Source organism: Pygocentrus nattereri, chromosome 8 (assembly GCF_015220715.1).
Source record: "Pygocentrus nattereri isolate fPygNat1 chromosome 8, fPygNat1.pri, whole genome shotgun sequence".
Classification (NCBI taxonomy): domain Eukaryota; kingdom Metazoa; phylum Chordata; class Actinopteri; order Characiformes; family Serrasalmidae; genus Pygocentrus; species Pygocentrus nattereri.
The window spans coordinates 9,458,717-9,602,895 of NC_051218.1; the positions used below are offsets into that span (position 1 = coordinate 9,458,717).

At 39.5% G+C, this 144,179-nt stretch overlaps 1 protein-coding gene and 4 long non-coding RNA genes across 7 annotated transcripts; 1 reads left to right on the top strand and 4 right to left on the bottom strand.

The window, feature by feature from the left end:
* Positions 1-3,098: 3,098 nt before the first annotated feature.
* Positions 3,099-4,502, bottom strand: LOC119263785. The gene is made up of 4 exons (XR_005130515.1): positions 4,404-4,502; positions 4,245-4,315; positions 3,667-3,733; positions 3,099-3,505 (listed from the first exon to the last, which is right to left on the bottom strand). It is a non-coding gene; the product is annotated as an uncharacterized LOC119263785 (long non-coding RNA).
* A 457-nt stretch (positions 4,503-4,959) lies between these two features.
* Positions 4,960-5,860, bottom strand: LOC119263784. Its single transcript, XR_005130514.1, has 3 exons — positions 5,699-5,860; positions 5,186-5,286; positions 4,960-5,042 (listed from the first exon to the last, which is right to left on the bottom strand). It is a non-coding gene; the product is annotated as an uncharacterized LOC119263784 (long non-coding RNA).
* A 138-nt stretch (positions 5,861-5,998) lies between these two features.
* LOC108443603 lies at positions 5,999-8,752 on the bottom strand. The gene is made up of 5 exons (XR_005130513.1): positions 8,724-8,752; positions 7,948-8,061; positions 7,425-7,752; positions 7,008-7,148; positions 5,999-6,113 (listed from the first exon to the last, which is right to left on the bottom strand). It is a non-coding gene; the product is annotated as an uncharacterized LOC108443603 (long non-coding RNA).
* Positions 8,753-16,913: 8,161 nt separating this feature from the next.
* met (MET proto-oncogene, receptor tyrosine kinase) lies at positions 16,914-70,927 on the top strand. 2 transcript variants are annotated; one of them, XM_017724372.2, is made up of 21 exons: positions 16,915-17,177; positions 19,410-20,573; positions 37,555-37,746; positions 41,717-41,851; positions 42,855-43,034; positions 43,912-44,072; positions 44,939-45,041; positions 45,221-45,357; positions 45,444-45,608; positions 46,558-46,663; positions 51,546-51,764; positions 53,147-53,293; positions 55,655-55,811; positions 56,489-56,629; positions 57,049-57,279; positions 60,541-60,621; positions 63,235-63,416; positions 63,645-63,754; positions 63,977-64,142; positions 67,051-67,187; positions 69,260-70,927. In XM_017724372.2, exons 2-21 carry the CDS (start codon positions 19,419-19,421, stop codon positions 69,468-69,470), a joined length of 4,116 nt encoding a protein of 1,371 aa, XP_017579861.1. In that variant the 5' UTR covers positions 16,915-17,177; positions 19,410-19,418; the 3' UTR covers positions 69,471-70,927. The 2 variants fall into 2 exon arrangements, with proteins under 2 accessions (XP_017579862.1, XP_017579861.1); XM_017724373.2 differs by lacking the exon at positions 56,489-56,629 and having other exon boundaries at positions 16,914-17,177.
* Positions 70,928-78,819: 7,892 nt separating this feature from the next.
* Positions 78,820-97,166, bottom strand: LOC108443615. 2 transcript variants are annotated; one of them, XR_001859154.1, is made up of 8 exons: positions 96,998-97,166; positions 93,864-94,081; positions 92,056-92,195; positions 87,743-87,836; positions 87,390-87,599; positions 85,264-85,340; positions 81,757-81,865; positions 78,820-80,056 (listed from the first exon to the last, which is right to left on the bottom strand). It is a non-coding gene; the product is annotated as an uncharacterized LOC108443615 (long non-coding RNA). The 2 variants fall into 2 exon arrangements; XR_001859153.1 differs by having other exon boundaries at positions 87,390-87,836.
* Positions 97,167-144,179: the final 47,013 nt, after the last annotated feature.

Below are 144,179 nucleotides of genomic sequence, written 5' to 3' on the forward strand. Positions count from 1 at the left end.
TAAATAGAGACCCCTCCCAGCCGCACCATAGACTGTTCTCGCTGCTGACCTCTGGAAGGAGGTTCCAAAGCCTTTGAAGCAGAACAGCCAGGTTCAAAACCAGCTTCTTCCCACATGCCATAAGACTGCTGAACTCTAAATAACATGCTGCTCCAATTCTTTTTTTTTTTTTTTTGGATTATCTCATACATGGGACCTCCAGTGCAATATACTCTTGAATATATATTTATTTAAAAATTATTTATCTGCTGATATACATATGTTTACATATGCACTACACTTTGCACTACATTGTATTACTTGTATTACTGGTATTACCGATCTACTCTGAGCCAAGGCAACAAAATTTCATTTAATGCGCATGTTAATTTGAATAACATTAAATTCTGTCTAAGTCAAAGTCTAGGTTTACCTGTCATTTTGAGGAAGAAGACCCCACCCATTGACTTGGACCGAGTTTTCCCTAATCTCACTTTTACTCTGAGCCTCACACTTCTTGCATTTTGCATGTACAAACTCAGTATTATACTAAAAAAGATATGATGATAATGGTAGATAACTCACATCCTCAGAAGACATGTTGTTCACCAAGTTTTGACTGAGTTTCTTTCAACAAGCTCCCAGATTCCTCCAAGAGATTAACATACAACTGGCATTGCAAAATGTTTTTCAGCACATTGTGTGCAGTTTTACATTTCCACCAAACAGGCCTCCAAATCTTACATAGTGCAGCTTTAATATTATTGTTCCCCTCTGGTGCATGATAATAATCAAAAATCAGAAAGCACTACATTTATATAATAATATTATATAATAACAATCCTGCAATAGACTGGTGACCTGTCCAGGGTGTATCCTGCCTTCCACCCAATGACTGCTGGGATAGGCTCCAGGGGGTGTGAACTAACAAGGTAAAAAGAAGTCTATTTAGACTGCAGCTTTACTTTACATTGTCTTCAAGTTTTTAAGTGCACTAAGGCCGTTTCAAGTCCACTCGCTGCTCTTTCTCTTACGTACTGTACATATACTGTGCACAACTGGTCTGTCTTAGTACTTTACTGTTGTAAACCACAAGTAGGCCTGTTAGTCTTATTAAACTGTAGTTCAGATTTTCAGCTTATCGTTTTATAAGACCAGTGTGGGGGTGGATGCCCTCAGGCATATAGTCATTTGAGCCATGCCAGCTAACTTGGCTCTATAAACATAAGCTCACCAGTGTTTAAAGGGTGGACAGTTTAATAGAAATTAACAGCTAAGCCGAGGCCTTCTTAAACGCAGTCCTCACTCATTAGGCCTCTGTTTATTCATTCTATTCTCTGAATTCTAAATGTGAGATTTTGCATGGACAGCAGTGTACCTCAGCTTTGGTGCTTACAAGGTCTAAAGCCAACCTAAGATTTCAAGAGTGGATTAAAAAATAAATCAAGCTTTAAACATTGGAGGTCAAGGTTCACCTTGAGATTTATGCTAAGCTATGATGTACCTCACTCTGGATCAGTAGTGCATGTTTGAAATAACTCAGTTATACTTTGAGCAAAAATTTAGTTCATATCAATTTAGAACAATGGCTTTTCTTTGAAGCACAGAAACATCATTTTAGTGTAATTCTACTACAGTGTAAGATGAAGAATTCTATAATAAATAAGTCCTCATTTTATATGCTTATAAAATATGAACAACTCCTGAGTCAGTGAGCTGTGTGTCATGTGTCTCTATTAATAAGGAAGATAAGTGAATAAGAAGACACACAACAGTGATGTTACAGATCCAGTATTTGTACTTTTGGGTGGTTGTGTTGTGTGACAGGTCCCCCTGCTGGTAGACTCTTTTTTATTATTGTTCTGGAGATGAAGCCTGATATTCAATGACTATGCAGTGCTGGACATAGCATACTGTGCGCTGTGTACTGTAAACTGTATACTGCATACTACTCTTCATCAAGACTGTACAGTACAGTATCCAGTATATGACACAGGCCGTGTCAGAGACGGTTTATGAGGGTCTGGCCTCTGCCTGATTTGTGGGATGACAAAGATTTCCTTCAAATGTCGACTTTTCCAAAATTGAAGAATTTTGATGTTCTTGGACAAATTAGAATCGAACGTTGTCTCTGTATGTAGTGATTTTAAATGGCAAATGAATCTTCAGCAGGTTTTAGTACATAAAATACACAAAATCATGTCATTACTAAATACAGATTCAGAGAAAGTCAGAGTCTTTTGTCAGTTCTGCTGAATTTATTAAAAGATCTTTCAATTTGTCTTTTCCGATTCATGCCACACATAAATGTTAACTGCAGTCTCTTTTTCTGACACCCAAAGCCCCCAGTGAGCACGCCGAGGGCTACAGTGGCAAGGAAAAACTCCCTCTGTGCCAATTGAGGAAGAAACCTTGAGAGGAACCGAGACTCACTGGGGGAGCCAGTCCTCCTCTGGCCGATGGGGTGGACCAACTGACCTCTCCAGCTCTGCCCTCAGATGCATTCTTTCATGGAAAGTGTTGTGAAGTTGAACCAGTTTCACAGAATGCTGGACAATTACAACCAAATAAAATTAGTTTTAACCCAATAAATTTAGTTTGGAATTTGGAAAGTTTGGAAACTAGTCTGCTAGGTTAAAGTTTCTTTTAGCAGAGATGTTTGAATTTTTAAAAAGTATATTAATTTTGCTAAAATGCCTAAGAAAAAAAAAACAAATTTTGTTGTTGGTTTGTACCCCGCTCTCCCCTACATGATAAAAAACTATCATGTCAGCTTCACGTGAACACAAAATAAGCATAATTTTGAATGAAAATCACTCTAAATATTGATATTGTAACTGAAACATTACAATTTCTTTATGGGTTATAGCAGGTCTGCCGCTCTGCAAACAATGACATGAATAAGAACAGGTTTTGTTTTAAATTATAAAAACTTGTTAATGATACTATTAATTAATATTATGAGCAGATCACTTTTCCAGTGTGTGATCTGCTCTTATTACATATTTTATATTTTTTATATCTATATATTGCAAGATGACAGCAGTGCAAAGCAAAATATGAATAATTTACATATTTTCACTCAGGATTCCTTCCTGGTCTTACTTCAGCCCCCCACCCTCATTAAAGGTCTGTCATCTGATTTCAGCATTTCTGCCCCTCAATGTTCAACTCTAGTTGGCGCCCATGGATTCTTGCCAGCGTTCTGTAAAGCTTGACCGGCTTTCTAACAGTTGCTATTGTAGAACACATCTGTGGGCGGAGCCTGGAGATGTCAATCAGTGATTAGAGCTGAGAGAGTGTGTGTGCTCTCCAGGGCTCAGAGACTGGCTGCAGGAGCTGTGGAGCTGAGGGAAGAAAGCAGGTTATGCATCACACAGAGTTCACTTCATCTCATAGAACAACACATAACCACTGCGCTGCCTCTGTTTCAGAACACGATCCTCCGTCTTCATGGTGACGCTCTCATCATCATACAACAGCCACCAGGAGTCCGGCGGACTGGAGCAGTCACTCACATAATGTCCTGATAGAGAGAGAGAGAGAGAGAGAGAGAGAGAGAGAGAGAGAGAGAGAACAAGAGCACAATACAGTTCTTCAAGTTCCATTACAGCCCTAAAAGGAAACATTATTAATCTGACCTTCAGAAATAAGCTGGTAGGTTTGATTGTGTGTGTGTGATCTTACCAGCGTGTACACTGCGTCCAATATGGTTCAACACGCTGACTAATCTATATCTGAATATAGATTCACCCTGTAAAACAGAGACGGCCCTCAGTTTACACATATACAGACGTATAATAGTCTCCTCAGTTCTCTTCAATCGATTTCATTCTGTATTTTCTCTAATCTCCCACTCTACTGTATCATTCTGTCATTCCCCATAGCATCTGTCACTTCTGTCTTTCTTTCTCTGCCTCACCAGTTCATTTCTCTCTGCCTGTCTGTCGTATGCTTTTCTGTCTTCTAGATTATGAAGGAAAAAAACACAGAAAGGAAAGATTAGCTCTGATCAGTTGCTCTGGGTGTGATAAATACTGCCTTTAATATCACTGTGAAACATCTGGATCTTCTACACTTTGTTTAACTTTTATTTTTCTTAAACACTGAGCTCGTATCAGTCTGTACAGCTTCTCTCTGTAATGTTCTCTGTGTACTGACTGGTGTAGTTGGACAGACAGTCTGTTTTCTCTGAGTGTAATTAGTTCTGTCTGTATTGCATTTCACATTAAGGGTAATGTGAATATTGTGTTTTCCTGACGTACCATCTGGAGCTGCGAGTCGACCCAGAGGATCAGGGGGTTTGGGCTCTTTGTGGGTGTGGTCTTCAGGAATTCTGTAAAACACAACAAAATCTAAGTTTCACAAAGTGTGTGTTTGTGTGATAAACTGAGAGAAAGGTTTATGTGTGTGTTTGTGGTCACCTCTGCACTGGTAGGGTCAGCTGTAACTCAGTGGACCCTATTAAGCTGCTTTGACAAAGTAAAACCTGAAGACACCTGGAACCTCTTCAGCTGCAGAACCAGAACTCTGCAAAGAGAGAGAGAGAGAGAGAGAGAGAGAGAGAGAGGATCTGGTGTTGAAATGCTGAATTGTTATTTTCTGTGTCTCAAAATCAGGGACAGTGGAATCATATTTAAATGATATTTAACATATTTTGGCTGTTTATTTCTGAACAAATATTGATTTTTCCTTTGTAGTTTACAGTTGGTACAGAATTGTTTGGCTTTTAGAGAGAAAAGAACAATTGAAGTAATGAGAAGTGAGATTAGCGAGACTTTTTTCCTGGAAGTAGTTAGTAAAATAATCCCATTAGAGTTTTAGAGAAATAATTTGTACTGGTTTCTTTTTTTGGAGTAACTACCACAACACTGGTTATTCCACTGTCTTCATAAATCAGTCAGTGGAACTTTATAATTACAGTATTTATCAATACATCTTACTAAACTTTTATAATGCAGTCTGGGTGTAACAGCTTACCTGGGCAGAGTGTGAAACGCCCACCTGCAGCTGGCAGAGTTACCCTCACACACCTCACACCTGCACTCAACTTCTGCCTCATCCTACAAACACACATCATAGTCACTGCTGAAATTTACACTTCAAAAAACAATCATGGATCACAACCATAACAGTTCAGAAAGTGTGTGTGTGTAAAAGGCACACTGTCACAGAGAGTGTGTATGAGTGTGTGTGAGCTACTTACAACTGAAGAAGAGTCTGAGGCAGTCCTTCACTGAGCCCTGAGCTGGCAGAGCCAGAGCAAGGTGATTGAAGTCCACCTCACTGCTTTTCTGAGTTCCACAACTGCACAAACAGACACATATTTAAAGATTTATTTGTCTTGACCAAACCTTCAGCGTATGGTTGTAGTTTGGGAGAGTCTGAATGACTGTAGGAGGGAAGAGAACTCTGAGAATTTGGTCTGGAGTTCTGGGCAGCTTCTACTTTAGGATAGAAGATGTGACCCCTCTTGACCAACATAGGTATAACAGAGAGACAGGACGGAGGAACAGCAGATGGTGAGGCAGAGGGATGCATAAACTTTGTCATGGGAAACGTAAACCAATCGAAACATATACTTACATGAAGTTACTTAGGAAGGAAGAAGAGCTTCAGGCAAACTTTGCTTTTTCATAACTCCATATAAAATATCCTCACATAACATTTACACCATAGACAAAAATCTGAATGTTTTGCTCATGTCAGCATATTTTACCCGCCACATGTGATGATGGATGTGAGCTGGAACCCAAAGTTTGCCTGGACTGGGCATTCATAAGCCAGGCCTCCTTCCCAGCTCAGCATTTGGCCAATCTGCTGCATTTGGCCCAAAACATGAAATAAGAATTCATGTGTATCCTAAACACAAACATATACACACATGCACAAATACACAGTAAACAAATACATAACATTATTAGATTATCACATAATATCACATTAGAAATCACATCAGGAATGTATCAGTGAGCATTTTCTCAGCATGCTGTGTTTTTCACACTCTCACATTCTGGGTGTCTGCAGTGAAATCAGGGTTGGTGGCAGCAGCTGCTTCAATGAACTCCATGAGTAGAGAGGCCTTCATCCCCCAGTCAGCGCTCTCCCTCATCCACCACAAGTCAGTGAAACACCTGCAGAACAACACATGCTTAGTGCTGAAGCAGTTAAAACCAAACATGTGAAAATAGACATTTTAGACATTTTTAATATACGATTCTCATAAATCATGTAGATTTGAGAGTCTGTAGTTTTAGGAAGGGGTGGTCCGGCTGCCAACAAGGAGAATTCTGAAGAAAAATCCCACTTCCCCAATAGAAGATCATGGACATTTCAGCGTTTTAGGACTCCTGTTAGCGCTGGATAACATTAACTTAGCTAACATTACTGGAATTCAGGGCCTAAATGATCCTCATAAATAGAGCCATTGTGGAAGAGAAGGGAACCAAAACATAAGAAAATAGCAAACTCTTGTAAAACTAGTATAATTTTAACATATGCAGACTGTTTGCTTTCGAATGGTGGGTGCAAAAATGTTAATATGTGTAAATGATCACTGTTTGCAACCAAAACAGTCAAAGAAATTAACGCTTCATTTTTTTGTGAAACTGAAGTACAACACACTGATTTCTGTGGGATGTCATAACCACCATCTCCTCAGGATTTCACTGATCCTAGATTGTTTGACATGTTTGACTCCAGCTGCTACTGAATTTCACCTTTCAGCTTTTTTAATGATCCAAAAACAATGGAGTTTGTGTTTGCAGTGTAACAGAATTCCTAACAACATGTATTCCTTCTCTTCCTCATTCTCTCTTTATCTGATCAGCTGAGCTGATGGGTCATGAATCTGGTTGCTCAGCTGGCTGGAGAGCTGTGTACAGAAAGACTGCATGAAACAGACACTGCAGACATGTAGCAGCTGTTCCCGAGGTTCATCAACCTACGCAAATTACACATATACCATTAATTAAGGTTCTCATATAGTAGCAGCTCCTCACAAGTTCTAAAAGAGTAAAGTGTCGTACCCTTTGTTCATTAGCTGCTCCTCTCTGATGAGGGACAGAGTGAATGTGGGTGATTTGGCCCCTTCAGTTTGGGCCTTTTCTCTCTTCATCTGTCCCGCACACACAGGAGACCCACCACGCTGCTTCTTAACCACAGCAGTACTGAGAGAGAGAGAGAGAGAGAGAGAGAGAGAGAGAGAGAGAGAGAGAGAGAGAGAGAGAGAGAGAAACAAAGACAGAGACAGAGACAGAGAAACATAAGTGTTAATGTACTGCATAGGTTGTTGATCAGTGAGGTAAGTATTAGTGGCTGAATGTCAAGTGGCTCCCATTTTCCTTAAATATTCCACTACAAAAGTCATGAATCTGTGTGTGAGGATTTTAATGAGGTTGAATTCTTTGTGAACAGATGGAAGCTCAGGTTGATGTAGCACTCACCTGTCCAGGGACACTGAAGAGACCTTCATCTGGCTGACCTCTTTAGTTTCTTCAGCTTCACTGTAAACTGTGAAGATCTTAACAATGGTATCATCAGTTACCATGGAGAATTCATTGGACATCATGTCTGTCACAGGAATCTCACTAGTTGCCCCAGAAATCTCTGCAACAGTGTTATCGGTTTCCCTGAGGATTTCACAGGCCTCTTCCATTGCCATGGGGATTTCACCGGTACAAGCTGTCGGCACATGGGTCTCCGTGGTTGCCATAGAGATCTCAGTGGCTGTAGCAGAGACCTGGCTGAGATCAGGGTTCTCTGTCTTGGTCTCTGAGCTCATGAGAAAACAGAACAAACCTATGAGTTACAGAATCAACACATGCATGTAGACATTCAGATGGTTTCTAAATTTAATGGTTTCTGTGACTGGCAGACAAATCAAGTTCACTCAAATTCTGATTCACCAGCATAACAACACAATGTATGTCCACCTTCATTATACAGACCATCCAGAACTATTCTAACCTGTATCCTGTTAATGCTCCATCCACAGTGGTGACGTCAACATAAAAGCTTTCTTTACCTTTCAGCCGCTCTGACAATCTCTGTCTGAACTACTGCAGGATGGACTTTTTTCTTCTGCTCATGATAAAAACAGACAAGATCAGTTTTAGACAAATGAATAAAGTCATTTGTAATTATTTTTGCTAACAGAATCATTGAGTTACTGCTTGAGGCACTGAGTTCAGTTATTGAAACGGGTTCACAAAAATATATAAAAAATATATTCTTTTGTCTTTTGCTCTAAAGTCGTCTTGTGTAAGTAACAGACTGTCTTACTCGTCTGAAACAAAAGCATATTCCCATGTTTCAGTCATAACTCTGCAATTAACAGAGTGCTGGATGAAGAAATAGCTAGCATAGCATAACTATCTAGTACTTTTAACGGTAATACTGTGAGATTAGTAACCTGAACTCCACCAAAAGGCAGAGGGGAATAAATTTGTTAAACTTGCTAACATTTTCTCTGTCAGAAAGTTTAAATTAAAGGTCATTAAAATGCAGATTTACACACAGCCTGTTAGCCAAACTGGCTACGTTAGTGATGTAATGTTGTATTGCTGTATTTAATGTTGCAGCAGACGCATCATGAAGTTTGTTCTCTTCTATTTAAATATGCACAGCATTTCAATCAGGACAGATACGAGGACATCAACAACTTCCAGCACAAGTATAATTTAGACATTAAGCTGGAGCTGCAGTGGTTAGTGAACCCCTTCATGTGGAAAGAGTAATATTACCTTTCAGCAGTGAAGCTGCAGATGCAGGATTCGCTCTTCTGTGTGGTGTGTTGTGTAACAGCTCCCTCTGCTGGAGCGGCTGGAGTCTCGGCTGCGCTTCTGTTCTGTAGTTTAAGTAAATAAATATCACATCTAAACTATGTTTTCTACATTAAATATCTTAAATATAACTTTGTGTTGAAGGTTGTTCTGTTTAGCAAGGATTAAAGGAAGCAGAAAAAGTAAAGCTGGACACTCAGGCCCAATCCCATCTCTTATTTTTACCCCTACTCTTTATTGAGTGTCACTTTCCCCTTGGAACTGAGTTACATGGGGTAGTGGTTGGAATCTTCCCTATGAAATGGTGCGATCCTAAAATAAAAAATAAAAAAATAAAACAAAAAAAACATTCATTAACAACTGAACTGAATGAGTCGTTCAACAACAACTGTGTGGTCCTAATAAGTGATAAATGATAAGTGATACTGTTTTGATCCCACAACCGGGGAAATTCCATCTCTGCATTTAACCCATCCATGCAAGTGAAACACCACACACACACACACACACTAGGGGCAGTGAGCACACTTGCCCAGAGCCGTGGGCAGCCCTATCCACGGCGCCCGGGGAGCAATTGGGGGTTAGGTGTCTTGCTCAAGGACACCTCAGTCATGGACTGTCAGCCCTGGGGAACGAACCGGCAACCTTCCGGTCACAGGGCCAGATCCCTAACCTCCAGCCCACGACTTCCCCCTAAATTGAGCTAGTGGCCCGTACGGGGATTAATATTGTAATACAGTGTAGCACGGCATGTGCTGAGCCGGGCTCTTGGAGGACGCTGGAGGCAGGATTCAGTGCAGCAGCCAAACTTTTAATTCGGGAGCAGGGACTCGCTCCTTGTCCTGGTGCCCATCGTCCTCGTCCTCCTCCTCCTGCAGTCATATTAAATGTTCATGTGCTGATATTCAAAAATTAAGATACTGGAATACAAATTCAATATGTATTCCAAACAGTGAAGTGCATTAGACAGTATTCTGGTTATTTTCATGCATTTTAATAATATTGGATAAATACATTTACAATTTTTTTTCTATGGTACATTTTTATGTGTAATAGCTGTCCATACATTTTCAAATAAATGTATTTTAAAGTGTATTTGGAAATATACATGGATTGCAATGCATTTGAAATATACTTTCACGTGAAATATTCACAGCACTGTCAGTACCGACACATCGACCTCCACAGCTTCAGACACAAGTGCCAAACACAAAGATTACATGTACTTTTAAGAGTTCTGCTCTGACTCCTGAAACCAAAACTACATCCTCAGGATTTTATACCATTCTGACGAGCTGTGTGATTGAAAGCCTTATCCTGACATTATCCACATCTGTATTTTATTTCCTACGACTTCTTACCCTGCATTACCTCAGCCTCCACATCTGTATTGCTGACTGCAGGATTTATAGCTGCGATGATCACTGTTGTTGTTGTTGCTCACTGGCCTGGGGGCATCACAACAGCTGTCAGTGTCATTTAGATCACATATAAACAGAGACAGGAGATGAGCTAGTCTTTAGTTTGACCTTGACAACAAAAGTAAAGATGCATACAAAGATGCACACTGAGATAAGTGTTCATGTTTACTGCTCATCTTTAATCCTGCATGGGTTGTACACTGTGCTTCCATACACTCTACACAGAGCAATGATTGAATTTATGTGTTGGAAGGACAAGGAGTCTGAAACATGGTCTGGGGGAGTGGTGAATATCACAGGTCTGGATTTGGTGCCTTTGATGACAGAGCCATGTTCTGGCTCACTGTGTTTTCCCACCAGGTGTTCAGTTCTGCCTGCTAGATATACTGAATCACTCTCGCCATAGAAACAAAGTAGAAAAACAACGTGCTCACAATGCCCCCCGTCATCCTCAGCTGGCAGGAAAATGCAAGTAAAAGGAAATACCTTTGAAATGCGAATTTGCTCTGCTGTGAACTACCCATTGTAGTAGTAGTAGTAGTAGTAGTAGTGTGTGTGTGTGTGTGTGTGTGTGCGTGTGTGTGTATGTGTATGTGTATGTGTGCATGTATGTTGTTAACAGTGGGGATACAGGAACCAGACATCCACCTCTAAAAGCTTGCTCACAGAAATTCCAGTAAATGGTTATGAATACTCTGTTTAATGCACAAGGCATTTTTATGACCATTTTGAGACCAGGATTTGGTCTAAAATAAACAATTTAAAACATGCATGCACTGTGTACCACAAAAATGTTTTTTTCCTCTGATTTACCACTATTTTTACCCGTATCAGCATTACATATAAAAACTCAGGACATGTGTAGGTCATTTTGGATAGGAAATAAAATGGCTATATTTGTAGACATCCTGACCCCTGGTTTCTACCACCATCACTGTAAAGAAATACAAGTCAGTAAGTTTCTCTACAATTAACCATTTCACATCAAATCGCTCTGAATGACTGTTAACAGTACAGTAGTACATAGGTTAATCTAAAATTGCCCATAAAGACAGAAATACAGTTATACATGTGTGTGTGTGTGTGTGTGTGTGTGTGTGTGTGTGTGTGTGTGTGTGTGTGTGTGTGTGTGTGTGTGTGTGCGTGGGCGCTCAATGAATTGTTTCAAATGTTTGTTTTCAAAAGGTTTCAAGAGAATGAGCAATGCTGCAGAGATTTGAATGTTTTCATAAACATGTAACAAGGCGAAAAAGCATTTCCCCCTGAGAGAAGTGAAAATATCTGACGGAAAAGAGAGGCGTATTCTTTTCACATGAATAAAGGGGGAGGCTAACTAAATGTTTAAGCTTTCTATTTATTGGCCTAAGCCTTTCATATCAGAATCAGTTTCATTTCAACACTACAAATTTTCATTTCAACAAATCTGAAATAGACTATAGAGCAGCAGCCTGTTAACACTAAAACAATAATGCCACACTGGGTCACCTGATAAGCTTGGAAAAAATTAGATGCTCTAATCTTTATTTTAGTTTGAACTTAGGGCTATGTCCACATTCTAAGAGCAGGTATTGGGTGTAGCCTTTGCCTAAGATATGTAAAATATCTTATCTTCACTTAAAACAATGGGATTTTAATGGTGTGTTCAGGATTAGCTGAGAAATCAACTGTCCTTCCTTGAGTGATCCTACCTTAAAGGGCCCATATCATGGGAATTTGAAGCAATATGTTCACATTAGGTTTCATTCACTGACTGGTCTTAAGAAAAAAAAAAACCCACTGTTCTTAAAACCCACTTACGCAGTTTTCATGAAGATTCTGATATTCACCAAAGTTGTCTTATTTGGGATTTGTTCTTAAGTAAGCACAGAATCAACACACTTAAGAGCACAAAGGTGTGCAATTAGGGAACATGTAATCAGAGGTGGACGAAGTACACAAATCATGTACTTGAGTTAAAGTAGAGATATTCAAGGTAAAATATTACTCCAGTAAAAGTAGAAGTCCTTACTCTAGACCTCAACTTGAGTAAAAGTACAAAAGTATTTACCTTCAAATGTACTTAAGTTTCAAAAGTAAAAGTACTAAAAGATTAATTATGGCTCTGATGTCCTGGTATCATTTTTGTAACAAGACTCGCTTCATGAACTCATTTTAGGTGAAAATCCTCCAGCGTCTCTTTGGTAAACCAGTCTTTTAATAGAACGTCATTAATTAGTGACGCTGACGTCTATTAAAATGATCATAAGCACAAAACACTGAAGGCAAACAGTTTCCATCAGGGAGAACCGAGTGACTCTGAAATCACTTTTTACACACAAGCAAAGTTTCAGTTTAAGATTACTTTGTAAATTAGTTACAAGTTGAATAAAAACTTACTTTAAACTCAGGATCACAAATTTTCCTTTACTGTATTGATCTTTAGATCTCTTTTCATAAATATAAACTAACCAAAACTAATTTATTATGAAATGAAAGCGTTTGTATGAATTCAGAAAAGAAACATCAGTCACGACTGCATGTGTGTACATATTTCTATATTGTGGTCTATTTACACAAAGTTAGGTTAGTTCATCATTTAGGTGACGTACGTGCTCCCAACGTTTTACTCTGCTGCGCTGACGTTGAACCGTGTGCTGCACTGGGTCGGTATGATCAACAGGTCAATACAAGCTCAGAACAAAGTGACCTCTGTGCCCTGATTGGTGTTTTTGCTTTGCACTTCTTTTGTTTTGACGTTACGTTTTTATACACACAGAAACCAAAAGGAACGACAGATTTCTCAAAATGTAGTGGAGTAAGAAGTCAGATATTTGGCTTTGAAATGTGGTGGAGTGAAAGTAAAAAGTCGGAAAAACTTAAGTAAAGTACAGATACACGAAAAAACTACTTAAATACTATAACCAATTACATTTACTTAGTTACTGTCCAACACTGCATGTAATATAGTAGTGAATGAGGCCCAGTGTTTTAAAATGTACCATTCACTACACAGTCCATATAGCCCATTTATGAAAACTATGCTGCAAAACAGCCCATTTTGAATTCACTGTTTATGTGATGTCAAAAGAATCAACTCATTTAAATTTAAAAAATCATAAAACCATTTTTTGCTTTTCATTTTTCTGCAGAGGCTGCCCTTTGCAGTGAGTGCATTTACATGCTTTATAATCTGATAATTGTAGAACATCAGATTTTGTCAGTAATCAAATCAATGCATTCAGATAATGAATCAAATAATGGGAAACTTCAAGTCTACATACGTCAGGCAATAATTTCTATTTTGCAACTGGCCAATAAACTCACAGAAGATGTGACATAAATGTAAGGTACAACTCATGCAACTGATTAAAAAAAAACATTGTGCCCCTTTACCTGAAAAAATGAACACACATAATTTAGAAAGTTAAGAATATTTTGTGTCTTTCAGTTTGTCAAGGATGTTGTTGGTTTCAGCGAAGTTGTCATGGTGTTTATGTGACCATTTGAATAATCAGATAACTCCAGAAATCAAATTATCATTGGATTATTGCACACTCATTGAGAGTGTTTACAAGCACTTAATAATCCGTTAACTGCAGAAAACAGATTTTGTCAGTAATCTGATCAACACATTTACATGCTCTTGAGTAATCAGATAATGGGAAACTCCGGGTCTACATGAGTTGGACAGTGATCAGATTTCTGCTTTGCAATTAGCCAATAAACTCACAGAAGAAGACGTGACGTAAAACTCAAATTTCATGCTATGTTTTTTTTTTCAAAACATTGCACCACTTTACTTGAAAATATGAACACACATCATTTAGAAGATGAAGAATATTTATTTCTTTTATTTTGTTTGGTTTGGTTTCAGCGTTGCACCAAAAGTGTTTTGCTGCCATCTGTTCTTGCGCATATTCAGACTGAGAAATCTGATAGAAATCTGCGTATGAGTACACATGCACTGAGAAATCCGATTACTGAGCTAAAATCCAGCTCTCTTCATCAGATTTCTTAATCCGATTTCTTGATAGGCGTGTGCTGTTTATATGACCACTTGAATAATCAAATAACTGCAAAAATCTGATAATGATTGGATTATTGAGCGCATGTAAACACACTCAATATGTAAAATTTTCATGATGAATGGACTCCAAAACTGCTTGGAATAAAATCTCTTTATGTTAACTTACATTAAAAATAAAGAACGTTTTCACCTTCTCCTGTAACGTTGCTGTTTTGGAGATTCTATTTTTCTGGACAGTGATGATATATCCACCTATTCAGCCTACAGTGGTTTAGCCCCACCCATTCACTCTGAAGTTATAAAGAGGGTTCAGCTCTGAGTGCTTTTTGAAAGAGACCCAAATCAGAGCAGAGCTCATTTATCCTAAATCAGTCTTAAAGGCACAGGAACAAAAACAGTTAGCGTACAAAAATGGTCATGTAAAAATTAATTATGATCATTTTTGGTACATAAAACTATACAAATATTATAAGTAGTCCTCTAGTGGAGGAATAATATGCAAGCAAAATGTGTGATATGGGAGTCAAAGTGTCAGACCACCAGGATTGTTTCATATCTGGGTTATTGTAAATCTATTATAAAATCATTATGATTGTCTTAACAAGGTTAATCAGACAGACCATCAACTGTATTACATATATTTTTCATTACTTTTACAATAACCTGTGACTAGCCTGATGGACAGGCCCAGCATGGCAGCTGCCAATCCAAAGCGATGGGATGAACATTATTGACTGGCTAAATCACTGCTGACAGACAGTGGAGGTAAGTGCATCCCTCGAGCAAACCAGCCGGCCTTTAATGAGTCAACCATCAATCAGGGTTTACAGTAACAGAATGGCCTGGTCAGCAGTTAACCTGGAGTGCATTGACCTGAAGGTGATAAATAACCCCAGAGAGGTCCCATGTGAATGGTCTGACTGTTTAATATAGATGATGTTTGTGCTTTTTTCTTCTCAGTTCTTTATCAGATTCAACTTTATATCTAAGAGTCTTGAGTTCAGATAGGCTGCAGTTTTATTTAGACTGAAGGCCTATTAGCTCTAAATGTAGTGCAGTAGAATCACCACTAGGAGGCACTGTGAGGGTAAGATTGGAAATGACTGAGTTTAACATGAGTGATACCCGGGTGTAATACCTCCTGTAAAATTTACAACAGGATCAGGATAAAGCAGCATAAATAGTGACTCGGCCTGTCCAAATATTTTTGAAATATGAGATGTTTACAAGAAAACGTGCCTGAAAATGCAGGGCAGAAACAGGTGGTGTGGTGAGTGTGAGTGAGTAAACATATTTGCCAAGTGTGTCATAGCTCCTAAATTCCTCACACTCAGACGCAGCATCCAATGATTACTGGGTGGTGAAGTGAGGTTGACCACGGCAGTGACCTTTTCCTCTTTGCACTTTATGAGAGCAGCAATCAGAGTTACAGTAGAGAGAGTGAATGCTCAGCCTCGCTCACAGTCAGGCTTTGTTAACAGGGGGATACAGACTCAGTCAGCACAGTCAGATACACAGCATTAAGGAGGATGAATTTTAACAATGAGGCCATGCACCTAACAGCAATGGCTCTTTGTGTATGATGAAGTGAAATCACACACATGCTCACGTTATCAGTTATATTTTATTGGACTATTTTGCTTATGGAGTGTTTTGTGGACGAGTTTCTGGGGGAAAGGTAGAACTGTACCACACTGTCCACTGAAGGCTACTTTAAAGGGGGTCTGTTATTCTGTAACCTGTTAACCAAGGATGAGTCACAAACTACAGTAACTCATACTGTCTCACCTGCACCAAGAAGGAATCCATGAATATATTCAACCTTGAATAAATTAATAAAAATCATAATCCATGAATACATATAACACAATCAGTAGTAACATAAAACAGAAGTAATATAAAAAGATAATATTGATATTTGTTTTTAACACTAAATATTTTTATCAGCATCAGCATTATCACCACCCTTCTTCTTCTATTATATAATAATAGTTGTTGTTATTATTATCATCACAATCTTCATTATCACCATTCTTCTTAAAGGGGCCATATCCTACATTTACACACAATGTTTGTGTGGGTTTCATGTGCCAAAAACAGTCATCATTCGTTTTTACATGACCATTTTCTCGCCTTTCTTTGTGTTAGAATGAACAGACTGTTATTGTTACTGCGCTTTTCAGACTGATGTATGTAAATGAACACTGTTCTGATTGGCCGCCTCTTTAAAAAGCAGTCCATGCTCTAACACACTTTATAACTTCAGCATGCATGGGCGGAGCTATAGGCTGGATTCGTTACGTCACAAAAACGAGGAATTCAAAACGATCTGTGTGTTTTTTATTTTTAGCTTATTTCCGCGCGTGGACTGTATGGACGAGGGAGCCTGCGGATTTGAAACTTTAACAGTGTTTACATGCCATACTAAACTGTTATATTTCAAAAAAGGTGAGGAAATTTTGTTTTTCCAGGTCATGGGCCCTTTAATATGATCCTAATCATCGTAGTCATCAGTATAGTATTGTTATTCTTATTAATAGTAGTGGTAGTAAGGGTAGTATTCATAAACGACAGTAATTAAGCAGTAATAGTTTATAGTAGTAATCCTGACTTTGTCAGCCAATCGGCTGCTCCGCTGCTCCGCGCTCAGTGACGTAACTGGCCGCACACACACACACGTTGCGTTCACCTGAAGCCTGGGTGAGTGTGTGTGTGCGTGAGAGAGAGAGAGAGAGAGAGAGAGAGAGAGAGAGCACCGCCACAGCCTGAGGGAGCAAACCCACTTCATCAGCGGGAAAAAAGGCTACCAGCACCGGAGTGAGGGTCCCACACAGTTCCTCTAAACCCCCCGTGGAGCGAACACATTTACCGGAGCTCGTGAGAGGAAACTTGTCCCGCGCGCAGAGAGAGAGAGAAAGTTGGCGCCTGAGCGCAGCGCGAGGCTGGAAGATGTGATCAGAGTTTCTAACGGCGACGCGTTTCTAACAGGTAAGCAGGAGAGTTTTACTCCCGCTGCCGGTACTAACGACACTTTCCACGCTGTTTGAAAGTTGGTTCCCTCTCAGAACCGAAGAGCCTCCGTTCCGAGTAGATTTTAATCTCAAACCTTGTTGGTCGCGTGAACACTTTTTCTGACAGAAATAAACGACGTAAACAGTTTACGCGCTTAGCAAATCTCATCCACTTGTCTCCTGGGTTTCTTAGCGAAGTTACGCCCCTCTTTGTGGAATTCTTGGGTTATTTTGTTAAGCTTTTTTCCCTGATAGGACTTTCTCTGAAGGTCCCAGGTACACTTAAAAAAAAGATGGGGGTTCTCATCAAGGGTTCTTTAATAAGGGTAAGGGGAATGGTTCTGTTCAGAACCATTAGTTCTGTATAGAACCGTTTGCGCATGCTTACATTGTTATTTGCATAGTGAAATGGAGATGGTGAATGTGTTGTATAAGGTTCTATATAGGAAAAAAAGGTTCTTCTGTTCTGTGCTGCTTGTAGCAATAGTAAAACCCCTTTTAGTCCTATATTGGACCATTTTCAAGAGAGATTCCCTATAAAACCATATACAACATGTTCTCCATCGGCAATCTGAAGAACCCTTTCACCATGCAAAGAACCATTTCATTAACTCGTGATTCTATATAGAACTATTCAGTTACTAAAGAACCCTTGGAGAACTTTTTGAAGAATGTGGGCTTTCTAACTTCATTTCAGCAGCTGCATGAAAACATTTCTGTCATTAAGCCCTCACAGTACCTGGCACAGTTTTCCGAGGCCAAGGGCTACATTTTCCATTATTTTTCTGATATTATTTCCTCGTAGCTACTGTTACGTTTTTCCCTGTGTGCTTTATGACTCACTGATATTCTGATATTCTCAGGTAGTTAAAGAGGTACAGTTAAAAGTCAGGCAGGCTTTAAAGTCAGTGAGGCTGTTTTGTGATTTTTCAACACAACAGACGTCCATTCACACTTAGTTTACTGACTCTGCAGAACACAAAGTGCTCACTGGATCAATGTATGTGAAGGAAGACTACCTTGTTTTAATGGGCAAATGGGCCAAACATAAAAAAGGAGTAAGTGGCAAATAAATTGTAGTAAATCACATCAATGCAGATACGGTAGAGCTGGGCGTTATGACAGTATTTTGCGCTATCCTGATAAATTACATCACAATATGTCACCGTAAACTTTTGTGACCATATGATGGATATGCAGTACTTAAAGAACACTGCATGTTTCATATTAAAGGGAGCATAATTTATCCTGTTTAACTGGATGTAGTGCAGTGAAGTGTGTGAAATGTTTAAGTAAAATCATGTAGTTTTTGATGTCTTTTTTAAATTTGGCCATATTGACTATTTTTTTTGCCCTTTCCAACATGTGAGTTGGCTGTATAGTGGAAATTTCTTTAAGTGTCATATTGTTGTTGCCTTGTTGCCCACTTTTATGTTACACTGCGATGGCTCCTTCTATCCAAGAACTCGCCTCTTGTTCAGGCTTACATACCTCAGATAAGGATACTCAGGTGGGAGTAGTAGTAGTATCTGATCTGATGCGCTCTCTCTCTCTCTCTCTCTCTCTCTCTCTCTCTCTCTCTCCTTCTGTCCCTCGGACTCCCGCCTTCAAAGCAGCCTCCTAAATTAAAGCGTTTAAGCACACCAACAATAAATCACTTCTCCAGCGTCTGCAGCCTGCCCGCCTTAATTGAGTTTATCAACCGCTCCCTTGAGGACGCTGTCTAAACTTAGACTTGTCACTGCTGTGCTTTCAGAGGAAGCTGCCGCTGTAGTGAATCATTTCCAGTGCTACCGAACCACAGAAGTGTTGTTTAGACATTTGGATTTCACCCTTTTTGTTATCAGTGGTTGGCCATGTAGTTTGCAGTGAACATCAGTTCCTTTGACTATTTCTGATGCAGTTTTTTTTTTATTGTAATACACCTCAAATTGGATTAGTAACTAGTGATGTCATTGCCATTATGGCTTATGGGGGGATTTACCCATGTCATTTAACCAGGACACTTTATCTCAGTTAGCAGCTTTTGTGTGCCTACTTTAATTTTGTAATGGGCTGTTGTATATATCAGTATGTAAAATGTTTCTCCAGCCTAGTTTCATTTACGCATTTCTTTGTCTATATGGTAGGAATTGCCATAGGTGATTCTGCTCTGGGCGTTTGGACCGTACATTAAATTTGCTGTGTTTTTTTTCTGTTTTCCTTCTAGAGAAACAAAATGAAAATTACCCTCCCTGGAACCGTTTGTATTCTCATCTTTCTCCAGATGTTGTGCTGGGGCATAGAAGGACAATGTAAGGAACCTAAAGAAGTCTCCAAACTCAATCTCTCTGTGACCTATAACCTCCCACACTTTGTTTCAGATACACCTGTCCAGAAGCTTCTAGTATTTAATGAAAGCATATATGTAGGTGCTACCAACAAACTATATGCATTGGCAGGAGACCTCAAGAAGATGACTGAGTATCACACTGTCCATGAGGCTCAACGATGTGCTTATAAGGGCTGCAGAGACAATCCAGCCAACGCTAATAACACTAACATGGCTCTGGTTATGGAGACCTACTACGACCCCGAGCTCTTCAGCTGTGGTACCATGGGAAATGGCGTCTGCATCCGCCACGTGCTGGAAGATGGCAAACTAGACGATGTGAACTGCATGGGCTCGCATAACAGAGACGGCAGTCAGTATATCGCCGGCCCTGCAGGAACCCAGATTGTTAACGTCTTAGCTGGTGGTGTTGTACGGTTCTTTGTTGCTAATTCAGAGCCTCTTGCCTCCTTTCCAAGTTCTTCTCCGTGTGCCCACCACACAATCTCTGTCAGAAAGATGTGGGAGACCCAAGACCGCTTTGAGTTTGTCTCTAAGCAGTCCTACATGGACCTAGCACCTGGCTTGCGTGGAAATTATCCCCTGAACTATGTCTATTCCTTCTCGAGTGGACAGTATGTTTACTTTCTCACTGTGCAGAGAGAAAGCAGCAGCTCCAAGGTCTTCCACACCCGCATTGTGCGCATGTGCTCCTCCGACCTGGAGCTTTTGCACTATGTGGAGATGCCCTTTGAGTGTATCTACTCGGAGAAAGGCAGGAGGAAACGTTCGACCCAGATGGTGTTCAATGTTCTTCAGGCAGCACATGTAGCCAAAGCTGGCAGTGACTTGTCCAAGGAGATGGGTCTGAAGGAAGGAGAAGATGTGCTGTTTGCCGCCTTTGCCCGCAGCAAACCTGACTCTCCTGAACCCACAGCAAGCTCTACAGTGTGTGTGATTTCTATCGCTGAAATCAACAAGTTCTTCACGGGCTTCATGCAGCAGGGCCACACTAAACCACTCTACCACTTATCTGGCTCTGAACTGAAACCCTACAATCAGGTAAGATCTTTGTGATTATGAAGTGAAATGCGTAATGGATCTTCAGACGTGTCTAAAGCCAGTAGTGTTGATTACACTGTTAAGGCTCATTTATACTTAACGTGAAACACAGATACGGTTAAGGACAGAGCCTTTTGTCTGGACTGTGCATTGATTTTATCTTTATTTATGCATGTTCTTAGAAAGCTTATGGGTGTGGATGAAATAGAGCAGTATCCCCTGGAAGCTGTCTGGGCAGGTTAGCCAATAGTTGACACGAAACACAATGCCAGTTTCTCTCATTGGTTATATAAGTGAAAATAATTCTCCATCCACATGTCACAAACTATTTAATGGCCTCACAGACCACCACAGTCTACACTGATGCCTCTATCATCTCTTTTGTAGTCGGCATATTATTACATTCTCCTCCACTGTCGCCATGTTTGTTGTCAGAAACGTTTTACTCTGGACTGCCCTCTAGTGGAATTACTGCTTAACATCCAATCCAACGTAAAGGAGGCATGGAAGTACGTGGGTAGTGATGGCTACATTGTTTGAAACAAACATGTTCTTTTTCATACAGAAAGGGAGTGAAAATGAGCCTATAGCCTATAATGAGTTATAGTCAAATATAAGTAACTTATACTCTACTGTAGCACAATATGGATGAAATGCTAGTATTGCAGTTATTATTATTGCAGTTGCCTTATAATATTTTAAAAAACATTTGCGAATCAAGTGTGCCGTGTTTAAAAATTGGTTAAATATTTTGACCAAAATAATATGCTTTTGCTGGATTGTATGAATATCGTAATTCTTCTAAATGCCCACTGATGCTTATGTAACTGCAATTGGTCAACATTCGCAGCAGCACCCAGTATATATGTTGTGGTTATTAAGAGTGCTCATTTGTACATTACAGCCTTCTGTGCTATCAATATTGTGATAATGATTAACAGATATATATATGTTGTGCAACCTTGCTCAAGTGAACAAATTCAGCACTGGTCATTTCATTCAGGAATTTCTGTTTGGGACGGGGGAGGGGCACGGAATTACCAAATGTATATTTTCAATGCATATATTGTCAGGTTTAGTGCACCTTTCAAAACTGATATCAAGAATCAGTTTGCTTTTTGATATTTTATGTCTTAAAAATGTCTTGATTTAGAACTGTAATTATATACTGCACGTAGTGGAGTGGCTCAGAAAAATAAAAGGTCTTAAGTAGAGCATTTTCATTGTACACCTTGCAGCCCTTTAAGAAAATAAGCCACAAATATCACCCCTAAAATTTGTATGCATGTTCAGGAAGAAAGCCCAGTTATTTGAACAAAAGCCCACCTATTTTAACCTTACAGGCTGCACCTGGATGCCTAGTATTGACCATTGACAGTGGTTTTCATGAAAGATGGTAATTGAGAGAAAGTCAGATGAACACCAATAATATTCCAAATTGCAAGTTACACCACGGGATGTTTCAGAGACTGATCTGCCACTCTACTTCATCCACTGGCCCTGCATAGCTATAAATCACTGAGCTGCCAGTGTCCCACATCCATCAGCATGTATTGGATCAATCAGTAAATCATGGCAATCAATAGTGACAAATTTCACTGCAAAGGAGCCTGTCGATAAATACAGAGCTATTGCTTTCCAGAGTTTGTCACAGAAAAGGGTTACGCAAGTTGATGGCTATCCATATAATTCTCCATGATTTGCATAGTAACCACAAATGTTAATGGCTTGTAATGAGCATGCAGGGATATTCAGACTGGGCCTCATAATGGGATGGCATGCATAGCTAAAGCTCTGTGAACTGTGATGAATGTTGACAGAAAAACATAGCTTGGGCAGTCTGGTGGAAAATCAGGGCTGGTGGAGACACGAGTCTCGCCAGGACCCTCATCGGCTTAGGGTCTTAACCCGGTCCCCATCAGCACTCTGACTCCTAAGGCACTGTACATTTGTTATGATTGTGTTTTTAAGAACACAGTGATCTAAAATCACTGAATAATTTCAATTTAATGATACCATTTGGATATAAAGGAGTGGTTATCATCTACATTAGCAGGCATTATTGGCCAAAAGCTGTAATAATGGCTTTTGGCTCATAACAGAGGTATGTTTGCTCTAGGTCTGCAGGAAGGAATCAAGCTCTTTGAACTCTGATGATTCAGAATGACTTTTCTCCAGACTTGTAAATCTTTCTCAACTATCTTATCTGAATCTCTACTCTTTGGGCAAGCCAAGACCTCAAACACCCCAACAGGTGTCCTTTGTGTGTGACAGTCTTTGAATTGCTTGGTTTAACAGTTCAGATGGCCCCAGAGTGAAGTTATTTCCCTTTTCCACTAACTGTTCCATGGCCTTCTGCTCCATCGTCTGTTTTTCAGTTCCCTTGTACTTCATCTGTACAAACTTACAAAGCGCTCTCAATCTGTCACGTCAGAAAACCTACTTGGCCACCTCAAATATTATTGTTCTGCGTATCCCCTGCTCTAAACATTGTCATCCGCTCCGTATCAGCACACCTTCTATCAGTTTTCATTATATGGATGTACCAAGGCCAAAATAGCTTTTAATGTCACTAGATGAGTGCTCTGCCCTGAGGATGGTTTTGTAGGAATATTTACTATTATGGGCTTAATGCTTTGAAGTATGAAGACATTATTAAGTGGAGTCTACGAAAAGGTGCAGGTAGATACAGACTCATTATTTTACTCTGGTGCTTAAAGAAGCTTTAGTTCCAGGCTTTCAGCAAAGTAGCATTGCCTTGTTTTTCTGGGAGATTCTTGGTGCCATTAATTGGGTTTACAACCATGTCATGTTCAGTAGCAGATGTTACATGGGCTCTCTTACTTATCACCTCTTATCAGAGCAATAAACACAAGGCCATAAAAACATTGTACTACAGAGAAGCATTTTTTTTTGTCTTTTTGACTACTGTGTTCAAAACTGCACTACAACCAGATTTTCTGAATCATTGATCGATTTCACTCTTAAAAATTTAATAGAAAGAAATAAAATTTGTCATTTTATAAATTGCTGTTATCATTAGCAAGTTGTTAAAACTGTCCAGACATTTTTAAGAGTAAAAGTTAACCTAGTCAATCAAGCTAGCAAGTTAAATATTACAGTTAGCTGGCGAGTTGGCTACCAAACTAGCTAACATTATGCATAATATAGTAGGTAGTAGGGGAGTAACGATTCACAAAACTTATCAGTTCAATATGGTATGTTGGTGTCTCAGTTTGATGCAATTTTCAATATATCAAAAATATGGAGCACCTGAAAATCTGTCTTGTGTTAATGTTGTGGCGTCAGTGATGAAGAAGATGAGGAAAACATAAGCAAATGATCTTGATATTGAACAGCAACAGGAATAACTGCCCACCATGCGATAACCCCAATACGACACACCATCATTTACATTTACATTGCATTTAGCAGACGCTTTTATCCAGAGTGACTTACATAGAGTGCTTTGTCTATCTAGAGAAGGTATCTTTGCTAGTTACCAATATGTTAGAGAGAAAGCCAGTCCTGAGCTCAGGTACTGCTAAGAAACAAAGTCACTGTTGAACACAGAGCTGTGCAATACAATAAAATACAATACATAAGTGCAGTACAATACATGACGATCAATACGTAATTGAGTGCTCATTTAAGTGCTGTATAAAGAGATGTGTCTTTAGTCTGAGTTTGAAGACAGCAAGAGACTCTGCTGTACGGACAGCCATCAAGTTTGTCAAATCAAATCTTCCCGTTCCACCTCAAATGGTTCAGCAGTTACATGATGCATGTAGCCCTTTTTTGAGGCTGAGCTTCTATCGTTCCAAGTTTTTCTGAGGTTTTCCTGGTTCTGATTGCCCCCCTTTCTATTAGCGCCACTCATCGATGAGCTCCCTCTCCACTCTAAAATAGAAATGGGCGGAATGTGTTCATTTATCCAGATTAGAAATTTGACCTAGTCCTAATTCTGAAATATTTGAAATGATGGTAATACCATATTACCTGCATACCACCCAAACCCAGTTTCCAACCCAGTATATATTAGCCCCCAGCTAATATAAGCTTATAAAGCGTGTGCTTTTCCTCCTTACTCTTTGTTTTGAGGAAAAGATAAAGCAATGTTTTCAAAAGAAATCAGGTCTGGACTTATTTTGGGCTTGCATATTTCATTTTTATTGTACTTTTGTATTGTATATATTGCAATATAATAGTATTAAAATTGGTCCGTGTTTTGCTCCAGTCTGTTTACATATTTGTTCAATGTCTTTGTGTGTTGAACTGTATTGTATGATACAATAAGAGCTAGCTAGCTAGTGCACCTAGCTAATGTTTATTAATCTGGAACTGTTTTGCCTTTGCACTCATGAAGATGGAAAGCTGTTAGGAGTTTGGTCTTTGTTTAGCTTTGATACTCATGTAATTTTATCCTACAAGTTTTAGGTTTGGCTTCATAATGAAACTATAAAGCATTTTGTGCTTCTGGTTATCTGAGGAACCTGTTGGGGCTCTTCAAAGAACCTTTTAAGAAGAGTTACTACAAAGAACCTTTTTTCAGAAAGGTGTTGTGAAGAACCGTGAGTCTTCTTAAGAAATTCTTAATTTTGTTCACTTTCATGGATGTTTGTGTGCTATTATTTCAGTTGCATGGATGCAGAGTCATTTGAACAGCAGTGCAGTGTAGATAAATTTCCAGCACACTTAAGAGACTCCTTCCCATTAATGAGAAGAAGAGCCTCTTAAAACTATTGATTCTTTAGTCTGCCTTTGCTCAGCAATATCCGTTACTAATATAAACAGACATATAAGTCCAATTTGCGTAGTAATTGAGGCATGCTGCGGCCATGTAAAAACTGGAACCTCACCAACCAGCCTTGTGCCTTCACTTAACAGCAAGGGGGCACATGTGACTAAAAATAACAAACAGCCACATTTAAAGTCAAAATTATCATCTGATTAGGATTGATTAGCGAAAGAACTGGCAAATGCTGATTGCTTTTAAATTGAATTCGAAGCCTGATTGATTACATTGCGTAATATAATTCCAATGGAGGGAGTTTTGATCGACGGCCGTTTTAATTATAGCAGCATTTGTGGTTAAGTGAGCATGCATGATTTTAGACAGTGAGTTTAAAATTGTAATGAAACAATGCTACGAGAGTAGTGATTTTAATTTAGTCTATTGTATAAAAATAGTCCGCCGTCATATTTTAATGGTTATTATTTCATAGTAGTATTTAGGAACTAATCGCACTCCATTTCTGTAATGTGCAACACTCAATTTAGAGTCTTTTTTTGTGACAATACAAGGACAGCGGGTAATTGGCTGTACATTGTGGCTGGCACGTATGAGTAACAACAAGCTGCGGCCTGTGTGTGCGTGTGTTGCTTGGTCATGTTTGCACAAAGTGGCGAAACAGAGTATCATTCGTAGGTCAGGGCTCAACTGTGGGAGGTTTCCCGCTATCTATGAAGAAACAACACCGTAGTGAAAGAAAACATACCTGTCATGTCCTGCCTGCTTCTTTTACCTCTCACTGAAGCTCTAATAAGATGTACAAATGGTTGAGTTGGATTGAGTGAGATTGCAAATGCAAATGCTGTGGTGTTCTGAAGGCCACTTTGCAATTAAATGGTGCTGTAAAGTTAGTCATCTTGAGTTACAGTTAACAAATACCCGCATTCTCTCCCTCTCATAGGCATCCACACACACACACACACACACACACACACAAAGCACGCTCCAACAGCTCTGAGCGGGAAAGCAGGTGGATGTATGCAGCTGCATGTTTTCTCACAGCGTCAAGCCCTGTGGTGTTGGCAGCTCTGCCCTGGCAGACACTCCTGCGTGACTCTGGACCATAACAGGAGCAGGAGGAGAGTGGGCAGCTGGAGCCCAGGTGCAGGACACTCCTTTTTCAGCACAGCCAGCACCTGTGGGGCAGTAGCCTCGTGGACCTGTTTTAATCCCCTGAGGTTGCTAGTACCTGGCCTTCTCTGGGCAGAAAGCATTCATTTGCACATCAAAACTAACATTAGAGTAAGTACAGATAGCATTAATTCAGTAAGCATTAATTTTATGCCAATGTGTTTGTTAACCATTTCCAAACCTCTGCTTGTGGCTGCTGAGTATTTTCGTAATTCATCATCCAATCATCCAATACCTGGTTGGGCAAATTGGTGCTGTTATATTAAATCAAGTATGCTGTTGATGGAATTTAACAAGTTAAAGCAATGGCTGGACATCTCCTAGCAAGCCCATAAGATTTTGCTGCTTTCATGTTTATTTACATTCATGCCAATGCATAATTGTACAATTTTACAGAAAGAACACACATACTGTTCAATATAAAAATTTAAACAATTGCCTTAGGTGCCTAAGACTTTTACACCTGTATATAATAAAACTGAAAGGGTGAAAATATATGTACTACACACAAGTATCTATTTACAGCATATACAATACATATGAGAAAACTGTTCGGCCCTGTGTCCTGACATTGTATAAAAACAATAAAAATTAAACATACAAACAAGTTTGCATGTGTGGTAGGGGGATGAGGGGCAGTAGAAGCACCCATAAAGCAGATAAGCACACAACGGTAACTGATAAACATCATCTACGCTTGCAATCTGTTGTCTGAAGGAGTGCGACTGGACAGCACTCTATTGCTCTGTCTAGTTACCAGTTTATATGCACTCACTGGCCAAATGCTTTTTAACACAAATAGCTAATCAGCCAATCACTGGGCCGCAACTCAATGCATTTAGGCATGTAGAGGTGGTCAAGACAACTTGCTGAAGTGCAAACCGAGCATCAGAACGGGGAAGAAAGGTGATTTAAGTAACTTTGAACGTGGCGTGGTTGTTGGTGCCAGACGGGCTGGTCTGAGTATTTCAGAAACTGCTGATCTACTGGGATTTTCATGCACAACCATCTCTAGGGTTTACAGAGAATGGTCTGAAAAAGAGGAAATATCCAGTGAGCGGCAGTTGTGTGGACAAAAATGCCTTGTTGATGTGAGAGGTCAGAGGAGAATGGGCAGACTGGTTCAAGATGATAGAAAGGCAACAGTAACTCAAATAATCAACCAAACTCTCTGAGGAACGTTTCCAATAACTTGTTGAAAGTATGCCACAAAGACGTAAGGCAGTTCTGAAGGCAAAAAGGGGTCCAACCTTTTACTAGGAAGGTGTACCTAATAAAGTGGCTGGTGAGTGTATATGGTGCTTATTAGTTCCTACTTTGGCATGCCATTACCTTCAGGGTAGCCTATGTATGTGTGTGTTTAGGGCTGAGACCCGCTCACTTTTTTGTGGATTTCCATGCAGGTGCTTTTACTTTGCCTTTGAGCACAGGATTCCTATCTGCGCACTAGAGGCTCAGTTCAGGTACATGTGTAAAGTGTCAGATGAAAGAAAGGTTTCTTCGGAAAACGTGATGAGTCACTGGCCTGCAGGCATGGTTTTTAGTCTGGGTTCGTTGTGTCCTGCACTTCCTCGTTTTTGCTCCCTGTAGTAATTTCCTGCTTTCTTTGATTTGGAAGTTTCGCTGATGCGTCCTCTGCCGAATGCATGTGTGGACACACACACAGTGTAACTCCTTGGCACTCCCTCCTGTCAGGATAACTCAGACCCCCGCCTGTGTCTCAATCACAAAACCCACTGAAGCAGCACATGACCCTGAACAGCCCCCACACAACATCACTACGGCACTAAACAATTGGGGAGATACGGCCTGGTTTCGGATCCTGACTGGATAAGGCTTCTATCAGTGGCTTTGATTTGAAGGAGAAGTTAAAGGGATACTTAAACCTAGGGGTGGGCCATACAACAAAGATACATATCAAACACGGATATCATGATATAAGTTAGAAATAGGGGCGGCAAAAAAGTATATGATACTTAAAAATATTTTCACGATACGTATCTTATATTCACTAGTGCTACATTTAAAACCTGCCATCCAAAAGTCCAAACTGCCATCCAATTAATACTGATTATACTGTTTTTGTCATGAAACATGCAGTTGGTCACTTTTGACTGACGATATCCACAATTTGATCAGAAGAGCTTTTGCTGACGTAGTTCATCTCAATAATGATAAAAATGCCATCATATTACCAACCCCTGCTCAAAATCTATTTAAAATATGTAATATTAGAATAGTTGTTGTATAGTAGTTACAATAGCTGAAGAACCTACCTATTACCTTCTATTGCGACTGAGGTTTAAGTCAGTTATTGTCTATGTTGGTTAGCCTTGTGCTCCAAAATTCTGAAGTTGCCCTTCAGACAGTGGTACTGAAGGAAGATAAAGGTCTTTCTTCACTGTTTTTATACTTTCAACAACATTGCTCTATGCCCTGCTGGTGTGGTTCAGAGTGACGTTGTTACCCACACAATGGGCCTGTTGGATCTTGTGTGAATGAATGTGTGCTTAAGTAATGGAGGTGCTCGCACTGGCCAGTGACTATTCACTTTTATCACCTCCTGAGCTCGCACACAATGGAAATGGCAAATAAGGGCTTATCTGAGTCATTTTCTAGCTGCTTATTCAAGTTGTCACTCAGCTCTTATAAGACTGATCCCTCAGCAGACATAGCTAGTTAAATCACCCAGTGAAAGAAAAGCAAGCTTTACCTGATACTCTGAGCTGTTGACTTAGCGGAGCATGAAAAGACCCCACTAATGGAATGGACCAGAGATGTCATGTGGCATCAGTATGTTGTGATATCATACATATAAGGACTTAAGGCTTTTTTGCTTTTCTTAAGCACACTGAATGTTCTTCAGTTCTGATTCTGTCCATACTCTACTTATCAGAGCACATAAACTAATCTAAACTAAACTGAGAACAGAGACTCTTGCCATTGTGTTGAATTCAGGATGTCCAAAGCAGAGCACTCTTCCCAGCCCGCGGTGAGGCTGGATCTGTGCCCTTACTTTCAAAGTCAGAAAACAAACAGATGTGTTTTTATAATGCCTTATTCTGAACATGATCCCTGAAGACTTCTGAAGCGTGAAAAAAAAGACGATAGCATGAGATGCCAGCTTCCAGTGGTTTTACATGTGTGAAAACTTTGCACAATGATCCATTGTTTCTTGGCCATTCTGTGCTTCACACATTACAGCCATGTTTGTTTCCCATTTGTTGCGTGGATTTATGCACTTAGTATAATAGCTGGCTGGTGCTTAGAGGGTATATCATAAAAAGTAAAGGATACCACCTGTTTGCTGTGCTTCTTCTTGAATGAGAACTATGACTGGAATTTATAAGCTGTTCGGTTCAACTTTGCATGGTCTAAGACTTCATGTCCGATTTTTAGACCGAGCTTTTTCTGTTCATTTTTTGATTATTATTTTGATTGGTCAGAATTATTGCATAATCAACTGATCACAATTATTTAAGCTGGTCGTGATCATTTTCCACAGATGTACACTTTCACCAGCACAGTATTTCCCACAAGTCAGAAATAAACCTGGGGGAGCATCGGAAATGAGTTGTATATTATCTCTTGATTTTATAATTTAATGTTTTTTTTTATTAAGTGTGTCGCTCTGTGAACCACAGAGGTGTTGAAACACAAGACGCTGATATTGCATCTTAAAATATTTTGGAATTTGTTTAAATGGCTCAAAATTGAAACTGAAAATTGATATAAAATGGCCCAAAATATACTTGAGTGGTCATCACTGTTTTTGGAGATGCTGCCCAAATATAGACTATGTGTAGACAACACTGCACTTATGTTTATGTTGCAGCAAAAATATGTGAATGTAGTGTGTTTTCATCAGCTGGATTCAGGTAAATACATGTGAATAAAATGAAGCAGAAATTGCATTTGTCTAGACATGTCTTTGAACTAAGTCATGAGTTATGTTTATTGATCTGATCTGTTAATAATGCCTTTAGAGGGCAGCACCAAGTAATGTTTGTTTGAGCTTAAGTTTTGTCTGTCGTCCGTTGGCGCATAGCCCACAGGTAGGATCACAGGCCTACCCAGTCCCAGTTATTGTTGTCAGTGATCTGCGAGTTTGGTTTTCTTTTACTATGAGAGCTAAAATGGGGCACGTTTAAATGTCATAAAAAACTGTTTGCTATAACGCATCAAGTCATCAAAGGTAAGACAAACATAGCCTATAAACATATTTCTGTGATGTCCATGGTAGTAAATCTAGGATGCTTGATGGTTTAAAGATGCTGTGTTGTTTTTCCTAGTCTTTGTTTGGTTCTGTTCATTGTTGTGGGCAAAAGTTGTGGCTGTGGTGAATGAATGCATGGTTTACAGAGAAGGGTGTTACTGTGATGGTTGGATTTATGTGAATCCTGCACTCTGGCTGATGTGTACTGTCTTGTTGTTGTTTTGTATCACTATAATGTGGTAGCATTGGATTGTGCAGGATGATGACTGCACTGCTATGCACTGCTGTGCAGAAACTTAGTGCATTTGGAAAAGATATCCTGAAAAAAAATCGCCTAGGAGGTCTACCCAAAATTTTATGCGTGCCTATGCCACTGGAGCTACTAAATATAGACAGTTGGAAAGAAAAAATACAATCAGCCAATTTAGTTGCTTTAATAGTTGAGCCCTTGAATGAAAAACAATATATGTGACTTTTTTTTTTGTAGAATATCATATAAACATAGTATGGCATTGTTTAAAGCCCTGCATTTAAAATAAAGGGGACACTAAAGTGTTAAGTAAAGCAGTTATAGTACTTTAGTAGTTTGGCTTTTTAATGTAAAACATTGTAAATAAAAAAAAATAAATAAATAACTGATAATCCAAAAAAGGTGGAATGGCAATTCAAGTAAAATGTAATGATCGTGACAGGCCCATTAATATTATGGTGACACTTTAGATCCTTTTGGTCCTTTTAAATGAAACAAACACTCAACAGACTCTCAGTAACATGTCAAAAACAAATGAGGGATAGGATTAGGTATGGGTTGAGGTTAAGGTTAGTGTTAGGATTAGGACCGAGTTTAGGGTCAGGTTTTGGGTAAGGTTGGGTATTGTTAGGTTTTGCATAATACAAGTGACATAGTAACAATACATCTATTTAATGTAAGTAATGTATCAACAGAACATCTACAAGATATTTACTTCAGTTTATTCAAATGCTTCACTACTGCTACTTCACTGATATGTTGTTGATGTGGTACTGATAATCTGTTAAGAGTTTATTAAACATCTGCAAAGGACCGCTCGAAATAAAGTGTTAAAAATATCACTTATTGTGCAATACTGGTATTCTTACTGATACAACTCATAATATTTAGTAAACTACCAGTTTAAGACTTTTGTTGGAGAACATTTACAGCTAATAATTGATTTATTAAGAGAAATGAACACATAAATCATCGCTATAAATCACACATTTTTAGGCTTTGTTGTTTTTTATCGCTCACAGCTCAGGGGGTCCCTCCCAGGTTTGGTTATGTTGAAGTGAACTCTGTCCTATCTGGCTACAGTCTGTGCATTGGCATGAGTACCAACACGCTCCTGTCTTGCTCAGAATCTGCTTCTTTAGCCACAGAGAGGAGCGCTGCCAGCACCCCCATCTACCTGACGCTGATAAGAGGCCATTTAAAGGGTGTTAAGTGTCTTTTCTGACACTGTGCTGCATAAAACAATGTATTCTTTGTAAGGTCTAATTTAAATACCCTTGTTTGGTTTAGATAGCTGCTCTAATAACTTCTTATATTACAGGAGATTACTTAGAATACAGTAGAAGACTGAGATCTATTGTGTGTTAGAGTGTGAAGTGTCTTGAAAAGGCCTCAGTGATCCCTGATACGCATTTTCTGCATAGTTAGAATCAGAGTCAGATATTTGGCTCTTTTTAAAAGATTAAACCTATACACAAAAAATCTAAGTATTAGATCAAAATTGAGAACAGAACGCTTACTATCAAAAGAAGAATCTGCTGTGTGTGTGTCTGATTTGTTGACTCAAAGGCACTCAAATTTACACCATCAGACATGAACCGTGAGATCATCAGAGAGAAACAACGTCTGCCAAGTCCTCACAGTAAAGAATGGAATTGATTATTCTAGGCTGCTGCAAACCAGATATTCGAAAGTACTTTTATAGATTATTTTCTGGTTTTCAGTGCTGGATTTGATCTTTTAAAAGGTTGTAATGCTACGTTAGTTTTAGGGCTGTGCTTTTTGTCCTTTGGTCACACCCATTTCCACCCTTATTGGCTGTGTGCTGTAACATGGTTGTGGTAAGGAGGAATCCTTTAACAGTGGCTCATCTTGTTTTGCTCTAATGAATAGACCAATATACAGTAGTAAATAATGAGAGACTGGATTTATGGAGTGATTCCACATTATATTGTCCTCTATTTTTATCTCTTCTATGGGTGTGCAAGGATTAGAAGTGCTTCTGTAAATATGTTGGAGACACTCTGTATCACTTGACTGATGTTGTGGTTAAGAAGTCAAAAAGCAACTCCAGCATTTGTCATACTTAAAGGACTGGCGCAGTATATTTAAATGTGGTCTTAAACATTTTCCTTAGTTAAGACTTTCGTACAGTTCCTCCATTTAGTGTCAGCTTTCATCATCTGACATATTAGCTCAAACTTCTCAAGCTTAGACTTTGACTATCTTAGACTTAAACTTAGACTTTCAGCAGCATACACTACTGAAGGCAATATGAAAAAACATCAAACCTAAGTGTGGAGTATAAAGTAAGTGCACTGTTGAATTATGTGATTATGGAGCATGTTGAGCATTTTAACTGGATTGGGCCGTGTTACTCAGCAGGAAACTTTAGCAAGGAACAAAGCCTTCTGCTGATGTATCACTTGAGTGTTGAAAGGAGTCAAGTGGGGTGGGGGTGGGTGGGGGTGTTTAGAGGGAGGGAGAAAAGCCTGAATGAACACAGAGAAGAGATGAAGAACAAATAAAAAAAAATCAAAGAATGTAAAGCAACTTTTATTATTGACATATAATATCTATGTTTGTATGTAGTAATTTACTTAGGTTCCCTTGTGCCCCCCTATCTGTTCTATTGATATTTTGTGCTGTATTTACTTGAGTCCTGCCACAAACATTTCAATGTACAGTCCATGGCGCAATGTGCAAATTATGGATGTTACAAAACATTAGATGAAAACCGTCAAAAACTGACAACACTTTGACAGTAAACAAAACAAAGGCCCACAATGAAGTGTCAAATTATTGTACATTTATTTGGTCATGAAAATGAGAAGCACTGTTTAAATACTATTTTTTACGTTCTTTTGCGCCAGTTCAAACAGTTGGAGCAGCAGCAGGTCAACAGTGAAAATGTCGGCTGTGTGGGTCTATTTCACAGTTTCTGTGAGGGACTTTAGACAAGTGATTGTGATTGCTGTTCATGCTAAGTATCAACAGCAAGTATGACATCCAAGATCTTCTCTGATACAGACTTGATATTACTTTAAAACATGACATCCTGCTTGATATGCTGAACATAGCCAGACAAAAGCTGAAAGGAAAGATGAAAGCCTAGCACAGTATCTCAGTCTGTCACCTCAGTTTTTGAAATGCCAAAACATTCATGACAAAATTGCAAAGTATAGCTAATAAATTATCAATTTAATTTCCTTGGATGACCAACTGTTTTCTGTTGTTGAGGATGTTGGCTTTCACGGCACATACTTTAATAATTTTAGTGTGTTTATTTTATGTAAACTTTTTGTATTTATTGTCAGTTTTTTCAGTTTTCATCACAATATGTCCAGAATTTCAGTTTTGGTGAGGGATAAACTGGGTATATGTCTAGCGCTGTAGATGTTATTCTGAGTGTGTTTGCTGTTTCAAGTTGTTTAGATCTGGTGTAAACTTTAAAACTGCAATCACTGGTTCAGCCCCCTGCATGGTGCTGGGCTCTAATCCGACTTTATTGCCAGCTTCTCTAATTACCCACCACTGCTTATCCCCACGACTGAGAAATCTAAGAAACCTCACCAACACCAGAGTCAGGTTGCTCTGTGACATGCTTTACAAAGTGCAGGTGGGGCCCTCTTTCTAACAATTAGAACTTCTACTACTACACACAAACACATGCGCAGGCTGCACATGCTGCATGGGGTCAAAGGTGATGTTATTTCAGTCAAAGGGCAGCTGATGGGCTGAAGTGTTGAGCCAGAGTGGCCCCAACTCTGTTCACGGCTGTAGCAGACTGTACCTTACTGTACCTCAGCCTGAGGGGGAGCAGTGAGCGTGTGGAGGAGACATTTTGGCCTGCTGATCTCCTTACACTCAGATTAGGCACACTGAGGTAACGCCAAAGGCCATAAAGCTGTAAAACACCAAAGGTTGGTCTCAGTAACCCTATCACCCTACCATTGTGCTGGACACAATACAAGCTGCTTTAAATGCTGAACCAGAGCCACATTTGTGCTACTCCTGCCTTCACCACAGCTTTTGCTTTTCATCACTGTAAGAACACTTTGCTGGAGGACACAATTTTTGGATTTGAAAGACAGAAATAATCACCTGTGAAGTCATGGTAAGGCAAAGAAAAGCACCATAGTAGAAATGATGGTGGAGGAAAGAGAGAAAGGGAGTACAAGATGAGGCCACCAGTAAATCACACATAACCTCATAACCTGGAGAAACCCCTTAGTGCTTTCACAACATTAGGCCCCCCTGGGACAGACCCTGACTCTAGGCCAGTGGAAAAGGGCTCATGGTAATAGCTGCTGAAGCCTGTCAAAACACTGTTCAGGTTTTTAATTTTCTACTATTGATCCTTAGCATGTCTTCACAGAAACAGAAGAGTACATGTCTTTTTCTCTTTCCGGTAATTGAATTCCTTCAGATTTTTCTATCCACATCTACCAACCACAAAACTAATGTTTATAGGCTATGAAAATATTTTTCACAACCTTCTTTGTGCTTTAAGACATGCATGAAATCTCCTCATTTTAGTGTTATTTATCATACCAAGATTTTGGGCCATTTCTATTGGCCCACTGGACAATTTGACACAGTGTAAAAAAGCAAAGGGCATTTTCAATATGTGTCCAGGTCAAAGCAGCAGTCATGTTGTTATATGACGGATCACTGGCTGGATTGTGTGCACAATAAAAAAGCAAACCTTATGAGGCTGAAGATACATCAAAGCAGCCTATCCACAGTGTCTGACTGTGCTGCACCTCCTCTCACTCATGTCTCTCTCCACCTCATATCATAACAGAGCTGCTTCTCTCCCCTGTGCACATTCCTGTATCTCTTTCACCATGCTGTTCCTCCACCATGGCTGCACATTATGGACAAAATACCACATTGCACTTACACTGCAAGATATTATGAGCTTTTCAGTATTTTAATATTCTCATCTTGAATATCTGTGTGTGGTAAGAATGCACATGGCACATTTATAATGCACATGAGAATTGCAGAAGCTCATTTCGTTTTACTACAAACTTGCATTGTAAATGTGGCCTCTGCATCTTTTTTATGCAACTGTGATGTTGCATATTGCACATATTGAACATACTGTACACTTGTGCACTATATTTGGTATAACAACAAAAAACTAAATTCAGTTGAGTTGAATTTCTAGATGTGTTTAAAATACTCTGAGGTTGGGCTGATGCTGATTTTACAATATCAGTATTGTAAAGGCTGATATCACGATGCCGCCAGTGCACTAAGGGATGGGCAAAGAGCCACCCCGATCTCACCTATAGTAAGTGTCTCCCTGGCTGGCTCTGGCTTAGTGAGAGTGAGCCCACTCGAACTTGTAATGGGAGCAGGGCCCAGTGGTCCTCTGGCCTGATTTATCACCCGGCTGTATTGTTCTCTACAGCTTCAAAGCTTCCCTTTGAGACATGCCCTCAAATAAAACTGGGTTTCACTCCGAGTGCAGTCATGGCTGTGACTCATATGTCTTACTCACCGTGGAAAAGGGAGAGAGAGAGAGAGAGAGAGAGAGAATTATGGGATTGGTGTTCTAAGTACTGTTGCCTGTATCGAAGCTTTCCCTCCTTTGTTTCACACCCTCTGGCTGGCATGGGGGGGTAAACTGACTTTCTTCTGCCTATTTAAACTCATGTGTGTGTTTCATTGTAATTGTGCTATCACTGCCATTATACAGTGTAACAATACACCAGCTATGCAGAGTTGCTGTGATCCCCCTTTTAATCATTAACCGCCTGCTCCCTGCATTTGGTTGGGCCCTTTAGTCATGCCCTGCAGTGCCAGGCTCCAGTTTCATTAATTATTGATGACTCCTTGGCCTTCATGCTAGGGTCTGTGACCCTGAGGCTTGATCACAGAGTAGGCCTCAAATCTCCTCTTTCTCCACCTTTAATAATTGCTGATCCAGTCTTACAAAGTAAACATGAACATTTAGTTCTAGCTTTCCACAAGTTTGGTAAAAGCTGCTCAGTGAACAGCGAACTGGTTCAGTTTTCTCCCTCAAACTATGTAGGAAACACTAGATGAGCCACCAAGCTCCACAGGTTGTGGCAATCACAGCCAAAGAAAGCTGGACTGAGTGAAAGCTCTAGAGGAGCAGCAGGAGAGTTCCACATTCCACCGAGTTTCTCATGAATTTCTGCCATCTGTGAGCGCAGCCGTCCGAATGCGGCAAGGATGATCTGAGCTCCGTTGGGAGAAGACACACAGCTTAGCTCCTTTTGACATTAGGCTATATGAAACAGTAGATGCCAAGTTTCCATAAAGATCTTCTCTGTTTCGAGACTGCCTCCCTCATTCCTCAAGCAGTCTTAACAATTAAATGCATTTGCCATGGTGGACTTGAAGACCATGAAGGCCTCTGCCAGTTTCACTCTTGTGCTGCTGAATATGTCATACGCACAGCTCTGTTAGATCATACTTGCTATGAAGCCACCAGCATTTGGAATTCTTGGTATTCAGAACTGTCACTGCTTGAAATGTCTTTCAACTTAACATGAATGCATGGTTCAAAATATTAGATTTGCATTTAATAACAACTGTTGTTTTCTTTCCCTAGAGCTCTTTAGGTGATTCATTTGGCTGTGGAAAACATGAGAAAGGCTACAGGCTGGAAGTCACCAGGACGCACCCACGTAAAGACTGGTTCAACGGTCGATTTCGGAACGTTCTCCTCACCTCCATTGCTGTGGTGCCCATGCAGAACCACACCGTGGCTACGCTGGGGACTGCAGAAGGGAGGGTCATCCAGGTGAGAAATACACAACAACAAAAGCCAAAACTAATAAATACCGTATTCCACACACTCCATAAGTAATCAACCACAGCATGTTTGGTGTCTAAAGTTTGCTTCTTTAGTTTTGCATCGGATGAAACCACATAAGCAACTTTGAGGCAAATTGAGGCAAGTATGTGTTGATTTAGTCATACATTAGTATTATGCTATGCTAGTGACTATAAGTTACCTGTTAACTACAATTGCCTTGTAGCTCCAGTGCAAAACCAAAGAAGCAAACATGTCTGGCTGATTGGCTACATTTGTGTACGTTTTATAACGCATAGTTCCGCCTCACGTCCTCAAGCCACTTTCAGCCACTGCATTGCAGGATATTTTTTTATAGCTTCTTTAACTCACTAAATGGACCCAAATGTTTATTATGCACTAATATAACGTAAGAATAGCTACACCAATTTGCATTGTAGTCTGCAATTACTGAATAACAGCCTTAAGATGTGATAAGCCTGGGATGTTCATGGTTAAATTAATGTTTTCATTCCCAATTCTTCTGTTGAGAGAAGCAATAACAAATTCTGATGTATGAATCAGGATGTAAGAGGAGGAAGTAAGCACTTTTCATTTGGATTGGGATCAAATCCATTCATTTTTTTAGTTTTTTTTATTTTAAATATCCCCTGAGAAACCATTTCCTTAGAATGTTCATATATATATATATATATATATATATAGTACTGGACACACAGAAAATAGTCATTTACATTAGGCAAAACCAAAAGGTACATTACATATTTCTTCCAGAAACATGAAGTGGCCAGCAGCATTTCCCTGTGTTGTGTGCACTAAATGGGCAGGATGCTGGTACGTGACCAGTGAAAATGGTCTGAAGAATGAATGTGCAGGTGCCAGGACCATTTTTGAGAACACAGCATTTTCCTGTTTGCACCACAGTCACCTCTGACCTGCTCAAGCACTTTACCAGAAACTCCAGCTCATCACACATCTGTTGAAACATACCTGTTTGCTTATCAGTGTTAACTGTGAGAGTGCAGTTCACATACATGTATTTTAATTCACCAGCCTAATCTCTGCTGTATCCATACTCACTCAACACAGCACTGAAATATAAAAAACAAAACAAAAACAGTTGCTGCTTCTGGTTGATTCTAAGAGAGAATATTTTTCCAGAAGCTGCCATTCATATTTTGTAAATAGGGTAAGAGAGTGCTTGAGAAATGACTAGCGCAGAGAGAAGGTGACAGCTGCACGGAAATGGAGTGGAGAAGTTGAACGGAGCGTTAATAGTAAGCACTGGGCTTCGATGACATGTCCTCACACGGCATTTTCTTGGAACAGTTGCAGCTGTCGTTCGTTCTCTTTTTTTCTGCATTTTTCCCCCTCGACTGTTTCTCGCCCCTTTTGTCTCGACATTGAGGCCTGGGAATGGGCGAGCGGTAGCCCAGCTGTCCCACTCAAGGACCATAAGAGATAGAGAAAAGGAAGGAGACAAACAGATCTTGGTCAAGAGAATGAAGCCAAAATGAGGGCAGAAGGGCAAAATATCATTGATTGTTGTGTGAATGTTAAATCTTCAAGCTCCCATACATGTTCTGTGTGGAAAATCTTCCTCCGAGAGTGTTTCTGATAGAGAGAGCCCCAGAGACCCTTATTCTGAGAGGAAGTGTTTCTTTCTCTCCCTGTCAGTGAGAAAGACTCAACACCTAGCCTTGTGCTTCTGAGCAGGACATCCCTTACATTCACAATAAGCTGTAATTCACACGGTTATTAGTGCTCTGCTTCATATATTTCTCCCTTGAGTACACAGCATTCTTCCCACAATAACTACTCATTTATATCCATTTTCTGGATTGTCTCGGCTTAATTTGGCAGGGCTTAGCTGGATTGCTGCTGGGGCTCAATTGCCTCTGATGGTTTATTGCTGCTGGAAACTTCATTTCAAAGTCCACATGGTCCATACGTTCTTCGTGGTGAATGTAGCACATCATGTTTGTCCAGTGAGGCTTCAGTCCATTGTCCAGAGCTGCTTTGTTGATTTTCCAAGGATTTAATCTGACCATAAGCATTACTGTAAAACTTGAGATGATAAACTAGTCTCCACTCCTACTGTGTCTGATGTCAGTAGGCATACTCTGGATAAGTGAATTTGTCAAAGTTTTGTCTAATTAGGGGACAAAATCTTTACAGAAAAGTCTGCACAAGCTGTTTGTCATTAGTGATCCAAATGATATAAACATTTGTAGCCCTTATATTTTCACAAACAAGAACATTTTTGTATGTCAATGAATGCAGCGAGAACCTAAAGTAAAAGGGTGCAGTACCATTCCTCCAGTCACAAAATCTGATCACAACCAACCACACTGGAGGGGTAAACAGCTGTACCTCTTACTGATCAGATCACTCAAGACCTATGACAATACCAGTTGTGAACATGGCCTATGCTCAACACGAAAGAGACAAACTAACCCAGCCAGACAGCAGGGCCAGTTTCTTGGACTTCTGGCCAGTCATGGGCATGGCATCGTCAGGATTCAAACTTTCCACAACAAATTTCAACATTCATTTGTTGGTGGTTGCCAACTGGCTTCAGCTCACAGCACACCGTCCCAGTATTCTCCAACAAACACCAACACAGCCAAGCATTGATTTTGTATACAGTTGCTGTGTAGGACTGTGAGGAGTCACTTGAATGCCTCCATCATTGTTCCAGAATGATCTACCACATTTACATTGATCTAGAATGTTCTCCCCCATTCACACAGTTCTAGGATGTTCTCTTCCATTCACAGCGTTCTAGGATATTCTCCCCATGCACACTGATCTAGAGTGTTCTTTCAAATTTATAAAATTTATAATGTTTCAGAATGTTATCCCCATGCACATTGATTTAGCCTGTTCTGTCCTTAACACAAAGACCACAGTTTCCCAACTCCACTGCTGCAGACATACCCATGCTTCAGAGTTTCATGTATTTCCTACTCTAACTTACCCAAGTCAGCTCAAGAAGGGCTGATAATTAGCTAATGAGTTCAGGTGTGTTAAAGCAGGAAAAACATGAAACCACACACTGCAGCTGCACCTCTAGATTTTCTAGTCTTACACAAACTCAGAGTACTTCACATGCACTCTTTCTCTACCACTGTGCACTTTCTACCCACTAAATGTGCTACCAACACCACACTAGGCTTACCACGCACTTAGACCAGGTGTGTTGAAGCACGGATCTTGTTATCATTAATGGAGCACACTCTCTAATACACTATTCAGACTCGGTCTAGCTTAGAGGCCTGTAATTGCAGATGATAAATGTTAGTCCAGGTGTGTGGAGACAGAGCCAGTGTTCCAACACCTCTCAACATGCCACATCAGCAGCAGTCTTTTGCGTCTTCTCTTGCCTGAAGCTATGACTTTTGTCTGCTCCCACTCCCTGCCATCAGCCGCAGTCATCATGCTTCAATTTGTCATCTTCTACTGAAAGAAGCAAAACAGCAGTTATTACAGGATCCATGGCAAACAGAGCCTGTCCCTTTACAGCGACTGCCTCTGGATTCCTCTGCCCTTTGATTCGGATTCTCTCCTGAGGAAAGTTCCAGGGCATGATCTGTAATTTAACGTTTTATGGCCTACTTTAAAAAAACACATGGATTTCTGAAACAGCCTGGACCTCATTGAATATTTATTTTAGGCCTAAATTACAAACTTAGCCTTTGATTTTGGCAGTGTTAAAGGCAATAGCTGAAATTTAGTTGGTAATTCTCTGCCAGCCTCTCCAGAAGAAGATAGTCCATACAAAGCATTTTATTAAGTACAGTCACTTACATCACTGTTCCTTGTAAGTATAACCAGCAAGGAAATTTTTACCAGTCTCCTTACCATAGCACTGATATAGAATGAAGCCTTTTACAGTAAAGAGTGGATGTGCTTTAAAAAGAGGTCACCCCTGTTATTTTTTTGGCATCCTCTGCAGGTGGTGGTTTCCCGTTTTGGCAACACAGAGCCTCATGTGGACTTCCTCTTGGACGCTCTTCCCGTGTCCTCAGAGGTGGCGCTGCTGTCTCCACAGCGACCAGACGCTGCCGTACTGCTGGTCACAGGAAACAAGGTGAAAAAAGCTGTTTTTAGCATTCGTCAGTATATCAGATAGGAGATTTGAACCGGCTATGACTGTGTGTATGAGAGAGAAAGAGAGACCACATTACTTGACCTACTGAGTCAGGCCAGTTCCTTTCAAATGCAGTCTTATTTGCCAGAGTATTGCTGTCACATAGGGCAGCAGTATTTTGTTCAGATGTCTACACAACATAAGTGCTCTATCTTGTAGCAGGACAACATTCATATAGAAATTTACATACAGTTCAGTGTTATTAATTAGCAACGTTAGCCACATAACCTGAACCCCTTTAAGCAGCAGTTCACCACCTAAAGACAAGACCAAATGCAAAAAAAGCCTCAAAACAAGCAGGAACTGAAGGTCTTAGAGAACCTATTACAGAAGATACATTGTGGATCACAGATTCTATGTAGACATAAATTGCAAAGAATTAGAAAATGAATGCTAAAAACATGCAGTTTATTTAGGATCGTAACCTTCTTTGTACACTTAAATGCAATTCTGCTTTTGTGAAAGGGCTATGCATTTCTGCAAGGTTCAGCCAATCTCTATGTAAAAATGCTTGAAATAAAGCTGACATATTCACTGTATTGTTTCACTTTAGGCCCTGTGTGCTGAAGTACTTAGCCAAAACTAGAAAAACAACATAAGTGCAGTGCATCATCACTGTTAGAACAAAACCCTGTATCTTCAAAATAATAACCTTATAGGAGAAGGACAAAACATTCTAAACTTGTTATGGAAGTTAATGCAACAAGATAGATTTTCCAATTATTTTGAATTGGAAATTTCTATTAGTAGTTCATCATGCAATATTAATGCAAGGTAAAATGTGCTTAGACTTTTAAATTATACCATGGTTTCTGCACCATATATGTAACAAGATTTTTTCCATTTTGGAACATTTCTATTCATTTGCTATGGAATTTTGACAGTGTAAACAGTTTCATATACATATATTTGAAATAACACTGTCTAATTCTCTCACTTGCAGGTGTCTAAAGTGCCTTTGATTGGTCCAGGCTGTGAGCAGTTGTGGAGCTGCAGCTCGTGTCTCCTGGCTCCGTCCTTCATGGGCTGCGGATGGTGCAGGAACAGAAACCTCTGCAGTCGGTCAGCTCAGTGTGAGACTTCCCTTTGGAGCCAAGACTCCTGCCCCATTCTCATGACTGAGGTAACCGCCCTGCCCAACCACAAACCTTATTGCCATGGTTACTAAGTAGACAATAGCATCAAGCTAATAGAATAAGTGCTTCAAGGAATGAGACCACAGATGAAACTCTGACCCTCATTGATTTTGAATGCTTTAAACATTCCAGTATTATCTGTAGTGACACAAGATTTTTTAGAGACCTCTGACCTTGTTTTAAGGTTGTAATTCATTCAAAATATTAAAAAATGTTAATTTGTAGAATCCTCCCCAGTAAGTGTGTGTGTGTGTGTGTTTATGAGGATATAGAATAATGTAGGTAATGTACCAGTAATATTTATGTAAATTGGAATATCTTGCAAGTGAGCATGTTTGGCAGTGCTGGATGTTTGCAGAAATATCAGTCATTAAAAAATCTCTGATGCACTTCAGAATAACTGGTAATAAAATTATATGCGGTAGCGGTTTTAAACCATGCCCGTTGTGATGCCATTGCATCCATCCTGGTACACTGTAACAAAAAAAAAACGTCAGTTAGGAAATGACTCACACAAAGTGGTGTTCGCACAAGGAGATCCTTCAGGTCATTGAACCCACAGTTTAAAACACAAAGCAGTGGTTTTTAATCCCTTTTATAGTGGCTAACTTGAAGGCCACTTTTAGCATGAGAACCAAAATAACTGGGGGCCACATGCTGCTGTTTTGTTTGCAGCTTGGCAACGTCTTGTTGGCTTTACTTCATACTAGAAGACTTGTTGCCTTTGTAGCAGTCATGCTGTCAAAATAAATCATTGTCAAAAACCAACATGTTGTAGGGAGACATGTAACGTATTATTTTATACAGGGTTCCTACATTGGATAATTCACAGTATGAGATGAAAATTCTGTCTGCTTTTTGTAGATCTTTCCTGCCACCGCTCCACTGAAAGGCCGCACCAACATCACAATCTGTGGCAAAAACTTTGGCTTCAGCAAAAAAGATCGATTTAACGCCAGTATTATTGACATTGAGGTGGCTGGAGCAAAGTGCAGGTTGACCAAGAAGGACAGTAGCAACCATCGGTAAGTCACTGTTTTAGAATTTGTGATTCCAAATGAGAGAATTAGATGTGTTTAACCCTTTTAAATCCCTTGCATATTACATACTAAGGCTTATTATTCAGCAACTAAAGGGACTTTAATACAAACCGGCTGAGGTATTTTTAGGTTCTGAAAGGGCGTAATAAAATTTTGGGCTTGCTGGCAGGCCCTGGCCATTTAAGGGCTTAAGTTCTTCTTACTACTGCTATGTAAAAGGGTGGTTCACTGAAAGTTCTTGAATTATTTTTATGAGTTAAAGCCAGCAAGATGTGCCTTAACTGTGTTTCCTAGCCAGAGATTTTAACACAGTCCTGTACTCTAAACAGCTGAGCCAACTGGACAATTAAAGTCCTCAATGCAAAAAAATTTAAGATATGTTGAAGTAAAATTTATCAAACTGATATGATAATTTCATATATAACTACCTATGTAAACGCTTTTGAAGTTCTGTTGTTTTATGTGGAAAATCATCTACCCCACAGATACCCTGAAATGCAACTTCAGAGGAGTGCTAAGCCTCGTTCCCAGCATTCTGATCCATGTTAAAGTGGCCCTAAAAGTGCTTCACTGTGCAATTTGTTCTTGCGTACCCAACTAGCTTAACACAAATACACCAAACTCTATTCAAGGACCTTTGTGCCTCCGGACACGACACTCCACAGCCACCCCATTGTTGAGAGACGAGGAGAAATTTCCCTGATAGAATAGCTCTTGTGTTGTTTGTGCATAGTAGTACGCTCGTTATTAGTAAATTAGCTTGCACTAATAGCCTACTTTCTCCACAAGTGCACAAACTACAGCTTGTTTATTGTCTGAGTTGTGGGAGATGTTTTTGTCTTTGTGTTTAGGTTGGTTTGTGGCCTCGATCATGTGAACGTGTCTAGTTCTGACCCGTGGGTTAGAGTACGCAGCGGTAAGGAGCAGGGGCAGATCAAGGGCTTCACGTTTGTGGTAAGAGTCTTCACAAAGCACAACACCAGCAGTCGGACACAAATATCAATCAACAGTACCACATATATTCTGTAGTATTTCAGCAGCACTCCAACAGTTTCCTCAGCATAAACATGACGCAGAGTTGATTTAGTACATGTATATTTAAGTCAGGGTTGGTCCTCATTTTACTCTTCCAGAACCCTGTTATTAAAGGAATCTTCCCTGCGTTTGGACCTAAATCTGGTGGAACCTCACTGACTATTACAGGATTGTACCTGAACAGTGGGAGCTCACGAAAGGTTATAATTGGAAGTGCCACATGTGAAATTCAGAGGTGAGAACCTGTAAACTTTTAAACTCAATATACAATGCTAAGGTAATATCTGCTACTTTGTCACTTGTGTCCTTTTCTTCCATTAGTGAATCAGCTACCGTGCTGACTTGTCAGACTCCATCTCAACACTCGCCATCCCAGCACAAAGTACAGCTGCATATCGATGGAGTGACCCGTGAAGCTCCTGCCAACTATACCTACAATGAAGATCCACTCATCCACAGTGTCCAGCCCACACGCTCCTTCATCAGGTGGGTGCCACACATCATTGCTATAAAAATCATTTTGACAGAGTTCTAAGCTCCTTAAACCCTAAGCATCCCCACATTAGTTGTTCACTGTCATAGTTAATGGATAATAAACATATGGATAATAAATAATTAGCCTAGGGGTTAACAGCTATTACCATTTTAGAACAATAAAGTGGCCTTAATGATACTTTATTTTCTAATAAGCCTAAGTGGGTAATTGTTGGCTTGCTTGGATTAGCAGATTTCTGAAAAAAAGAACCCATAGTCAGTTTTACTAAAATTCCACACTGTGCTTTGAACTTAGGCTTTAGCTAGCTGGTTAATAGTATTCTTACACTCCAATACCCCTGTCTTTCCTATTATAAAGATTCACATAGTGCATTTGTCTGTTATTCATCTGTCTAATATGTGCCAGACCGTATGAAATTGAACTTGAACAGGAGGTGGAATGAAAAGTATGAACAGAGATAGAGCAAAGAAGGAAACTGGGCAAACAGACTGCTGCAGAAGACAGAGTGGGTGTAAAGGAGAGAGATTTTTGGGAAAAAAGTCTGGCAAAGCAATTGGCTGACCATAGATGGGAAGACAACAGGTGGACGAATGGTTGCACCGCTATGATGGAGGCGAGTTTTTGAAGAGGAAGTACTGTGCAGAGAGAGAGCAAGTTTGATTAGTGTAGGATTAAGCGAAAGGAAAGACAAGTGAAAATGAACAGAGTAGGATTTGTTGGAAGGAGGTAAGACAGAGGAAGTAAGCAAGAACTCTGGGGATAAATAAAGAGAGAATGAATAGACAGAATGAGAGGCAGAGTGAATGAGCCATTGAGGTAAAGTGAATGATTTGGGGACTGGGATACATTAAGTGTGTGGAGGGGGGTTTACAGGAAATCCGTATGAGTGTGCATACGACAACGGGTTTGTTAATATTATGTGTTTATATGTATGTACAGCGGAGGCAGCACAGTGATAGCGTCTGGCGTCTACCTCCACTCAGCCATGCAGCCTCAGATGTTCCTCAGCGGCCCTCCCTTCACCAAGGACAAAGAGGTTTATGTAGTAAGTCTCTATTACACTGTACACACAAAAATACAGTGACCATGTCACACAGGTGTTATTGCCATTAACCCCACTGTAAGGGAAAAAGCTTTTAGAATGAAGGAAAAGAAAGTGCTGGAGCGGCAGATGTGAAGAGGAAATGGAAAAGCCACACTTGACGCTCCATATAGTCATCACTTCTGGCTCCAAGCGTGGAAGCCAACCTGTTTATTCACCTGATTTCTCAGCAAAATCTCAAAGAGTCTGCAGCTTCTCTGTGCTCTAAATTGCCCAGTCAGGACCAAATGTTTGTGACCACTACTTGAACTTCAGCTGAAGTCATTATTTTATGGTCATTTAATTATAATGTGTTGCAGCTCATCTTTCTTCATAGTCACCAAAGGGAAAGTCCCGACGTGACATCTCATATGATTTTGGTCTGTTCCAGCTGCAGTTGTGTCTGAGTCATTTGCAGTTGATCTCAGCTCTATCAGGTAATAGAGAAAGTGGCCTTACAGTGATGCCACCTTATATTTCAGTGCAAATGCCATCTATATTTCAGTCAGTTCTCCTTAGGAAAGGAGTACAGACATATGAAACACTCCTGTTGGCAGTTCTGACCGCCACACTATGCAATTTGTAGCTGAAATATTTGATTACCAAGTGCTGTACAAAAGTACATGATGAACAAAGATGTACATTTGCAGTTCACAGAAGAATATTCTTAGAGATTCTGTGCATTACCTACTGCTTATGTTCATAATATACCAGGCAAACAGTACACAGTATGTTGTGATTCCATGTAGTAGAAGCCATGCTATCCTTACTAACGATTTAGGATGACTCCACAGCTGTTCCACTGTAAATTCTTTACCTCAAACAGTGTGGGGTCCAATACTCCCACCATGAACTATAAAGAACAAGTGTTTTATTGTTTTTGTGCTTTTATTGAGAAGCTGTGTGGAAGAAGAAAAGTCTTTCCTGTCTTCAGTCTGCCTCAGTCACGTAACCTGAGTGGACCTGTCATCCGTTGTGTTGAGGTTAGCTCTACAATGGTGGAAACAGAGATGTGGTTTGGGGTTTCAGGTTTCGTTTCTTGTGGGCTAGAGCCTTCGTTCTGGTCAGTGACAGGCCTCTTGTGTATCTGGAGAAGAGGAGTTCTGTGGATCTTTGCTAATCATCAGTGGGTTTTGTATCCATGCACAAGAAGGACTCCAGAGACAGAAAAGAGGGAGAGCAATCAACCAAGTTGAATTTGTGCCCCAGCAAAATCAGCAGGGGGAAAAATCTCAAGAGCTTTCTTCCATATCTGCTACTGCAATCTCTGCTAAATCCAGGGCTCAGCCAATCTCAGCTTTCCCACCAACATAAAAGGCATTTTTTACAGGCTGCAACTTGTTGCTAAAGGCTGGCATCCTTCAGAAAACAGAAAACTTTTAAAAGCAGAAGATTTTACTTCCTTCCGGTTCCTGGCCTCCTGGAGGACATCTTTCTCATTCATGGTTCCTGGAAGATTCTGGATGATGTAAAAAGCATTCAAGTTCGCTTCGTCATCTATGAAGCTATTGTGAAGCGGGTTAATGGTGATTACAGGTTCCTTCTGTGCTTCAAAGACCTCAGTGGGGTGTCTAGATGAAGAGCCACCTGTTTTCAAGATCCATAATGGGTCAAATTGCACACACCAATACAAGCCAGAGCTGGCTTTCTCATCTCAAACCTTCACAAACAGCATGTCGTTGCAGTAGAGGAGGCAGTAATGTGGGTGTCTCTTTTTCCTGCCCAGTCTGGTGGTGCCCAGGAGGTCAGCTAAATGTCTGGAACTCATCTGCTCTAATCCTCTCTGTAGGACATCTTCATGATGGATATCTCTGATGTTAAAGCAATGCATTTTGCTGGTTTTTTGAAAGTGGTTTGAGAATCTGTCTACATGTAGTTCCAGTTCTGGTTGACCTGCCTCCTCTGTTGTTGTTTAGGTGTTTTGTTACACCGATAGTTTGCCCCTTGATGTTATACATGGTTTCTCATGTAGCTCACTTTGATCGATCTATTTGATCGCTTTCAGTGTCTCCTGTTTTGTTTATTTCTTTTCTTCTGCAGTGGTTATCCAACCATAAAAACCTTTGTGAGACGAAAGAGTAAGACAATGTTTTTGTCAGTGAGCCAGCGAAGCCAATCAGCTTCAGGCATGTTTGACTCGCCCCACCAGTATGGCTCCTCTGTCTACATCTAAATCAGCAGTGGGTTATCTCAGTTAATCCAGCCTGTTAAATGCTGTTTGTCAAGCAGCGACACAGAGACAGACTGAAGCCGTTCAGCTTTAGAAATATCTGACTCCCTCCAGAGTGCACCTCCTCTATCTGAATCAGTGAAGGGTTTACTGCTTATTGTTTAAAGATGCATCACCCTTGTTCAGTGGTAGGGACAGTTTCTTAACTGATTCTTTCATTTGAAAAGGCCAAATAAGTGTTACCGAATAAGTGTGTTCTTTCATGGTAATTAACAGGGTCAGCAGTAGGCGTTTGCTTTCCATCTGTGATATTGCTCAATCGAGACCTGGAGAGGAGAGGACGGGGAAACTGTTGACAGGAAGTAGCTACCACAGTTAACAGAACTGTGGCTATGCTGGCTTTAACTGAGATACTTGAGAAAAACATCAAGGCTCACATTGTGTGCAATGTTGGTCTCTTATAGCACTGCAAAAATTAGCAACACCGTTTCATTTATTTAATTTACGATGCAAATTTAAACACATGCACAAGCAATTCATTCTTCAGCATCAGAAAAAAGCAGGAAACATATTTAAGAAAATATTACATACACATCAGCTTTGTATGTACTGTGTGCATCCTTTGCCTTTGTTACACCTTTAGTTCTTTTTAGGTTCTTGCTTTCAGTTTTTTAGAGAAATCTGCAGGGATATTTTTACATGCTTCTTGTAAACATTTACAGTTTTAAAAGTTGGTTACATTTTCTGTTGATCCTAGTAATCACAGTTACAAATTTAGATTGAGTCCTTAAAACCTTAAAAGAGGTACACTTTTGATGTGCTTTTCTTCTTTTTTGTGCATCTCACTTTCTCAATAAGGTTTTCTTGACAGCTGCACATTCTTTCAGACCCATAGCATTCACTCATCTCACAGTGGAAAGATGGACAGGAACACCTGTGGAGCTTGGTTTTCTCTTCTCTCTCAAAGATGAAAACTTGAATACAATAAAAAAAAAAACAACAATAATTTTGTAGTCTACCGGTCTACCAGGTCTTGCATGGTTGTTAGGAGTTCCATTTTTTCAGCATAATTTAATAATTGTAAAACTAACTTTCTCCTTCCTTATGCAAGTATGCAATCTTGTCAGAAATATTAAATGCACACAAGGAAGAAAGTTTGTGTTTGGGTAATGTCTTGTGTGAACCTCAGTGTGTTTTTAGGGGGAATACATTGTCAGGGACACCTTTGGGAACAGCTTTTGTTGGGAGGATACAGCTGTAACTTGGTTTTAAAATGGAAGGATGGAAGAGTTAAATTGGCAAAAACCATTATGGCTGGAAGTTAAATAAACAAATAAAAAACTTTGACTTTGACTCAGTACTTCATATGTTAGTGATCTGGATTATAAGGGGTTTACACTGTTGTTGTTTTTTTTTTTTTTATTTGTTAGACAGACACTTTTTCCAAAATGATTAAATGCTGAGACTCTAAAATGCTCTTGAAACAAGCTTTTCACTTTTTTTCCTGCTGAACTCGTACTTTGTGTCTAATCTTACTCTCCACTCAGGGTCATGTTTGTCTCTTTGGTGCAGTAGATAAATATACTACATCAATGGTTCTGACCACCATGCAAATATTTACCATGGTCTGGCTCTCTATAGCGAGTTCACCCACTCCAGTGAGAGAGTTGTTTTTAGGCAGGCTGAGCAAATCTACCATCCACAGTTGCAAGAGTAGCTCCAGAGAGCTGGACTGAAACTTTGCATTCTGATTGTTTTGGAGCAGAGAGCACTGAGCACTATCAGCGCATATGCTTGAAAATAATCCCATCAAAGGCTTCAGGATGTGTTTGAAGCTTTAGGCCTCAGAAACACAGAGAAAAAGCATAATGTTCACATTAAGCATGAGTGGCAGGAAGGTGACAGGCGTAAAGTGAAACAGCCAGCCACCAACCAGCGCTGTTACGGGTCGAGGAGAACGTAGTGCGGATAGGAGGTGTGATGGGCCGGAGAGAGCTGCCAAAAAATAGTCACTGTTGGCATCTGCTGAGCCTCTAAGTCATAACTCACATATTGTTTGGAGTTGGACCCCAACGCACACAATGAATCCCTGTTCACTTTTCCTGAAGATTATCCTCCGCATACCAGCACTGCTGAAACTCATTGCAAGCAAGAAGCAGCTTCTCATCTGGATCTAGTGCACTGGATATTCCACATTTTATTTGATATAGCATAATTTTCATAACCTGCTAGCACTGAACGACTTCATTGCCTGAGGAATGTATGCTTGCTGTATGCGTAAGTATCCTGAGGCTTATGAAGTCATTATGATAATGTCAAAGCAGTGTGTGCTCTGGCATGGCTTTGTCTTTTTTGAGTTGTAAATGAAGGGCACCATCTGACAGCAATAGGTCTTAAAGCAGGGTTTAATAAATGCCGGCTCTTGTGCTGTCATGAGTGAGTTAAGATATCATCCAGAATGGCTTATATGTTATGAGTTTCAATGCAAATGCAACAGAGATGCTGCATAATTCCTGTTCAGAGAAATAAAAATTCTAGCACTTGGTACATTGGGAAAAAAATGTGCACTTCTTTTATGAGTTGATATACAGAGTGAAAGTGACTAACCTAGACATGGTTTTGAGTGTGGCACTGAGGATGTGACTTAATTCTGTTGTTTGTGTTTAATGTGCCTAGACGTGCACACAGGATGAAGACAAGCTGACTATCGTCTGCATCACTCCATCGCTTAAAGGCCTGAATATTCGCCCTCCGGTCGCCACTAAGATGAAGTTTGTGCTTGATGGCTTTTCAACACGGGAATATGACTTGACCTACGTGGAAGACCCCAAGTTTGAGGAGTTTCAGAAGCCCACTCTGACTCCTAGAGGCAGTAAGAGTGTGCTTGAGATTAAGGTAAGAGAGCCAGACACTTTCTCCCACCTGGCAGCTAGAATCTTGCATGCCACAAGCCTCTATGAAAATTTTAAACATTGTTCTGTGTTGATGTGTTCTAAAACACATGCACACAAACTCAAACATGCAAAAGCAGGGTTGTTACTCATATTCTTAATAAAGGTTACATGCACACAGTTCTTTGCACTCACTGATGTGGAAGGAAACAATACTGAGACCAAACGGGAAATGTAGTTGGTATCCCATTGCGGACCTGCTGACCCTCTACCCTCCATATTCCCTCTATTCTCCTTCATTGTTCTTGAGCTCCTCAAGCTTCCAGCCTTTGACACATTAATGGTGAGAATCTTTTGCATTAGCGAGGGAAACTGGGTGAAAAACCCAACGTTTTTAACAATGAAGCACAAGAAGATTTTTTTCAAGCAGTGCGACTCACTAGTCCAGTGCAGCTGTTGAGTGGGGGGGGGGTTAGATGAGATCCTGTTTTTTCCTTCAGAATCAAATCCTATCCATGTGGCACTGGTCCCTTTAAACATGCATTTGAAGGCCCAATATACTGAATGGTATATTTAACAGTAATGGGAATGAGAGCAGTTATCATTTATTTTGGATCTAATTAAGTTGCACTATCATTGCGATCATGCCACTGCAGTCATTCCCATGTAATTTGTTTGTTTACATTTGCTGCTGGATGCCAGGGCTTTGTTTGTAGAAATGAAAATTGCACTTGGCAGCTTGTCTTATACTCTGTAGGATATCAGAGACTAATAATACACTTAGAAACTTTGTCAGGAGAATGAACAGTAAGACTGTGTTATTACTGCTCATTGATCTGCCTCTGTAGAACTACTAATGCATGAAATATGTCACAGTGCTCTCTGTACTGTAGTTGATTATGGTAAAAAATGTTAAATTGTTGGAGACTCTGCTAGAAATCTGTTGAGTGCCAGCCTGTTCCGATCGGGTCTCTAGCTGGTCTGTACTGTACAGTAACAGGTGTTGAAGTGAACTGTGTGTCCAATCTGCAAAGCCCAGGCTGTCATGCGAGGAATGTGATCAGTTTCTTTATTGCCTTCTCTCTCTCTCTCTCTCTCTCTCTCTCTCTCTCTCTCTCTCTGACTTGGGTTATAGTGGACACAGTCATTTAGTCCTTAAGGAATTGAGCATGAATTCATACTTTACTGGGGGGTATTTTACAAAGGAGAATTTCCCAGAAAACCTAGACAATTCATTAGCTCAATGTTCATTAACGTTCTTGCTATAAGGTTTAAGTTATCTGGCTAACTGAGATATCTTGCTTTGTGAAGTGAGTAGTCCTTCACTGCTGGACTTAAAATGTAATGTTAAAAGTATATCACTTCCAGTTCTTCCTTTATGTGCAGGTTCCTCGTGTAGATGTGGAGGCGGTGAAGGGAGAAGTGTTGCGGGTGTCCAACCGCTCATGTGTGAATGTGGCTCTGGTGGGAAACACACTGGAGTGCACTGTGCCCCCCGAGCTTCAGACTGCCACCAAAGAGCTGGAGGTGGAGGTTAGAGAAACTCCATCACTCTGCAGTATCTTTCTTTACTGTCAGTCTTTTTATTTTTTTGTTTAAGTCCTGTTGGAGCTGGATTAGTTTTACCTGGGGTGGTACAGTCATTTAAATGATTGCTGCCAATATTAATTGAGCATCTACAGTGTGTATAGTTTTATAGTCTGGCAGTAATAATTTTGGAGTGATTTTAATCTGGGATGACTATGAGGTGTGTGTAGTTTTTACAGTAGTCAGTTTGGAGCAATTTCAATCCAGTATGAATCTACAGTGTGCCTGTGTTTGTTTTTTATAGTATGCTAGTAATAACTGTTGAGTGGTCTTCTGTAATTAGCTGGACACAGAGCTGTGCAGTGTGTTGTTATTGTTATTGAGTGAGGTGTATCACAGAACACTGAAGTGAACGACTAAGATATCACCTTTTAATCCAGGCTCTCTGTGGGGATTTGGGAAAATCATGATGATAATTTATCTTGTACCAATCGACCAGTCAATCCGCAAATTACATTACAGAACCTCCTCTGGTAAAACAGTCTAGCTCTAAAAGTGCTGTAGTCCATCTCTGTAAAAGTCCCTCTTCAATCTTCCATTTCACTGTGCACTGAGCCTCCACCCCTTTGATTCTCTCTCTATACAAAACACACAACACACTCCACCTGTACCTGAGCTTCACTGTGAAATGTCTGCCAGATTAAATCAGGGTGTCAGATTAGGTCAGCAGTAATATTTTCTCTTACCTCATAGACCTGACCATGTGGGGTAATATTAGATATTAATCCTCTCTGTGGTGTTTTATTATTGTTTTATGAGTTAGAACCCAGCACAGATAAGATTTTATATTTCCTCTCCATTCACTGTTGGCTCAGTGAGAACATTGATGAAATGTTCCTGGTCTGGAGAAGTGGACATCTGATAGGACAGACCTAACACCGAGCGAGTGTTAGCATAAAGTGTTTATCTCTCTGAGCGAGGCGTACCACGTGTGTGACATTGGGGTTTAATCTGACCATCGCAACATAGAAAACTCATCTCAGCCTAAAATCAATAACCATCTTCCCCACATGAAGGAGACTCTGTCTCTTATCCAATTTACCCTCCTGTTTGTGCTCAATGTCTGGCCTCTCAAGATTATTTCTGAGTGAGTAAATGCTCCCTCGGCATTTGTGAAGTGGTGGGCTGATGGGGTGCTGTAGGGGTGTGCTGTTGGTTCATGAAGACATTTTATTTGTCCTGCCAAAAGTTACCCTAAACTCATCCCCTGCACCTCAGAGAGAACAAGCATATTTATATGCCTTATATGATGTCTTAAATGGTTGTTTTCCTTTTCAATTTATATTGATGTATTTTAGTAACAATGTCTAATGCTCTAAAATACATTATAAAAACTTCATTTTAAGCATACCTTCCTTTTTTAGTATATTGTTTTGTCTTTTTGGCCCTCAGCCACCCAAAAAGATTTTGGACTTTGGTCCTTAAGATAAACACCGAATAATGTAGTTAACCTGCTCTGTTCAAGTCAAGTCTTATTTGTCATTCTTCTATATTCTTGTAAACAGTAGAATAGAATGTCACTCTTCAGGCCCCATGATGCAACACACAACAGCAGCACATTGCACAGGACTTCACAGAGTACAGATACATGACAGTGAGAAACGAATGCAGACAGTGAATGCACTAAGCAATAGAACTATAGACCGATAAATACACAGAACATTGATTACACATGACAGTAGCTAGACAGGACAGGATATAATACCATGTAACCCATTAAATGGAGGCATGGGTAACATTTGACATATTTGACATAAGACACAAGTTATGATGTAAAGTTAACACACAGATAACACACAGAGTTTGTGTGTTATCATGAATTATATCATGACTGTGATGAGCTTTCAACAGGTGCCTGCCACCAAATCATAGCCATCATATTAATCGCAATAACTCACACTCTCTGTTCTTAACAGTTATATGCTATTTAGAGATGCATGATGATGTTGGAATCTTGTTGCTGGCAGATAATTGCTTAAAAGGCATTTGCTTTATCAGGCAGACGTTTAGATTTAACTGATATTTCAAACCGATATTAGTAGTTATATCATTGTGGGAGATGTACAGTGTTTAGGTGATGCTAAGCTACTGTGCTAAAATGTAAGCATTTCACTGCCTTTGTAACATTGCGGAAAACAATTTAATCACAAGTTTTACATTTTATATCATTTTTAAATGTTTATTCATACCTAGTACTATTGTACGCTGTCATTCAGATTGTGGAAAATATCAAGATACACATTTTGTAGAGATAGAGTTTATATTGCCTGTGAATGTGTAAATATTCTTTGTATGTGTGTGTTGTAGTGGATGCAGGCTTCCTCCTCAGTGATTCTGGGTCGTGTAATTCTGGCGCAGGAGCAGGACTACAAGCCGCTGATCGTTGGTGTGGTGTGTGTGTCCATCCTGCTGGTCATGCTGCTTGCGGTTTTTGCCTGGATCAGGAGGAAGAAGCACATCGATGGTACGTCACAGTTTGTGTGTGTGTGTGTGTGTGGTTGTCTATTTGAAATAACTTGGATGTTGCACAATTGCCATTGTCATTTTTAGTGCTGACTTCCATTGTAGTCACCAAGCTGAGATAGAAATTATAATCTGTTTTTGATTATGGTTTTATCTTTGCCAGGAATGTTCTTGCTTATTATGCAGAGAACTGTTTGTTGTTTAAAATCCGCTTTGTACATCATTGTGACTCACTGTGGATGAGAACTCACGGCTGGTGTAAAAAGGCCTTGTTTACTGAGGAGATGTTTTGATAATAGTGTGTCTTATCCTGAGGGAGTAAGAGAAAGGAGTGGTTTCTGGGTTGCGCTAGACTGACACTGCAGGAGCACATGGGGAAGCGGCCTGTCCTTGTTTTCTTTTTGTAAAGACTCTCTCTCTCTCTCTCTCTCTTTCTCATTTTCCTCTCTTTATCTCTCTCCCCATCTTTCTTTTCTTATCTCTTTCTTTTTCTCTCTCTCTCTTTCATCCTCTCTCACTCTTCTGCTGTCTCCATCTCACTTTCTCTAATTCTCTACATCTTTCTCTTATCTATATCCTTTTCCTCTGTCTTTCTTTATATTACTTTCTCTCTCTCTCTTTCTCTCTCTCTCTCTCTCTCTCTCTCTCCTCTCTTTTTCTCTCTCTCTCTGCGTGTAGATTTAGCTGAGGGGATGGTTTGGTATGACGGCCGTGCTCACATTCCGCACTTGGACATGCTGGCAAACGCGAGGAGTGTGAGTCCCACTAATGAAATGGTGTCTCACGAGTCTCTGGATTATAGAACCACTTTGCTTGAGGGTACGTTTTGCTTCCTTGCAGTTTCTCTGCTCAAAATAAAGTTTCCCTTTCATGCAGATCTGAGAGCTGAGAGTTGTTTCTGTCAAATCGTCTCTGGAGTGGATCTTTCTAGAGCTCAGCCTGCACACTTTATCCTCCTTTTCACCCTAAGATCTCCCTCCCCCTCCTCTCGGCGCTCCTCTCCACACTCCTCTCAGCTCCTCTGCATGCTCCCTCGCTCTCTGCCAAACAAGTAAACGACTCTCTTTCAGCTTCTCGCCTGTAAAGCCAGGCTTCGAGTTTCTTCCTTCTCTTTGTAGTTGTTGTAATTATCTGACCTCCCAGACGAGCGTATTCATTTGTGTGACCTTTGTAGTCTCCAGCTTCAGTGAGCCTGTGATTGACCTTTGACCATTTGACCCCATTCCATTCTTTCACAGACCAGAGCTTGCCGATGTCTCCCAGCGAGTCGTGTCGGCCTCCTCCTTATGCTCATGCACATGTAGACCTGTCGCCCATGGGGGCTGAGGGAGACCTGGCCTCCCCATTGCTGCCTGTTTCTGCTCCTGTAGATCTGAGCAGCCTGCACCCCGAGCTGCTAAAGGAGGTGCAGCATGTGGTCATCGCCAGAGAGGACCTGCTTCTACACATCAATGAGATTATTGGAAGAGGTGAGATGATCATTTTATAGAAAAATGCCCTTGGTCAAGCAATGGAAACATTCGAAGTTTAATCTCTTAATTTTCTTTATTTTGCATAAAATTCACAAGCCAGGCTCTCTCACACAAAACACTGCCAGGCTGTACACTGTTAGGACCCCAGCCCTTAAAAAGAACCCCTCTTCTTCTTCTTCTTCTTTCGGCTGCTCCCTTTAGGGGTCACCACAGCGGATCATCTGCCCCCATCTTGCCCTATCCATTGCCTCCTCTACTTTCACACCAAATTAAAAAGAACCCCTATTTACTCTAACTATCATGAACTACTAGGCCTATCACAATGATAAAATAGTCATCTGATCGCAAGTATTTGAGCTAATCACATTTATTTAAGCTGACTCCAACTATACTTTTGTTTGGGTTCACAATCATGTGTTTTACATTTCAACAAACAACTGGAACTGGTTGCTTTTTCTTTCATTAAGTTGAGGCAAATGTAAAAAAAGAAAAGTGTTTATTGAGACAAATCACAGGTTTTTTTATTATTATTATAATAGCTAGGAAGCCAGCTGGCTAACCAGCCATTCTGGACACTTTGAGCTTGTATTTTCTTAATTACATCTAATGAACAAAAAAGACAATTAAATTGTTAATCACAGTTATTAATGACTGAATATTAATGATTCGTGAGATATGAGCCTCACTACTCATATCTAGACACACAGCCATGACAAGTGACTGGAAAACATCTTAATAGTTAAAGTTGGACCTCCACTACTGATTTATTACTTACTTATCACTTACTGTTTATTTCTTGAATAATAGCTATAAATGCTGTTAAGCAAAACAAAGCAATACAATCTGAATGCATACACCTGTGCATTCGGAAGTACCCTTAATATTACACAATTGCAGTTAAAAGAAATACTTTATCACCTAAATATCACTGCTGTCAGAAGAAAATCTCATATCTTCATTTTTGTTGTTTTGCAGTTTTTGAGATAATTAGAAAATGCCTGTTTTCCTTTACAGTGTGTGTTTAATTTTTGAGGAGATTGTATTAAAAGAAATGGCCCAATATGGCTTGGAAAAAAAGTCCTGTAAAGTTAGCATTTTGGAGATACAAGGTTTTGTTCCGACAACAGCAATATATTAATATATATTACATTACATTATATCATTATATGTTTGTATATATTCAGACTTAAACAATGCAATAACTGACTGCTTGATTTCTATGGCTGTTTGATTTGACAACTATAGTATAGAGTGTGCACTTGCCATCATTTTCAAAAGAGCTTTTAAGGAATCTGAAGCCATTTAAAATAGTCTCTGATCAGTGCGACACTGTCTAGTGTCTGCCCGGTAAATTGTCCGTCTACCCATTGTGCTGCAGAAGTGGGGGTGTGAACTCAGCTAGATCAGATTTACTGTGGAGCTCTGCAGAAAAGACCTTTCCCATCATGCTCGCTCTTTACTCCTGCACAGAACGCCCTAAAACCCCTCTAACCCCACCACAGACCCCCTGGGAAAGCCAAGCTGCATGTGTGTGGATGTGTGCGTGTAAGTAAGCATCAGTGTCTGTGCGCGTTGGGTTGCTTGGTGGGACGTGTGGGGTGTGTGTGGTGATTTGTTCCCGTGTTAAATTCCCGGCTCATTGTTGGACTGTCTCAAGGCTCCTTGTGGTAATCTGACTCGGCTGCCATCTGGGAGGACGTGATAGCAGCTCAGAGAGGAGATTACTCTCCTCTCCACACCATTATTTTAACACACATACATACATGTCACCCCCCCAAAAACGTTGCTGCCCCACCTTCAGTTATAGCACGGTGTGCCACAGGAGGCTTTTAGAGAGAATTCACACTCGTGCTTTTGTTCTAATTATTTAATCTCTTTTCAGGAAAGTAGTGACTGGGAGATTCCTAGTTGTTCCAAGTCAGTCAGCTCCATTTCACCTGAGGTGTAGACAGTGGAAAAAAAGATGGAAATGATATTGTGCATGTGGAAGTGAAAGGATAAAGGACAGATCACTATATTAATAAAAGAGAATGATTAACATTAACATGCTAACATTAACATTAGCAGCTGTTTGCAGTAGCAAATCATGAAACTCATCTTTAAACATCAGAACAGGCTACATCACTGCGCCATTTAATGCACATGTGTCAGCTTCCAGTCCTAGCAGGCCAGAACACTGCAGATTTCAGCACAATGCCTTGTTAACCCAACACAACCCCCACCTCTGACTTACCTCATCTGCTAATAAGCAAGGCCTTCATGAGCTGAATTTAGAACGTCAGATGACGCTAATCTCCGCAGCACTTCGTCCCAGAAGGTCCACAGTATTATGTGCCTGGTTTAAAGCAATGGTTCAGCCAAATGTCAAATGTACTTCCTCTTCATAAATGTAAATGTAGGAAATCAGCCAAGACAGGTTTGGTGTTCGATACATCTAGTTTTGCACTGGAGCTTATGTGGCTACCTAGTAATGAAAGCTGTAAGGAGTGGGTAAACTGCATCAATAAAAATGAGCAAAAGGCTGTTGAACTGTTTTTGCATACTTGTAGTTTTTTTACTTATAACATTATATATATAGAGAGAGAGAGTCTGAAAATCTCTTCATAAGCAAGTCTATTTGAGATTACCTACCACCTCCATGTGGTTTGAGGTAAGTTAAGTGTTGGTACACAGTTTGCTGTGCTTAGCTACCTTAACTTCATAGTTCCAGAACAAAACTAAAGACATGAAGCCTGGACATAAAACATGTTTTGGCTTACCTTTGAGGTAAAGGAAAATCTGTATAAATTTAAAATACACTCTACTTTGTACTGCATGTATATTGGAGCACAGCGTCACTAATAACTTCAGGTACATCTGTGATTAACATACAAAATAAAGTCCCTCTTACGTCTGAACTCACTCAGCCTTGCACTATGACACGGCATCATCATCGTCATAATCACAGAACTTGTATGGTGAAAGTCTAGTATGGGAAAATTTCCTCTCTGTTGGTGAGAGAACCCCAGAGAAACGGAAAGAGATTCAGGGGAGACAGGGGGTGGAGGAAACACTAACACTCATACTTCATTGTTGTGCTATCTACACTGCAGTCGTTAGCACTAGTGCAGCCATGGGGATTCTTTATTGTTAGAGTTGTGAAAAGCTCAATGAAATAAAATCCCCATGTCCATGCAGCAGGAGTAATGAGGAGTTTTGATAGATTGATGTACTGATGCTGTACTAATGGTCTTTTTCTCCCCCTCTGTACCAACACAGGACACTTTGGTTGTGTATTTCATGGGACTCTGTTAGAACCAGACGGCCAGAAGCAGCACTGTGCGGTCAAGTCATTAAACCGTAAGTATATGTATGTGTGTCCATTGGGGTTATAGTTCATAGTACACCGGCCAGGGCCCAGTTTTCCCAAAAGCAACTTAGTGTTTAGATTGTCTCAAGTCGTAGAGAGTGTTCAGTGTGCTACTCACTCTGCCATTTAAAAATCCCAACATAGAAGAGTAACTAAGCAGTTATTGGGACTTTTGGTCCCAATGCAAATACAGAGCTTTCTGTCCAAGACTGACCCGACCCAGAGCACCAGGTCTTGAGCCTGGTGCTGGCCTTGAGCCTGACAAAATGCTGAGCTCAACTCAAGACCACATCAAGTGTCAAGGCTGAAACTGGCCTGAGATCAAAAGCATTCTGCCCAAAAAGACCTGAACCCGGCTATCATTGCACAAAGTACTGAATAAAACGTGCTATTTAAAATTATGATGCTAGTTCAATTAATCCGTGGCTACAACACTAGCCATCACTGGATCATAGAGAAATGAAATAAGCCTATATATAATAACACAATATACTAAAGTACTCAACTGTCCAAAACTAAGTGTAAGTCCTGCTTTAACAAACTTATTCATCAAGCAGTGCTTACAAACCACATTCCAAAGTATTTTAGTCTGGATATATTTTATATAATGAGCAGTTCTTAAGCTGGGCAGTGCTGTTATGTATGATGTTAGCTACAAGTTGTTAACTTGTTTAATCCTAAATGTCTATTTATGTATTTGAAGTAAAGAGGAAACTGAAGCAGGAGGAAATGCAGGTTAAAATCTGTTAAAAATAGGAGGCACGCTGTGAGAACCGAACATGAAATTTGAGCCTGACCCTAAAAACTGTTCAGCAAATGACACCCAGACCTGATCAAGCCTGATGCAAGCCCATTGGATTTGGAAAAAATATTTCAAGTTCTACTTGAAATACCAATGTATTGCTTTTATTCAGCTGTTTTACGAAGTGAAAAAGGATGCTTTTTTGTCCAGGCTAATATGGGCTCATGTTTAAACCTGCATATGAGAAATAAGCAGGCTTAAACCATCTGTACTCTTTCTGTCTGTTGTTTTATCTTAAAACCATAGAGCACTTGAAAGGAGAGTGTTGGCTCTTTCAGATATGGCTCGGTTGTTATCTCCTACACTGAAAGATCCATTACATTTCCATGCGGTATGGAGTGTTGATTATGAAAGGCAGGTTTGGACAGCGCTGGATAAGAAAGTATTAAAATAGTAATTGTGTCGCTGCTTAAATTATTGTTTGTTTTACATGTTTTTTTAAATCCTCTGCTTGATACTGTTGTTACTGTCCTCTTTCATTGAACTTTGGCATGAGAGGCTAATAGATTACAGTACTGTTTTAATATAACTATCTAAGCATGGAGATGATAATAATGATGATAAATGAGCTGTCTTAGTAGCCATATCACATTAGAGTAGACTCTAATCCGGTAACATGTCATTCTGAGACTTTAGATTTATGACTTGATCTGTATGTTTTTCTTCACTCATGTTACTACCATTTGTTTTCACTGTTGGGTTCCTTTCAACAGTACAGAGCCTTAGACCATTTCTCTTGAATAATATAGCACCTATTTAGTCTGTATATAGGGTCTACTACAGTGCAAGACTTTATCCTGGGAGCTTTGATTTTATATTTTGCCTCTTTGCATTTGTACTTACTAAGTTTCTAAATGATTCTTTTAAAAACCCATTTATGTGGTTCTCACAAAGATTCTGACTTTCACCAATGTTTTCATATTTGGTATTATTCTTAGGTAAGAACAGAATCCACACACTCCAACATAAAGTTGTGAACCATTTTGTGGTTTAAAAACATGTCATAATTGCAACGTAGATTTTTTCTTAGGACCTTTCTGAAGAACATTTTTAAGAAAAAAAAGGAAGATATTAAAGAATAAGCCCCATTTGTTTTTTTAGATGTTTTTATTTATACTATACTTCATCTTATTGTGTTCAGACATTATCGTAGCATAGGAATTATAATCACAAAAACTGATCCCAGAGCAGTCCTGCACCTATTGAGGTGGTGAGTGGATGCTGACCCTGGTCTTTGTGTCTCTGTTCATTTTACTCTCTGCTCTCTGGTGTTTTCTGCTCCAACTGAAAGACTAAACAGCTGTTTAATCCTCCCTAAATGTGAAAGCTCTACAAAATAGATTAAAGAGGAGACGGGGAGAGGGGCAGGACCAGAGAGACCAGAGTGTGTCCAGTAATGGCTCGCTCATGTCACACTAGATTAAGTCTCATGTCTGAAACAGCTACTCTCAGGGGTGACATATTGAGCTGAGCATGTGTGTGAGAGGCCTGATGGTATTTTAAGTGAATTTTCTGATATTTGTCATCAAGGTGCGAGTGTGCAGCCTAGCTTAGATGTGTGTCATTGTAAATTTCACAGGATTTAACATGAGACTGTAACAATGAAAATAATTCCAATTTCAAGAGGTAGTTCAACATGTGTGACTTAAATGCACGTGTCAAAATCACCAGATTATTGGGCCATTATCATTTTTGATTTAGTTTATTAAAAATATACATAATATTGTGTTGTCCTGGTGCTATACAACAGTAATGCTTCTCTGTGTCCTAGGGAGTAATATGCTCTGTTTCTTGACTGCAGGAATCACAGATATAGAGGAAGTCTCTCAGTTCCTGAAGGAGGGGATTATCATGAAGGACTTCAGCCACCCCAATGTTCTTTCCTTGCTAGGCATCTGCCTGCCAAGTGAAGGTTCTCCTCTGGTGGTGCTGCCTTACATGAAGCACGGAGACCTGCGAAACTTCATCAGGGACGAGACTCACGTACGTTCAGCCAACCGTCGTGAAGCATTCATAAAGCATTTACGCAGCCTTCACACAGAATTCACATAGCCATAACAGAGCATTGTTACAGCCTAACCCTTACAGTCTTGTCAAATCCAGTTCAACACATTTTCTAATTCTCACTGACCTCAGATGACGAATAATGCTAACAGTTATTGTTTTTGAGCTGAAGTGTTTTCTATCATTGTTTCTGTTTTTCCCCATCAGAACCCCACAGTGAAGGACCTCATGGGTTTTGGCCTACAGGTAGCTAAAGGCATGGAGTATCTTGCCAGCAAGAAGTTTGTACACCGAGACCTCGCAGCTAGGAACTGCATGTAAGACTTTCAGCTACACTGTGGAAAACCTAAACACTCACTCACATATGCTTCTACTTTGTGTATGTATGAAGTGTGTGTATGAAGACTTGCGTGTATATTTAAAAGATGGCATCAATAAACGTATGTTTTATATTTGTGTTGAAATAATATACCACAGCTGCTGTGTGTATGTGATTTGTTTTTCTAACACTGTGTGCTTTGTGTGTTCTCCTCCTGAAGGCTGGATGAGAGCTATACAGTGAAGGTGGCTGATTTTGGCCTGGCCAGAGACGTGTATGATAAAGAATACTACAGCGTGCACAACAAGAGCGGAGTTAAGCTGCCTGTTAAGTGGATGGCCTTAGAGAGCCTGCAGACCCACAAGTTCACCACCAAATCTGATGTTGTGAGTGTCTCTCTCATATTTAAATGCCTTTGGGCAGTTTGTAAATATTAATTAATACCTTTTTAATTAAATAGTAAAAGGTATTCTGTACGCTGCTCAAAGCTGTGCAGTGATATAATGACGGTCAGATGAGTGTGTAAGTGTATTTTATTTGGATTCGATTTATTAAATCCAGTAGTATGTGTATTATAATCACTTGTGTCCATTAAGTGCAAAATTGTTGACATGCAGTCCAGTGCAAAAATCAAAAGACAACCCTTCATTTATTTAAGTCTAAGACGATAAACACAAAAAGAGGAACATTTGCAAAACCAACTGCTGTTGTTCTCAGAACAATGAACTGGCCATCTCAGAGGCCAGAGCTCAACATTATTGAATATATGGTAACACTTTACTGTAGGGTTCTGCTCATGAGGCTACATGATACCTACATAAGCTTGTCAACACAACTGACATAACCCTAAATGCATGTTTATAATTACATATTCTATTAGGCATAATTCGCTATAAAGGTTACATTTGCCAGTTTTGGTCAAAGTTAGCCTAAGTATTTTTATGACAGATGACGCCTATTGAAATAAGTATTTATAAACGTTTTTGTAAGGATATGTCAGTTGTCATTACAAGCTTATGTAGGCATTTCTTTAAAAAACTGAAAACAAGTTTCCTGAAAAGAGTCGAAGCTGTAATAAAGGCAAAATATTCACACCCTAAATACTGAAAAATGTATATGTAGCTCTTGTATCCAGAGCAGACATGGTGGTTACTTTCCATTTCAAAGTCACATCACCAGTAAAGCAAACAAGTAATTAAGCAGCAACATGATGAAAGTACTTACTCATTTGTTTGCTAATAATATTGCTAATAAAAGCTTTATTCACTTTTATCTGATATTTGTGTCTGTGAGAAGGTGACCACGTCATAAATTGGATTGAGCAATAAAAAAGCTCATTAAGTACTCCACAGAGCCGGGAGCTCCCTGTTACAAATTTTTACCTGGTTTTCACTCAACAACCAAGAATTCTAAAGCCTATTGAATAGCATTTATCTAGCTTAACTGTTCAAATAGAACATATTATTGCCCGGTCCACTGTATCACTCTGGTTGCTTACTTACACAAGCACATACATGTCAATTACAGCAGCTATTGCAAGGTATGCTATGACTCATACCCTTTTGTCTAAGCTGTCCTGATATGACTTAAAAAGTGGAGTGACTGCACTACATACATATTTGGTAACACTTTCTTTTACATTTTAGGTCAAATGTTAACCAGGCAGTCTAATTCAGTTACAAAGAAATGCCTGTCAGGTTCTAGTTATTTGGCTGAAAAAGGACATAGGAAAATATCTCATAGTTGGATTTGGGCAGGAATGTGAGAAGAAAAATCTGTGATCAAATTGTAAGAACTGACTAAAATCACAATAAGAAATAGTGATTTCTTGTAAAGCATGAATTCAGTTTTGTTTCTAGTTCATATGTGCATGTTACTACGTATGACTCTTAAGTTTAAGTGTCTTTGTATCAGCTTTTCACCCTGTATAACATCCAGGTACCTATAGATTTTTATGGTTCAGTTTACTGTTTAAGCATGTGACATTACAGTGAAATTTATTGTGAGTTTTATTGTACATACCAGCTGGGTACTACAAATAATTGTGCATTTATGAGATATTTTACTACGGCCTTTTCCATATTAAAAGCTAGAAACTTTTAGGCATTTCAGTGTAATTACATTAGACTGTTAGGCTTCTTGCTTTCACTTCACCCAAAATAATTTCACAGCACTTTGGAGATTGTTCCACACCCTGCCCAGACAATACCTAGAACTTGTTAGACATTTCAGTGTAGTTTAGTTAAACTGTCTTGGAACTCATCATAATGTTACCCAGAATGATTACCTAGGTCACTGCTAATGTAACGCCGGGGAGCGAGGAGGCAGACACATACGCTGAGGATAAATGACTTTTATTGAGGGCAAATCCAGGGTCATGGTCATGACAGTGCAGTGCACTTCCAACAGAACATCCAAACAAATCAAACAGCACATACATCAAACAACAATTCAAACAATCAGTACATCTAACATCAAACAAAGACCAGCGAAAACAAAGGATAAACACAGGGCTTAAATATGACACCGGGAAGACAAGGGACAGGTGAAAACAATCAGAGCGGAGTCACAAAACAAGGGGGCAGGACTAGAGATACCAAAACAAAGAAGCAGTGGACTATCAAAAGGTAAACAAAAAGCACATGGGGAGTGGGAGGAGCCAAGCGTGACAACTAACAGGAGTTTGTACTGCACACTTACCCGTTTAATACCAAGAGCTTATTGAACAGTAAAAGAAAACATTACCATATATTTTTGAGCAAAATGACTGCAAAGAATGGTATCTTGGCAAATAAAATGATCTTAAATCTAGTCAATAAATGTAATTTATTTTAAGATTGTTATAAGCTTATTATAAGATATTTAACTTATTTCTTTTTGATTTTACCTAATTTAAATGAATTTATTAAGTCAAATTATCTCACTAAATTGGTAAATAACTTAGTTTGTTGTAAGAAATATGCCTGAAAGAAGCTAAATAATAGCCAAGAGTGGGATCATTTCACTTATATAAGTATAGAAGTAAGTTAAATAATCTTATAATAAGCTTGCAACAACCTCAAAATGAAAAATAGTAGCTAAATCAACTAGATTTAAGATAATTTCACTTAGATATCATCAAGACATTGCAGTGTAGTTTAAGCAGGTTTATATGCTAAGCATATATTAGCCCACTCTCACATGAAAACTGAATATCCTGAAGATGTGTTGACACCTCATTAGAAGCTGTGCACAAATGTATTCCACTTTTGACTGTCTGTGCCTCATTTCTGCCTCATTGTTGTCTGCGCACAGTGGTCATTTGGGGTGTTGCTATGGGAACTCATGACCCGAGGTGCCCCGCCTTACTCTGATGTCAACTCCTTCGACATCACAGTCTTTCTCTTGCAAGGCCGAAGACTGCTGCAGCCAGAGTTCTGCCCCGATGCCCTGTGAGTACACACACACACTTACCGAGGTCACACACTCCAAAGGGAGGGAAGCGTGCCTCAGTGCTCTCATTAACTTCGTACAAGAGCGTAAAAACAGAGAGCCTTTGTTGAACTCCATTAGATTCAGTGACCTGGCAGTAGCTCATCAGAAGCCTCAGCCAACTCAGCTCCACATGACTGCTAAAGCTCAACTTTCCCTCCCTACAAACCTCTGCTGTGATCTGAGTCAAACCCCTCACCACACACAGGAGGACTCCCCCAGCAGACAGCAGTGACACTGTGAATAACATATATGGTCCAAACCTTCTAAATAATAGCAGAATGAAATAAGCTCGGTACCTCATCCTCTCTGGAGCTGCAGACTTTTATTCCATTCAGCCAGATTCCTCCTCCTCTTCCAGCTCTGCTCAGAAGATTAGTGGATTGGAATGTTAGAATGTGTGGACCGTTTGCTCTGTAGATGAATCATTTTGCTGTGGAGAGTCTTTTCTATTTCCGCAACAGGCAACTGATTTAATTTGACTTGTGGTAGAAAAAGAGACAATCTGTTGGCATTCTTGGTTGTTAAAATAAAAAAAGGCCATGTGCTAAATCTTTTACACCAGTTTCAGGCACAAATTGTATTTTGCCCAGATATTATGCACCAACAGTTTATGGGCCGTATGCATGGTAAAATGCAAAGTGTGCTTTTCTTTCTCATGTATATGTATTTGAGGGAGGGCTGCACAAAAAAATGTGATGGTCATGCAAGAAGTGGATGGAGAGGCTGTGGGTTACTGTGATTTTATCATGGGAAGGTTGTTCTTAGGCGTGGTGCAAAGCAGTGTGTCTAAAACTCCCTTCACTGTGAAAAAAACCCCCGCTGTAATGCACAGCCTCAAATGGCTTATGGAAAACGGCTGCCAACATGAAATATGAGTAAATGCACACTTTTTCAGAAAATAATTTATTATTAATAAGAATCAACATCAACAAGTATTTATTTCTTTAGAGTGTATCATTGTTGCTAAGCAACCATGGACAGCTAAATGAGGTGATCATTCTGCCCCTCATCGCTGTATGTTGCAGACATTTCATGCTTTTTCTACCCTTTCTTTTGTAACAATGAACATATGATAATGCAGCATTGTTTAATACATTTATAAATACTTTTTGGTCACCAGATTACCACCACAAGTCTTATTTAAAAGCAGTCCAGCAACGTCCCTCTTCTCATGCTGTGGCTGAATCTCAAATGGCCCCTGCTCCCTACATTGTGCACTACAGCTAAGAAATAGTCATTTGGGACACATCCACACTCGATAAATGATGCACTATTTGGCTGTAGAGGCTAGAATGTCTAAACTTTCATAGCTAGCGCACTATTTAGAGTTTGCGATTCAGCCTGGGTTTGATGCTATTTCTGACTGAAACATGAACATTTCAAGCATGTAAGACATTCAAATGACTGTTTTAGACTTTTATACTGCCATTTTACAGTTATTTTTATATTATAGTTATTTTTATTTTATAGCCCAATTTAGCTGTAGCGACAGCTAAGCTGTTTTGTACTGTCTTGTCTTTTTTAGTCCAGTCGTTATGGCTTCTTGTTTCACAGCAAACCACCATATGTAGTTTGCTCATATAAAGATACATTTAATACATCATCACATCATCACTGTCAGCTTATTTAGTTGTTGTGGTTGTTGGAATAACAGTAGATTTTGTTCACGATCACTCAGGTATGTCCTCTATTGCCCTGTATTGTACAACGTGTTTAAATTGATGTAGTACCATAAGAACACATACCAAGTTTGCAATGGTTTCACCAGGCATTGTCATTTGCATTGACGTGCTTGCCAGTAAATTCAGACGCGTTGTGGGCACATACTGCAGTCACGTCAAGGCACGTTTGGCACTGCACCTGTGCTCACATGTACATCTGGCCCAGACGTCTCTTTTACACATAGTAAATAATAACAATGTGCACCTTTAGTATAACTTCTGTTGATGAGTTGTTAGTCTTGGGGCTTGTGTAATGACTATATAGTTAAAAAATCAATGTAAAACCTCTGCTTCTCTTTTTGTCTCAGCTACAACGTGATGATCGAGTGTTGGCACCCCAAACCTGAGCGACGACCTACTTTCTCTGAGCTCGTCTCCCGCATCTCTGCCATTTTCTCCAGTTTCAGCGGCGAGCACTACATCCTCCTGAACACCACTTACGTCAACATCGACAAAATGACACCCTACCCCTCTCTCATCTCCTCTCAGAGCCAGCTGGACCGGGACTGCTGCACCTGAGAGAGGAAGAGAGAGAGAGGGAGGAAAGCAGAGGGACAAAAAAAGAGCAAGACAGAGAAAGAAAGAGACTGTTTGATTACTCTGAATCTGCTGCGTAAGACTGACAGACACTGGACTGAGTGCCAGGGAACATTTGCACTTCTCTATGGAGAAAAAGCTGCCCAAGGTCACTGCTGAAGACAGTAAAGGGAAGCTGATTGTCTTTATCACTGTAGATAGACTGCAGCCCTCTGAAGTAAGTCCTGTGGATGGAGCAGGGCTACTGATACCAGCTTCTATTTGAAGCAGGCAGGACGCACGCTGACAGACTTGGACTGACTCTGCTGGACTCCTGACTGAATGAGCCATCAGCTCTTTCACAGCTCACACTGATAGAAGAGGAAAGCACAGACCAAAGCCATAGAACTCACCGAACTCTCACCGTGACTTTCCAGATCTGTGAAAAATGGGCTCAGAAAGTGTGTTTCTTTTTAAACACTTTTAAACCAATTAGACTGAGAGGAAACAAGGTTCAAAAATCCTTTGAGGGCATTGACAAAGATTTCGCTCAAGTGGAATCAAACAGATGAAACTGATTAGAGTCAGAGTGCTGATCCAGGATCAGTGTCTCTCAGTTCCTACTGTATTATTTTACAGAAGAAGCAGATCCTATTCTGGGACTCCTGCTCCATTTTGGGAGAAATTAAAGGATCTCTCAGATAATTCCTCCTCTTCTCTGGTGGTTTGTGCTGCTCAGTATGTGAATGTGTGTGGTGAGTTTGTGTTTAATCTGTGAAAAACAGCAATTCTGGGACGTTGTCTGTGTCTCTGAACTGAACACGGTGGAATAGGATGCTGTGAGCAGAACACTGGATGTGTTACATGTGAAATTACATATGATGAGTTTATGAATGTGCTTCCAACCACTATTTCATTCTATGTTTCATGGATTGCACATGTCCACATTTTGTATGTCTGCCCTTTCAACTGATTCCTGTACAAATGGTCAAATATTTAGATAGATGAGCTTATATGACAAGATATAGTTTGATGAGGAGCCTCTGAAGTATTGCATTATATGCTTTCTTTTTTATAAAGTCGTATGAAATGGCATTTGAAGTCAATCAGACGTAGCAGAAATGACAATGAATGTGATTTAGCATAAAGATCCACTGAGGGATTGTAAATAATGTTTCTCTTGTCCAACCTGCTGTGTGATTCATGTATATATAGCCTGGTCTGTGGTACCATTCAGAATTCATTGGATATAAAAGCAAGAGATTAGTTTTCTTTATCTTCAGTGGTCGTTTAAGCAAAATTTCTGGCACTGTATATTGTACCAGTCAAATAGCTCCCTGTGGTCACTCAAATATGGTACAAATTATATTTCTGTTTTCCTAATAACCTGGTTGAATAAAGCTCCGTCATCAGGTTGTTTGTGCAGAACAAATATGGAATAATAAACAAATGTTTATGGATTATGTATTAGGATGCTTTTTAACTGCTTATGACCAGGGGTGTCAAACTCAACCACTAAAGTGGCCATATTAAAAATTCTCTAATGTTGAGCTGTATCCCTTCAGCAGTAAAATACCAGCACATGATGTAGACCTTGAAATACTACATGAATACTTGAAAGGTTCAAAATTTAAATTTCTCTAAAATTAGACACCTGTTCATTAAGACTTGGGCTCAATTTCTGAGCTGCTGAGCTGCTGTTAGGTCTTTTTATTGGCTGAAATGCAGCTGGAGTGCAATTGCAAAGAATTGAGGTGTAACCGCTGTCCCATAGAGACTCAGAGCACACATTACATTGCAGTACATGCTGGGAAGTGTAGTGCAGTGCATTGTGAAAATAGAGGGTAATATTAATAGAAAATTAAAGGACTTCAGAGCAGGCCGGATAGGATTTTGGGCCTTGTGTTTGACGCATGGGTCTTATGACAAACCTCAGTGTTCTAGTCTCATTCTCTCTCACTGGCCATCTGGGAACTTGGCCATGACCTTTTGTTTACCCTTGGTGCACTTGACATTTGACCCATTGTTGTCTAGACAGGCTCTTCCATTTCCTTCATGATGGAAATGTTCCCTTCCTCCAGCAGGATAAGCTAATGTACCTCTCTATTATACCAATCCAGATATGGGTAGATACACATTTGAAATAAAGTGGATTTCAGCAATACTTTAATAATGTATATTTAATCGCTGTCAGGAACCTTTGTATCTGTTTTTGTTGGGTTTTTTATGTTTTTTTTTTTTAAACACCAGCTGCCCTTTGTCAGAAAATGTTTCGATAAATCAATCAATAGAAATGACCCAAAATGACTAGGAATATATATATATATATATATATATATAATTACAAAAACTTCCATTAAAAGTTAAGGTTTCTTTCTCCTGTAAACTTGCTGTTTCAGAGATGACGGGACAGCAGTTAGCCTATATGTTTTCTGTTCCATGCAAGCTCAAGCACACAAGCATTTCATACTAATAGAATAAAAAACTACAGCTTATTTAAAATGAGGTAAATGCTTTTCTTGCTCTTACTGATGGTAATATCCACTGTATTCAGCCTGCCCACTAGTGAAAGAAATCTCAGCCCCCCTCTCTTATATTAGTCAACACAGATTCATAAAGAGGAATTTGGCTGAAGGAACATGTCATAAGGGAAGAATCATTCAGTTGAATTAATCAAGAAACAAGTGCTGGCCTCATGCCATACATAATTACTTGTGGTGAATGCAAAGCAATAACTATACCCTCTTCAGTGACAGGATGTCATATCAAGACTGTCACCTAGTGGACAATATTTATATATTTTCTTGCATTTTAATTCTGATTATTTTTTCATGACATTTTGTGAGAAGAATAGGCTACTGAGCCTAATATTGAGTATAACTGTTCTAGGTTTTAAATTGTTCTACGTCAGAAGAGAAACTTGAACGAAAGACGCTTGGTTTCTCAAAGGTTCTTTAATAAAGAACCATGATCACTCAAAGAACCATTTGTATGCATAAATTGTTTTTGCATAATCTCATTGTCAAATCGTTCCTCTTTATGACGGAAACCAGCCATTTACGGTTCTTTGAAAAACCCTTTTAAAATAGCACCAAAATAAATTTCAATTTGTTAACAAATTTTCAGTCAACAAACTTGTTTTAGTGCTACATAGAACCCTTTTTGCCAAAAGTTTGGTGCCTGTCATTGTTCAGGATTGATCAAATGCACTCTATCACCTTATATGGATCATTTTAAGATATATAAATACTGAACATTTGTAATATATAAATTTGTAATGTATTAATGTACAGTAATATTCTGAGGTGGGGTGGACAATTGTGTTAGAATCAAAAGTTAAACCCAATGTATTATGTTAGTATTAGTTATTATGCAGTATTATGTTATGCCATCATGTTAAACTTGGACATTTGAGTGTTAAAAAGGGATTTTAAAGTGATGCATTCTTTACCATGTATATTGCAGCTATACAGAGTCCATCTGCAGCCTAGCTGACATTAACTGGACGAGGCAGTTAGCAAAGTCCTTATAGAAAAGTCTGTTCACTTAACGGCTGTCTTGACAACCCACTCTCTCACTCTCCAGACCAGGTTCCTGTCTGTTTGAATAAGCAGAGATCTATAAATACCAAACTGAAAGTAACACTACAAAAAAGTTGGTACAATAAGGGGGGCTTTACTATCAAACCCAAGGCTCTTTTTATTGCAAACTTTCTCATTTTTGTTTCTACCAGACAACTGTCTCCTCCTCCTTTATAATATCTCTGCTGTTAGCCCTATTTCTGTTCTCTTTCAACAACACACACAAATGCGAAGTGAGTGCTAAAAGCTCCACCTTTTGGGGAATCTTCAGCCTGCTAAACATGCTTGAGTGCAGGCCAGGTCTATGGTGCTGACAATGCAAAAATATAATTTTAAATGATTAACCTTGCTTGTCTAGAATTACTTGTCATAAACATTATCATGATTAGTTCAGTGCAACAGTGGATGATTCATTTTATCCTGCATAAATGTAACATGACTGGGAAAAGACAGGTTTGAACTGACTCACTGTTAACATGTGACATGAATAAGTGAATGATATGATGAGTGAGTCCAAGAGTTAAGAGTATCAATGAAGGCGCACGTCTGTCTGTTGAAGTGGTGTTGGGGAGGGGGGATACACTGGAGGGGCTGGCCCACAAATATTTTCTTTACAAGAAATTGGCCCCAGGTCAAAAGTATTTTGTTTCCCCGTGTAAACCCTGCTTGTGTGTGAGCCTATGTTTCATACCCTTCTATAACTTCATAACTTTTCTATTAGTTTCATAATTGTTACTAACTCGGATCATTTAAAGTAGCCCCTTTAATTACTTTAGTTAATGTGTAATCAAGTCTAGGGTTAATACTAGCACTGGTCTCTTATGACATAATATCTAGACTTTCTGATTGTACACAGTACATAGAAATTTGAATGCATTTTGATTCAGATGCTTATTACATGCATTATTTTGCAAGTTACTTGAGAGTAAGTTAAAGCATTAAACCTGTATCTGTATTTTTGTTGTTCTCATTAAACTATTACATAAAGTATAGCAAAGTCAGGACCAGAGTCATCATCATCCATCATCATTTTGAGAGGAGATGTCCTCAACATCGTTTTCTGTCTGCTTTTGATTTTCACTCTGCACATCTTTTTGTCATTCAGCTTGAGCCTCATGTTCTTCACAGCTTTTCTGAGTTATCTGTAGGTCAGGGCACTGATGCACTCAAGCTGAGTTGACTCAAACATCTGTTGCCTTATAAGTGTGTTGCGCACTGGACGGTCCTGTTCTCTGCATTGTCAGTAACAGAAATGAAACATTATTAGCTTATTATTATAACTCAGACCATTTTGAGCGCAGACTCAAATCAGTTTTCAAGTCAACCCATTCTTTTACAGTTTGGTATGTAAAGAGCATCACAAAGTGTGCTAAATGCATCAGTATCATCCACTAGGTGGCAATACAGTTATTTGTGCCACTCTAATGAACATTCTTAATCTTCACACAAACCACAGTCTATAATGTGCATGGAAGAAGGTCAGAGCTGGTTTCACTGATTTATTTAGTGAGCTGATGTTTTCCTCTGGTTGATTTCCTCTTTATGAATAAGTGTTGAACAATGAAAGGGAGGTGGGAGCAGATTTGGGATGAGGATGAGTGAACAGATTGATATTACATTCCAGCAGTATCTACTCATCAAGAAGAACACAAAACCTTTGTGCTTTGTGGTGTCACCTTGGGTTGAGGCTTCACTTCAGGTTTACGTCATTTTCCAGTCGACCGACGTGTTTCATCTTAGATTATTACAGTGTTTGCTCACATTGGAAACATTTAACTGTAGGCTCATGCAATCGTTTTTTTTCCATGCACTGCTATAACATTGAGAATACAGTCATGTAGCAGAGCGGTACTAAAGAATGCATATAAGTTCATTTTTTTTGTTTGAATTTAAAGAAATAACATTTTTATCATTTTATCATTTTAATCATTTATCATGATTAAAAGTACTACTCCACAAAGTCACTGTTTTGGAAGATGTGAGGTGAAAAAGAAGACTAGGCTAGTGGCTATTCAGCTGAGGTAGCAGACTATTAGCACTTCTCTGTTTATCTAAAAGGCTGACTGCGTTTCTCTTTGTTTCTACCTCATTTTCAAGTCAATTCGAGGTGTTTCATCTTAGATTATTACAGTATTTGCTCACATTGAAAGCATTAAACTGTAGTCCCATGCAGTGTTTTTCCATGTATTGCAACATTTTAACAGCTTACAGTCACATGTTCAAAAACACAAAATGTCAAGGCAGAAATGTGTGTAACGAGTGTTAAAGGAGACAATTTTTTCTCAGTTTAAATGACTTCCCTGCGTTCTTTGCAAGTTCTTTGCAGTGGTCGGCATTTCAGCTTTTGTTTTACCTTCGTTCTTTTTTAATATGTGAAGATTTTTCCGGGTGTTGATTCTGTATGTAAATGGGAAGTCTCTCATTGGCAGGCTGTGTCATTACGCTGCTGTGTATTGTTCAAAAATGGCTGCAGTGGTCCACAACATTATGAGTAGCGCCATGTAGCAGAGTAGTATTATAGAACACATAAAGTATCTCACAAAAGTGAGTACACCCCTCACATTTCTGCAAATATTTTATTATATTTTTTTCATGGGACACCACTATAGAAATGAAACTTGGCTATACCTTAAAGTAGTCAATGTGCAGCTTGTATAGCAGTGCAGATTTACTGTCCTGTGAAAAGAACTCAACACACAGCCATCAATGTCTAAATACTTGGCAAAACAAGTGAGTAAACCTCACAGTGAACATGTCCAAATTGTGCAAATATTTTATATGACCACCATTATTATCTAGCACTGCCTTAACCCAGAGCTGTACAGGTTGCTACTGGAATCCTCTTCCACTCCTCCATGATGACATCATGGAGCTGGTGGATATTGTACAGCTTGTGCTCCTCCTCCTTCTTCTTGAGGATGCTCCACAGGTGCTCAATTAGGTTTAAGTCTGGAGACATACTTGGCCAGTCCATCACCTTTACCTTCAGCAAGGCAGTTGTCATCTTGGAGGTGTGCTTGGGGTCATTATTGTGTTGGAAAACTGCCAAGCAGCACAGTTTCCGAAGGGAGGGGCTCATGCTCTACTTCAGAATCTCACAGTACATGTTGGAATTCATGTTTCCCTCAATGAACTGCAGCTCCCCAGTGCTGGCGGCACTCATGCATCTCCAGCTACTACCACCATGCGTGACTGTAGGCAAGTGACAGTTGTCTTGGTACTCCTCACCAGGGCACCACCACACATGCTGGACACCATCTGAGCCAAGTTTATTTTGGTCCTGTCAGACCACAGGACATGGTTCCAGTAATCCATGAGTAATCCATGTTCTTGGACTGCTTAACTTCAACAAACTGTTTGCAGGCTTTCTTGTGCATCAGTTTCAGAAGAGGCTTCCATCTGGGACGACAGCCATGCAGAAAAAGTTGATGCATTTTGCAGCATATGGTCTGAGCACTGACAGGCTGACCTCCCACTTCTTCAACCTCTGCAGCAATTCTGGCAACACTCATGCATCTATGTTTTGATGCCAACCTCTGAGTATAACACTGAACACGTGGATTCCTTTTGTTGACCCTGGCGAGGTCTGTTCCGAGTGGAACCTGTTCTGGAAAACTGCTGTATGACCTTGGCCACTGTGCTATAGCTAAGTTTCAGGGTGTTAGCAATCTTCTTATAGCCTAGGCCAAGTTTCTGGAGAACAACAATTCTATTTCTCATATCCTCAGAGAGTTGTTTGCCATGGTGTGCCATGTTTAATATCCTGCGGCCAATATGAGAGAATTATACCCAAAAAAAACAAATTTATGAGCCCTGCTCCCCATTTACACCTGGAACCTTGTAACTCTAATGATTCACATGACACCAGGAAGGTACAATGACACAATTGGGCACAATTTTGACATGATCACTGTGAGGTGTCCTCACTTGTTTTGCCAGCTATTTAGACATTAATGGCTGTGTGTTGATTTCTTTTCAGTGGACAGTAAATCTGCACTGCTATACAAGCTGTACACTGAGTGCTTTAAGTTATATCCAAGTTTCATTTCCATAGTGTTGTCCCATGAAAAGATATAATAAATAATATTTGCAGAAATGTGAGGGGTACTTACTTTTGTGAGATACTGTATAAACAAGTTTTAAAAACACAAACTCCCTGTTTTTAAACTGAAAGATATGAAGTGAAAAAAAAAGACTAGGCTAATAGTTAACATTAGCTGAGGTAACAAACTATTAGCATTTCTCTGTTTAAGACTCAGTTAAGACTGACTGCCTTTCTCTGTGTAAACCTAAAGGCACATGTGAGCCACTGTGGCTTCTGTGGTCTTAAGAGGCTTTAATTTAACATAGTAATGGCCAAATGCAGAGTGAGGCTCTGAGAAAATGTACAGTGCTCAGAGTCGCAGCTTGTTAGCGACTTCACATGTATAGCCCTGTTTCCCTTTGTGAGTGTATGGTTTCTTGCTTACAATACTACTATTTTGTACAGTGTGGCTATGGCTGATAACAGCTGGAAAAGTAAGCACCACAATTTGTGTCTTTTTTAAGAGCTACAACTGGTTTTCAGAAAAAAAATTTCCACCACCAGGAGGTTTTATCTTGCTGACATAGCAAACACTCAAAAATTTAGCGTTAACCATCAAATAGAGACTATATAGATTTTTACTATTTACTCGCCTATACAATTTAGGGCTTGAAAACATGATTCACTGGAAACCTGGCATCCAACAACTGCATACTTATTCTCGTTTACGTCTGAAATGGTGTTGGCTGTGAAATTGTGCTGTAAATAGCAGAGGAGGCGGTGAAGGATGGGGTGGTGGGTGTAGTTATTCTAATAGTGGGCAGGACGCTACTTTGCAGTGATGTAGAAATGCGAAGAAATCCCTGTTGAATTATGTGTTTTTTATGTCAAAACTGCAGCGACGCCACTCTTCATAATAGCTCAGATGTAATACACAGTCATAAGTAATGCATGTGTGAACATGCAAAGAAAATGCAGCTTTGTTTACTTGGTCACCTTTAAGGCAGTGCTGTAACAAAGGTAGAGAGGTAGATAATAGGGAGGTACATAAACTTATTCTGCTGGAGGAGGGGAACATTTCTACTATGAGGGAAATGGAAGAGCCTGTCTAGACAACAATGTGTCAAATGTCAAGTGCACCAGGGGTAAAGAAAAGGTCATGGTCAAAGTTCCCAGACCGTCTGTGGAAGAAAATGAGACTAGAACGCTGAAAGGCAGTTACTCAGTTTCACCACTCAGAGACTCAGAGAAGGATGTGCTTGTTTTTCCAAATTTTCCAAAATATTTTGGTCAGACAACCTAATGATAGAGTAACAGATAGACAGTTACCAACAGATATAATATTTGTACCAAATTTATTAAGAGCCCACCTGCCAGATTGTTTTCAGCAATCAGAGCATAAACATAAACATCTATAAATGAACTTGTGCAGACAAGATAAAGATTCATCAAGTGTAATTTCACATGTAATGTGTAATGTGTAGGCGTAGTTTGTGGTGGAGCAGTGAGTCCCCTGTCTGACCAAACTTTATAGTGTTAAAATTACAACAACTGGAAAGAATAAAATGTGAAATAAACAAAAGGTCTTGGTAGAGGTGGTAGAATGATGTGACTGCGGTGTGACTATTTTCCAAAATAAAATTAAACACTGTATTATGGCAGTGTATGAGATGCTTCTGCATGTTTTTTGTAATTTTTTAATTTTTTATTTTTACAGTGTATTTTTTAATAGAACATTGAATAGTTGCAGCATTTGTTTATACCAATCTGCATGTAAAATAAATACATGCACTTTTGTACTACAGATTGTCATGCACACAAAAGATTATATGGCATTATAATTATTCAGCATTGTTATTTTATGTTTTTGTTCTTATTACTGAAATCAAAGACTGTTTTGATTAGTTAACTGCATATAAATCATTTTTTCCTATTATGGTCAATAGCCCACACATTCCTACCAGAACTGAGTTTGGCCATTCAGATACGCCAAAGATGACATTCAGATTCAGATTCAGATTCAGATTCAGATTCAGATTCAGATTCCTTTATTGATCCCAGGCTTTATTGATGCAGCCATTTATGTAAAAATAAACACTTTATTAATAATTTAAGATAATTGATAAATAACAAAACTGAAATCAGAATTGGCCAAACACCTATTTGATGAATGAGGGCCGACTTTCCTCAGAAGAACCCTAAAATATACATACAAAACCTTTTATATTATGCAAAGGTTCTTTAAGCCTTGAATAGATACTTCATACCCGCACATATCTTATTCAAACATGGGAACATCTTTGGGTTCTTTAGGGAACCCCAAGTGGTTCTTCTATGGCATTGCTCAGAGAACCCTTTGTGGCACCTTTTTTTAAAAGAATGTATGTAAGAATACTAGTCACAGTGAGAGTGAATTTGATGGGTTTTACGGTTTTGGTCTGTGCTTTCCTCTTCTATCAGTGTGAGCTGTGAAAGAGCTGATGGCTCGTTCAGTCAGGAGTCCAGTAGAGTCAGTCCACGTCTGTCAGCGTGCGTCCTGCCTGCTTCAAATAGACCGTAGTCTATCTACAGTGATAAAGACAATCAGCTTCCCTTTACTGACTTCAGCAGTGACCTGGGGCAGCTTTTTCTCCATAGAGAAGTGCAAATGTTCCCTGGCACTCGGTCCAGTGTCTGTCAGTCTTACTCAGCAGATTCAGAGTAATCAAACAGTCTCTTTCTTTCTCTGTCTTGCTCTTTATGTCCTTCTGCTTTCCTCCCTATCTCTCTCGTCCTCTCTCAGGTGCAGCAGTCCCGGTCCAGCTGGCTCTGAGAGGGGATGAGAGAGGGGTAGGGTGTCATTTTGTCAATGTTGACATAGGTGGTGTTCAGGAGGATGTAGTGCTCACTGCTGAAGCTGGAGAAAACAGCAGAGATGCGGGAGACAAGCTCAGGTGGGCCTTCGGTCAGGTTTGGGGTGCCAACACTCAAACATCACGTTGTAGCTGAGAGGAAAAGAGAGACAGATGTTTTACATTCAGTTCCAGTGCTTTTAAAACGTATAATTTCAATGCAAATCATGAAAACGGACCTGTAAGAGCCCCAAAATTAGCAACTCACTGACAGAAGTTATAATAAATGTGCATATTTCTACTTTTCCTCTGCAGTCTTGTAGCACAGTTGTGTAAAAGCATCTATTGTTGCATAACCGAAAGCCAGTTTGTTCCAGATGCTGTGCAGCCAAACACTGTCATAAATTAATCAATCCCAATGAGTTTGTTTTTCCCTCTTTTTAAAGAGCTACAACTCAGATTAAATCAGTTGCCTGTTGTGGAAATAGAAAACACTCTACTCAGTAAAATGATTCATCTACAGAGCAAACGGTCCACACATTCTAACATTCCAGTCCACTAATCTTCAGAGCAGAGCTGGAAGAGGAGGAGGAATCCGGCTGAATGGAATAAAAGCCTGCAACTCCAGAGAGGATGAGGTACTGAGCTCATCTGACCATATCTGAGGCTCTGCTATTATATGATGTATTGATCCATGATTTGTTTCGGTTATTTCAGAGCCAGTGCTAGAGGACTCCTGTCTTGTCTGTGCAAAGAGTCCTATGCAAAAGTTTGGTCACCCCAGTCAATCAGTTAAAAATGAGTTAAAAACAAAAAAACTAATTTATGGCACATTTTATATTTTATTTTGTCTAATATGTTAGCAGATAAATAAAACTTCTGCAATAAAATTTGCAGAAACATGCCATATTCATTTAAGTCTGTAGATGATGGGTTATTTTATTTTTACCTAGAAAATCAACAAAATGTCATTTGACTAGAGCTGTTCAAACAATTTGCATACAGTATTTGAAAACAGACAAAATGTCTCAATGTTTCCATTTTTATTGTAGAGATCTGCAGGGATTTTCTTCCACACCTCCAAAGTCTTAGAAGTTGGTTGCATTTACTGCTTCTCATAATCCAAGTAATGTCAAACACATTTGGTGATGTTAAGGTTAGGACTCTGGATGTGGTCAGACTATCAGTCTGAAAAAAATTCTTTGTTTGATTTACAAATGTGCTTCTTCTCTTCATTTTTCAGCTACACATCCTTTCAGACCCATAGCACTGAGTTGTCTTCTCACAGTGTGGATTTTTTTTCAGATCTGAAGCAAGAGTGAGGCCTGATTTCCTCTCAAAGTGCTGTATATCTGATGGAGATCTGAAGGTGGTCTAATGGGTCTTGCCTGGTTGTTGGGGGGCCCATTTAATTAATTTTTGGACTCTAGTTTTCGAAACTTAATTTTTTTTTCGTTTATTTTAACTTAATTTTCCTCTTCATTATGCAAGTGGATTATCTTCTATCTACTCTCAGAAAATTTGAAATATCAGCTGAAAAATGAACAACTTGTGAAAAATGGAGTACTAAGTGACATTTTGACTGGATATTAAATCAGTGAAGGGTGGTCTGTAATTTATGCACAGTACTGTATACAGTCTATGTGCATGTCTGTGTGAAAAGGGGGTTAAAACGGTTAAACAGTAGGAAATATCAGCAGTCATGTGGAGCTGAGTTGGCGGAGGCTTCTGATGAGCTACTGCCAGGTCACTGAATCTAATGTAGTGGAACAAAGGGTCTTTGTGTTTATCCTCTTGTACAAAACTAATGGAAGCACTGAAGCACACTTCCCTGCCTTTGTGTGTGAACTCACAAGGCATCAGGGCAGAACTCTGGCAGCAGCCGTCTATGGCCTTGATGGTGAATTCGCATCAGAGTAGGGTGGGACACCTCGGGCCATAAATTCCCAGAACCAGTCAGGCCTAAAGGACAGAAAATAAGCAACTGATAAAAAATTAAACAATATATGAACTCAGTTTCCAGTGCTTAGACTGTTGAGGCTACAGTCAGGCATGAAACAGTTGAGGGCAGAGTGTTCCTCTTTGCAAAAGTATCCAACTTAGTGGGCTTTTTCTCATGAAGTCTTGCAAACTATAAAGCATCCTATTCTGTCACTTGCATTTCTGTTTCAAATTATTGACTGCTGATCAAATGGCTTGAATTGAAAATCACTTGCACATTCCTGCCTTGTCCATGCGTATCGTTCCAAAATCATTTCTCTTCTTTAGACCTTCTTGTTAATACACTAAAAAGAAACAATTGTGTCATACATACTAACAGAATTATGAACAAATTACAAACAAATGTCAAGTGATTCCTCAATATGACCTGTATGCATTGGAACAGCATGTCATTCTGTAAACCTCATGGTGCCCCAAAGCATGTGTGAAGGCTTTCCAAAGGCTGTGTGAAAAATTTGGGCGATACAATATTCTATTTTCATTTTCATAAACAAAATAGGTCTCTTGAATTGCCAATTTTAATAAAAAATCAAACATGCTCAATTAGCTCCTAAAGAAATTACAAACACATTGTTCATGTTCAAAAGCCGGGGTTAGAAATTCACCCGTTCTTTAGTTCACCTCATGCATTTAAAATTAAATCCTGTACATTGGCGCAACAACAACAAAATAATCTACAACAATACATTCAAATCTAAGCTAGGCTGCACACTCGCACCTTTATGACAAATAGCAGAAAATTCACTTAAAATACCATCAGGCCTCTCACACACACGCTCAGCTCAATATGTCACCCCTGAGAGTAGCTGTTTCATACATGAGACTTAATCTAGTGTGACATGAGCGAGCCATTACTGGACACACTCTGGTCTCTCTGGTCCTGCCCCTCTCCCCCGTCTCCTCTTTAATCTATTTTGTAGAGCTTTCACATTTAGGGAGGATTAAACAGCTGTTTAGTCTTTCAGTTGGAGCAGAAAACACCAGAGAGCAGAGAGTAAAAAGAACAGAGACACAAAGACCAGGGCCAGCGTCCACTCACCACCTCAATAGATTCTTACCATCTCAATTCTGTTCCTACCTAAGAACAAATCCCAAATACAAAAACACTGGTGAAAGTCAGAATCTTTGTGAGAACCACATAAATGGGTTTTTAAAAGAATCATTTAGAAACTTAGTAAGTACAAATGCAAAGAGGCAAAATATAAAATCAAAGCTCCCAGGATAAAGTCTTGCACTGTAGTAGACCCTATATACAGACTAAATAGGTGCTATATTATTCAAGAGAAATGGTCTCAGGCTCTGTACTGTTGAAAGGAACCCAACAGTGAAAACAAATGGTAGTAACATGAGTGAAGAAAAACATACAGATCAAGTCATAAATCTAAAGTCTCAGAATGACATGTTACCGGATTAGAGTCTACTCTAATGTGATATGGCTACTAAGACAGCTCATTTATCATCATTATTATCATCTCCATGCTTAGACAGTTATATTAAAACAGTACTGTAATCTATTAGCCTCTCATGCCAAAGTTCAATGAAAGAGGACAGTAACAACAGTATCAAGCAGAGGATTTAAAACAACATGTAAAACAAACAATAATTTAAGCAGCGACACAATTACTATTTTAATACTTTCTTATCCAGCGCTGTCCAAACCTGCCCTTTCATAATCAACATTCCATACCGCATGGAAATGCAATGGATCTTTCAGTGTAGGAGATAACAACCGAGCCATATCTGAAAGAGCCAACACTCTCCTTTAAAGTGCTCTACGGTTTTAAGATAAAACAGACAGAGATGGTACAGATGGTTTAGGCCTGCTCATTTCTCAGGAGTAAGCCAATTTTTTAAACTTTCATATGTTGCATGTCCTATATCTATAGTTTTAATATAATAATGCAATTACATATTTAGTTGCATAGCAAATTTCACAGTTTATTACAATTACATTTGGTTTACAGCAAGAAAAAGATATGTGAATTTTAAATTTTTATGAAAATGCCAATTTCTGCTAGCTAAATCTAGTAGCATGTTGGTGCTAAGGTAATGGCAATTTACTTGAATATCTTTATGTATTCTACATTAAACATGGACATTTGAAGCTTGTGAAAGACTGAAGTATGTAGACACACCTTATTGCGTTCAGGAATTTCAGCCATGCTCATTGCTAACAGATGTATAAAATCAAGCACATAGCCATACAATATCTATAGACAAACACAGGCAGTAGAATGGGTTATACTGAAAAGCTCAGTGACTTCAAACTTGGCACTGTCATAGGATACCACTTATAAAGCCACAAGTCAGTTTGTGAAATGTCTGTCCTGCTAGATCTGCCCTGGTCAACTGTAAGTGCTACTATTGTGAAATGAAAATAGCAAAAACAGCTAAATGTCAAAGCAGCAGACTATGTAAACCCACAGAGTGGGGACAAGTGCTGAAGCCCATATCTCATAAAAATCGCCTATCCTCCATTGCATCACTCACTACAGAATTCCAAACTATTTCCAGAAGCAACATTAGCATAAGAATTGTGTGTCGATTCATGAAATAGATTTCCATGGCTTAGCAGCTGCACACAGGCCTGAGATCATTATATGTATTGCTAAGCATCTGCTGCAGTGGTGTCAAGCATGCATACATCTGGAATGTATAGTGCCTGTAGTAAAGTTTGGCGGAAGAGGGATAATGGGCTGGGGCTGTTTTTCAGAGTTTGGGCCCCTTAGTTCCAATGAAGGGCAAAGTTAATACTTTAGCCCACAGCATAAGACATTTTAGACAGTTATATGCTTCTAACTTTGTGGCAACGGTATGGAGAAGGCCCCTTCCTTTTCCAGCATGACTGTGCCCCTGTACACAAAGTAAGGTCCATATAGACATGGTGTGACAATTTTGGTGTGGTCTAACTCCAGTGGCCCATACAGAGCCCTGACCACACTAAACACCTTTGAGATGAATTGGAATGTCAGTTGCAGGCCAGGCCTTTTAATTCAATGTCAGTGAGTGACCTCACTCTCCATATTAATTACCATGGTTTTGAAATGCTATGTGCAACAAGGTCATACAGGTGTTTTGGTCAGGTATCCACATATTATTGAGCATGTAGTATATAGTTTACTGCGCATGTAGCAGTTTTACAGTGACTCTTTGAAAAAGCCCTGTCACAGAGTTGTCGCTGACAGTCAGTCATGTCAGACTAGAACTGCATGCACAACAACAATATTTATCACATTCAAGCCATTATAAAATATATTTTATGATTAAAATAGATTTTCAATCAAAAGTTTCAACACTCTATGGGTGCAAAATCAGACATTATTGTACTCTATAGCTTCTGAATGAACAAACATACTTACAGTTTAAGGACTTGACTGGGCAGTGCTGCTTCTGGCCATCTGGTCCTAATAGAGTCTCGTGAAACAGCTGAAATGTCCTGGTGTTCACAAAGAGGGGAAGAAAAAGAGAAACTATTAGTACATCAATCTATCAGAACCCCTTGTTACTCCGACTGTGCAGACATGGCAGGCGTTTATTTCACTGAGTTTTTCACAAACCAAACAATGAGAAATTCCCAAGCCTGCACTAGCGCCATTGACTGCAGTGTGAACAGCACAACAATGCGGTGTAAGAATACTGAGGTTTCCTTTATTTTCTTGCTGCAACCTCAATGACCTCCTCCATTCTTTTTTCAGTCACCATACAACACCGCACTCAACTTTCACTATACAAGCTATAGTGATGATCCTGCCATCTTGCATGCATCCAGGTTCAAATGAGATCCCTTACTGTGCTGTGCTATTTCTTGGAAGCAGGCATGTTCCCGGCCCAGAGTATTTTCCCTCAGTGTCTAGTTTAGTATTTTCTTAAGTGCTTCAGTCACACAAATATCTATGGTGAACAACTCTACAAGAATACTATAAGAATCTAGTAGTATGTAAGCACTAAGCTAATGACAATTTACATGAACAACTTCAGGTGTTCTAGATTAAAGATGGACATTTGAAGCTTGTAACAGACAATCCATTTTTAATTGAAGCTCTTTTTACAGTTTCTAACACTTGTGTGGTGTTGATGTGTTTATTTCTCAGTGGTCTGGTGGACCCACCGCATTATTGTTTTTTGTTTAATCAATACAGTCATAACAATTTATATAAAAATATGAGATGTTTAAAATATCACAAGTGTCCAGCGTAGGGTTCTCCTTTAGCAGCTGTAGCCAGTCAGCAGCCTGTCCATGTTGTCCACCTTCACAAACGCACGCATATACATAAACACACAGACACACACACACTCTAACAGCAGGCCATGTAGAAGGAGAACAGAGTGAAGGACGCAGCACCTACACACTTTTATTCCTTGTGGGTTCATCCCAACACCACATGTGTAATATAAATGTGTGAGGGTGAACAGTGTGAAGACACTGAAAATGGGTTGTTTTATATATTCTTTGCAGAAAAAGATAAAAGGCCAAGGAATCTGAGGTAGAAAAAATAATAAATCGCATCATTTTTAATTTGATAAACATTGAAAATGGTTCCCACAGACTCCAACACCACACAAGGGTTAACATCTATTTTACTATGTAGAAGTTTGACAGTGACTCTTTCAGAAAAGAGATGCTGCTGCTGCTGCTGCTGCTGTTTTCCATTTGTAACATCTGACTGACTAACATTTGTGCTCACAGTGATGTGTATTTAGGACATTCAGAAGGCCTAGTGCAGTGGTCACCAACACTGGACCTGGAGATCTAATTTGTTCTAAGCATTTTCAGCCACTCCTGCTCACTGACTTCTTCCAAAGTCCTTGGCTAGCTGAACGGGAAACATTACTGTCTAATTTGAGGAATGTTAATCACAGGTCGAAACAGAACTCTTCCTGGAAGTACAGCTGTGTCCACAAGGGCATGCTACCAACTAAATAGTATGTCAAAACTACTACACTGCTATTAAAAGTTCATTCATTACTATGAATAGTGTGCACTTTTGGATGCTACCTAAATCTCCAGGAGGAGGGTTATTGCCGCTGGCCTAGATTGATTTTTTCCAGAAAAACCTTCCCACCCATGTGGAATCAAAACATGATTCCACCATCCATTCCTAATTAAGCTAGTATTTAATCGAACATGGACGGCCTTTAATTCAATATTTACTGTTTAATAATGTAGAATAAACTTTAAAAAGGCAGCTCTTGCGATGTGATAGCTTCAGTCTTTCAAAGTGAGATCCCAATATAAAAGTGATTAATCATTCAGTGCTATGTAATGGTGATGTATGATCAATTTAAGGTGTTATAGACTATGGAGTCTAGGCAATGTTTTAAGGAGATGGGGTCCTAGCAGTCAAACAGTGTACTTCATGGTAGTGTCTTGTGTCAGGGAGCTTAACTTCTGATTATATTTGCTAAACAAAGGATGTTAAACTTTAAATGTTTTCGTTGCCTGGCCAATGACATTCTTCTACAAACTGATCCTTTGTCATTTCACCTCTTCCAGTATCTCACTGATGTGTAGTATCAGGACCTCTCCAACGATGACCACATGCTGCCCCTCCTTTAGCAGCTTGGGGTTTAGGCTGCTCAGGTCTACTGTGGCAGAAAAAGGCAGCAGTGGGAAGGCCAGGACTCCTTCAGCCTCCATCAGGGGGATACAGAAGAGGCTGACATGACTCGCTCAGGGACATCGGCAAGCTCTGGTCTGTGAAGGAATAGAGTGAGGTCTAATGGTCAAAGGTCAATTACAGGTCACGCAAATGAATACGCTCATCTGGGAGGTCAGATAATTACATGCAACTTTGAAATGCCTGGCTTTACAGATGAGATGAGAAAGAGAGAGTTTACTTGTTTGGCAGAGAATGAAGGAGCATGAGGGAGAGCTTAAGGCTACAGCACAGCAGGGCACTTCAGGCAGGGCAGCACACAACACCCAAAGTTCCTGTGTAGAAGACACACTTGTGTAATTGCACTAAGAAAAACTGAAGTTGATACGCATGTGTAATTACATAGGCTGAACTTCTGTAATCCATCTGTAACATTGACTAAATCATCAGTAGTTACAGTGTTGTTGCACATGGTAGGCATGTGTAACTACACAGTTATTAGAAACACTTAATATAAAGTGGGACCAATATGAGCAAAATGTGTCTTGATGTGACTCCAATATGCATCTGAAATTAACATTCAGTTTACTAAGGCTGTAAATGGGACTGTCTACTAACTGGGGGCTTGTGAAATGCAGCATTTAAGCCCTTAAAGTCCCAGGCTTATTACATACTAAGTCTTATTATTTAGTTATTAAAGGGACTTCAATGCAAACAGGCTGAGCTATTCGTAGGCTAATGACTGGTTATAGAAGTGTGTAATAAAACTTTAGGACTGCCGGTTCGCTGTGGGTAGAGCAAAAGAGTGGAGCCATAATACAATAACTGATACCAAATGTGTTAAATTCATTCAGTGATGTTCAGTAAAGATGTGTTCTCTTAAACTGAGATTGAGTGGAGAGTAAAATGAGCTTGATGTGTATTTGAGCCTGTGTGTAGAATGTCAGCTGGTACTTTGGCGCATCTGCTTTGCTCTGCGATGCTGTGCTACTCAATTGATGTGTAGAGGCCTTGAAGGTCAAGAGGAATGTGGGTGTTGAGTTCTAGAAAGAGACAATGTGCTAACCAACAAAAACTACTCTCAGATCAGCATGAAAAGTGGCTCTATAATCCAAACACACCATCTGAGTGTGAGAGAGAGTGAGAGAGAAAGAAAAGGGAAAAGTATGTGTGTGTGTGTGTGTGTGTGTGTGTGTGTGTGTGTGTGTGTGTGTGTGTGTGTGTGTGTGTGTGTGTGTGTGTGTGTGTGTAAAAGGGAGTGAGAGTGAGACTGAAAAGGTAGAGAGAGTTAAAGGAATTTAGAGGAAGAGAAGTATAGGAAGGGAATGGGGCAGAGAGAGAGAGCATTAGAAAGAGACAGTGACAGATTGAGGGAGTGAGAGAGAGAGAGAGAGTGAGAGAGTAAAATTCTAATGTAAACAAAGCCTTTGTAAGGCAGCTGCATATTTTCACTCAAAGTGAATCATAATGATTTATAAATCTTACAAACAAATAGCTCTTTTGCACAGCCTGAAAGCACATGGACTCGCTCTGTCAAAGCATGATTTTTATTCAGAGCTTACTTTGACTTCTGGCTACGGTGAAAGTCAACACTATAAATGGCCCTGGCGAATGCTTAAAGGGCTGTTTGCTATCTGGTGTCGACCAGAGGAGGATGGGTGCCCCTTCTGGGTCTTGGTTCCTCTGAAGGATTTTCTTTCTGGATTTTCTTTCTGTAAAGCTGATTGGTCTGTAAAGCTGCTTTGTGACAACACCTGTAGTAAAAAGCGTTATATAAATAAACTTTGCTTGCTTGCATATCCTGCATTTTTTCTATATTTTATTTTACTCCTGAGGTCCACTTAGGTGATTTTATGTACCAAAAATAGTTGTAATTTGTTTGTACATTAAAATTTTTCAATCTCTTGCTCAATTCCCTTACAATTAAGCATTCTGTTTACGGTACTGTGTCTTTAAGACTGATAAAGCTCTGCTCTGATTGGCTGTCCTGTATCCAAAAATCTGTCCAGGTTGAAACATTCCTTGTGTGCTCTCTCTTAACTCAATAAAAATTCTAATTCAGAATAGAGAGGAGAATTCAGTTTTCCTTGATTTGCAAATTTTAAAACTCACAACTCAAACAGTGGTATGTTGCATACGGTTGCTAGGCTGCTTTCTCCTGAGCCAGGCGAAGACTGCAAACAGCATGACTAGCAGGATAGACACATACACTATGCCAACAATCAGCAGCTAGTAGTCCTGCTCCTACGCCAGAACTACACAACCCAGAATCACTGAGACAGAGGCCTGCATCCACTACAACACATACAGTATATACACACGCACAAATGAACACACAAACACACATGAATACACACACATAAAACAGTACAGTACGTGTATAAACATAGAATATTCAGTCATATGCAAATGTTTGAACAGTCAAAATACATATTTTAGATGATTTTATGTGTGAATTTAAGTGAATTTAGTATTTTTAACACATTTTAAAAATGATTTACAAAGTAAGTCATATTTATAGGACAAGACAGAAAAAAAGAAAGTAAATTAAATTAGCAAGACATCAAGAGCAAAACAATACTATTTATTTTTTTTGCCATAAGCCAAAAAAAAAACCATGTTACAGAGTTAAACAGCACCATGTAAAGGACATAATTTTGTTTTAAGTGCAATATTTAACATTTCTAAACATAAAGGAAGTAGGTCAAATGCTGAAAATTGCAGCAGTATTGCAATATTAAACATCTATAAGATCGTACCAGATAACTACCATTGTGTAATTATCTTAGAAGTTTCCAAAATGAAAATGTTAATATGGAGCATTTGAGCAAAATTATAAATGCTTAAACATTTTTAATATAAAAGAATACAATCATATCCTGAACACAGAACAGCATAAAACATTTTAATACCGTTGTTTAATTTTTAAGTGCTTTTGACCTCGAGTTACAGGAGTTTAAAAGGGCACTTCGTGTACATTCATGATGCCAACCAATCAGCACAGTAATGCTTGCATTCTATTGCCCAAAACCCATTTGCTGTAGAAAAAAGGAAACATAGAAGCTCTCTTTGCTTTTTTTAGCGGAATAAATATTTCTACCAAAAATTAAAAGAAAGTCCTGGACAATTGGATAGAAACTATTTTACCTTTTCATTTTTTAGCTTTTTAGCTCCACTCTCCCCCTTTCAGTCATGTTTTTTATATAATGAGGGAAATAGGAAGCGGCCAGACTCCTCATAAACTGGCTCTGATCATGTCAGAAAATATCTTTAAGTGTTGTTTTCTGCTGTCATATTACTCTAAACACCACATCAATCTGCTACCACATGCAGAAGAAGCACTCAGCTTCACAGAAATAAGCTACCACAAGCAGGAAGGATCAAAAAGAATAAAGAGAAATTGTATGAGAGACAGTCTCCTTCATGTGGGGAAGATGGTTATTGAGTTTAGGCTGAGATTAATTTTCTATGTTGCGATGGTCAGATTAAACCCCGATGTCACACACGTGGTACGCCTCGATCAGAGAGATAAACACTTTATGCTAACACTCGGTCGGTGTTAGGTCTGTCCTATCAGATGTCCACTTCTCCAGACCAGGAACATTTCATTAATGTTCTCACTGAGCCAACAGTGAATGGAGAGGAAATGTAAAATCTTATCTGTGCTGGGTTCTAACTCATAAAACAATAATAAAACACCACAGAGAGGATTAATATCTAATATTACCCCACACGGTCAGGTCTATGAGGTAAGAGAAAATATTACTGCTGACCTAATCTGACACCCTGATTTAATCTGGCAGACATTTCACAGTGCAGCTCAGGTACAGGTGGAGTGTGTTGTGTGTTTTGTATAGAGAGAGAATCAAAGGGGTGGAGGCTCAGTGCACAGTGAAGTGGAAGACTGAAGAGGGACTTTTAGAGAGAGGGACTACAGCACTTTTAGAGCTAGACTGTTTTACCAGAGGAGGTTTGAGGAGTTTGTGGGAATTGACAGGTTGATTGGTATGAGATAAAGTATCTGTGTATTCTCCCAAAATTCCCTCAGAGAGCCTGGATTAAAAGGTGATATCTTAGTCATTCACTTCAGTGTTCTGTGACACACCTCACTCAATAACAATAACAACACACTGCACAGGCGTGTATATTAGCAGGTTTTGTTGTTTCATTGAACTGGATGAATTGGAGCATTAATACTAGTGAGGGAGGTAAGTGTCCAGCTAATTACAGAAGACCACATCCTCAATAGTTATTACTGACATATTAAAAAAACACTCCAAGCGGTGCACTTCATAATTATTACTATCAGACAGTAAAAACTTCACACTGCAGATTTATACTGGATTGAAATCACTCCACAATTATTATGGTCAGACAGTAAAACTTCACTCAGAGCCGATTCATGGATGCATTTGTATTAAAACCACAGACCAGTACCTCCATGAGTTAAACTAATCCAGTTCCATTAGAGCTTAAAAAGACCAAACAGGTGAACAGAGTAAGTGATGAGTGATGGGAATGGAACAGAATGCAGAGTGATGTGGTTTCTCTAACCTCAACCTCCAGCTCTTTGCTGGCCGTCTGGAGGTTGGGGGGCACTTCATAGTGTTTCCCATCAGAACCACACTGTTGTACAAACGGTTGGATACCAGCAACACCTGTCCCTTCACCACCTATAAATCTACATGAGGAATCTGCACACAGAGGCAGAGAGAGAAAGAGAAAATTAGATATAAAAATGCTACATCTAGGAGCGAAAGAGTACTGCTGTGTGTGTTCACTGCATTCTTAATACTTTAAAGCCAAGGCTTTTACAGTGTGATTTCTCAGTCATTGTCATTGTTATTTTGTCATGAAGACTATATCTAACAAGGAAAGCAATTCATAAATTTTAATTTAGGTTTTTTTTTTGCAAACTAACATTTAAAGTAAGTAAACATATGAATTTGAATGTGCTTCAGTGCTTTTTTATTGTTACTCTGATGAAACAAACTGATAATAAGCATTTCTACAGAGATATGAATGTGTGTGTGTACTCACTCAGAAACTATAGTATATTAAAATGTCAATGCATCCAACAATAAAGGCAGCATGGAGCTTCTTTAATGCAGTCATAGAAAACTGTAGCACAAGCTCCAGTTTCACATGCTGATCCATTCTACTGCTCAGTGTACAACTACTCTGTGGGCAGATTTTAATGAATTAAAGGGGACAAAGACACAAACAAGATGTTAGCAAAGATATCCAATACAAATCCAGCCAGGCTTACTATACTGAGATAGAGAGATCACAGCAGAAATAGAGAGAAATTGAGAGAGAGAGAGAGAGAGAGAGAGAGAGAGAGAGAGAGAGAAGGCAATAAAGAAACTGATCACATTCCTCGCATGACAGCCTGGGCTTTGCAGATTGGACACACAGTTCACTTCAACACCTGTTACTGTACAGTACAGACCAGCTAGAGACCCGATCGGAACAGGCTGGCACTCAACAGATTTCTAGCAGAGTCTCCAACAATTTAACATTTTTTACCATAATCAACTACAGTACAGAGAGCACTGTAACATATTTCATGCATTAGTAGTTCTACAGAGGCAGATCAATGAGCAGTAATAACACAGTCTTACTGTTCATTCTCCTGACAAAGTTTCTAAGTGTATTATTAGTCTCTGATATCCTACAGAGTATAAGACAAGCTGCCAAGTGCAATTTTCATTTCTACAAACAAAGCCCTGGCATCCAGCAGCAAATGTAAACAAACAAATTACATGGGAATGACTGCAGTGGCATGATCGCAATGATAGTGCAACTTAATTAGATCCAAAATAAATGATAACTGCTCTCATTCCCATTACTGTTAAATATACCATTCAGTATATTGGGCCTTCAAATGCATGTTTAAAGGGACCAGTGCCACATGGATGGGATTTGATTCTTAAGGGAAAAACAGGATCTCATCTAAACCTCCCCCCCTCCACTCAACAGCTGCACTGGACTAGTGAGTCGCACTGCTTGAAAAAAACCTTGTGCTTCATTGTTAAAAACGAGTTTTTCACTTGGTTTCCCTCGCTAATGCAAAAGATTCTCACCATTAATGTGTCAAAGGCTGGAAGCTTGAGGAGCTCAAGAACAATGAAGGAGAATAGAGGGAATATGGAGGGTAGAGGGTCAGCAGGTCCACAATGGGATACCAACTCCATTTCCTGTTTGGTCTCAGTATTGTTTCCTTCCACATCGGTGAGTGCAAAGAACTGAGGTGGGTTTGTGAACATGTAACTTTTCAGAAGAGTAAAAACTTGTGTATACAAGTTTGTGCCTGTTAGACAGACAAATTCTAGCCAGTGGAAAGTGTCTGGTTCTCTTACCTTAATCTCCTGCACACTCTTACAGCCTCTGGGAGTTAGAATGGGCTTCTGACATTCCTCAAATTTGAAGTCTTCCACGTAGGTCATGTCAAATCTCTGTGTTAAGAAGCCATCAAGCACAAACTGCATTGTGGTGGTGACTTGAGACCAAATATTCAAGCCTTTAAGTGATGGAGCGATACAGATGATGGTCAGCTTGTTTCATCCTGCGTGCACTTCTAGGCACATTAAACACAAAAAACAGAACAGGGATGGATTACTGACATGGCCTTTGGGGCCACAATATCTTGCGGTACAGGAATATTTTTCAGTGTTGCGTGCAGGAGCAGGCAGGAAACCAGCCCACTGCAGGTGATGATGAATAATAATGAATAGCCTAAATAAAGTAAATACACAAATTTTTATAGCTTACAGAGACAGCAGAGCCTTCAATCCAATGGCCTCAGCTATCAAGCCCAGCAAAACCAAAATTAAATTAAATAAAGTGTTATTTCAGCAGACGTTAATGTATTTGTGAATAGACTACACTCACAGAATAGAATTCACTCACCCATCCAAATAATTGAACTCAGCTGCTCCAATCACTTTCATCGCCACAGCTGTATAAAACCAAACACCTAGGAGAGCACCTGCAGACTGCTTCTACAACCATTTGTGGTAGAATGGGTCGCTCTCAGGATCTCAGTGAATTCCAGCCTGGTACCGTGATAGGATGCCACAGTGGAACAATTGTGAAATTTCCTCACTACTAAATATTCCAGTCAGCTGTCAGTGCTAATATAACAAAGTGAAAGCGACTGGGAACGACAGCAACTCAGCCGTGAAGTGGTAGGGCATATAAAATGACAGAGCGGGGTCAACGAATGCTGAGGTGCACAGTGCACAGAGGTCGCCAACTTTCCGCCGAGTAAATTGCGATAGACCTCCAAACATCATGTGGCCTTCAGATGAGCTGAAGAACAGTGTGTAGAGAGCTTCAAGGAATGAGTTTCCATGGCTGAGCAACTGTATCCAAGCCTTACATCACCAAGCGCAATGCAAAGTGTCGAATGCAGTGGTGTAAAGTGCCACCACTGGACTCTAGAGCAGACTCTTCTCTGGAGTGACAAATCTCACTTCTCCATCTGGCAATCTGATGGATGATTCTGGATTTGGCGGTCTCCAAGAGAATGCTACCTATCTGTCTGCACTGTGGCAAGTGTAAAGTTTGGTGGTGTGGGGTTGTTTTTCAGGAGTTGGGCTCGGCCCCTTAGTTCCAGTGAAAGGAACTCTTAATGCTTTAGCAGACCAAGAGATTTTGGACAATTTCACGATCCCAGCTTTGTAGGAACACTTCAGGGATGATCCCTTCCTGTTCCAACATGACTGCGCACCAGTGCACAAAGCTAGGTCCATAAAGACATGGATGAGCTAGTTTGGCGTGGAAGAACTTGACTAGCCTACACAGAGTCCTGACCTCAACCCCATAGAACACCTTTGGGATGAATTAGAGCAGAGACTTCAAGCCAGGCCTTCTCGTCCAATATCAGTGTCTGACCTCACAAATGCATTTCTGGAAGAATTGGCAAAAATTCCCATGAATACATGCCTAAACCTTGTGGAAAGCTTTCCCAGAAGAGTTGGACCGACATCATATCGACATGGGCCAACATCCCAGAAAAGTGTGGACTGACATTATATTAAACCCTATGGATTAAGAATGGGATGTCACTCAAGTACATATGGCTGTGAAGGCAGACGAGCAAATACTTTTGGCAATATAGTGTATGTCAGATGTTGGAGGACCATTCGCCTTGATGGAAATTAATGGGTGGAAGCGGGCCAATATGTTTAGTTTGTGGGTGGGACCAGGACAAATTATCCTGATTTTCTGTGGGAGTGTGATGAATTCTTGTGGGAGTGGCAAGGAAAACCTCCCTAAGAGCAAGAGGAAGAAACCTTGAGAGGAACCACAACTCAAAAGGGGAACCCATCCTCCAAACAACACTAATATAAAATATTAGAATACAAAAACTGGGAAAACAGGTGAAGCAATTGTTAATTAAATAGATTGAGTTTATGCAGCAGCAGCATCAGGAGGGTCAGTTCATGCAGGTGAGATTTGCACAGCTTCTATATATATATATATATATATATATATATATATATATATATATATATATATATATATATATCTATATATCTATATAAATCATATAAATAAATAAATAAATAAATAAATCAACTTAGTATTTAGTTCTTGTTTACAGAATACTTAAATACGAATAAAACATCTAAAATACTTTTTGGCAAATAGTTGACTAATTTCCTCATTGACTTAGAGCCTATAATGTATGTCCAGACCCAACAGGATCTGACAACTCATATCCGTTTTGGAGACCACTGTTTCAGGTTAAAATTTCCTGTTCATGTTCTCACAGCTTGTCTTACACTTTTAACAGATTTCACCCTGATTTAGAGCTTTAATCAGGACTGATATTTTGGTCTGACTCCAAATACAGTCTGAGGACAACCTGCCCCACAGCACCTTATTTCTAGTCTGAATCTGGAGAAATGCAGGGCAAAGATGCATCAGCAATTATAAATGCATCCTGGCACCTTGAATCAAATCAAAATCGAATCAAATCATGAGATGTCTACAGAGTCCCATCCTTTCTTCAAAGTGTGGCTTCACACTTGTCAATGTCCTCAATAAGATTTCCAAAACATTTTAGCAACTTTCCTATTTTCCAGGTGGCTGGAAAACTCATCTCTAAATTTTCAGGTTTTCCAGGATGGGAACTCTGTTAATTTTGCTAAGCTTCATTTAATTTCTTATGCTTCTGCTTTGTGCCAAACAATGTCCAGTCTAGATACTTTTAGAAAAGTTTCTCTGAACAGGAATTATGCAGCATCTCTGTTGCATTTGCATTGAAACTCATAACATACAAGCCATTCTAGATGACATCTTGACTCACTCATGACAGCACAAGAACCAGCATTTATTAAACCCTGCTATAAGACCTATTGCTGTCAGATGGCACGCTTCATTTAAAACTCAAAAAAAGACAAAACCATGCCAGAGCACACACTGCTTTGACATTATCATAATGACTTAATAAGCCTCAAGATACTTATGTATAAAGCAATCATACCTTACACAGGCAGTTGCTCAATGCTAGCAGGTTATGAAAATGATGCTATATCAAATAAAATGTGGAATATCCAGTGCACTGGATCCAGATGAGAAGCTGCTTCTTGCTTGCATTGAGTTTCAGCAGTGCTGGTATGCGGAGGATAATCTTCAGGAAAAGTGAACAGGGATTCATTGTGTGCGTTGGGGTCCAACTCCAAACACTATGTGACTTATGACTTGGAGGCTCAGCAGATGCCAACAGTGACTCTATTTTTTGGCAGCTCTCTCCGGCCCATCACACCTCCTACATGCGCTACATTCTCCTCGACCCGTAACAGCGCTGGATGGTGACTGGCTGTTTCATTTTACGCCTGTCATCTTCCTGCCACTCATGCTTAATGTGAACATTATGCTTTCTCTCTGTGTTTATGAGGCCTAAAGCTCCAGATTCATCCTGAAGCCTTTGATAGGACTATTTTCACACATATGCAGTGATATTGCTCAGTGCTCTCTGACAATCAGAATGCAAAGTTTTAGTCAAGCTGGCAGACTTACTCTGACTTAGAGTTGTACTGTTTCTGTAACATTATCATAATACAGGCTTCTGTAGTGGCGCAATGTGCAAATAAGCCCTTCATATTGTATCAGATGTTTCAAGAGAGTGTCCGCAATTGTTTTGATGGGATACATGTGCTCCAACCAAGGAAACTTCAAAATAATGCAGCCACTACTGCTAGTATGTTTCGCTGTGAAAACCTTCTGGCTAGAATAGCTACAGGTTTGAAAAAAGCTGAGCCTGTTTAACTGTGGCAGCTACCTCCTGTCAACAGATTCTGCGTATTCTCCTCTCCATTTCAGATTGAGCAATATCACAGACGGAAAGCACACTGCTGATCCAGTTCATTAACATGAATACTTCATAATTTTCAAATGAAGTAGGGAACATCCAATAAAAATGAGTATTTTTGTGTACAGCAGTAACTTAAATCAAATTGCCAGTGGGTGTAGTCAATATTTCTAAAGCCAGCTCTATCCATCTGTGGTTCACCGCTGACAAGCTTACTGACAATGTTACTTGAATCATCTGTACTGGATTAATAACAGCTGCTAAAGAAAGAAGATTATAAAACAGACACTTCTTGGAATGAGAATAAATGTTCTCACATGGAGTTAAGTCTTCTATAATCCTTGGAGAAACCATGAATGAGAACAGTGTCTTCCTGGACTCCAGGAACTTGAAGATCTACTTTGTTTTAAGTTCTCAATGTTCAGAATGCCAGCCTATAGCATGTGAAAAAAATGCCCTTAATATGTTGGTGGGAAAGCAGAGACTGGCTGATGAACCGAGATTAGCTAAGCCCTGGATTTAGATCACAGTAACAGATATGGAAGAAAGCTATTGAGATGTTCTTCCCCAATGGTTGAGGCCCAAACTTCAATTTAGTTTTTACCCTACTCTCCTCCATTTTGGTGTTTGGGGCCTTTCACTTACATGGACACAAAACTCACTGATGGTTAAACTCTCCTCCAGAGTTTAGTCACCGACCAGAACGAAGCCCTAGCCCACCAGAAACCTCAAACCACACTTCTGTTTCCCCCATCTTTCAGCAAATCAGTGCAACAGATGACAGGTCCACTCAAGTTATGTGACCGAGGCAGATTTGGTGAGCCTCGGTCTCAAAACAGGAAACGTTTTTCTTCCATACAGCTTCCTATTAAAAACCTAAAAACAATAAAACACTTGTTCTTTATAGTTCATGGTGGGAGTATTGGACCCCACACTGATAACAGCAAAGAATTTACAGTGCAACAGCTGTGGAGCCATTCTAAATCACTAGTAAGTATAATTCAGCTTCTGTTACCTGGAACCCCAACATGCTGTCTACTGACTGCTTGTTACATCAGAAATTTAAGCATCAAATATCCATTAACACAGTTAAAACACAAAAATCACATATTTGCTTATATGTTTCAAACTTCACTGAATCAACACATTCCAATTTCTGAAATATGCCCAACTCTTCATTTATGCAGTCAAGGTAATTAAACGTTCTGCCAGGATTTGAAAGTGGAGACAGACAGTTAGGAGATTATAATCTAAATGAAAGTTTTTGAGGATGTGTCTGCTGCCTGTATGTATCACCTACAAAACTGTCTATCCAGGCCCAAAGAGTGGTCTGCAGTCAGTTAGACCACAAAAGGGGACTTTGTTTAATATAAATATAAAGCAGACTTTTTTCATTTTGGGCCATTTCTTTTGGTCCAAACATATATATATATATAGGGCATTTCAGGTAGAAACTGTAGAGAACCAGTTAGACAGTGCTGTGAAATCAGGTGAATAAACAGGTTGGCTTCCACGCTTGGAGCCAGAAGTGATGACTATATGGAGCGTTAAGTGTGGCTTTTCCATTTCCTTTTCACATCTGCTGCTCCAGCACTTTCTTTTCCTTCATTCTAAAAGCTTTTTCCCTTACAGTGGGGTTAATGGCAATAACACGTGTGACATGGTTGTTGAAGTGTATGATAAAGTGTGCATACAGTGAAACAGAGACTCACCATGTAAACCTCTTTGTCCTTGATGAAATGAGGGCAGCTGAGGACCATCTGAGGCTGCATGGCTGAGTGGAGGTAGACGCCAGACGCTATCACTGTGATGCCTCTGCTGTTACATAAAAATGTTTTAATAAGTCAAGCAACAACAATAAGGCAAATAAGAAAATGAAGAACAAGTCTACATCAAGAAACCCAATAAATAAATAATAAATAAATAAGTAAACAAGAAAACAGCGGTCTCAGGTATAACATTTCAGAGTGATGAAGTAGCAGGAAGCTGCTAGTATTAACACATATTTATTTAATGCCACTATAAAACTACTATTTGCACTACTGTGCATCAATATGCAGCTGCACTCTGTGCTGGGACAGAGAGACTTGACACGAAAAAGAAAAAAGAACAGAAACACTGATGATATTCAGATGCAGCTACCATATTAGTGCACTATGTAGGTATGTAGCCATGTATTCCATCTACCTTGTTCATCAGTGGAAAAGGACCACCAAAGGACTACATCTGATATATCTAGCTAGTGATGTCACTTTCACTGGTCATGCATCTTGCCAAGCTAATCACTGAGTTCGATCTAAATATTTAGGCATTTTTGATCTTTTATTTTTACACATTATTGCAATTTGTTGGTTTAGCTCCATGTCTATATATAGCTGATGTTGAAAGCAAACCTTGGAACAAAAAGTTCTAAGTGTCTAACAGAGAGGACAGTGTGTATACACAGTACACAATCTCCAGCAACACTGCTAACACATCACTACCATGTCAGTGTCACTGTTAGTGCTACATCAGATGGGCTACAATATATTTACCATAACTGGAGACCTACAAAGTGCACCTACATGGTAGCCTTATGTGAAAATGGCCCATGTGGTGTTTCTTTTATTCTGTTCACCTCCTGTTTATAGTTTTCTAACTTACCTCTGAAATTCACTGGTGGCACTTCCAATTGCAACTTGAGTTCCCACTGTCCAGTTATGAACCCTGATGGTCAGTGTGATTGCACCAGATTTGGGTCCAAACTGACAGAAGATTCTTTCAATAACAGGGTGCTGTGGGAGTAAAATGGTACACAGATGGATCATGGCACTACGAAAAAAGTCTGACTGTACCTGTTCCCAAAACGATTATAAATGTACTGCGATAAACTGTTTCGTGCACATTCAGTGATTCAAAACCTTTACATTAGAAATACTTAACTGTTGACTGTCCAAGTGCTGGTGCTTTGTGAAGACTCTTACTACAAATGAGAAGCCCTTGATCTGTCCCTGCTCCTTACCACTATGTACTTTGACCCTGCAGTCAGAAATGGACGCATTCACATGATCCAGACCGCAAACTAACTTAAGCACAAAGACAAAAACATCTCCCACAACTCAGACAATAAACAAGCTGTAGTTTGTGTGCTTGTGGAGTAAGCAGGCTATTAGGCTATTAAATTGCAAGCTAATTTATCAATAGCTATCATAGTACTATGTACAAACAACAGAGGAGCTATTCTCTCAGGGAAATGTCTCCTCTTGTCTCAACAATGGGGCGGCTGTGGAGTGATGCATCCTGTATGGCTGCAGAGTTTGGCGTATTTGTGTTAAGGTAGTTGGGTACGGAAGGGCAAACTGCACACTGCAGCACTTTTTGGTGTGCAGTTTGTGCCTTACAACTTGGCCTCTATGCTGAAGTCCTGTTGAACACTATGGGGGCGAGGTTATGCCACACATAGAGTACACCCATATTAAGCTCATGAAGGGCTTGTTATGAATTGAGTAGGTACAGTGGAAGCAGGGAGGACACAAAACATGTGCAGTGCAGGGATACTTAAAGACCTGAATTGTCTTCTTCTTCTTCTTCTTTCGGCTGCTCCCTTTAGGGGTCGCCACAGCGGATCATCTGCCTCCATCTTGCCCTATCCACTGCCTCCTCTACTTTTACACCAACCATCTCCATGTCCACCTTCACTACATCCATAAACCTTCTCCTTCTACCCGGCAGCTCCATCTCCAACATTCTTTGACCAATATATCCACTATTCCTCCTCAACACATGTCCAAACCATCTCAACCTGGCCTCTCTGGCTTTATCTCCAAACTGCTCCACCTTCACTGTCTCTCTGATCTGCTCATTTCTAATCTTGTCCAGCCTTGTCACTCCCAACGAAAATCTCAGCATCTTCATCTCCGCCACCTCCAGCTCAGCCTTCTGTCTTTTAGACAGAGCCACAGTCTCCAAACCATACATCATAGCAGGATGCACTACTGTCTTGTAAACCTTCCCTTTCACTCTTGCTGCTATCCTTCTGTCACACATCAGCCCTGACACCCGTCTCCACCCACTCCATCCTGCCTGCACCCTCTTCTTCACCTCTTTTCTACACTTTCCATTGCTCTGGATGGTTGACTCAAGATATTTGAAGTCATCCACCTTTACGACCTCTACTCCTTGCATCTTCACCTTTCCACCTGCCTCCCTCTCATTCACACACATGTATTCCGTCTTGTCTCTACTGACCTTAATTCCTCTCCTCTCCAGTGCAAATCTCCACCTCTCCAGATTCTCTTCCACCTGCTCTCTACTCTCACCACAGATTACAATGTCATCTGCAAACATCATGGTCTATGGAGCCTCCTGCCTGACCTCATTTGTCAACCTTTCCATCACCATTGCAAACAAGAAGGGGCTCAAAGCTGATCCCTGATGTAACCCTACCTTCACCTTGAAACCATTTGTCACTCCAACTGCACACCTCACCACTGTCTCACTATCCTCATACATGTCCTGCACCACCCTAACATACTTTTTTGCTACACCTGACTTCCTCATACAGTAGCACAGTTCCTCTCTTGGCACCCTGTCATATGCCTTCTCTAGACCCACAAAGACACAATGTAGCTCCTTCTGACCTTCTCTGTACTTCTCTACCAACACTCTCAACGCAAAAATTGTGTCTATGGTACTCTTTCTGGGCATGAAACCCAACTGCTGCTCACTGATCTGAACCTCTCGCCTTAGCCTTGCTTCAACAGCTCTTTCCCATACCTTCATAGTGTGGCTCATCAACTTTATACCTCTGTAGTTACTGCAGCTCTGCACATCACCCATGTTCTTAAAAATGGGGACCAGTACATTGCTTCTCCACTCATCAGGCATCCTCTCACTCTCCAGGATTTTGTTAAACAACCTGGTTAAAAAGTCCACTGCCTTCTCACCTAAACAACTGCCTTTCCATTCTTCATCCTTTTTAAAGCTGCCCTCACTTCCACCTTACTAATTCTCTGCACTTCCTGATCCACTATCTCTCCCCCCGTTGTCCTCCTCTCTCTCTCGTTTTCTTCATTCATTAGTTCTTCAAAGTACTCCTTCCATCTACTCAACACTCTCTGTTCACTCACTAGTACATTTCCCTCTCTATCCTTTATCAGCCTAACCTGCTGTACATCCTTTCCAGCTCTATATCTCTGTTTAGCCAAACGATACAAGTCCTTTGCTCCTTCTTTACTGTCCAGCCTCTCATACAGCTCATCATAGGCCTGAGCCTTTGCCTTTGCCACCATTCTTTTCACTATGCGACTAGCCTCACGGTACTCCTGCCTACTTCCTTCATCTCTCTGGTTATCCCACTTTTTCTTAGCTGCCTTCTTCTTCTGAATACTCTCCTGGACTTCCTCATTCCACCACCAACTTTCCTTGTCTTCTCTCCTCTGACCAGACAAAACAGCCAACACATTCTTGCCAGTTTCTCTCACCACTTTAGCTGTAGTTTCCCAGTCTTCAGGTAGCTCCTCACTGCCCCCAAGTGCCTGTTGCAATTTTTCCCTGAACTGCCTGCAACCATCCTCCTCCTTCAGCTTCCACCATCTAATCTTTGGCTCTGTCTTCACTCTCTTCCTCTTCTTTGTTTCTAATCTCATTCTACAGACAACCACCCTATGCTGCCTTGCTACACTTTCCCCTGGTACCACTTTACAATCTCCAATCTCCTTCAGGTGGCATCTCCTGCTAAGGATATAATCCACCTGTGTGCACCTCCTTCCACTCTTGTATGTCACCCTGTGTTCTTCCCTCTTCTGAAAATACATGTTCACCACAGCCATTTCCATTCTCTTTGCAAAATCTACAACCATCTGACCTTCCGCATTTCTATCTTTCACACCATACATACCCAGCACCTCTTCATCCCCTCTGTTCCCTTCACCAACATGTCCGTTGAAGTCTGCACCAATCACTAATCTCTCCTCTCTAGGGACACCATCTACCACTTCATCCATCTTACTCCAAAATTCCTCTTTCTCCTCTAACTGACAACCAACCTGTGGTGCATATGAACTGACCACATTCAAAATTATACCATCAACCTCCAACTTCAGGCTCATGATCATGATGAGCACTTTTCACAAGCTGTTCCTTTAGGATTATCCCTACTCCATTTCTCTTCCTCTCTACACCATGATAGAACAGTTTGAATCCACCTCCAGTGTTCCTGGCCTTGCTTCCTTTCCATCTGGTCTCCTGGACACACAAAATATCTACCTTCCTTCTCTCCATCATGTCTGCAAGCTCTCTGCCTTTACCAGTCATTGTCCCTATGTTCAGAGTCCCTACTCTAACCTCCACACTCCTGCCTTTCCTTCTCTCTCGCTGCCTTCTAACCTGCCTTTCTCCTCTCCTCTTTGATGGTCTTCGACCTACAGTAGTCCAATTTCCACCGGCACCCTGCTGGTCAACAGCACCAGAGGCGGTCGTTGTTAACGGCCTCTACCAATCCGGTATGGCAATCATATTTGTGATCTGTATGATAGTTTTGGCACAAGTTTTATGCTGGATGCCCTTCCTGACGCAACCCTCACCATTTATGCGGGCTTGGGACCGGCACCAGAAGTATACAAAGTACACCCCTAATGGCTGGTTTTTAAAGACCTGAACTGTAAAATAGATAAATCACAGGACTGTGTTTAAGGCGATGAAATCACTGCATATTAATAGGGTTAATCTTTCTTTAAATACAGTGATTATGCCATTTTCCATATTTCTTCATATTTCCAAATGGATTATTTGGTAAAAGTACTGTCACTGGTCAGTGCAGAGCTAAACACTGTTCATTGACCATCTATGCTATCTATGTCTGGGGGTCACACTGCAGTCAAAGAAACTGATCCACAAATGAAGGCTTTAACCAAGTTTAACAGAAGGAGGAGATCTAAGCAAAATCTACATTAATGACTTACCAATAATTGGTGCTCTTCTTCTTAAACAATCTGCATTTCGTTCCAGCCACTGCAAACTCAACAACCTTGGTGTTGAAACAATCTTTCTTACTGAAGGCAACATTTTTGCCACAGTCATGTTGGGATGGCCTTTCAATGGGCTGTTGTAGGAAAGTCCTAGAGAAGGCAGAGAAATCATTTTTTTTCATGTTTTTTCAGTGCACTATGCCATGATCAGATAGCTTATAGTTTTTAGAGCCCACCTTGCCCACACTCTGATGATAAGATCACCTACATGTGAAACATAAACAGCTTGTACTTGTTTCATATTTAATACATGATAACACAGTAAAAATGTAATGTAAATAAACAAAATGATTTATTCTAATTAATATGTACATTTTTGGCATTGGGGGCTTAGTTTAAAAATGTTGGCAGAATATGGAGTTGCATTTATTTTATCTATTTAGTTATTACCAGTTCAAGGACTATTTGCTCATCAACTGCAATTCACTATCTGCAGTCTTTGAGCGGGCTCAGGCCCCTGGCCATGAGTAACCCCTTGGGCACTGGCCCAGTCAGCAATCCCTGTTCATACAGTGTCATTTTGTGTTACATACACTACTTTTTCCTGCTCCAGAGTATGACATGTTTTAGTTGAATAATTTCAGTTAAAAAAAACAACAGCATTTAACCCTCTGTATTTTTTAGTCTTGGGGTGGTCACTAACAATGCATTCTTAAACTGTCTCCTGTCAACAAGAAGTCTTCACACAATATGAACATTTTAAAGGAAAGACATCTCAAAAAAATGAAATGTCATGATTTATATAACTGTGTGAATCTTTCCTGATATTGAGAATTCATTAAAATGTTTTAAACAGAATCTGTTCACTAAATTTGAACAATGCCACAAGGTTTAAAGCAGACAAAATCAATGAAGGTCAGAGTTTCATCTGCACTTGATGCTATTAGCTCAATGCTATTGTCTGCTCAGTAACCATGGCAATAAGGTTTGTGGTTGGGCAGGGCGGTTACCTCAGTCATGAGAATGGGGCAGGAGTCTTGGCTCCAAAGGGAAGTCTCACACTGAGCTGACCAACTGCAGAGGTTTCTGTTCCTGCACCATCCGCAGCCCATGAAGGACGGAGCCAGGAGACACGAGCTGCAGCTACACAACTGCTCACAGCCTGGACCAATCAGTCAGAAGGAAATAGACAGTGTTCTTTCATATATAGAGCACTTTGTAAGTAACTGGATTCTCCCTCGGAATTAAGCAGTTTCAGCTGAGAAGGTCCATTTTGATTCAAGGGTTTTTATGAGTTACATTGTGCATATTGATATACTATTAAATAATGACCATATTTCAGAAGAGCTAGCCTCGTTAGATCAAGCAAGCAATGTGTCTCTCACACAGCCTGATTATATCAGCTCTCTAAATTAAGTACTACTGAAATTAAATTTTTTCACTTTGTTTCCTGTGACCAGCAGTATGGAGGCATCTGATCACTGTGGAGACAGCAGGGCCACCTCTGAGGACACATGGTGACTGTCCAAGAGGAAGTCCACATGCAGCTTTCCCATTGCCAAATGGGAAACGAGAAACCAACACCTGCACAGCTTGCCAAAAAACAACAGGAATTACCTCTCACATCCAAATCTTTTTTTGTGGAAAGATGAATTCACTGTGTACTGTAAAAGGCTGCATTCTGTGTCAGAGCTATGACAAAATGTAAAAAATGGTAAAAAATATTCCCTTCAGGGAACACTGATGTAAATGACTGTACATAACAACATGCTTTGCATTGACCATCTTCTTGTGGAAAGGCTGACAGACTAGTTTCTCATTTTCAGCTGTTTAACATTGCCAAAAGTCTAAGGCAGTCTATAATTCTGTATTTTTGGTTTTAGGCCTAAAATGAATACTCAGTGTAGGCAAAGCTGCATCACAAATCCATGTTATTCATACTTTTTTGGGTAATAGGTCATAAACTGTTAAATTACAGATCATGCCCCGGAACTTTCCTCAGGACAGAATGCAAATCAAAGGGCAGAGGAATCCAGAGGCAGTCTCTGTAAAGGCACAGGCTCTATTTTGCCATGGATCCTGTAATAACTGCTGTTTTGCTTCTTTCAGTAGAAGATGACAAATTGAAGCATGATGACTGCGGCTGATGGCAGGGAGTGGGTGCAGACAAAAGTCATAGCTTCAGGCAAGTGAAGACATAAAGACTGCTGCTGATGTGGCATGTTGAGAGGTGTTGGAACACTGGCTCTGTCTCCACACACCTGGACTAACATTTATCATCTGACCAAGTCTGAATAGTGCATTAGAGCGTGTGCTCCATTAAAGATAACAGGCTATCCATGCTTTATCCCTTTTCACAATAACTATAAAATGCAATAGTAACCATTTTGGAAGTTCCTCAGTTGAACAATGCATTTTTCCTTCCATAATATTGATGGAATATATATAGATGATAATGTGAATCATTTACAAAACCAGAAACAAAATGGACTATTGTCTTAGTAGGCAAGCAAGCAAGTCAACATGAACAAAAGTCTCTCTGAAGTTGTGCTGATGGTTTTATCTCAACACAGCTGTCTTTGTGGAGAGATGTGAATTCTTTGAAGGCCATGGCTTAAAACATTTCCTATACCTTTTCATCCAGGAATTTAGTGATGGATGGCCCATTACACTGAAGTGGACACTGAAGCACAGTGATAGCACGAGTTGAAGTACAATCCTTGAAAAGGCCCATTTTTTTCCTCGACATAGTCTGTTTTTTTGTGAGGAAACTTGATGCTGTTGTATGAGGACATCCTAAAATGAATGCCTTAACATAAACAACTCATATGACATGTATAACATCTGTTTGCTGCACTGAGCACATATAATGAGCACAATCGCCTATCTAGTACAATCTTACCTACATTTGGTAATGAATAAAGTTTAAAGTATAATATCACATCACACAACATTTTTAAAAGTACAGAAATGCTTATGTATGGAAATATGTGTGTCTTCCTGTGGTTTTCAATAATGAAATTAATAAATGAACAACTATGTTTTTAAACCATTATAAACCATCAGTAAAAACAGTTATTGTTAGACTCAGTCTGTACAGTGTGTTCTACAATAGAAATTTCCATGAATGGCTTTTCTAAGTCTCCACAAAGTCTTATAGGACATGCAAGCATTCCTTTACCATACAAATATCAGATGCTGGAGAGGAGTACCTTTCACAGGAATCATAATTTTCCATTGCTTTTAATTGTGCTTAAGAAGAGTCTGAACATGACTAAGGCCTTAGAAAATCAACAAAGCAGCTTTCAGAGACAAACTGAAGACTCACTATGGCCATGGTCAAATGTGACTTGCTATAAAGTAAGAACATATGCATCTGTCAAGTATCAAGGGGCCCTTCGAGTAGTAATGAAAGGCTAAAAGCAATAGAGGCTTGTGTAATTACATCTAGAAAAAATAGAAAATGGCCATAAATTAGGGTTTATTGTGGGAAGAATGCTGTGCAATCAGGGAAATTACAGCATACTGTGCTTGTAAGGGAAGTACTGCCCACAAACACTAGGACAGGTGTTCAGTCTCTCATACAGACAGGGAAGGGAGAGAGAAAAATGCCATTTTCCTCTGAGATACTCATATATGGGAGCTCAAGGACTTATACTGAAACAAGTGATATTTTGTTCTTGCTTGTTTATATATCTCTTACCCCTCTCGCTGGGCTATCTAGGGCTCCAATGACCATCACTTTTCAATAAATCAATAAATTGGGACAAAATTTGGATGTGAACTGCACTCTCACAGTTGACACTAAGCAAGCAGGTATGTTTGAACAGATGTGTGATGAGCTGGAGTTTCTTGTAAAGTGCTTTAGCAGGTCAGAGGTGACTGTGGTGCAAACAGGAAAAGGCTACATTCTCCAAAATGGTCCTGGCACCTGCACATTCATTCTTCAGGTCATTTTTTTTACTGGTCATGTACCAGCATCCTGCCCATTTACTGCGAACAAAATATAACAGAGGGAAATGCTGCTGGCCAGTGCATACTTGTAGAAGATATATCTGAAGTGTCTTTGAATTTCACCAGTCATTTTGACTGATTAAAATTCAACGTAAATTGGAAAGCATAACAAATGTTCCTTCCATACCATGACAGAGGATCTCTGAGCTAGATGATTCTCTCAGTTAAAGGTAGTAGTGGCGACACTAGAATGTGAAACATATTGTTATATGTTAATACTACTTTTCTCACCTGCTCACGCACTGTGACATAATCAAAACTTACCAGACATTTTAAAGGCAGGTAAAAGTCAATACGTTTTGATGGAAGATAAAGGGAAAACATGAGTTCTGTCTTTTAAATGGAATGATACGATGAGTTGTGCTTAGTTTGACCAGGGAGATGAACTAACTAAGTTAAAAAAAAGGTTCAATTTGATCTTTTTGAGGTTGGCTTTAAGGAATATGATGTATCTTGTTATATATGGTGTTGATTCTACAGCGACCTTATAGGAAGAAACATAACTAGCAGTAATAACTGTATTCAATACAAATGTGTCTTTGTAACTGGAGAATATATTCTTAAAGTGAGGTTTCATGTTTACACAGTTTTCACCCCTACCCAAAATATATTTGACTGGTTGAAACATGGTTAGCTACAAGGCTAATATAGTTAACAAGTAATGGAATCTGTTAGCCACTCATTTAAATCAAATAGACTGGTAATCTCAAATAGACTTGCTTATGTGGTTTCTGACACTATATGACGTACTGTTATCTATAAAAATAAATAAAAGTACATTGCATAACTAAAAACAGTATTAGCTTTACATTTGTAGTTTGATTGCAACCTACTCTATGATGGCAAGGTAAAGAAAAAAATATATTATTTAATTTGTTTACTGTCATTATCAATTTTTTACTGTCCTGAAGTTCTTACCTGGATGACCCTCCCATCTGCAGTCCCCAGTGTAGTCACTGTGTGCTCCTGCATGGACTCCACAGCAATGGTGGGGAGGATAATGTTTCAGAAGCTGCCATTATAACAGTTCTGAGGTGAGCATGTGCAGGAAACCTCCACTCAATAGCTTGTTTTCCACATCCTAAAGAATTGCCATAAAGATCTAGAGAGAAAAACTATGTTGTGACGCAAAAGCAACTTTAATAGTTTCAATCAAATTAGACACTAGCTCTGAATACCTCCACTCTAAATTGAAGTGTCAACATCTCAGAGGATATGGATAAGCTTAACACATGCTTGCCATTTACATCTATTGAGTCCATGACGCATTTGGATGGCTATGCTCTCAGGTGTCAGAAATTCAGAAATACAATACAGTGAAATACAACTCGGTGGAAATTCATCTCTCCTGCTGCTCCTCTAGAGCTTTCACTTAGTCCAGTTTTCTTTGGCTGTGATTGCCAGACTGTGGAGCCTGATCTACTAGCTCATCTAGCATTTCCTACATAGTTTGAGGGAGAACTGAACCAGTTCGGTCCGGTCTCTCAGTGTTCACTGAGTTGCATTCATCGAACTTGTGGGAAGTCAGCCGGGTCGTTCTAGCTTGAACTAAATATTCAAGTTTAATTTGTAAGACTCCGGATCAGCAGCTATTAAAGGTGGAGAAAGAGGAGATTTGAGGCCTACTTTGAGATCAAGCCTCAGGGTCACAGACCCTAGCATGAAGGCCAAGGAGTTGTCAATAATTAATGAAACTAGAGCCTGGCACTGCAGGGCATGACTAAAGGGCCCAACCAAATGCAGGGAGCAGGCGCTTAATGATTAAAAGGGGGATCACAGCAACTCTGCTCAGCTGGTGTATTGTTACACTGTATAATGGGAGAGGCAAAGGATAATCTGGCCAGTTTTGAGGTGGATTCGCCCCTCATACCAATCGCATAAATGTCTGATTTCAGGAAGGCCTCAAACAGTTGTTTTCCCAGATTATCCTACGGTGTGGGGACTGTAAAATCCAGTCCAGCAAAAATAAATGTTTTTAAAAATAATTTGACTGGGGTTTTTCAAATATTTGCATACATACATATGTGTGGGGTCTCTTGTGTTTTCACCAGTTAGGATTCATTTATTGTGGGCCTGTTATTCATTAGGTATGTTCTTTAGTGTATAGTTTTTCATTTCATCGGCGCTACAATGCTATATATATGTGTGTGTTTATATATATATATATATATATATATATATATATATATATATATGTAGCTTATATTACATTAACCTTGTATCGATATTAAAAACTATAGAAGAAGAAGTACATTGAAATATGTTTTAGTCAGTCAACTACATTTGAAGAAAGGAAACATTGTTTTAACTTTTATTTTTAAGATTTTTTTTTTTTTGGGAACCATTCTATGAACCATGCCAAAACGTACAAAGACACACAAATGAATGCATTCAAACATACAGAAGAGGCCAGTTTAGCACATTCTAACCATAACCTTCAGTACAAGAAGGCAACAGTACTTACATTCTTACAATTCTTCTCACTCTCTCTCTTTCCTATAGTGAGTAAGATGTATGATTCACATTCAAAGAGAAACTCACAGCTTCATTTGAGGTCACGCCTCAAAGGGGCACTTTGAAGCTACTGAGAACAATACAACCAGGTCAGAGGACCACTGGGCCCAGCTCCCATTTCAAACCAAGTGGGTTCACTTTCTCTCAGCCAGAGCCAGCCAGGAAGATATGCCCTGGCTGATGTGTCTCTCTGCTCATTCCCTGGAGAACTGGATAGGAAAAGATGAGGAGAAAGATGAGGAGAAAGTTGGAAGGGGCAACAACAGCCTTTGTTTGATTTGAGATGGAGACAGAGCGAAAGTATAAGAAAGTCAGCCAGAATGACTGCTTTAATGTGTCTTCAGCCTTATCAGGTGTGCTTTGATCATGCGGCAATCCTGCTGCTGCTTTGCCCTCTCAAAAGGACTTGGACACAAGCAGGTGTAAGAAAGTGGAGCAGGTTTTTTGGACGTTTGGCCCATCACCAGCTGAGCAAACTAAAAGATTGTATTTCTACCTTATGGCAAAAACAAGACTGGAGGGATTTTTTCAAAGCCAATAAACCTAGCATTTGTTTTGTGGTTGGAGATCTAAACAGAGAAAATCAAATAAATCAGCCGAGGAAAAAAAACAGGGTTTTTGTGAGGATCAAGGACATAAAAACCTGTGCAGTGTTTTGACAGGCTTCAGTAGCTATTACACTGAGCCTTTCTCCACTGGCCTTGAGTCAGGACCTGTGTTTCAATGTTATATGTGCTTTATGCACAGCCTCATCTCACTCATGTAGTGTCTCTTTGTCATCTCCTCATATTTTATTTATTTAATTGTTTCCTCACACATGGTGCATCATATTTAGGCTAAAAGTTAAACTAAATCAACAAAGATTTGACTTATTTCCACTCACTTTATTGTTTTCTTTTGTTAAGCCACGGTCAAGCAGGACGTGAATAAAAGTTTCCTGGCAAAAAAAGTCATTTCAATTGAATGAAGAAGGACACAGGAATGCTTCACTCTGAAGTTCATCTAGGGGAACTTTAAAGGGAAATTCCACCAAGATTTTTGCTTAATTCAATTGTTGAGATGTAAACTAAGTCATTCAACATGGTTTGATGTGAAATAGTTCAGTGTAGAGTTTTTTTTCAGATTTCTTTATAGAGGTTGTGATAGGAACCAGGCATCTACAATGTAAATATAGCCATTATGTGCCATCCAAAATGAACAGTGAGCAAAACAGGTTTTCATATGTAATGTGTAATTGGTCATTTTGAAATTCGCCTTACAATGTCCTGTATGTACCTCTCCACCATGAATTGTTTTGAAAAAGTACAGTTTAGGGCAAATATTTGCTGTCATGAAACAATGTATTCATAATCATTTCATGCTATTGCCTTCTATGAGGTAACTTTTAAAGGCCTTACATGGCCTCAGATGTTTGGTTCCTATTGCCACCACTGATAACAATTCTGAGTTCTTTAGAACAGAGCATTTTACTTTAAACCATTCAGAATGAAGCTGTTTATATCTTAACCATTTAACTAAGCATGTGCCCATAAAAGACAAGACGGCGGCTGTAGTGTCATCTTTCTGAAAAAATAAAAATTCCTCAGTTAACATAATTTCTTGGCACGCTGTAAAAAGGGGGAAAAAAAGAAAAAAAACTACACTGCTATGCTGTTAACTAAACTATACATTCCCTCTAAAAGCATACCACAACAGGGTCAGCTACAACTGCCAGTTTTGCTTCACCCTATAGCTGAAAAAACAGCAAGATAAAAATGTGTGAATGCAGATTGATGGTGTATAATGGAGGCAAAGCGTCACCATGCTCCAGCTTCCAAAAATATTGTCCTACAGCAAAGGGCACACAGGCCTTCATCAGTCTCTGGGTTTCATGGGTGTGTGCACAGGGGCTCAAGCCACCAAGGGGTCCTCGAGAGCAATTATGAGAAAATTTAAACAGCTGTTTTAACTCAAGTGGAAACTTTACTATCAGTTCAATGTGGAAAAAAATTAACCAAATGTGTCATTGTGTTACACCTGATCAGAATCCTGATGCTCTCCACAACCTTTCCTGAACGTCTGCTTAATCTGTAAAAGCAACCCCTGACACTTTGATAGAGTAGTGCACAACCATTTCCAAACTCACATAAAAAATGTCAGCCCAAGTGAAAGAAAAAGTCATCACACCCTTGTTGGTAGTGATATGTGATAAGACATGTATGCATAAAAACTGAATCCATGCCTGCTGCAGCAGGACACTTTTGCTAGCATACTTGACAGTTTGGGTTTTAAAGTTTGCTGCTTTATATTCTGTCTTTATGTTCATTTCAGCTGTCCAATTTGAACTGGTCTGCAACAGGGTGAATGTTTTGCTTGTGAAGGGCAGGTGTATACTTTATATGGAAGTGTTGTATTGACTGTTGAGTTAATGTTAACCTGTGGTTTTGTCAATCTGTGCATAATCTTGTTATTTTCAACTGGAAAAAATACACATTCATAGCAATGACATGCTCAACATCATGCAGTTTGTTTACAATAAACTGTATAGCCCTCAGGTAACCTGTTGTGACATAAAAAAAAACCCTGACCACACAAAAAAAGGCAGCCAGGATAACTTGATGACCTGGGCTTGCTTGGGGTTGGGCAGTATAATGATATTTATCATTGATGTTATAAATTATCATGAATATTCTTAGTACTTATCTGTATGTTAGTACTTATATTTCACTGCAAAGAAAGCATTATTAGCCCTGCTACTGGATTTAGTCATGCATAGCATGTGAAATGCTGCTTTTTGTCTGTATTAACTTATCAGACCTCTTTAATATTGTAATAGATATCGTGTATCATTTAAGTATTGTGGTATAAGATCTTTGCATTATCATCCACTCCTATAATTGCCTTGATATAAACAAGAGCTGTGGTGAAGGGAGCAGCAGCACAAATGTGGCTCTATTTCAGCGTTTAAAACAGCTTGTATTGTGTCCAGCACAATGGTATGGTGATAGGGTTACTGAGACCAACCTTTGGTGTTTTACAGCTTTATGGCTTTTGGCATTACCTCAGTGTGCCTAATCTGAGTGTAAGGAGATCACCAGGCCGTAATGTTTTCTCAAACGCTCACTACTCCCCCTCAGGCTGAAGTACAGTGAGGTACAGTCTGCTACAGCCATGCACAGCCCATCAGCTGCCCTATGAATGAAATAACATCACCTTTGGCCATATGCACAGGTTGTGTTGTAGTTGCAAATGTAGTAGCTAGAAAGGGGGTCCCATCTGCACTTTGTAAAGCATGCAACCGAGCAACCTGACTCCTGGTGGGGATTCTTAGATTTCTGGATCATGAGGATAAGCAGTGAAGGGTAATTAAAGAAGTTGGCAATAGTTGAATTAAAGCCCAGGTCTTAAGGTCTACATAAAGCCAAGATAATATGAAAAAACTAACAGCACCAATTCAGAGTAACACCTACATCACAGTCAGAAGTATTCCATGATGAATCCATCAAGAGAGACCAGTACCATGCAGGTAGCAAGGCCACTGATGCCTACCATAGGGGTTTGTTATGATCGTGTGAAAGACCTTAGTAGAGTTCTTATATGGCTCTTGATGATGCCTTTTTGCATTCCCCCTCCTGTTCAAAAAGATTTGGGGAAGAATTTCTATATTTTTCTATTAATCTGCAAATGTTAAAGGTAAACTTAAAAATGAAGCCAAAATAGCAATTGTGGCATGTGTAAATGTTTGGACACCCTACGAAGTCGGTACTTAGTAGCACACATTGTCAGCTATGACAGCTTTCAAATGCTTTTGTAGCCAGCCAGGAGTCTTCTGTTCTTTTAGGGTTTTTCATCCACTCATCTGTGCAGAACACTGCAGCTATACACTCACCGGTCACTTTATTAGGTACACCTTGTTAGTAAAAGGTTGGACCCCCTTTTGCCTTCAGAACTGCCTTAATTCTTCATGGCATACTTTCAACAAGGTTTTGGAAACATTCCTCAGAGATTTTGGTTATTTGAGTTACTGTTGCCTTTCTATCATCTTGAACCAGTCTGCCCATTCTCCTCAGACCTCTCACATCAACAACGCATTTTCGTCCACACAACTGCCGCTCACTGGATATTTCCTCTTTTTCGGACCGTTCTCTGTAAACCCTAGAAATGGTTGTGCGTGAAAATTTCAGTAGATCAGCAGTTTCTGAAATAATCAGACCAGCCTGTCTGGCACCAACAACCACGCCACGTTCAAAGTCACTTAAAATACCTTTCTTCCCCGTTCTGATGCTCGGTCTGCACTTCAGCAAGTTGTCTTAACCACCTCTACATGCCTAAATGCAGAATCTTCCTGATTGTTCTTGGACTTCCACAGTTCCCATTAACTGCCATGTCTTAATGACATTTCAGACAGTGGAAACTGTGAGTTGGAAGAGCAAGGGCATCTTTTACCAGCCTTCTCCTGCATTGTAGTCATCAATAAGCTTTATTTTCAGATCCTCAGCCAGCTGCTTAGTGGAACCCATGGTTGCTGAGTGTTAGCACAAACTCTAAATAATCAGAGAACGCATTACACTCACCAGCTGACCATTTCTAATGACAGTTCTTGACCCGCTTAACTGGTCCTAACAAAGCAGTTAAGGGTTAGCAAGTCAATTAAGTTCTGAGGCTTTACAATTGGAATGGTGTCCAAACTTTTTTTATGTCAGAACTAGCATTTTTATTTTTTGATTAATCAACTGTAAACATTTGCAGAAAAATGCTAATTATTTTTTAAACAGTTCAAAATTTAACAGGGTCCGGGGAGCCCAGGCTTTTTCATACAAGTATAGCTTTTCTACATTTATACATCTGGCAGACACTCTTGTCCAGAGTGACTTGTTCTTTAATCTTGTTATTAATGTAGGCCAATACAGCAATAGGAGAATTAGTGTGGTGTATTTGTCTGGCTGGGAAATCAAGTCCTGGTCTGCTGCTTGAAAGGCAGCAACGTTATCCACTAGGCAGGCATCAGCAAGTACCCACAAAGAACTACTAAGCTGTAAGTTGCTCTGGATAGGCTCTTCCCCTTCTACCTGTGAGGAGCAATCCACCCGCAGAAGACATTATGGCTTTCTATGTTTCTATTTGAGTAACATGGCATGGGCGAGTCAAACTGCTCAACATGCTACCAAAAATGCTGTTCAAACTCACTTAATTTATAGTTAGCAACAAGTCATTATTTGATTAATTTAACCAAATCATTATTTAGTTGTGAGCAATCCGCTCATTGCTGTTTTATATTTGATCTTGGGGGCAGATTCTAAACTCAAAATATGCATGCATATGTATATTAATGGTATTATGCTTTGTATTATTATTATCATATAGTACACATTATTATGTGCGTCTTTTTCCTCTCAGTCAACTCATTGTTCGTACCAGTGCTTTGAGTCTGACTGATGGTGGACTGGCCTTTGGACTTACTGACGAGATCATTTCATTTATGCTGAGCAGAGGTTTACAATATATTTACAGAAGCACTATAAAATAAAATAAAATGTCCATAAAAATTGGGGATAATTTAGCATTAAATCACTTTGAAGCATTAGTGGAAAATGTCCATTCATTAGAGCAAAACAAGACAGGCCACTGTTAAAGGATTCATCCTTACCACAACCATGTTACAGCACACAGCCAATACAGATGCCAGTTTATGTGACTGAAGGACAAAAAGCACAGCCCTAAAACTAACGTAGCATTACAACCGTTTAAAAGATCAAATCCAGCACTGAAAACCAGAAAATAATCAAAAAAAGAACTTCTGGTTTGCAGCAGCCCAGAATAATTAATTCCATTCTTTACTGTGAGGACTTGGCAGACGGTGTTTCTCTCTGATGATCTCGCCTTTCTTCATGTCTTTTGGTTCAAAAAGACAGAATAAAACATGTCTTTTGTATGTTACAGGATCTCTGTACTCAATTTTCATCTAATTCAGTTCAGAGTGTGTCCCTTATAAAGGCAGCTACAAACACTCTCCTAAAACACTAACTTAAAAAATTCAAGAATAATAAGTTTTTTCAGTACTCTTATAGACAGATCTTAGACTTCTACTGTATTTAAAATGTTCTTTTTAATTGTACAGCTGCCTAAACCAATCAAGGGGCATTTTGTTATAGCTGAGTGGGCAAAATAAGTTTCAGTATAAATAAATGGATTTATTGCTTTGAATAATTTAATCATATTTGTTTTATCATGTGAATGTAGAGTTTACATTAGTCTCACAAGCCAGATCAACAGAGACAGTGGCTAGGAACTGCCTACCAAGGCTGTTTGACTGACATGCCAAGCGACTAATCAGCATGTAGGAGGAGGCAACTGTGAAAATCCAGCAACAACATTACATAAATATCTTGCTCTGAAAGGTTAATTTTGAGGTCCAGTCCAGTCAGCTATTTGCCACTGCTGACTAGAAGTTAGCTGGACAAACATAACTTTGTTTCACATCTGAATGATAAACACTGCACGAAAGTGCATAGACCTGAACATGTGAACACCTGAACATAACCAAGATGCAACAGACAAAATTACGATTGAAGCCAGCTATGTGTGCACAAGATGTTACATTTTCAAGTGGGCAGAGCATCTGTGGCTCAGCCTAGATTCACATGAACTGAAAATGAAAACCACATAATTTCCATTTAATAAGATATCCAGTGAGAGCAACAGTGGCTGCATGTTGCAAACAATGAGTATACATAACTTATGTATTTCATAGATAAGGTCAAAGGTTTCAAGGGGAACTGGAGCATTATACTATGCTATTGCTTTTTTAGTTTGTTGCTAATTGATTTATTTATAGATTTCTTGGCAGACCTGTCCTGAGTCACTGAAACTGCCGAAAAATTGACAAGGTGGTATGTATTGCTTGTAAATAACACTTCAGACTCCATGTATTTTAAGGATACAAATTCATAGCATTGCAGTGACTTGAAATTTATATTACCATTATGATGTATCAAGAAAGCTATCAACAGATCTTGCCATTTCTAAGCTGCATTTGAACAAGAGGACTATTCACAAAGCCACATCATGCAAGCAGCTTGGCTTTGTAGTAAAAAAACAGCTGGTTCAAAGAGTTGAACGGTCTAATGAGTTTAAAAAGTAGTGATATTTCTAGATCACATTATAGTATAAAGTTATTAACATGCTAACTTTGACGCCGCTAACTTATACATTTCATCACATATGCAATATATTACATGTAGTTTGTTCACCAGGTTTGAGTCTGCACTTCTGACTTCATGTTTGTTTCACAGTCAAGCAATAATAAATACATAAACTTTTTTCCATGTAATAGACAGTCCAGCGAATGAAATCATAACAAAGTGCTTATTCTGCTACTTTAAAAATGTGGTATTGATTAAGAGTTTAGGATCAGCTCTTCTGCTTGGTTTTCTCTTGATTTTGGGCTTAATTTTGTTTAGGTGAGCTACTAATAAGAAATAACTGATATTCACTTACATCATGCTTTTGTTACCATCAATAAGTGTGACTTCTAAGGGACCTGACAATGGAAATATTGTTTCATGCAGCATGGTTAACACTCTTTAAATGCCCTCTTATCAGTGACAGGTAGATGGGGGTGCTAGCAGTGCTCCTTTCTGTGGCTTAAGCAGCAGATTCTGAGTGAGACAAGAGCGTGTTGGTACACATACCAGTGTACAGACTGTAGCCAGATAGGACAGAGTTCACTTCAACATAACCAAACCTGGGAGGGACCACCCAAGCTGAGGGTGATGACAAACAACAAAGGCTAAGAATTACAGTCGTACTTAGAAAGCTCTTTCAAATTGCATGTCTTGCACAAATCCTTGTTAAATAGGTAGGTCTCAGGTGTGATTTAAAGGAAATGACCAATGCTTTAATTTATATAATAATAAATTTGTATTATTAATACAATAATACAAATAACACAGTAGAAGTGTTTATCTAAAAAATGTAAGTATTGTGATGTAATATTTTTGCCATATCATCCATCCCTCTCTGACCATCATACCTGTATAAGCTTGTTGTACATGCCATTCCAGGAACTGATGCTGGACGAGAAGGCCTGGCTTGTTGGCCTTCAGTGGTGCTGACGTCCGCGATCTGTGCAGGCCATTGGGGTTTATGGACCTCCCTTTGTGCTCAGGACTGTTGTCATCATGAAACGAAAAAAGACCTTTCCCCAAACCGATGCCACAAAGATGGAAGCCTAAACTGTAAGTCTAAAATGTGTTTGTATGCAGTAATGTTAACATTACCCTTCACTTGAAGAAACAGCTAAGACTAAACCCTGAAAAACAGCCTCCAACCATTATTCCTCCTCCACCAAACATTTCTGTTGGAACTATGCTTTCCAGTAAGTAGCTTTCTCCTGGCATCAAACCCAGATTCATCCATCAGACTGCCAGACAGTGAAGTGTGATTAATCACTCCAGAGAACATCACTTTTCCACAGCTCCAGAATCTAGTGGCAGAGTGCTTTACACCACTCCAGCCGATGCTTGGCATATAGTGATTTTAGGCTTCTGTGCAGTTGCTTGACCATTGGAACCAATTTCAGGACACTCCTGACTCATAGTTCTTGTGCTGAAGTTGCTTCCAGAGCCAGTTTGGGACTCCAAACTAGTGGCATCCTATGATGGTGCCATGCTTAAATTTACTGAGCTTTTCAGTACAACCCATTCTATTTCCAGTGTCTGTGTATGGTGACTGCATGGCTCTGTGCTGAATTTTCTATACTTGTTTCAGGTAAGTGTAGCTGAAACATCTGAACTTAATTAGGAGGGGTGTCCACATACTTTTAGCCATATAGTGTATCACAGACATGATGTTCTTCATAAACACATTCAAACCACAAACAAGAGGCATCTCTTCATTTTTATGACCATTTTATGATATTGGCCAGCTTGCAACAAATAGGATACAAACATGGTTGTAATCTGTGAAACACAGAACAGACAAGAAACAATGGATAATTGTGCCAATTTTTTACACATGTAACACCACTAGAAACTGGCATCTCATATTATCATCTATTTTCTTCGGGGATCAAGTTCAGAATAAAGTATTATAAAAACATATTTGTTTGTTTTCTGACTTTGAAAGTAAGGGCGCAGATCCAGTTTCGTCATGGGCCAGGAAGAGTGCTCTGTTTTGGACATCCGGAACTGAACACAAAGGCAGGAGTCTCTGTTTTCTGTTTCGCTCAGTTTATGCATTCTGACGAGCAGGTCGTGGATTGACTCTATTCGGAAACACTGAATCATGAAAGAACAACAGTGAAATGAGTCTGCAGTTCAAATTTAACATAAACTAGGGCTTCACAATATGGACAAAATCCCTTATTGTGATTTCTCTGATATATTTGGTGATTGCAATATCTTCCAAAGTAATAAAACTCATAGATAAATTAACTGTGACATGTAAAAGCTGGATCATAAAGTGACAGCTTTAATAAGATAAGATAAGATAAGATAAGATAAGATAAGATAAGATAAGATAAGATAAGATAAGATAAGATGCGTTTATTATCATTGCACAGTGTACAACGAAATTAAGCAGCAATCCAACGGCACTTCCTACATACAAAACAATTTAAACATAAGGCTAAAATATATAAATTGCAGATTTAAGGAACAAAAAATCTTAAATATAAAGAAAAAAAGGACTACAAAACTATATATTCTAAAACAATCAATAGACAATAGACAGGTGAGGTAGCAGTTGTAGTTGCACATTCATCCAAAAAATGCATCCAAAACACAGAAAACACTCATCTGGAGCAGGACACTCAGCACACATAAAACAAAAAGAAAAAGCTTTGCATTCATTGTGCATCATGTTGATGCACCACATCATCTTTTTGACCTGCTGCTAAAGCAACATCACTTTGCACATTGATCACATTATATCAGCCATATAGGTCTGCACAATGTGGGTTCACTTGTGGGTAGGTGCCTAAACTTTGGCACATAACTATATTGTGCAGCCCTGGGATAAGCCGAGCTGCAGCCACTCTAATGGCTCAATCAAGAAACACAGCTGGGAACAACTGGTAATACCAGCTGAAGAAATACACTGACCTAAACCACAGTGCTGCCACATGATATCTCTGGGCCACTCCATTAGCTGGTCAAATGGTCTTTTCATGCTCCACTAAGAATACAAGTCTGATAAAGCCTGCTTTCCTTTCACAGGGTGAACCAACTAGCTGTGTCCGGTGCTGAAGGATCGGTCTGATAAGAGCTGAGTGACACTGAGACAGCTCAGAAAAGCTTTGAACGATTTGCCATTTACATTGTGTGTGAGCTCAAGAGGTGATAAAAGTGAATAGTGTGAGCAACTGCATTACTTAAGTACACGTTCACACAAGATCCAACAGGCCCATTGTGTGGGTAACAACGTCACTCTAAACCACACCAGCAGGGACTACAGACACACAGTGTTCATGCAATGTTGTTGACAATGTAAAAACATTGAAGACAAACTTAGCTTATGTCCTAGTTAAGCAAAATCCCTAAATTATATTTAAAGGTGGCTCACTTCTTTTAACCAACACTGACATGGGTAGATGGCTTCAGCAGGTTTCGTGACTGAGACACAGGCGGGGGTCTGAGCTATCCTGACAGGAGGGAGTGCCAGTGAGTTAAATGGTGTGTGTGTCCGCACATGCATTACATGCATACATCAGCGAAACTTCCACATCCAAGAAAGCAGGAAATTACTTTTGGGAGCAAAAACGAGGAAGTACAGGACACAATGAACCCTACAGACTAACAAACATGCCTGCAGGCCAGTGACTCATGAAGTTTACAGAAGAAACCTTTCTTTCATCTGAAGCCATGTGTGTACATGTAATGAGGTAAAGGCATCTGGGAGGAATCCAGCACTTTGAAGGCAGCGTAAATGCATCAGCATAAAATTTAGGGATGCACTGATATGGGAATTGTGGGTTGATGCAGACATCTGCTATTTTTATGTATATTCTGATGTTGATACACAAACAGAAATGTAGAAATATACATTGGGGCTGTACAACTACTAATTTTTACTAATTTTCAACTAGTCGTCATTTCTATAATAAAAAACACCATGTTCTAGATGCCTGTGAAGAGTATATTGTTAGTGTCAGCTAGTGTTTGTTAGTGTTAGTGTCATCTAATGAATAAGGCGCCATGGGGGGAGCAGCCTGCTGCAGCAGCTCTGGTTCACTTTGAGCCTTTTTTTTTACTTTCTGTACTTTTCCCCATTTTCAGTATTTATATATATATTTTTTGTTTGACTGTCAAATGTGAATTTCCTCAGTATGGGACTAATAAACAATTATCTTAACTTGTCTCGCTACTGGGGAGTCTTTCAGGTGTAGAATGTGCATTTCAGAAGAATTTCTTCTTGTATTTCCATAATTTATAGCCTCCAGCACTCTGCCCACAGAAGTACACAGACTGCATGTTAAAATCAACACAGCTTTCAGGATAACGTCTCTAACAGAGAATTTAGACTGACTATGGTTTTCTTCAATTCCTTGTACTCAGGTTATCCAATGAGAAACTAACGATTGTTTATCAAGCTAAGTGTTAGTAACAAACAGTTCCATCTCCACAGACAAACCTTTCAGAGCAAAATACAGGCTGAGATTCTAAACCAGAAAACATCAGTGCTATTTTATGGAGTTATGACATAACTGAAGTTTGAGGAAAAACCCCACCTAAACTCCTCCTTCTCAATTCCAGCTTTCTATAAATACCAGTCCTTCACTCTTCCTACTCATGACGAAATTTCGCACCCCACATCCTCCCCTTTCTTCTCCACCTTGTCCAAGCCTGCACTTGATCTTTAATACTGGGGGTCGGCCTTCTCATGACCCACAGAAGCCGTACTGAACTCCAGCCCAAAATTCCACAGAGTTCCCCTCCTTTCATTATGTCACTTACCAAGTCATTTGCCAGCATTTAGCAGACACTGTTATCCAGAGCGACTTACAAGAAGTGCTTTGTCAATCTAGAGAAAGTATCTTTGCTAGTTACCAATAGCTTAGAGAAAAAGACAGTCCTGAGCTCAGATACTGCTAGAAACAAATATGTCACTGCAGACACCAAGAGAAAAAGAAACAGAGTTGAATGCAGAACTCTGTGCCATTCAATGCAATACAATAACAATAAGATACAATACAATAAACTACAATACAGAGTGCAGTACAGTAAAGTAAGTGCAGCTTATAATTCAATGCTCATTTAAGTGCTGTGTAAAGAGATGAGTCTTCAGTCTACGTTTGAAGACAGCAAGAGACTCTGCTGTTCGGACAGCCAGTGGGAGTTCATTCCACCACCTGGGTGCCAGTACAGAGAACATTCTCGACGCTTGTCTTCTGTGTACCTTGAAGGTTGGCGGGTCAAGCCGAGCTGTACTCGAAGCTCGAAGGGCTCGTGGTACAGTTAGAGAGAAATATCAGTTTTACAAGAGCACTTACAACACATAGGCAAATGCTATACATGAAAATACTTGTAAGATTAAACCCCTTTTGATTCAGTCTCTAGGCTTTTCATTCAGTTTTTAATATTAAGACTTACTATAACTCATTTCTATGAAACTAATATATAAGCTATTTATTAGTGAGAGTGATGAAATGCAGGCCTATGAGTAAGAAAGTCCTCCTTTTATGAAATCTGTATTTTGAAGGCACGCGAATAAGGTCATAAGTGCTGGCTGTGCTGAGCTTCCTGCACCTGGACTCCAGCTGCCCATTCTCCTCCTGCTCCTTTTATGGCCCAAAGTCATGCAGGCGTGTCTGCCAGGGCAGAGCTGCCACTACCACAGGGTCTGAAGCTGGGAGAAAACATGCAGCTGCATACATCCACAGGCTTACTGCCTCTGGATCAAGGTATGTATGTTTGTCTGTGTGCAGGTATTTGACAAAAACAAGCCAATCCAGCACACAAATGCAGACAGACCCATATAAGATTTCAAGGCATGTACACAACCACTTTAAATAAACCATGGATGCACAGACATTTACAACAGAAACACTATATTAAAACATGACATTTTCACATTTTCAGTTTAAATTAAAATTGGTGCTTCATTATGCCTTTTAATCCACCAACATTCACCCCTGATCAATAAATGGAATGAAATCTATGAAATCGGTCAGGGCTCAGATTTCAAAAGCAATCAGCACAGACCAGATTTTAAGCCAAGGTACACTTAAATTACTCATTAACCATTATCAGCAAAGCCAGACTGAGTGATCAGCAGTACTAAGAGGGTTTATGTTGTATAATTCTCTTTTGAACAGGACATTAAGCAACTATCTAAATCTAAAATGAACTCTAAGAAATTTTTGATATATCAGGTAATCAGACTCTACTATTTGTGTATAATCAGACTCTACTATTTGTGTGTAATCAGACTATTATTTGTGTGTAATCAGACTATTATTTGTGTGTAATCAGACTATTATTTGTGTATAATCAGACTCTACTATTTGTGTGTAATCAGACTATTATTTGTGTGTAATCAGACTATTATTTGTGTATAATCAGACTCTATTATTTGTGTGTAATCAGACTATTATTTGTGTGTAATCAGACTATTATTTGTGTATAATCAGACTCTATTATTTGTGTGTAATCAGACTATTATCTGTGTGTCATCAGACTATTATTTGTGTATAATCAGACTCTACTATTTGTGTGTAATCAGACTATTATTTGTGTGTAATCAGACTATTATTTGTGTATAATCAGACTCTATTATTTGTGTGTAATCAGACTATTATTTGTGTGTAATCAGACTATTATTTGTGTATAATCAGACTCTATTATTTTATTATTTATTATTATTTTATTATTGTATAGACAATGGTTGATGAGGGCTTAGTATGTATGTGGATTGGGGCAAATAAATTTGGTGTTGTAGGTTGTCCCCATATTAAATTGAAATTGTAAGTTTTATTGTACTTTGTTTTTGTAATTTTGCACTATATGTTGTGTTTTTAGTATTAGTCATATACCTATTAGTCATATATCTTTGAAATGAATGTATTTCGTGCATGGTCCCTCACAAAATTAACATTATAAACTAAATCTACAATTGGCATAGAATTCTTTATTTCATTGTGTGGAAAGTATCAGATAAGCGGTTACACTCGGTTTGGGAGGTGGAGAGTTAGATGCGGTCTGAAGTTTTTTCCTATGTTGATTGGTATTTTTTATTTCCACAAAAGGTTATTTTACATGCAGAGCAAATAACAGCAACACTTTTTTCATCTAGAGGCTGAAGTAGACACAGGGAGCAAACACAGTGATAGCATGCACATTAAAGTTTTATCTTTGTGAAGTAAAAGAACACAAAACACAGTTTAATAAAAGTAATGTCACCTTAATAAGCTGAGCTTAAGCTGAAAAACTATAATTAATCTAGTCAAAAGGAACAGAATTATGTTACACAAATGTTACCATCTGATGCCAATTGGCTTAGCCTGATGCCTTCTTCTCTGAAGCCATTTAGCCTGAGGCCATTTAAAGTAGTTAGTTTAATTTGATGCACAAGAGCTAAGATGTGTTTTTCTTGTGGTCCTGAAGCTGTTTTGTCTGTCTGTAACCTGATGCTATGGGCTGAGGTTGTGGTAAAACTTGCACTGTACCACAGGAAGCTTTTTATACAGGCATGAAATCTGCTTTCAACATTGAACACATTCAACCAGCCCAGCTCAACAGCAGCTTTTACAGAACAATCTCCTCTAGATTTGGTACTATGAATACAGGGTTTTAAAAAATGCATATTTTATAAATGTAATATTTAACATATAGTTAATATTTAAATAATTTGATGGAAGAATACTTTTAGAATAGATACCCACTGAGGTAAAAAATATATACCATCTTTAAAAGAAACACCTTTAATGCTTTTTGATTAACCTTTTTAATATCAGCACATCAAGATGTACTCTAAAGAAGAACTCATAAACTGGCTTCCCTATAAACACTGCACTCAACTGATAAATCAGTGTGACAAGCCAGTTATTTATCTCAGCTCTTTTGAGTGATGATGGAACTGAAAGGTCTCAACTAGTGTTGTTCATGAGTGAAAGCTTATTTCTGATGTGGTACTGGACTCGTGCATGCATTTTGTAGCAAGTTATATACATGTTATATATGTAACATGAAAATCACATAGCAACACACTTTGTCAAATTTCCAAGGTTTTGTTAAACTGGCAGCAAATCAGATTTTACCGCCACCCATCACTAGGCAGAAGCCATTCTACAATAAGAATGTCTAAGGGTCACAGCTCTGCAGAAAGATGTATTTTTCCTTTTCTAGTGCCGGCTTCAAGTGCAAGAAGAGTGGCAGTTTTCTTATCCAGCATGCACATTTATGCAGTTTATGTTGGAGGCAAACAAAACACTGAGAAAAGAAAAAGGTTGATATTGTTTAATAGCAAACTGGCATCAGTTTTGGCCAATTTTAAGCATGTTTTTAAAAACAAATGATGCAGAAATAAAATGATAGATGAATTGTTCTTTAAAAAAGGAGGTTAAATGTTTAAAAACTTTTTTATATTATTCATTATATGTATATGACATTATTTGATTAATTTACGTTGATGGTCTATTTGGTTCTTTCCTCTGTCATGATGAAAAGAATCTATACTCACACTGAAACCATTTGAAAGCAACAGAACATTCCAAATTCAGCACATTAAGACCTTGCTAATTAGCTGATGAGTTAAATCACGAGTATTTAATGACCAAATGCTAAACACCACAGAGCTGTGGCCCAGAGGGAACCCAGTCTAACACCCCGATCTACAGTGTTTTTCAAATCTACCCACGTTATTTCATTGAACACAAATACTCAAAAATATATGGGCACTTTGCCTAGAATGGTTTTGCAACAGTCTGAGCAGCCCAGGTGTGGCACAGTTTCACAGACAATAGACAGAAAAAACTGCCAGGTCCAATTTATTATGCCTCTCTGCAACATAATAGTTTACAGCCTTATATTTATCGCTCTGATAAGGAGTGATAAGTACGAGAGCCCATGTAACATCTGCTACTGGACATGACATGGTTATAAACCCAACTGATGGCACCAAGAACCTGTCCTTCCCATAAAAACATGGCCATATCGAAAGGCTGGAGCTAAAGCTTTGTTAAACACCAGAGTGAAAGAATGAGTCTTTATTTGTGTACCTTTTCCTGGGATCAGGTATAAAATCTGTCTTGATGCCTCAACACATTGATACACTTACAGCAAACATTCCAATAAAAAAGAAATGATCTTCAGGGTGCAGTAGTTATTTGACATCAGTGACATTAAAAGCTCTTTTGGCCTTGGTACATCCATATAATGCAAACTCATAAAAGCTGAGCTGATACTGAGCAGATGACAGTGATTACAGCAGGGGACACAGAGAACAATAATATTTGAGGTGGCTGAGTGGAGCTTCTCAGTTTTCCAGCATGATAAATTGGGAGAAAATGTAAATGTGGTCACGTGAAGCAAGGGCAGAAGGCCATGGAACAGTTCCTGGAAAGTGAAACCATCTTCAGCCTCAGATAGAGCTGCATGATAAATGCTACTTTGTAGTTACTGCAATATGAGTTTCGGTGATAAACACATTTTTAAACGCTGGATGACAGATAAAAAAATGATGTAAATAGAATATAAGACATGTAACATTAAACGTCCAAGTGCTTCCCTGCACTGAGCTTAAACCCTGACCTGATCTTTTCTATTCTGAACTACTAGACTATGAAAAATATTTAAAACATGACAAATATTCTCACTGTTGTATGTGTAAAATACATAGACTGTATGGTGAACTGTATGAAGTAATAAAGGCTACTGTCACAAACTGCATCATCATAAGAAGCTTTTTTAAGCACTAAATACAACTTTGTAAATGTTTGCAGGCCTATTCTGAAAATAAAAATATACATACGTATTTGTCTTTGTAGCCTGACTGCAAACACAAACAAAAAATAGCTCTAGACTGAAGCACCTCATGGAACTCACTCACATTTTGCAGACTACAACATCCTCAAGCAGCTTTTGACACTCCATTAGAGCAGTGCTTCACATCAGTGACTCTCTGTGTTCTTATTCAGCCCTACAATACACAAAATATAATTACAGTACTGATATAAGTGGCGATTTGTATTTAATTTGTGCAATAGTGTTAACAGGAGGTCAGATTTCTGTGTGCACAGCAAAATAAAAAGGTCCAAATTCTGTACTTGCGGCACATCCGGGCACATTATTCTAATAATAATTTATCACCTCTCGTATCTCTGCACATGCAGCCCTTGTCTCAGAGCATGCAAACTGTCAAACCAACAGATTCAATGATTAACTGTTTTATTGAATAATAACCTGCCATTCAAATCCATGGCTCCCAGTCAAGTTCCTAGAGCAATCATGTTCTGCACATTGTAGGTGTTTATCCATGCTCTAATACATTCACTTCAGCTCACAACAGGTTGTCAATTAACTGATTACTTGCATGAGGTGTGTTGGAAAAGGAAAAATGTCAAAACATGCAGGAAGTGGTAATCCAGGCCCAGATCTGATAACCACTTTTTAACAAATCATGTCACCCTCAACTAACAGTGATAACATGAAATTATTCAGTGATTTTAGATTATTGTACTCATAACACTATGATGATAATAAATGTTTAGTGTATCAGGGGTCAGTTAGGAGTCAGAGTGCTGATGGGGACCGGTTTAAGACCCTAAGCCGACGAGGGTCCTGGCGAGACCCGTGTCTCCACCAGGCCTGATTTTCCACCAGACTGCCCAAGCCATGTTTTTCTGTCAACATTCATCACAGTTCACAGAGCATTAGCTATGCATGCCATCCTATAATGAGTCCCAGTCTGAATATCCCTGCATGCTCATTACAAACCATTAACATTCGTGTTTAACTATGCAGATTATGGTGAAATGTGTGCATAGTGGTTTACTCTTATCACCCTGTTTTCAGCTCTGCAATGATCTCTGGAAAGCACAGATTTATCTAAAGGCTCTACACAGAAATGTCAACCAGTTAATTCATGTCATTATTGATCACTGACTGATATTGTCCATGATGATGGATGAGCAACCAGACAGGCAGTACAGGGCTTTAGAGTGTTGCAATAAGCAGAAGATGAGGCTTGGAAGCAGTGACAAAAGTACCAGATCTAACTTATGGTGGTTTATAACATACTCAGTGGTGTTTAAGCAACACCTCCTCCCACAACCTAGAGGTGGGCAATATTGCAAAAATGTGATATCTTGATATTTCAACAAATTCTCAGTACAGACAATACAATAGACTGAGTCAAATTTCATAAGCTGAACTAAACAGCAGAAACTCACTGAAATACTATGAATACTGCAGCCCTGGTGTAGACTGTCCCAGCATTCTTAATGTTTTTGTTAATTATATTTTATTTTTAGTATTTCTATTCATTCTAGAGCTTGTGGTTGAGACAAACAACCTAAAGCCACAATTAGATCATTAGTTGTTTTCTAAGAGGGGTAAAGTTATACGCAGAGGATCTGCAGCTCACCACAAACTGCATGGCCAGCCATGAAGATCAGAATGAATGAAATTCAAATGTCTGAATTGCATTTCCGTGGTTCAACTACAACAGCGGTGAGTCAGAGCAGCCGCAGTCTCCACAGAGCGCACCACAATGACAAATCTAACTTTAGACAGTGTGCTCAGGGGAGTGGCAGATAAACTCAATTAAGCCAAAGAGGCTGTGGATGCTAGAGAAGTGATTTATCTTTCTTTTCACTAAGAGGGCAGTTTGAAGGGGCAGAGAGAGAGAGAGAGAGAGAGAGAGAGATGATGGTGCTACTGGAGTGGACAGAGTACTGTGTTTCATGGGAATGTCTAAACCAAGGGTGAACTTTCTTTGGAAAAAAAAACATCTGATGTATATTGAACTCATATTTGCAGAGCTTGTGTTAAGTAATAGGTATGCACTCAATACATTTTTATTTCTCTGGGTTTTGGGCATTCATATCATCAGGACTCTCTTAGACCACAGGCCACCAAGAAAGGCTTAAGGACTTGAAGAAATTAAACTAATATATGAAATGGCATCAACAGAAATCTCTTTACATTGCTGTGATTTTTGACAAGAGACTTTGGACTAAAAAAGATGTATTCTCAGTCCTTACAAACAGTTCAAGAAATAACTTTTACTTGCCTGTTCCTCAGAAACTCAGATCACATTGTTCCACCTCAAGAGGCCAACTTTCTCTATCTTTCCCTGCTCTCCCAGAAGCTCCAGAAAACTGCTCAGTCCACAGAGCTACAGGAGAGCTGTGTGGGTCTCTTATTTACATTTACATTTAACTTTCATGCTTTTGTTTCAGTTCACAGCAGGCTATACTCAGCGTTTGTGAGTTATAGCTGAATAGCATTAATGGAAAATAATTGTCACCAAAAGCAATTTAGGAAAAAATATATAAAACAAAACAAAAAAACAAATAGAATTTGCTTTCACAAAATGGGTGTAATGATGTATCAACAAAATCACAGCCAGTGGAATCCATTAACTGTTATATCCAAGCCAAAGTTAGTCAACTTTATTATTGACTCTGACAAAATTGGATTTAATTAAGTGTTGACTGTGGAGTTGATAATATGTGCAGAGTTTTGTGGAACATTTTTCCTCATTGTTTGTCATTTTGCTGATTATTTCATCTAGACCATATTGTTTCATCTGTGTTATTTATTTATTTTATTCTATTTTCATTTAGTGCATGGTGCATTGTTGTAATGCATTGTTATTAACTGCATTACGCAGAGCTTGAGTTTGGCTGACTGCTGCCCTCATAAAGCGCAAAGAGGAAAAGGTCACTGGTGTGGTCAGCCTCACTTCACCACCCAGTAATCATAGAAATCTGTGTGTGTGTGTGTGTGTGTGTGTGTGTGTAGGTGTGTGTGTGTGTGTGTGTGTGTGGAATTGAGGAGCTATGACACACTTGGCAAATATGTTTACTCACTCACACTCATCACACCACCTGTATTTTTCAGACTTTTCTTGAAAACATTTCATATTCCATTTTTTTGTTGTTGTTGTTATTTTGATGCCAAAAGGAATATATATTTAAAACTAATGCATATTTATGTGGCCAATATTCTAAAACAGATACACATTTGGTGTATTCTGATGTCTGCCAGCACTACATTTGTAAAAATTCGGGAACATTTTGTCTGTTTTTCAGAGGTTCAGGCTCCTTTCCAGTCATTCTAAACATTTTACCGCCACCTAGTGGTAATAAACACACAGTGCGTATGTCTACTGTATAATCTCCTTTCAGTCCTTGTAAGACTGCAGCCTAAACCGTGTAAATGTATTGCTGAGATGAATGAAGACCACCCAGCAGAACCATCTACACTTTAACTATTCCTCAAATATGACTCACTGTTTTTTCAATCACTTTTAGGTCAATACATTTCAGGTTAACAGCTGACCAGGCCATTCTGTTACTGTAAACCCTGATTGATGGTTGACACATTACATGTTCTCTGGGCTTCATTCAGAGGGATGCACTTACCTCCACTGTCCATCAGCACAGCAGTGATTCACTCGTCTTCTTCATCAGTCAATAACACTGATCCTTACAGTTCTTCACACTGGCAACTGACAGGCATGGGCTGCTCTTTAGACTCTCATATCGTTGCATGGACTTCAAGTTAGTCATGACATTATTTTGCCATGAACTTCTTAGTCATGTAATTCTGTCACCAAGGACACAAGCATATGCCTACAGTACATAGGAAATGCTGGGTACATTATGCAATTACAATCAGATAATCTCAACATGAGTCAATCCAGATTGGACAGCCAAGTGTATCTTGAACAGCTTTGCCTTGCAAGGTTGTACGCTGCTGTTGTTGACATAGACATAATTTCAGACACCCTCTCCTTTCATTTATATGAATGGAATGTAGCTCCATTGTATCTTTTTCTCTACTTTTACTCACATGAAAATGCTTGTTAACGCTTAAACGACCATGTTTATTACACCTCAAGGCTTCACTAACTACATGAAAACCAGTGCAAACTAGCTGAGTTAGAAATTATACACTGTGAAGAAATTCCATGATGTTTCCTACAGTAATGCACTGTGTTTAAGCCAGTATGATGCTTTAAATGTGTTTTACAGTTTTATACAGCACCCTGTGCTCAGTTCTACACAAACGCTTATACTACAGGCATATACTGTAACATTACTGTGACGAAAATATACAGTATCAACTTTACTATAAAACTAGTCACCAAAACTACTTTTCAGTAGCAGGAAAAGACCATCGTCTTCGCTGCGATTCAGTTTAAAAGCTAGCTGACCTGCATTTGAACCAGGCTAATGCAGCACGTTCATACTTTACTAAAGTGGTAAATAAGGTAGTTAACATTAGCTTAACTAGCTATCACTAGGTTGCTTACCTAGCTACACAATACCAAGCTAAAACGTTAACTGAGGGATTCAGTCCCTACGTGATTAGCGCCAAGCTAACACTGACGTACATTCTGTTTGTCCACAGTGAGTTTAATACCTTTGTCTTCTAGCCTAAACACTGACATTAGGAGCCTGTAAGACATGCATGTAACACACGTTTACCTTATATTCCAATATTTCTGTGAATGTTAGTAAATACTTCAACTTAAAGGCTGAATATTACTAATTGAGTATTACTATAGGAGTCTGTTAGCCTGTTAGCTATTAAAAGAAGCTGATTTCCCTGTCCGCTGAATAAACCCTGTTCTGTCACAAAATTATTGTAGTTTGTTTCTATGGTGATATGATTAAATTACCCAGCAGGCAGATCCAAACACCTGGACAGCAAATGACGCTCACCTCTCACCAATGACTCTCACCTCTGAATTACAAAATTGGTCAGTACGTTCTCTCATCAAACCTGAGGAAATGTTTTGTCTTTACGTAGTTTAAACATACACACTTTTGATGTCATTCTGTGTCAGTCTTCAATTAATGGTTAACTCATCTTCTATTTTTTATTCCCTGTTTAGATGAAGGAGACCAAAAGCTTATAATAACAAGTTCTAGTGGTCATTTAATATAAGAATGTAGAGGTATTTGGGACACAAACCAAACTTCCATGAGCACATTCAGAACTGTGCAAAAGTCAACTTTTGTTTATTCTACTCCCATCACTTCCATTAAGTACAAGTTATTAATTTTTCACTTTCAGGAAAAAATTAGAAAACATAGGCTGTGTCTTCATTCTGATTGGCTGAGCCATCATCAAAGCCAAAGGGGTGAAAGGCACAAAACACAAATCACTAAAAGTCTGCTTTAGTGCTCGGAAGCCACAGCACAGAGTTAACACACACTGTTATAAGAAATCATTATTACAAGCATTATTAAAACAAATACAGATAGGTATACGTTGTGTTATTTTTTAGGTTCATTTTGATTAGTTCCTAAAAAGCTCCCGTTATCTGCACACGGGACTCCACATGCTCTTGCTACTCACTAAATACCTAGTTTTGTTTCTCGTGCCTAATTTGATTGTGATGTCATCGGCACAGATTGCCATATATGGGCATGTTGATGACATGACCGAGGTTAAGTGATTAAGTGATACTTTTTTTGGATCCCACAACTGGGGAAATTCCACCTCCGCATTTAACCCATCCGTGAAGTGAAACACCACATACACACTAGTGGGCAGTGAGCCCTATCCACGGCACCCGGGGAGCAGTTGGGGGTTAGGTGCCTTGCTCATGGACATGGACTGTCGGCCCTGGGGATCGAACCGGAAAACTTATGGTCACAGGGCCAGATCCCTAACCTCCAGCCCACGAATGCCCCCTTATAATTAGAGCTCACAGCACAGTCGTTCACCTTTTTTTCTCAAGACAATCGAGTACGCTGCAAAAAGTGTATCTGAGCAGTATTTGAAGTGATGTAATTTTTTGAGTTAGTCTTATTCAGCTTCCTGCTTTAGTGATGGTAGTCTGCTTTTGTGGATTGTATCAACTTAAAAATGACACGATGTTACCCCTACCTGCGATTCTTATTTCAGTAACAGCTGTCAATTAAGTTTCTTTTGTGAGTCTGACATGTCCCACGTCAGACATGTCTGACATGCCCCCCCCCCTTGTTTTTTCAGGCGCCATTTTTGCACCGGACTCGGAAAGAAGGTCAGTTTAATGCAAGACAAATAATATATTTTTTAATCAGTAATGTGCAAGATTACATGTAAAATGATATAGCCGATTTTTTTACATTGTATTGTTCACGTTTTTGAAAACTCGCTCTACCAAACCAGCTATCGTTAAGTAACGCTAGCGTTAGCCAGTTTTAAATTAGCGTGGCTAGCTAGCGAGTCTTTTTCGACCCATTTTGCTGGTTTTGTGGACTCTCACCGTCTTCCATCTTCTGGTGTATGACCCTTGTAGTAACAGTAATAGCCAAGTAATTTTTTATCTGGTAAATAGCTTTTAAATCGCTGTTGTGTCCTGCCGTAGTGCTGACGTAGCTAGTTTTTTTCTAGGAAGATTGGCCCATGAGGAGCTAGCTAGCGAGTTATATCACGACCAGTTGGTAGTTTAGCTCACTAGCGTTATGTTGGTGATAAGTGGGTGCGTTTATTGTCGTAACTGAAAGTTGTGTTGGTGTTTTGTAGTAGTGTAACTGCTTATTAGCACATTGACAGCATTACTGAGCTGGTTAAGGCTAACGTTAGCTTGCCACAGGGCCGTTATGCGGCCGTCCCGCTTCGGGTGGGTGTGTGTGCGCGCATGGAGTGTAAGTTCACACGTTTGTCGGTCCGTGCGGCCACAACTTGTCTTCTACACCCAGAACACCACAGCCATTGTTTAGTTACAAAATCAGCCGGCAACACCGGGGAAAGTGGAGGCATGTCGCTGTGGTGAACGAGCAAAGGAGAGTCCGAATACCAAAGCACACCAAACGCCGAGTCGCACGGCGGTTACTGCTCAGCTGAGCGGTACCCAGCCCAGTGATGCTGCGCCAGTGTGGTCTGTGTCAACTAGTAGTAGAGACTCTGTCTAACTTAAGAGGTTACCATGTGGGGTAATTAGCTGTGATAGCCATGAGTAATACTGCTTAACCATACACATGTAAAGCTCAATACTGAATAGACATTTCCCATTCCCTTGATATTAATTTGAATGCAATTTAATTTTCTTAATTAAAAAAAAATCTTGTGATTTTTTTTTTCCCCGGACTGATCGTGGTTACTTCAGGCAGTGATTCAGTCCTCATTGTTTTACCTAAGTTAAGCTAGCTAGGTTGTACTCCTATAATAGAGTACCACACTGCTACAAGGCTGTAATATGGTTGTATATTCAACAGTTGTTGTGAAGGTGAAGTTCAGGTGATGCCTTGGCTGCTTTAACTTCAGTTTTAATGCGTTTTGTTAATGTAGTATTAATTCAAAAATTAATTGTATAGTGAAAAGTATTATATAGCAAATCACACAAATAAGTAACCCAAGTCAGCATGAACTGCCTGTAAATCAGACAAATCTGTTTTGAAAAGCTCGTCAGTGCCCTGAAATCCACATTATTTTTAACTTTTTTTTTTTAATAATAATACTAATCTCTTGGTACTGTTCAGTCCTTGTATTTTTTGTCTGCTTTCTATTCTTGGAGGATATATTACTATTTTTTCCTATGTATGTTGAAAGCCATGTTCCTTGTAATTGTTTCTCTAGAACATGCTGGCCACAAACATATCAGCTTTAAAATCCATTTCAGTGTAAAAAATGGGGTACGAATTCCAGTTTTTTTTCTGTGCAAAAACGAATTCTACAGTTCAGCCAAAGCCAAGACTTTCAGTCTGAGTTGCATTAAATTTCCTCTTTGTTACTGTACCTATGCCCGAGCTGAGCAATGAAACACTGGCGAAACAGTAGATTTTATTAACTCAGACTGCTGTAATTTTGTTGTAAGTTTACCTGAACTTTTAAATTCAGATTTACACAGAACATGCATATTGTTCCCATCTGGTTTATATTGAAATCTTTCCTAAAGTATGGTGAGAAGAAACAATTACAATGACCAAAACAATTTCACTGTACATTTGGGCATATGTGCTTTAAAGTGTGAACTTGTCCATTAATGTCTTTTCAAAGAGGGCTAGCTACACTTTGATAAGGTGGAACTTTGTTTAAATGACTGCATCCACTTTTGCCTCAAATTATTTATTTTAAGATACGCCATAGTACAGCCCACCTCTTTGTTTTTCCAGTGTTGTGCTGAATGTGGAGATGCAAAACCTGTGGGAGAGCGTTTACAAGCAGAAATGAACTGCTCAAGCACTACAGACTGATTCATAGGCATTAAGGATGGGGCCATTCCTATCCATGCACTTACGTGAGTTGTTCGTGTACATTCAAGACCTGGAACGCCTTACTGAGCCATTTCACAAGAAATCATCCTGCCCAAAGAACAGCCACCAAAGATGTATAAATAAGGAGACTGTAACGTGTGTTCCAAAACTGTGAATATAAAACCAACATCTATGAGAACTTCAAAAGTCATAAATACAGAAAACATTCTGGCACAGAGAATGTCTTTAAACCTGGGATAAATTCTGTTGAAGAATCTTGTGCCAGTTTTGTCAATGATATTTCAGGTGGGGGAAGGGTAGAGAGCAATGTCAGTTTAGATTCTACTTTTGATGATGGGCATTCTGAAAACCTGGAGAAGGACATTGAACTTAAAATTGCTTCAGTCCTCCTCAAGTTAGAAAATATCTATCTTGTGTCTAATGCAGCTGTAGATGAACTTTTGCAGGAGTTAAACTATTTGATAGGTTCTCTTACTCTGCCAGAAACTCACAAGATTATTAACCAAGTGCTATGAGATTGTGGATGCCAGTTTGATCAGTCAGTTGTTGAAAGGCTAGCCAGTGCCCTCTGTGAGACATACTCTCTTAAAAAAGCAATTGGAAATAAAGGTCCACTTTCCAGTGCTTGGAGGCGAAAGGCTTACTATAAGAGACACTTTAATGCAGTGGAACCAGTGGAATATATACTCAACCAAAAAAATAAGTCGTCCCAATATATTTCAGTTTTGAAGTCTTTGCAGCAAGTGCTTGATTGCCAGACAATCTTGGATCAGGCTGTTAATTTGAATACTGTAGGTAAACAGCCACAGAGAACTTGTGTGCACACATACAAGTCTTTTTATGATGGTTCCTTCTTTAAAGAAAATGGGCTGTTGTCTAAGGTATGAGAAGTATTGATATCCCCTTAATAGCTTGCAAAGGTACATTTCTGCATGTGTAGTCTGCCATTGCTGTTGTTCCATTGCCATAGTTTCTGCTAGGCTGGAATGTGAGCTGGCATATGTACATTTTGGGGAGTTAAGACTTACATGACAGAATTTACAATAGACTTTTGCTGTCCTCTTTTGTAAATACAGGATATGATATAGTGTTAGAGGTTCACAATGTATATCTTCAACTACGCCAATATAAATAATGTAAATACAGTTTTCCACTGTATGGCACCTTTAACATGGACATACCTATAGTGACTGTGTTTTTATATGTAGAGCATGGTTTCAGCAACTTAAAACTTATACCATTGAGCGCCTTTTATTGAGCTCTCGTACTCCTTTTTTTAGTGAAACCCTAGCATCATAATGTCCACCTTTTTTTTTTTTTTCTTTTTTTAAACTAAAGGAAATTTAGGGGTTTAGCTGTTATATTAATGATGTATGTCTTCAGTGGGTTTGGCAAAACAAAATGAATCAAGATTATGTTGTCCTAGACCGAGGACATTCATATTCGGAGAGAGTATGTCCTGAAGGCTCTCATCGTCTTCCTCAGAGAAAATGCAGATGACCTGATCAAGGAGTATACGGTAAGTCTCAACTGTAATATGCACATCAACACATCTTGTAAAAGGGACACACAGTAGCCTAATAGGGCTGATGAATAATTTTTAAAAGGACATTTTAACAATATCGCAATAATACTGATAACTGATTGTTTTGGTGAATATAGTGATTAAATTTTCATACTCTTTAATCTCTAGTGCACAGTTACTACATAATCACACAAAGTGATGTCAGTGATGTTTTGCGTTTGTGTCATGTACCCTTCTGTAGGACTCTGATTATGCTCAGAGGGACCTGGAGCAGCTAACCATGGCAGTGTTTGCCATTCGCAGGGAGGGGGAAGGGCTGCAGGAGCCACCTGAAGACATTGAGAGACAGTTTTTGTTTGAAGCATGTAAAAATTCAGCCGCTTTCAGATATTGGTCATTTGTATTCTCCAATACAAATACTCCAGCCTTGAGTATAAACATGCTATATTCCTCAAATCACAATTTGAAATGGTACACTAATTTGCAACAGTGATTTTTGTAAGAGCAGGCATTTTTCCTTTGATGTGTTCCTAAAATCAGTTACAAATCACAGTCTCTATAGAGAAGCTTTGGTGGTGGTTAGAGCTTACAAGCAGTATTCACTGTGATATATGTTGTCTGTGATCAATTCGGTAAGTGTGTTTAATACAAATGTATACAGTTAATATCACTGACAATTTTCAAGAGCAACTATGTATGTTATGAATGTTTCACATTTTCCTTCCTTCCCCGAAGCCATTGTTTCAGTTAGTGGTGGCAGAGTAGCATGAAAGATTAGGTAGCTTAATTTTCTGCTGATTTTCTTGATTACTCATTTAGTATGAAATATCAAATAAAAATATCCATTCACATTTGAGAAGCTAAAATCATTTGGCTACAAAATGAGTCTTGTCAATTGGTTATCCAAATTCAATTTATTTTCTGTCAAACTGATGATAATTGGAATAGTTTCTTCTAATAGGAATAGTTTCTACATTCCAGAATAACCAAACATGAAGCCAAATACATGTTTGGTAAAGAAACTCTCAGTTGTTGCCATTGGCTGAAACTGGCTGGCAGGAAGGTGGTAAAGGCTGGTTAGCTGATGAGAGCCTTTTTCACTCTACAGTGTTATTCTGTTTAGTTGCATAATGTTCACCAGCTGTACACAAGATGGTTGTTTCAGGGTTCTTTAGTAGTGACAATTGCTTTTTATAGAACCATGAACACTCAGAAGAACCATTTGCATGCTGAAATTGTTCTTGAGATTGATGGAGAATGTTGTATGTTGTCTGTATTTGGCTGAAGGATGGGAGAAGAGGGAGGACCGGGCGGGAGCAGTCTAGAATGGCCGCGCCGCACGACCTCACCTTTGACCATCAAGTCCAGGGAGCTTTCTTTGAGCTTGCGCACAGGAGCTACAACCTGGAGTAACATTGACTTCATGGCTCTGGATTTGCCTTTTGGCGGATGGGGCTTCATCAAAACAGCCTCACCATCCTCGTCTGACTTTTCCTTCTTTGGCCCTGCACCCAGCACTTTCAGCACCTGTGGGTTCACAGGAGGTTTGGCGCTGGTGCTGGTTCTGGAGGGTAGCCCTCGGCATACAGCTGAGTTTCTTGCTGAAACCTTCAGGCACAGCAGTGAAAACCTGTTTGGAAGGGTTACCACTGGTTTGGGTTCTTTTCCCTGAATGTCGGGGGAAAAAATAACCACTTTTACATACAGTAGGTCCACACACAGTGGAATCAGAGGAGACCTCAGCAAGCATCAGAGGCTTCAGCTTCTGCTGTTTCCTCAGCATTGCAGAACATGCACTTTCCTTTGTACTCGATTGACTTGGAAAAAAAAAGGCGAGCGACTGAGCTGTGAGCTCTATTTATAACCTCGGTTCACACGTGATGTCATCGTTCAGGGCTTCAAAGTTTTCTAGTGCACGCTTGTGTCAGCGTAAGACTACATTTTTCTACATATTTCTGTATTTTTCATATTTTCACTAAAAACCTCATATAGCAAACTGCATGCATTTCAGCAGTTACATTCCAAAGAAAAGAAGAAGCCATTCATTAATTACACTAATTTAAATTTACAGCCTCACGAACTGCATACAGACAAGAGTCAGATAACAAGAATGATGTAGTCTTTAAAATTTTTTTAATTCGAGGCCGGTGCTCTTAGTCTACACTGCTGGGCAGTGGATGAGCACTGCTTGGCCTCTAGTGACATGGGTTCAGGCAGAAGGCCCGCATCCGACGGGTCGACAGCCCCACTGTCTTGGCTGTTGGAGGGGGGGTGGGCTGAAGGATGGGAGAAGAGGGAGGAGCGGGCGGGAGCAGTCTAGAATGGCCGCGCCGCACGACCTCACCTTTGACCATCAAGTCCAGGGAGCTTTCTTTGAGCTTGCGCACAGGAGCTACAACCTGGAGTAACATTGACTTCATGGGCCTGGATTTGCCTTTTGGCGGATGGGGCTTCATCAAAACAGCCTCACCATCCTCGTCTGGCTTTTCCTTCTTTGGCCCTGCACCCAGCACTTTCAGCACCTGTGGGTTCACAGGAGGTTTGGCGCTGGTGGTGCTTCTGGAGGGTAGCCCTCGGCATACAGCCGAGTTTCTTGCTGAAACCTTCAAGCACAGCAGTGAAAACCTGTTTGGAAGGGTTACCACTGGTTTGGGTTCTTTTCCCTGAATGTCGGGGAAAAAAATAACCACTTTTACATACAGTAGGTCCACACACAGTGGAATCAGAGGAGACCTCTGCCAGCATCAGAAGCTTCAGCTTCTGCTGTTTCCTCAGCATTGTGGAACGTGCACTTTCCTTTCTACTTGATTGTCTTGGGGGGAAAAAAAAGGCAAGTGACGTGACACCATCGACATGCCCATATATGGCCATCCGCGCGGATAAATGTCACAATCAATTTTGGCACAAGAAACAAAACTAGGTATTTAGTGAGTCGCAAGAGCGCGTAGAGTCCATTGTGCAGATTACGGGAGCTTTTTAGGAACTAATCACAATGAACCTAAAAGGCTGGTTTGGGTGTTTCTATAACTGCGATCTCCTGGGATTTTATGCACATCAGTCTCTAAGGTTTATTCAGAATGGTGCAATTAAGAAAAAGCCTTCCAGTGAACGCCTGCATGGCTCTGGAGTAGTGCAAACTCAGGAGATCACAAGTTTGATCTCCGGTGATGCTACCTGATGGCTGACCTGAAGAGATTTTTTTACCTTTTTAATCTGTTCTCCTAATTGTGTACATGTTTCTGTAATCATGAAAAGAGCTTTTTACCAGCTTTCCATTTGAATTTTGATTTGTGTATTTTTTACTTTGTCAGGTGCATCACATCATAGGTATTGTGAAAGAAATTCTAAATAACATACTCTTCTACACTGGCCTTCAAAGCATGTGTATCAAAATATCATATCAAAACTATTGACATGAATGTGTAAATTATTGAATAATCATAATACTAATCCTTAATTAAAGTGAGAACAACAATAACAATAGTTTATTCTTCCTCATTGTCTTATTAGGGTTCAAGCACGCAGTGCATAGAACCCTATTGTTATTGCTCGGATTTTTCTTCTTCTTCTTCTTTTTCTCCTGAAAAAGTGGTTGTGGAGAAGAGACCATAAGCCATCCAGACACCAACCTGGTGGTAGGTGTAGTTTGAGTGCATCTCGCCAGGCAGCAAAAATTACCCCGATTGGCTAAAGGGGGGGGGGGGGGGGGGCCTATATAGCACCAAAACACGTTTTGCTTCATAAACTCCTAAACCGAAATGTGCACAGACAACATTCTTTTTGTGCCTCATTCCTTGGGTTAAGACAAACAACTTTGCCGCTGATACCATTTAGTCCCGCCCACATTAAATTTTAGCTCATTTGCATAATATGCAAAACCTAGTCCTACAATTTTCACTCAATCCTCAATTTTCTGGTATCAGAAAACTCGGGAGAGTCTGATTATTAGGATTTATCAAAAAAATTTGATATTTGCAAATATTATGGCTGCCATATGCTAATTTGCCCTTATGGCAAAACTCAAAATTCACTTAAGACTCTATAACTTAAGAATTCTTTAGCCAAAAACATTCAACCTTTACATGATTATTCATGACAAGATTCTGTGGATGCCTGTCAATTTTGGTGGGCATATGTCATTAGGGGGCGGGGCAATTGCCAATTAACTTTCTCAGCATCTATGCATCCTATCATGCTGGAACTTGGCAGGCATCATCTACTACACATACTATAAGTGAATCTAGAAGGCCAACTTGATACATTGAAATTTATGGCCACCATCAGCCAATCAGCATTCAGCAGGCCTTTGACAGGCTTAACATTGACCAATCGTCATGAAATTTGACTGGTGTCTACATGTATCCACTTCCTAACAAACAGTCTAGTTTCTCAAACGATTTGACCACAGGGGGGCGCTATACATAAAAATAAACTTATTATTACATGTCATTACTATATTATTACAATTCTGATAAATTCTATATGAATCCAATGTAGTACGTCATGTCAAACAATTTTGCAAATATATGTTCATTAAAAGTCACCATTTTTTTAGTAATCGATAACTGTTCGAAAACCATACTTTTCGAACTAGTCTCTGGATTTTCACCCAAACTTATCGAAATTGGCCTAGCATAACTCTCAGGCATCTCTAGGTAAATAATTATCAAAAAAAATGTTGACTTGTCTACTCAGAGTCATGTGGATCAGTCAACTAATTACTGCGGTCATAGCATTGCTTAATAGATTTGCTATAAATCAAAGATCATTGTCCAGATCACCTCCAAACTTTAAACCTCATTACATAGTGAGACTCTAAGGGTGTAATGCAACGTTTTCTCCAGATTGGCCTTTAGGGGGCACTTCAGCACTCAAAAACACTTTTAAAAGCAATTAAATTGCTATTACAATGTTATTACAAGGTTGATCAACAAACAACTGGTGCCATATGACTCAGTTCACTCACCTGAACAACTTTCTAATTGCATGTCATGTCAAAATTGTCCTGCTTGTCTGGTATTTTGCCTTATTTGTTAAAAGATTTCACCTTACAAAGGCTTTATTATACAAAGGTTAAAAGGTCATTCTGACCTAAACACTGGTGAAAACCTCGTCTATGGTTTTAGTCCTTGATTAATAATGATATCATATTGAGGCCTTTTGACTGATTCTGACCCAGTTTCACTGAGCTGCTCTACACCAAAAGTGCTTATTATGACTGCATTAGGCCTCACTATGGCCTACATCAGTCAATGGGTTAATACTGAACCAGTCCACTGTGCAAGTGGTACTGTGTGACGAAATGCTGCCAATGGTCATGTAGTTCTGACATCTATGTTGAAAACCTCTTGGATGTTCTACAAACCAGTGAAGCTCAGTACATATGAACGGAAAATGTATTATTGGGGTAAAGACCTATGCTTGCTGTTTATGGCAACTGATCCAAACATGAACTAAACCTGCAGAAGGGCTTGTACTGCTAGTGCGTGCTTGAACCTGCTCATCGCCGCTTGCAGCTATATTATTATTTGTTGTTGTTGTTGTTGTTGTTGTTGATGGCACGATGACGAAGCTGGAGACAAACAAGTGTTCAAACTCGCTTTCCTTCACAGAGCCTCATGATCTAAATACATACTGAAGCTGAATATGAGATGCGATGACGTCAGGGTGAACATTTTTTACAGCAAATTATTAAACGGATAGTTCCGGCTGCAAATCTGATTGGCCATCATCAAACCAAAGGGGTGAGAGGCACAAAACACAAATCACTAAAAGTCTGCTTTAGTTTTAGTGCTCGGAAGCCACAGCACAGTGTTAACACACACTGTTATAAGAAATCATTATTACAAGCATTATTAAAACAAATACAGATAGGTATATGTTGTATTATTTTTTAGGTTCATTTTGATTAGTTCCTAAAAAGCTCCTGTTATCTGCACACGGGACTCCACGTGCTCTTGCGACTCACTAAATACCTAGTTTTGTTTCTTGTGCCTA

Excerpts from the sequence above, each read along its gene's own strand:
- met (XM_017724372.2), top strand. The coding sequence starts at position 19,419 with ATGAAAATTACCCTCCCTGGAACCGTTTGTATTCTCATCTTTCTCCAG. Across the intron at positions 20,574-37,554 it reads AACTGAAACCCTACAATCAG|AGCTCTTTAGGTGATTCATT; the intron begins GTAAGATCTTTG and ends TTCTTTCCCTAG. Across the intron at positions 63,755-63,976 it reads CTCGCAGCTAGGAACTGCAT|GCTGGATGAGAGCTATACAG; the intron begins GTAAGACTTTCA and ends CTCCTCCTGAAG.